The sequence below is a fragment of the Lutjanus erythropterus genome, chromosome 12 (genome assembly GCF_056507025.1).
Source record: "Lutjanus erythropterus isolate fLutEry1 chromosome 12, fLutEry1.hap2, whole genome shotgun sequence".
In the NCBI taxonomy this organism is placed as follows: domain Eukaryota; kingdom Metazoa; phylum Chordata; class Actinopteri; order Lutjaniformes; family Lutjanidae; genus Lutjanus; species Lutjanus erythropterus.
The window spans coordinates 28,912,461-29,056,639 of NC_139328.1; the positions used below are offsets into that span (position 1 = coordinate 28,912,461).

A 144,179-nucleotide genomic window follows, 5' to 3' on the forward strand; every position below is an offset into this window, starting at 1 on the left:
TACATTTACCATGAACCCTGACTGAACAGCCACATTAACAAACCGAATTTTCCCTTTAAGTGCTAGTGCAAAACAACTGTACTGACTTTGTAGGATTTGTTTCTGTGATGAGGAATTTGAAAAACATTCATTCACATTTTCTGTCTTTTTTTGCAAAGTTATATTGTGACATGTAACATTGATTCTGGCCAGTGTTGAAATGCATTTGTACTCTGCTAAACCATCACACAGAGCAATAGATAGCTGTCTTTGTCTAACACTAGGTAAATAAATACATACATGAAATCCACTGGGGTAAAAAGGTGACTCAAATTGTGTTCTTTTTTTTCCTGAATACAAGTTTAAACACAACTAAATTTGAGGAGGTGTACATAAATTATACTGAAACACCATTTGGTGAGTGGTTCCCTGCTGCCAATGAAAGACACTGATGACCCTTAATTAATTAGACTGTTCCACTGCCCTCCCCTGTTTAGTATATATTGCGAATAAACACAGATAATCTCCGTCTTCTTTATTACCAAGGAGTGTTTGCTATTAAGCCTCCATAAAACTACCACACCTACCTATAGAAGACAGTGAGATAACAGTTGATGATGATGCCTTCGTAAACTTCACGTACTGTATAAACCCCACCTAATGACCTAATATTAAGTGAAATTAAACTTTTGTCAAGTTTTTTCAATTTAATAATAGAGCTGCTGTCATTATTTGTATATTAATGGATTACATGACTACTTCTATATGAAAGGGTCATTTGTAATGACAAACACTGTTATAAGCACACCTAACTGATTAGTCCTTCAACAGAGCTTCATAGCAACCTGTTTTTGTTCCCTGTCACCACATTTTTTTTTTAATTTAATTTATTTTATTAAGTAAAACACAAATATATCAGCATTTCTATAAATGTGTCAGTATTAGCCAACTGGCAAATTTCCACTCCAGTTCTTTGGCAATATGTTTTTGTAGCCGTTAACAATGAAAAAGCACAAAAAAACCACCGTACACCACCTGAGCGGTAGATGAAGTGGTGGTTAGCTAGTGAACAAACTGAGCATTTTCCTAGCTGCTAAAGAGCTGAGGTTTTCCAATAGACACAAAAATGTCTCTAGTGCTGCAAAAGTTCCCTCTTATCTGTTTGAATTAACCCCTGCTTGCTGACATGTTCAGCATATCAGCATAAAAAATGTTAATTTGTGAGTGATGCATTCACAGACCAAAAAATAGACTTGATATTTGTTTGGTTTTTGTTTGTTTGTTTCTTTCTTTTTTTCAGACATTGACAATGCCATACCTCAGTTCTTTAAAGTCAAATCTTTGTCACTTTTGTTGACAGTCACTGTAGTTACAACATTAATTTAACATTGTTGAGTGTCATTGTTAACACAAGCAACCATGAGCTCCTGGTCACACCAGCCCACTGAAGGCTGCAACAGAAAAACATTTGAGAGTATTGAATCAGGCAAAGTTGATTTTTATTGGTTACTAATTCAACTTTTCTTTTGTTAAAAGAATAAAGTGTTATTTTTTCTTTTAAATGTTACATAGTTTCACATAAAAATAAACACTGCATGTAACACTTTATTTGAAGGGGTTTGCAGAAGATTGACATGACACTGTCACAATCTTTATTAATGTTAATGACTGTTGTCAATAATAAGTTATGTCATTTTTAACGCAAAGTTGGTATTGTTTAAAGCTCCTACCCCTTACTTTGCTCTTAAAATGACATGATTGACCCAATCACACTTATTGACAAGGCATAAAAATTCATAAATACTACTTCATGTACATGACAGGTGTCATGTCAGTCTTATGCAGACCCCTTCAAACAATGTATTACCAATCTGCCTGCTGTTATCATATAACTTTGGTTTGATAATGTAAAAATGTTGTCAAAGATCAGTCTGATGAGTTGAAACGGGAAGCTTATCTTTGTGTCTAACATCGTAAACAGTCACGCACGAAAGAAATGTCATTGGTCATTTGGTCACTACAAGCTTTGCTGAACCGACCAGCCTTCGAAACATTACCCACATGCAACCACAGTGCCGTTTTGTTATGAGATTTTTCATTTATTTGTTTATTTTTCACCACCACAGAGAGCCTTCCTTATCAGGTCTGAACACACTGACGCCAGCTATAACCAGCAGTGACTCCCATCTCAGTCCTGTTTTGACTTTACACCTACACAACCTGATGACTTCATGTTATAATCATGCAGTTAACTGACTCGTCTATTAGAGGGAGGTTTCCCTTAGGGTTTGAAGTACAACTTCTAACCTGATAACTGGCTGTGAAATTTGCAGTTTACACAGTTTCATTACTGACAGTAGAAGTCCCGACTTCTTTCACTACAGAATCTCAAAAATACTGTCATTTAGATGATAATCACCACACGCAGAGAAGTAAATCTCTCGTGAGATAAAGCTGCTCCTCCTTAAATTGAAAAGATAGCTCTGTCTCATTTATTTCTTTATTGCAGGGACAGTCCATGAGATTCCCATCAGTGTGTGGTTTACGCAACCAGGGTCCAAAGGCTGCACATAAATTCATTAAAACACTCACTGGTGACTGTGGTCAAAATACAAAAAGACAATTTATATTAAGTGTTGTGTAATATCAATAAATGAAAGAACAGTTTCTGTTCTAAAATAGCCCCAGAACTGTATTTGAACATGATTGGCAGTGAGTGTTCATATCAGACTGCCTCAGTTTTTTCCTCATCAGAAAAAAAAAAGGAATCAACGTGGCAAGGAAGACACCCCTCCGATGACCAGACTGATACACACCTCTGCGTAAGCAATCAGTTTCTTTTCCTCCTCCTTTGAGTTCAAAGTCAAAGTGCCATAAAATCAATCTTTCAGTGAAACCGTGGTTCCTCCTTCCTCATCTTAAGACTGATTCGACCGGGCGTCAAGACAAACAGCTGCTCCGCAGCAGGCTGAAAGAGTGGGAATTAATGAAGATCACTGGATAAAAGGATTGTTAGGTAACAATTGTTTCGTGTTACATTGTTTTCTGTTACTTGTGTTCACCTTAATCTGTGGCACTGAGCACAACAACGGGCCATGTAAGGAATAATGTTTATTACAGCAAAGAGAAAAATCTTGTGTTTAAGTTGTTTGTAATGCTGATGAACTAAAGGCATCACTAACAATGATTTTATTGAGTTGGTCACTTTTGTCTTTGAAACTGCAACTCATCATATTGATTTCTTTGTTTAGGAAGTAGAAAAGCCGTGAAGCTGCATCAGTGATGCTGAGAAAGGTAAGGCAGAAAAACAGTCAATACTGACTGTTAAGTTTGAGTATCAGTTTCATTGATAGGATTACTGCTTACCAGAAAGTGTTATATTATTCAGTTGTTCCTGGAAGGAGCGGAGGGTCACAATCACCTGCAGTCACTCATTCAAGGAAATACTTTAACCCTCATAAATTCTGTACTCTGAAGGACATTTATTCTGGACTAAATTTAGCCGTGTTGTTTGATGATTTAAAGGGATGACGTAGACATTATGATGGGGAAGTATACATACTACAAAGAAACAGAAACCTAACATTGACGTTTCAATGTTGCAAAATTTCTTGGATAGGAATTTAATAGAAACAAGCAAAATAATTTTATTTTTGAATGTGAGAGGCATACTTTTAGTCAGGGTAATAGTTAAAGTTAAATCTAATTTATCATGGTCAATTAAAGGCAGATACTTGCAGTATTTATTTTTGTCTGTACATCAAACACATAAGTATGGGAGTGTATGTTTATATGGATAAACATAACCATACGTATATTTATGTGTACAACAAATATGTGTTTACATGTAGATATAATTGTTTTGTATGTGGAAATGTGTGTCTGTATATGTATATATGAATGTGAGTGGATATATGTGACAAAATGTTACAAAAACACTTAAACAATGGGAAGCTTCTATTTTTATTTATTTGCTTTTCTTTACTTTTTCTAATCTTTCTTCCTCCTAATTTGATCCCCGTTAAGAGCTTTTGTATTGTTACTCTACATCTGTATATGTTTGTACCCTTTGACTTTGTGTAATCAAACAAAAAGAAAATATAAAATTATGTCAGTGGATTTCTTAACATATTGACTGTGCTCTGTATTTTCAGGGGGAGTGGGTTTGGGTGGACTCGGACATCGGGGTACCCATTGGAGCAAGAGTCAAGGAAACACCATCTGGCGAGCGGTTACTGGTGACCGATGATGGAAAGGTAAACAACCTTTACCGGCTTAGATGCTGAACAAAATGATGATATTGAGTTGTTTTCGGCCTAAAAGTGCAGTTTTGTTTCTTCTTTCTTTGACCTCCAGGAGGAGAATCTGTCCCAGGAGCTGGAGGTCTCCGTCAAGATCATGCACCCCACATCAGTGGAGGGCGTGGACGACATGATCAAACTGGGGGACATGACAGAGGCCGGCCTCCTCAGGAACCTGCTGCTCCGACACAAACAAGGCATCATCTATGTAAGGCATATGTGTAACACACAAACTGAACTGCTGTCCACCTTTGAAAGTCAACTTTGTGTCGCTGCAGTGGGATTAATTAGATTTTTACAGGTGCAATTTCACCTGAATTGTTTCTATTGATTTTAAAGGGACAGTTTAGCCCTAAATTAAAAATACATATTTTTGTCTTACCTAGAGTGCTATATCATAAGGCGGCAGTCATCTTTGGACTAGAAGTTTTTTGACAGCTGTCCTAGTAGCATCTTGCGCTGTCTTTCACTTGCAGTATTCCTGACTGAGAATTATCACCAAGGAGCGGCAGAGTTCGATTGTGTATTATGGTCTTACCTATCAATTCAGACCTGGGCCCAAAAGTCTTGACACTCCCACGTCACATGTTTATAGCTGCCTAATAAATTACAGTTTGGACTTGTGTGAAACCCAGTTACAGACGTATAGTAAACTAATGAAATTTGATAAGTTTCCATACATTGTCCCAAGATGTGTCTTCATCCTCTAGATCAATGTCTCATGCTCTGAGCACAGACAAGTTCTTCTTTTGTACCTGTAGTGCTATTTATTATATTTGTAATGAAAACGGATCTCATGCTATTTGTTACATTTGTTTTCAGAGCACTGGTTGACACAAATCGCAAAGAAACATGTTATCCCAGCTTGACCTTGGTGGTAGACTGTCTAGCCATGCAGATATTTTCATCCTAATCATTTAAGTTATTGCCCTCATAGATTTCTGCAGCCGCCTCTGTGGACAAAGAGGGTGTAGGGTCTGCACATCCCAAAAACCTCTACTTTCTTACTTTCTTCTTTCTCTGATACTGGATCAAGAAGCAAACTGAAGGCAAGATTCAGACAGAGGATGCAAACACTGTTGATCTGAAGATGTCTGTTACATCGAAAACTTTGTTTCAGTTGTCAGTGCAGTGTGTGGATCTAACGTCTGATTCTGCAGCCAACACCCTACAACAGAGGCTTATTTGTGGTCAAAATATCACAAAGAGACATTTAAAAAACTATGTTGTGATGTGTCTTTTCTACAAATAATGGAGCAGTAGATGTACTTCTTTACTGTTTGTTTTGTGTCCTGTACTCACTGTGCTTACATGGTTTCAGTCCTCAAACTTTCTTGATGTTTAGTGGAAGGCTGTTGCTGAAAACTGGACTTTTGGTTACATTATTCACTCGAGGAACTTAACATGAATGCACACTAGCCCTGGTATTGTAGTATGCTATAGTACGGACCATTGTTATCTGAGAACACAAGTATTGAGGAGCATACCTGTTGACAATACATGCGTTCTGAGTTGTACTGGCAGCAGTTTCACCTCTCTGAGTTTCTCACTCCTTGCATAACTCCACCAGTCAGATTATTACTTTACCCTGACTGTCCTCAATGTCTCACACACACCATTTTTTCTGTTTGTAGACATACACAGGCTCCGTGCTGGTGGCAGTGAACCCATACCAGGATTTTCCGATATATTCAAATGAGCAGGTGAGGCTGGTATTACCATCCATATTATAGAAGTACTCATTTCTCATGGTTGGTCATGGCATGATTTGTTTGATGTGTGTATCTTGTTGTCCTTCAGGTGAAGTTGTACCGTGGTCGAAAGCTGGGGGAACTCCCCCCACACATCTTCGCCATTGCTGAATCCTCCTACAGTAATATGAAACGCCATCTCAGGAACCAGTGCTGCATCATCAGGTGGGAATAAATCACTCAACCAAAAAGTCATGATGGCCCGTTGAAGGGATAGTTTGATATATTTGATGTGGGGTCATATGAGATACTTATCCACGATCAGTGTATTAGCTACAGTAGATGGCACTTAAGAAGGTCCACCTGAAAAAATCAGTATCTGTTTATGTGTACACTGTATTCAGTATATTTTCACCATCAGCCTTTCCTGATGGGAAATTGCTGTTATATCAGCCAAATATCAGTCTCCAAAACAACTAAAGTCCATAGGCGAAATCAGTAATTTTACCCTGCAGAACACAGGTGTTGTTGGGCTTCTGCTCCCCAGTCTGTCAGTTTGTTTGTGTTACTGTGTGACTGGTGAATCCAAACTATTCTTTTAAAACACTGAAGCCACACAACAACTCAAACAAACTAACAGATCAAGGCAGCGGTAGACCAGCAACTCGCATTTTCTATGAGGGAAAATTACAGATTTCACCTCTGGAGTTTGGTTGGTTTGGCAAGAGACATATCTGCCTTATATAACACAGTTTCCTATCAGAAAAGTCTGCCTGCCTGCAAAGTAAAGCAGTGGAAATATTCTAAATATAGTGACCACTTAAAGAGATATTGATTTGTTTAGGTGGCTAAAATACATTTTGCTGCTGACCCTGTCCACAGAAATACATTGCTTAGCTTCATACACCAGTACCTCCACTTCAAAAAATCTGAACTACTTCTTTAACTGTTTCCCATAGGCAGTCTTGAATAGAATAAATGTTGTCAGGTGTTACTTTTTTTTATCACATTTCTTCTGTCTTTCTCTCAGTGGGGAATCAGGAGCAGGAAAGACAGAGAGCACTAAGCTGATCCTCCAGTACTTGGCAGCAGTTAGCGGTGAACTGTCTGAACAGCAGATTGAGCAGCAAATCCTGGAGTCAAACCCAATACTAGAAGGTACAACTTGACTTCACTAATACCAAGACATCCAGACATACTCAACCCTGCCTTTTGAAACACGTGTACATAAGTGGTTGAAAGTCAGAAAGTGTTCAGACATGTCTGTTATGTCCCTTTACAGCTTTTGGAAATGCTAAAACAGTCCGCAATGACAACTCCAGTCGCTTTGGGAAATATTTGGAGATCTTCTTTAATAAGGACGGAGTGATGGAAGGCGCTCGTGTAGAGCAGTATCTTTTGGAGAAGTCACGTGTCTGCCATCAGGTGAGGCAGTTACGTCCAAACAAACTCAGTTCTTCTTATCTCTCCAGAGGGCAGATTCATACTGTAAACCTATAAAAACACAGTTGACTATCTGCCACAGGGCAGGTTAAATAAATATGCTGTGTCATCCCTCAGGCCCTGGAGGAGAGAAACTACCACATTTTTTACTGCATGCTGGCGGGAATGACAGCAGAGGAGAAGAAGACTCTGAGCCTTGGAGATGCAAAGGAATACATGTTCCTTACCCAGGTATTACCACAGCCATCTACAATTCACTTCAACCAAAACAAATGGCATACGGTCGACTTACAGTGAATAATCTAAACCTTCCCTCTCACGTGCTGCAGGGCAGCTGTATCGTGTGTGACGGCAGAAATGATACTGAAGACTTGAAGCGTATTCGTGCTGCGATGAAAATCCTAACCTTCTCAGAAAACCAGTGTCAGGAAATCTTCAAGCTGCTGGCAGCCATATTACACCTGGGGAACGTCTGCTTTGAGGGTGAGAGTATGCACATTTCAGAATATTATGATTCTATAATTTAAACATTATATTATTTGATTATATTATTGTATATATTATTGTGTTCCCACCAGCTAACACAGAAAATAACTTGGAAACCAGTGATGTCAGCAAGTCAGAACACTTCAGCATCACGGCGTCGCTGCTGGAGGTGAACACTTTGTTTGTCATTTCTTGTGATGTTGTAAACACAACGTGATTAACTGATCACGATTCTTCAACGTTAAATGATGACATTCTTGTCTGTTTTCTGCAGGTCCATAAGTCTTTGCTGGCGAAGAGTTTGACCCATCGTTCCATCACGACCAAAAGTGAGAGTGTGAGCAAACCTCTCAGCTTTGAACAGGCCTCTGACTGCAGAGACGCTTTTGTGAAGGTAATGAAGCCAACTTATTGACAGTAAATCAGAATGTTTGCTTATTTCCTGATTGGATCCTGACTGAGGACGAGAGGAACTTTAGCCTGTAGATGTTGACGGTGTCCTAATTCAACAACATGAGGTGATTTTAAGCTTTTATTGCAGAGAGCATCCTATCACAAATACACTTCATACACTTCTACACAGATCTCTGTTGCACAATTAAACACTATCCTCACTTTAGTAAATCCAAATTGTGTGATGTAAACTGAAATTATATTGATATGAAGATGTTTACATACCTAAATTTAAATAAATAAATAAACTAGTGAGTAAACGTTCCCCTGCTCCATATGATTTAAACATTTCATGGCTTGCTAGCTGGCTTAAACCAACCAACCAATCAAAAACATTATATTATTTTCTAGTTAGCTTACTCATCATGGTACAGCATGTAATAATTATTTCTAAAGTGTAATTATAAAGTTAAAATTGAACCACATTTTAAATTGGAGTTAAAGTTTTCGTGCAACAGAATTAAACTTAATCTAGATTTAGAGTAAAAACTAAATTGAGGTTTAAAGAGAGACTTAAATGTAACCTTTCCTAATTGTAAGCTTAATCTTAAACGCTTGTTGCCAGTTAAACCATGATTTAATCAGGCTTAAAAATGAATTAATCCGTGTTACTTGGACTGGTCGCTCATGCTGAGAAGATCAAATTTAACTTGTGTCCAATCTTTCAGGCAATCTATAATAAGCTGTTCATATGGATTGTTGGGAAAATCAACAGCGTCACCTATAAGAATCTGACCAAAACCCTGAAATCCTCCTTCGTGTCCATTGGCCTGCTGGATATCTTTGGCTTTGAGAACTTCAACACAAACAGGTCAGGACATTTCTTCACACACCCTGCAGTGTATCACAACTCGACACGTACTTCACACTGAACAAATGTCACTGTGTTGTTTTACAGCTTTGAGCAGCTGTGCATTAATTTAGCCAATGAGAAGCTGCAGCAGTTCTTCGTGAGCCACATCTTCAAGCTGGAGCAGAAGGAGTACCAGAAAGAGGACGTTGTGTGGAAAAACATCAAGTTTAGTGACAATCAGAACATCTTGGACCTCCTGGCCGGGCAACCCTGTAACGTGTTGGCTCTGATTGATGAGGAAAGCCATTTTCCAAAGGTGCCGGTGCTACACTCTGTTGCCTTTTCATGCATTCACAAGCATTATTTAACAAATCTATAAGACCTGGTACTTTTTTTAAAATTCACAGTATTGTTTTGTGTGTTACAGGGCTCAGATTCCACAATGCTGAACAAGATAAATCAGCAACATGGTGGGAACAAGGCTTACGTCGGCTCCAAATCTGGACATGACACAGACTTCGGGATTCGCCACTTTGCAGGCGTGGTTTACTACAGCTCCAAAGGTACAAAAGCAAAGTCCAGCTAAAGACTGCACACCTGCTGGGAGGTGCTCAGTAATGTGCTTTTTTTTTCCATTAAGGCTTCCTGGAAAAGAACAGAGACGCCGTCAGTTTTGACTTAATCAAGATGGTTGACTCGTCCACCAATAAGCTGCTCCGCCAGATATTCGAGACTCAGCTTTCAACCAATGGGGTGAAGATTACTAACAACAAGAAGATCATCATGACACCTAAGAACTCTCTACGGGTATGAAAGAAGAACTTTGTCAGCATGGCATTTAGTTTGGTAATACTACATACACCGTTTCTTTTCTCAGGTGAAATATATAGAGACCCCCCCCAAAAAAAACAAAAAGTTTTGAAACTTCAGTTCACAGAAAATTTCTTGACTCAGTATCAAAAAATGAGAAGCTTTCTTCTAAGGCTGAATCTTAAAAGAACGAGAAACTTTCTCAATTTATTGATTTAGCATCACAAAAAACATTGAGAACATTTTCATTATTTTGCTTTGTTTCGTCATTATTTTTTTGATACTAAGCCATCAATTTTTTCAGTTCAGTAAGTCATCATTTTGAGATGAGATTATTAGTTATTGTTTTGAAAAAATAACTCATTTTTTAAAGACACTAACTTACTATTTTGAGAGAGTCTCATTTAGAGAAATCAAGTTATTATTTTGAGACAAGTAAGTATTTTCAGATCACTAATTATTTTGAGAGATTAAATCATTCATTTGTGATACTAACTCATTGTTTTGAGAAACCCTCTCATTTTGAGACACTAAGTCATTATTTCAAGATGAGTAAGTCATTATATCGAGAAGTTTCCTCATTATTATTATTTTTTTCTTTATTGAGATACTTGAGACATGGACTTAAATTAAAATATCATATAGATGGGCAGATCATCTTACTTGTTTCAGTGCAGTAATGTTATCACCTCGATTATAGCATTCATTTTCATATACATCTATTTGCATTCTACAGTGGGACAGAGTGGACATTTATTGGTAGTGACACTAATGTGACACTTGCCGCTGTAGTGCTGACTTGGTGTCATGATTTCAGCCTCCTCTCTATCATCCGTGCAGGGCCAGACTGACAACCGCAAACAAGTGCCGACACTGAGCGGTCAGTTCCGTCAGTCCCTGGACTCCCTCATGAAGGCTCTGTCCGCCTGCAATCCCTTCTTCATCCGATGCTTCAAACCAAACAATGGCAAGAAGTCTGAGGTGAGTGACACAAGAGCAGCGACTGCAGTGCACACTGCCACAGCAACACACACCACGGTTGTTAAGTGTAGCATTTTTAAACAGAACTGTCTGACATAAGGGCAAAGATGAAGACAAACTATCTTGTGCAAAAGTGGTAGCAGTGTTTGTGTAAGTATTTACCAAATTTGAGACATTTCCTCTAAGTCCTGTTGTTTCCTGAAATAATGAATGTGAGTCCACGTTGCCTGTCTACATTTGTTTCTTCCCCTTATGGTTTAACTGAAGAGGATCAAATGAATTTTCCCATTTGCCTCTCGGCCTCTCTACCGCCTGCCCCTGCACTGGATAAACAACAACCTCCTGTTTTTGTGCCATAAAGCAACTGAGTTAATTTCCTGGAAAATATAATGCACTAACACGCAGTGTTTGGGTGTTAACTAGCTTTCCTGTCCTTTTTATTTAGTAGATAATTAACTAGATATCTTTATAGCCATTATATAAATATATATTTATTTATAGCCATGCTAGCAGTGTGGTCTTAGGGATGGCAATGCCAGTCCACCACTTTGGTCCGGACTGAAAAATCTCAACAAATACTGAATGGATTTCCATGACATTTCATATAGAGATTCTAGAGCCTCAGGCAATGAAGCCTCCACTACTGAAATGCTACTCCGCTTATTATTATGCCTCTAGCAGATCACTTATACTGTGAAATATCTCAACATCTAATTGATGGATTGGCACAAATTTGCTCTGCAGACATTCATGATCCCCTGACATTGAAAGGACTTTGGTGATCCCATGAGTTTTCCTCTAGTGCCACCATGAGATTGACATTTGTTATTTTGAGTGAAATGTCACAACAACTGTGGGACAGATTTGTATGAAATCTTGTACAGACATTCATGATGCCCTCGGGAAGAATTGCAATAGTTTTGTCGATCCATTAAAGGGAAAATTCAGCCCTTTTTGTGGACGTCCAGTCAGTGTTGATGGTAAATGTAGTCAACTGAAGCAATAAATTCCTCAGTGTTGCCTATGCTGCCAGAGAAAGCTGAGTTCTCCTGCTGCAAAATCTGTTGTTCTTCCTGCACCGTCCTGCATGGTGTCACAGTAAGCTAACAAGTTTCAAAATTGCTCCCTCAAAGCTAAAGAAACTTGATTGTGAAAATCACCAGTTCCAAAGTGAATGGACTGACAAATACGTATTTACTTCACCAGCCAAAACAAGTAATAAACCAGAGTGTTGATTACTCATACTAAATTTCATACTAATATATTGAACTAAGATGGTGAACATGGTAAACGTTATACCTGCTAAACACCAGCATGTTAGCATTGTCACTGTGAGCATGCATATATACAGTATATACACAATATGTGCTCTATAACAATAACAACAATTCTAACAAAACAGTGGACCTGAAGAAGTAACTGTGCTATTTCTGCAAAGAAAGAAGACTAAATGCTACTCATGACGACAGCATAGAGAGAGTATTCACAACTATAATGAATGTGCTCTCCTCCAGGTTTTTGACAGAGAGCTGTGTATGCGTCAGCTGAGATACTCCGGCATGATGGACACCATACGCATCCGGAAGCTGGGATACCCAATTCGCCACACCTTTGTGGACTTCCTGAAGCGCTACAGGGTGCTCCTGAAGACGACTGTCTGCGACCCCAAATTTGTTAGTCGTGATTTCACCCAGTTGACAATCATATGTTACGATGTGGACTGTTGATTTCATAAAATCAGTGCCATACTTGTGAAATCTAAAATGTTTTTGCGAAATGTTGTGCTGGATGATACTGAGAATGTCATAATGATGGCCTCAAAGAAGGTTTACTTTTTTTGTTGTCCTTCTCCTGGAGGAGTATGGGCTGTCATTAGCATCTCTTCAGTATCAAATCAATTCTTTATTGTCTCTCCAGGCAACAGCTGCTGCCTGTTGTGATGCCATCTGCAAGGCGGTGATTATGAAAGAGGACGAGTGGAAGATGGGCAGGACCAAGATTTTCCTGAGGGTGAAGAAAACTTATAATTCAAACCATTTTGTACCACAGCTTTTCTCGATTGCTTTGACACAGCAGAACATCACTGCAGATTAACAGAAAACAGTACTAACTGACATTATTATGAACCACGCCAGCATCTAATATCTTGACAATTTGTTTTCTCTTAGGGGATTATTTTTTTTAAATCAGTGGAATCTTTTTGTTTTCAGGATAACTGGCTTAGATTTACATTGACAGACAATTGACACAGCTTAACTTACAGTGGAGGACTTGTCATTGTTAAAGTATAATGTTGTGTTCGTCTTGCACTCCTGTAGGTTCATTCCATAGATCATATACTGACTAGGGATTCAACCTTTTAAATACACTGTCTATGGTTACAACTATCTGTTTCAACTGCAATAACTAGGAAGCTTCTCATTTTTGAGCACTAGGGTTTTACATATTGTGCCTTTAATCTTGGAGCATTATGACAGCTGATTGCAAGGATTTTCTTTCCACTTTTATTCAGGAATCTCATGATGCGTTCCTTGAACGGCTGAGGGAAGATGAGCTCAGCAGGAAAGCTCTGGTGATCCAGAGGGTCATGATGGGACAAAAAGACAGGTACAGTCTTAAGAGGAGTAAAGGACGCATCACATAAAGAGTATGAACTCTGAATTGAATGAGGCCATGGCTACAAAACTTTATCTTTGTTTACATCATCTGAAAAGGTACGTTTGTTCCTGTACTCTAGTGGTTGGTTGAGGATCTTTTTTTTCCCTGACTTAAATGCTTTACTTTTCCTCTTTTTGTAGAAAGTCTTTTCTGAAGAAGCGGAGGGCAGCTGTGGTGTTGCAGAAGCACTGGAGGGGTTACAGGGAGAGGAGAAAGCTAAGAAAGGTGTGACGTCGTCAAGACCTCAGAGCATGAAGCTGACATGAAGCTCTCTCCTTGATGCTTGTATACAGAGAAAACTCATCTCTAGTGCACTGACCTTCTCCTTTGTTTTCCTTGTCGCTCCACCAGCTCCTGCACGGCTTTAGGCGTCTGGCATCGAAGATCCGTAGTCGGAAGCTCCGGGCACAGTACCAAAGACAGAAAGCAGCAGCACTCACCATACAAAACCAGGCATGTACTTTTAAAATGTAACTTTTAAATTTATCAGTGTGCTGCTGCTGTGTTCAAATGCACTTAAAATGTGTTTTTTTAAGAAATTCAATTAAAAATTAAATCAATTTTCCTTTTTTTTAATCAAGGGTGAATTGATATGTTATTTTTCAGGACTGTATAGCAATTATAAGTAATCAAGGAAACTGATAACTTATATATTGCAAAAAACTGAAAATCTTGGTGTCAAAATTTAAAATAACAGTTTCAATAGTTGAAGTCAGTCAATCAGTCCCTAATTTTTATATGTTAAATGTATTTTCAAACCTAATCTTATTATTACATGCAAAACACAATAATTACAAGTGTTATTAGTTCTAAGTAAAGTGAAAGTGTGAATTGATTGTAAAGCCTCCTGTGGTAATGTGTGATTTGTGAGTTTGGGCTTTATAAATAAAATCTGACTCGACTTGAATAAGAACATTCATATTATTTCTGATAAACTGCAGGTACGACGCTACCAGGCAAGGAAGGGCTTTAAGCAGAAGAGAGAGGCTGTCATACTGCTGCAAGCTTACACCAGAGGACTGCTGGCCAGAAGAGCGTTTGAAAAGACGAGGAATGATGTAGGAGCTGAAACCAGAAACAACACAATAACTGTGAGAAATCTGTGTCTCGTTATGAGTATGGTCACCTTTTCACCCCCTTCTTTCTCTATCCTCTAACCCAACTCCTCACAGGCCTCCCTTGCCTTGGCCCTTCAGCAGCGACTGACAGTTATCGCCCAACTAGATGAATCTGATGAGGAGCCTGAGCCAATCATTGAACGGGACTCAGTTGAGGACACATATGATCTCCAGCCCACTCCTCCTCCAGAAGAGGTCGAACAGGATCCGTCAGAGTCAGATGAATCTGAGGTTGGACGATATTTCTTTGATCTGCTAATGCGACATTAACGTTTGCATTGTGTTGAATGTAATTAATTAATTGAGTGATATTAACTCTATTACATTGCAAAGAAGACAAGAAACACGCCAGAGCCAGTGGAGATAATTATCGCTCCACCCTCAACCTCAACAACCCCGACACCATCGCTGGACGAGGAGGACGACGAGTTTGATGATGCCAGCGATGAGTTTTCCTTCTACAAGTTCAGCATCCTTCACTTCCAGGGCAACGCCACACACACGCACATCACAGAGAGACTCAGCCGGTCTCTGCTGCACCACGATGATGAGGGTGACGCACTGGTGAGAGGACAGAGAGGAACGAGGGGCAGCTCTAAGGGATTTTTTGAAAATCTTTTTCCAAAGTTCACACCCAATCTCTGCTCTCATTTCCCACCAGGCATGTCGGACTGTATTTTGGATCATTCTGCGTTTCATGGGGGACCGGCCAGAACCAAAATCTCTGGATGGGATATCTCAAGCATCTAGCACCATCTCGCATCATCTGCCTCATAAGCAGGGCAGGAGACTGAGCAACCTGGTGGGACTGGACCAGGTAACATAGTCTCTTTATAGCATATCAAGAATAAAAATAACAGCACATATATTGAACATTTAAATGGGTTTTGAAGGCTCATAGTAGTGCCAAAATATGTTGTTTTGAAACTGCAGAAAGCAGCATTGAATTTTTTCCAGTCAAACAATGCCTACATTCAATCCTTTTGGTACCCAGATTTAGAAAAAAATGACTGTATAATTTTGCTCACAGTCTACCATGGCAAGCATTCTTCACAAAGACGAGCCTTTGAAAATAGGGATCGAATGACGTGCAGAATTACAACTGAAACAACGTGAAAAAGTCTCTGGAACAACATCTGAACACTCACAGAAATTAAAAGTAAGCTTTATTTCTGTAGCACCTTTCATATAAGAAATGGAGCTTGAAGTGCTTTACAAGAGAAATAACATCAACAAGTGATTCACATAAAAACAGAACAGACGTAGAATGAACATAGAAACAGGAATAGAAGGACAGAATTAATGTAAAATAAGATGGAGAATAAAATGCACTTGTTAATAATAGTGAAAGTAAGAGAAAAAGGATAAAATAGGGGTAGAATGCATAACATAAAGAAAAAAATATGTTTATGTTAGTGTATAATGTAGTATTACCTTAGAATGAGCCATTTATATCTACAGAGTCTCCCATGGAGTCCACAATGTTGCATTTTCCTTTTCATTTTCCCTTCCTGATTTTCACAAGTTTTGTGGTCAGTGTAGGTTCACCTACATGCTTGGAAGGGGAGGGTGAGGCGAGATGTTTGCATCTTGCAATGTGCAAGCTCACTGTTAGATGCCACTAAATCTTGCATATTAGTCCTTCAAAGGCCAAAGTTAAGAAATAAGTGTGCAGCTTTGCTTCTGATATCTAGATAGGTAGTGTTTTACATAGGTTTGAGGTGTAACTGAGAAAGGCTGCATCCCCAATTTTCTATTGGCTGTTGCTGGAAACCTCCAGTATACAAGCAGCAGATGATCACACTGTTCACACAATAATGAAACATGTTCATGCATACTTAAATGATAAATCTGTAATGTATTTACTGTAATAAATCATAAAATGGCCATGATATGTCATGGTCATATGTTAATGGAGTTTTGAAGGCAGTGAGACAGTCACTTAACTCAAAGTGCAGACTGTTTATTTTCAGAGCAGTGGGCTTTTGTTTTCAAGAAAACAAGCTTAGCTTGGCAATTGACAGTTATAAACAGCAGATCAACTTACAGTGTAGGAGTCACCGTCACTTGTTATCGTCAATTTATGATGTTATACGCATCCTGTACTCCTACAAAGCTCATGCAGCCTGCAGAGAGGGGAAAAAAAACTACATAGATTGTATGTTAAATAGGATTTCAACCTATGTAATATACAGTCAATGGCTCCAACTGCAGTACTCATGCACAATTTCTCCATACTGCTCCTTTAAGAAGAAACCATCCACAGTCAAATTGTAAGAGCTACCTGTGGACAACAAGTTCTTTAGTGGTAACCAAATATACTGAATCAGCTGCTTTACAAACAGCTTCTTCTTCTTCTGAATGTCAGACATCAGTTATTGGTCTTACTTCTACTGATCCTGTCTTTTCTGTGCAGATAATACTCAGGAAGAACAAGAAAAAGTTTGGAGGTGGAAGAAGAACCTCTGCTATTCTTGAGGAGGTCAGCACTGACGTTGCTACGATATCCATCATCTTGTCATCATTTCTGTGTTGATTCATATTGTGTGCTGTGTGCTAATTGTTACTCGCGTTGTCGTCCTCACCAGCCGGAGAACCTGACAGAAGACGAGGACATCATGATCGGTGAGGGGTCCACGCTGGATCGGCCACTTTCAGCCCTGGAAAAACTCCACATTATCATTGGATACGCTCTATCAAGACGAGACATAAGGTAAAAATGGGATAATTGTTCACATGATGACAGATAAATGAACATGGGTACATACAATTTCAAAATAATGTTATTTCAGTTCATTTGCATTCCTCTTGACACTGTTCAGCTCTTCTTTTTTTGTTTGTTTCTGTTTGTCACTTTTTTTTGCCTTTCTTTCATGTTTTTCTCGACCCGTGCAGGGATGAGATTTACTGCCAGATCTGTAAGCAGCTGGTGAACAATAAGAACAGGAGGAGCCGTATGCAAGGCTGGACTCTTCTCTCTGTCTGTCTTGGGATCTTCCCCCCAACAGACCTCTTCATGAAGGTCAGCTTGTAGCATTATTATTCTAATTTCAAAAAATTTGCCCTCGTTTTTAAAAGATATCCCTCCTCTCATCACCTCTGCTTTTATCACAAGTAATTGTTGAAGGAAGATAAACACAGTTCTCGCCCGCCTGCTGTGTTGATATGATCAAAGTAGCAGAATAAGATAAGATCAAAAACACAAACATCTTTAAATGTAGCTAAAGAGTCCAATTACAAACAACCTGCGATTATATAAGAAAAACTGAGAGAAAAAAGGTACTTAAATATAGCAGTAATTGACACCTTTTGTCTTCTGTGTATGTACGCTTAATGAAACAGTGAAATGTTCTGGGTCTGGTCAAATAGTTTAGTTTTTATACTTTTTTTTTGTTTTAAGTATTATTATATCTACTGTGTATATTAATATAAAAAATGACGGTATTCTGTCAGCACAGAAGGAATATTGTACCTTGCTTGAAAACATATAATTATAATCTATAACTCTACAATATCCAAATACAAAACAGACTGAAGAAATGTTCAGTGTCCAACAATATGCAAAGAGCAGAAACAGTTTCTCTGTTTATTTGGTTTCTTGAATTACAAACAGTTCAAGATACCAAATCTTTCCATTGCAATGTGCAAAATAATCTGTTTAAATCGTGTTTTTAGCAAGAAAAGATGACGTTATTACAATCAGAAATATACATTTTATTTACACTGAGTGTTTTTATGGTGCATCATTATTCCATTGGTCAGCCATTTTGGAGGTATTAACCATAAACAACTCATCTGTACTTGCAACTGTTCCTGTTAATGTGCTGCCTTCAAACGGGGTCAACTTTACCACAATCTTATGGTATTCACAGCTTCGTGAGTGGAAATTTTCTGAAAGCTATATAATCATGAATTATTATGAGTTCCGTTTGCAAACAGCAATTTTTGCTCAGAATGTTCAGTTTTGGTCGACCAAATATAAGCTTGTGAGAATAACAATCTAGTTTCTCATTTATTGATTTAATAAATTGGTTGAAGAAGGACATTTTAATTGTTTATATGTTTATGACAGATTGATTGATTGATTTATTAACATCTTAAGATATTCAGTTAAATTTCCAAAAATGTAATGATCAGTTCATCTCATCTACCTGAGTTTTTCACAATACACGTCAATGATTCACTGAGTTGATACTATACTTCCAGTCCTTTGTAACATTTGAGGTCTTCAGTCGTCTGTGGACTCGAGGTAGTTGACTATGTAGGGATCGGAAATAGAAAGTGAAAATTGTCTGGATGTCAGTTTCAAGAAGAGAGAGCCAGCTCATATAGATCTTCACCAGCTGTTATCCTTAGTTTCTTTAAATATCACACTCCTTCTTGCTGATAAAGACTCTCTGGAATTGAATATTCAGCATGTAATCCATTCTGTTGTTTACATCCCAGTACCTTCAAAATGTCTGCTCATCCGTGTTACTAATCCAACCTTGACATTACTGCAAACACCCTATCAGCTGTTTTCAATGCATCGAGTCAGTTCTTGTGTTGCTTTAGCTGAGACATGTTCAGAAACAGATTTGATTATAAGAAACCCAATATCTAATCCACAATAATTTTATTTCATTTCAGCATTCTTATAGAAGAAAATAGTGCTTATGTCCTCCAAGCTGGCAATATATTTGATTGACCCTGTTCTGTTCTGCTCTTTTCTACAGTATTTGGAGAGGTTTGTCCAGAAAGGGCCGAATGGTTATGGAGAATATTGTTCTGAGCGCCTGCAGCGCATAAAAGTCAATGGAGAAAGGAAAGAGTTGCCCTGTTGGATAGAGCTAGAGGTAGGCTTGCTGTTATGGTAACAGTATTTTCTAAGCAGGTTTATTGCTGGGAACAAAAGATTTTCTTGAGCAGTACACGTGACCTGACATCATTCGGCTTCCAAATTATTCGACTGTTTTCTTGATTTAAGTCCAGTTTCTTCCTTCTCCTCCCTGCTGACAGGCTGCCAAGTCCAAAAAGCCCATTGATGTGTCTGTGACTCTAATGGACGGCCGCACTGTCAGTCTGCATCTGGACTCAACTTCCACTTCGGCTGAAGTCTGTCAAGCTTTGGCTGACAGGATTGATCTTCAAGACACATATGGATTCTCCCTGTACATCAGTCTCTTTGACAAGGTGAGCTTTTCTCGCTTGCCTCTCGTCTCCTCATATACAGTCTCATACATTCTGTGATTTCAGTTTCCGAATGTTGTTAAATCAGTGCTGAAATCCAGTACAAAAAAGAACCTTTCATGTGTTTTGTGTCCAGATGTGGTCTCTGGGCAGCTCTGGGAGGCATGTGTTGGATGCAGTGTCTCAGTGCGAGCAGGAGATGAGGAGGCAGGGCAAGGAGGAGAAGGACACCCCCTGGAGGCTGTCCATCCGAAAGGAACTGTTCACACCCTGGCATGACTGCTCAGTGGACCCAGTCAGCACGGATCTAATCTACAAACAGGTCATCAAGGGACTCAAGTCTGGAGAGTACACCAGTGAGAAGGTGAGGCTCAGGACTGACAAGACTTTGTTTCTCTAACATAGTGGTCATTTCTCAGTTGAAAGCCAGAATAAAAATCTTTCTGCACACAGGACTGTCTGGATAAAAGTCCTGTGTTTAAGCCACACCCTCATCCACCACTTCCTCCTGTTCATTTAGATTTGTTTTTTAGTCTTTGGTCTTTTTGATCTTCTTGTTGGCAGCACACAGCCTATATTATTTGTATTTATGACATTTTAAATGAAACTGAAATTAAATGTGTAGACCACACTTCACCTACCAGTGAAATGTGGCTTTGGAGAAATACCTTCAAACTAATCAATATCATTTCTCTTTCAACAAACAGCTGAACACATTATCAAAATGATCAAACAAATTTTTGTTTTGTTTTGTGTTGATGTTGTAACCGAGGTCTTAGATGTTCAGACCAAATATTAACCAGATTTACACTAAAAATCCATTTTGAAATCCAGATTGGTGCTCACTGGGTGCCGTCATCAAGTGGCCAAAAAAATACACATTTATATAAAAAACAAGCATAGTTAAATGTTGTCCTCTAACTGTCTTCAAAACAAAGTGAAAAGACTTGTTGTTACTTTTGGTATGTGTTACATTAATCTTGATCCCTGTTAATTTCCAATTCAAAATGAACAACAAAAATAATAAACCAAAGTGCAGAAAGTGTATCCAATAAAAATGGATTTCGTCTTTCAGGAGGATGAATATGTCGACCTGGCAGCAAAGCACTATTACATCCAGTTTGGCGCTGCATATGACAAAAACAACATCCAGAAGGTGGTTGAGGAGTGCATCGCCACGACACTTATTGAGAGCAAATCTATGACAAAGTGGATCCAGATGATCAGCTCAGCTCACTTACAGGTACAGTGCATTCAGTCAAACAGAAGGAGTGACTGTATGATTTTTACAAATATGACTGGAGCAAAACAAACTGGATTTTTGCAGTGTTTTAAATGATATATAGTTTCATTTCTATATCACATGAGCATTATAAAGGTGAGTTACCTCAGGGTTTTTCTTACGTTCTCATCGTACAGGGTGCTCATGTCACCGAGAAGCGCAAGACAGAAACAGTGAAAGGAGAACTGGTTGACAGCGCCCGAAGCATATGGCCTCTTTTCTTCTCCAAGTTTTATGAAGTTACAATGATGTCAGGTCAGTCAACATGCCACTTATTTTACACAAAATATTTAACATGTTTTCCTCAGCGTCCAGCAATATTACACGAGAGGGTATGCTTTACATCATGATCGGCACGACTTACCACTGAAACACCAATAATAACGGTAAAGCTTACCCTTCAGTGTAAATATTGCAATTATACAATGGTTACTAACAAAAGATATAATCAAAATAGTTTCATATTGTAATGAGAGATGATTTCTACTCTCTGTTGAGTCAGCCACACATACAACCACAAAACTTGTAACTAAGATATCTGCTGAAAAAAAAAACTTTTCCATGGGTAGATTTAGCTACTAAGTTCACAAATGTTGAGGCAAAACAGAGTTTTGCATCTGATCCATACATTCCCATTATCTCCGGAGAGTTGTAAAGCCCAAAAGTCAAAATATATTGAAAAAGAGAGATGTTTATTGTGCTTCAATACATATTTCTTGGCGTTTAGCAGAGGCTGCACCTGTATGAAAAGAGTGGTGTAGCAGCAACAGCAAAATAAATTATATTCATTAAATAAAGTTGATTTTATTATTCTATGAATGTTACTTTAACAGCTGCAAGAAATAACCAAACAGGAGGCCATAGTCTATACAAGCCTACTGTGGTTCATTATTTATTTTCATTATTCTCCTTTCTGTGCTGAGTATTATGTTTAGTGATGAGACCTGAGTGCTGTCTTGCTGATTTGAACACGTTGTAAATGTCTAGTCGACCAATCAGATTTCTTGTAATCATATATAATATACCCACTTATTGCTGAACATCCCCACTGAAAAGGCAGACCTCTTACAGCTCTGCTCCTGAATCATTTCCATATCCATCCACAGGACCTCCTTTGCCTAAAAGCATGTTTGTTGTGGCTATAAACTGGAACGGCATCCTCTTTGTGGACGGAAGAGACAAGGTACTCCTTGAGCTTCCTTACCTCGAGATAAAGGAAGCACACATGATGAGGTATGGATAACTTCTAGATTTATTTGTTCTGCTAATCTTTGTTTTCTTTTACTCCCGTGCAAAAAAACCATTAAACTGAGTTTTTATGTTTGCAACCTGTCTAGTGACAGCCAGTACAGTGCTCGGTCGGTGAGTTTGCTCACAGTCAGAGGAGAGTTTGTCCTGAAGTCTGGGGAAGCTGCCGACATGGCAGCACTGATAGAGAGAAACCTGGAGGGGCTGAGACAGCGCTCAGTGTACGCACTGGCTCAGCAGGACACCAGCAAATCAGGTAAGAGTCCACAGCATGCAGAGTATAGGATAGTAGCCTCCAGTACGTTGCATTTACGTAGTTCATGCGCACAAATAAAAACACATGGCTCTGTGTGTCTCTTGCTCCTGCAGATGACCCCATGTTCCTGGTTTGTAAACGAGGGGACCTGCTGCTGGTGGACAAAGATGAAAGGAACTCTTCTAATGAAACCTGGATCAGCGCGACCAACCAGCGGACCACCAGCAGAGGTGCAGTCTACAAGGACACAGTGCAGTTTCTGCCGACTCTCAGCGAACCCTCTGAGGAATTGCTGGTAAAGTTTCTCATTTGGTCAGACGTAATCAAAACATACAACTTGATTTATACATGAATAAGATAAAATGTGTTGGAGAAGTGCAAAAAAAAAAAAAACTCAGAGGCTCTTGATCTGAGCACATGATTTAATCCATAAGAAAGGAGAAAAAATTTTTAGAGATATGGAAAAGAAAGAGAAAGGGAAAAAGAAGATGAGAATCAGTGAACTTCTATAAATTAAACAAACTGTAACTGACATGTTTAACTGATAGGAGGCTTGTGTTCATATATGATTTTTGATAGCTGAGGATTCTACATATTATAGCTATATTCTACATGCATATTGTAAAAGAGTGGCAACCCCAAATATAAATACAGCTTATAAATACACCTGTTGTTGGTATTTACATGATGTAACTATGTGTCAGAACTAAGATAAGTAACTTTGCAACAACAGACTTGGTGTGCATCAACAGTTATTGACTTAATTCAAGTCTTAAAAATGGCTGCACGTGCGTACGGACATGAAAATATTGCACAGCGAGTTCTCAGCTCTACAGATCCAGCAGTGGATCTGTGAGTCCGATGGTTGGCATGAGCCCCCCTGGTGGTGTGACTAATGAACTGTCTCTGACCCATCAGGATCTGCTCAGTCCAGGACAGAAGAGAGTTTCAGCGGCACAAATTGCCCCACAGAGAGAAGAAACAGTGGCTCCTGTCTCTTTGAAAGAGTTTGCACTTGAGAACTTCAGGTAATTTTGTCACTTTTGGAATATTTAATATTCATCTAACAAAAAATGTGGTTAAATTTTGTTGCTAGCGCAGTTGAAACAGTAGCTTTGCTGGGCATTTGTCAACAAATTTTATCATACAGCTTCTTCAACTTTTATACGAAGATTTAATTTTTAGAGATATTTTTCAATATTGCAAAAAAACAAAACAAAACAAAAAAAAACATGTACTGTTTTTCCTCGGGCTCACAGGCCTGCAAGTAAAGACGCTGGTCGACAGGGTGCATCCAGAGGAGTCACCAGGGAGAAGCTGTGGGCTTGTTCCAGAGAACCTCTCAAACAGCCGCTGATGAGAAACCTGGTCAAAAACTCTGAACTCAGCAACCTGGCCTGCAACGCCTACACTGATATCCTTGAAACTAATGTCTCACTGTTTTTTTTTTCAGATTTTTGACATCTTGGGTGCTTCACATCCCTGTTTTAGTAACAGTTATAACATTGGAGAATGTTGAGATACTTCACTTTGACATGAATTGTTATGAGGTTCTTATTGAGAATCAGTGTATAATCTACAGTAGATGCTGGTCAATATGCCCTCAAGTGTAGGAGAAGCGGAGAGGATCACCAGCATGGAAGTAAAGCAATGTACTGCTGTGGACAGGGTCAGCAACAAAACATAATTCAGCAACTTAACAAAAGGTCCACCTAAAAACATCAATATCAGTTTAAGTGTATGATATATTTAGAATATTTTTAGAGTCAGACAGCATTTTCTGATGGGAAATTACCGTTAGGTAAGATAAATATTGCTTTCTCCAAACCAACCAAACTCCATAGGTGAAATCAGTAATTTTACCTTGCAGAATAGTAGGGTTCCTGGTCTAACGCTGCCTTGATCTGTTAGTTTGTTTGTGTCATTGTGTGACTTTGGTGAATCCGAACTATCATTTTAAATAAATACAATAACACAAACAAATGAACTGATCAAGGCAGCAGTAGACCAGCGACTCCTGTGTTCTGTGAAGTAAAATGACTGATTTCATCTATGAGTTTGGTTGCTCGGGAGAGAGATATTTGCATAGATTTAACTGCTTTTTTTTTTTTTAGGTGGACCATTTTTTTGGGTTGCTAAAAAACATTTCATTGCTGACCCTGTCCACAGCAGTTCATTGCTTAACTTCCATGCTGGTGACCCTCCTGCAGACTGGTGAGGTGCTGACTGACATCTATTTTAGGTAATACAGTGACTACTGATAAAAACCTCATAAAACCTTGCACCAAATATCCTGGACTAACCTTTAAAACAGTCAAAGTCTAAGCCTGGTTCAATGAATCTTCTAAACTGTATTTCATTGTTTTGCTTTCTTTACTAAAGCTGCATGTAGATGAATGTGGAGGAATCTTGTAATCATAGAATAATCTTATATTTACTCACTATATTGCTGGTTCCACACAATGAACATGGACAGTTTCTAGAGAAATTAACCTCTCTGTGAATACATACAGAGAATATGTGTGATACAGATCCAAGTCTAGTTTTATCACTGTCTATATGAGTCCTTAACTTTGGTTGCCACCTATCCTGAAGTACATGGGTGACTACCCAATCAAACACGCTCGCAGTCCTATAGAGCTGACTGACCAGATCTTTGGTCCACCCACCCAGCATGTGGCCCTGCAGGATGAGATCTACTGTCAGATTATGAGACAGTTGACCAGTAACAACAACAGGTGCTCCCTCACTGTCTACTTCTTTATTTTAAAGAGTAAAATTACTAAATCAGTAGGCAACATATCCAAACCTCTGTGGATTTCTCCCCCTTCCTCTCTTGCTCTCCCTCACTCTCAGGTTGAGTATGGAGCGTGGGTGGCAGCTGATGTGGTTGTGTTCAGGCTTGTTTCCACCCAGTCCCAGTTTGATGAGACACACTCAGCGCTTCCTGGAGTCACGGCCCAGAGATCAGCAGGCTGCCGAATGCATGCAGAGGCTGCAGGAGATGCGCAGGTCAGGCTGGAGTTAGAAGCAGAAGTAACAGATCACAAGTGTGAGATGACAGCAATGTCCTGTATAAAGGATTGGTCACTGGAAGTTCTGTACTAAATTGAATTTGACCAATTTAAGTATGGATTTTGAATATTTGCTGGGTAGTTTAATGTATGAATTTGTGAATCACATGTACACAAAATGGAAATAGTTTATTAAAAATTTCAAAGAAATCATCAGCGCATCTAAGAAAGTCACAGCAACATGTCAACTGATTGAAACAATATTCTACTTTTACTCTAAAGTAGAAAAAGACAGAGCTTTGGTATTGTTGCAGGCTTCATTTTGAATATACAGCACTTTATATGTCTATTTATAAATTACAATAAAAGAGATTTAGCTGGAATACAATAAAAGAAATTTATCTGCTTTGTACCTTCAGTAAGGAGCCCAGGAAGTTTGCACCTCATCCGGTAGAGGTGGACGCCATCCAACAGAATAGCACCCAGATCTTCCACAAAGTTCACTTTCCAAATGACACAGATGAGGTATGACACAACACTGTCTCTCCCTTTAAACACTAGATGAAGCGTGGATTACATTACTGCTTTCTACGTAGGCAACTAATGGAATTAGGAACTAAACTGTTTTTCACATTTATTTTTTCCCTGTTTTACATGTAGTTCTGTCAGTTATTTTGTTATTCTGTCATTGGTACCTTTCCTTTATGTTTAGAAGCATAAACCAAAACAATTTTCCACTATACATATATATATATATATACATATATATATATATATATATATATATATATATATATATATATATATATATATATATATATATATATTATATAAATAAATATATATGTGTGTGTGTGTGTGTGTGTGTGTGTGTGTGTGTGTGTGTGTGTGTATAAAACAACCATCTTCCAAAATATATATATATATAAATATATATAAATATTTATTTTCTTTTCCAACATAGACAAGCCTAGCCCATATCTTATTTAAGTAGGTAGGAATGTTTTCTTTCCCAGGATGGGGTATTATGGCCCACCCTACTGTGCCTCTGATTGTCTTACCCCAACCTTGCACTCCTCATACCTAAACCAACTCAACCAAAAACCCACAAAGGGAACTACCAACAGAGTCACTGTAGGGTGGGTCGTCACTTTGCTCTCCAAGGAAAAAAACATGTGTGGAAACAGGAAAGGAGAAGTTTGACAGAGGTCGCGCTGGGTCCCAAGATTGCTTGACTGGTATTGCGCAACCAAAAAGGGGTGGGACATAGGAAAGGTCAACTGATATAAGCTCGTATACATGTGTAAAATGTGAGCTCTAGCAGAAGCTGATTTGCTTAGCTCAGCATAAAGACATAGAGATGAAAGAGCTAGCCCCAGCTCTGTTCAAGCCCAGCACCTTTGTTTGATGCAGAAAAAAACTACAGTAAGTGTGAAAATGACAAATTTAGTGTTATGCATTTACATTTCTCATTAAGCTTCCATACTTACTGTCCTTGCTGTTGTGCAGATATTGGAGGTGACATCAACAACTACAATCAAAGAGCTGTCCGTCAGTATCGCCTCTCACCTCGTCCTGAGCTCAGCTGAGGGATACGGCCTGTACCTGAAAACACCCAGCAAGGTGGGGCTGGGTAATACTCCTGTTTGATTGTTGATTCATGTGTTTTAGCTGGTAAATACTTTATCATGTAACAGAAAATGTAAACTATAAGTTGAAAATATGAACTGTTATTAGAAGTATTGATTTTTATGTGAGTTTAAAGAGACAGTTTGTGGCTTGGTTTGTATCGATAATATTGATGTAGAAACAAAAATATGAGACAATGAGGTCATATATTTCTTTACCATGTGCAATATATTGATGCTATTCTGTCTTTAATTCTCAGATGATAAGCTTGGATGAGCAGGAATATTTCTTTGACAGTTTAAGACAGGCTTCAGACTCTCCTAAGAAAACTAAAAAAGCGAAAGAAGGTAATGCATCATACTGACACATTCACTTTTTACATGTCAGTGCTTCTCCATTTTTATAATTCAAATCTTGCTTCTCAGGCAACACGGCCAGCGTGGTCTACCTTGTAATGTTCAAGAGGAAGCTCTGGTTCAATGTCACCCCAGGGAAAGACCTGGTTGCAGACCTCACTTTCCATTTCCCACAGGTATTCAACCCGAACACTCTCTTCCCTCTGTGGACTTTTAATCCTTTTCCTCTGAATTGTCCAGAAATGTCGTGACACATGACCTCTGTTGTGCCTCCAGGAGCTGCCCAAGTACCTGAAGGGATACCACACCTGCACCAAAGAGGACATGATCAACCTGGGTGGGCTGCTCTTCAGAGTTAAAGTGGATTCAGACAGGTCGCAGTTTGTCATGATCCCCAAAATGCTGAAGCACCTGGTTCCTGCTGACCAGATAAAAAGCGTGTCCCCTGAAGAATGGAAAAAGGTAAAGGAAGAAATGTACAGAGGCAGGACAGACATGGATGACATGTCTATTCATCTATGAAAATGGAAAAGGATCCTAGGTGGAGGTTCCAGGAGAGAACAGACTTTGTTGCTGGCTTGGCTGTACCAACAAGGATTCATTTTTAAACCTGATTCAATCATGGTTTAACTTTAGATTATGTTGCACAAAACTTCTAAATTAACTTTTAAATTGAGGAAGGTTTAATTTAAACATATCTTCAAACTAGATTAAACTCAATTCTGTTGCTCCTAAATGTTAAACTTTGGTTAAAAATGTGATCAAGTCTAAAGTTTAAAGTGACATTTTAGGAGGTCTAATGTTCAAAACGGCTGCCTTTTTGAGACTAATTTGAGCAAATTAATTAAGTTCCTCAGAGAAAGTTACAAGGCTCAGCCTAGTTGAGCTTTATGATACATCTCTTCTTTGTTTCAGGCAGTTTGTTTTTTTCCTGCTGTGTTTTTGTTAGTAATCTTCTATTATTTACCACAATTGGTCCATTAATTCAGCCAATAGTTTTTTCTGAAAGGAGGAGAAATTTGAGCTTCTCTGCTAAACCATCATGAGTGCAGTTACTTTTTAACTAGTAAATAAATAATGTAACATTTTGTTAGCTATCTAGCTAGCTAAAAACAAAGGTAACATTTTGTTAACTTCTTTGCTGGCTACCAAACAATATAAGATTTTGTTATCTTTTTAACTAGCTAGCAAACAAAGAAACATTTTGTTAATTTGTAGCTAGTTAGCAAATAATGTAACATGTTAACTTTTTTGCTAGCTAGCAAACAATGTCACATGTTGTTAATTTTTTAGCTAGCTAGCGAGCACAGTAACCTTTCGTGAACTTTTTAACTTGCTAGCAAACAATGTAACAGGTTGTTAAACTTTCAACTAACTAGTAAACAATGTAACTTTTTTCACTTTTTAGCTAGCTTGCTAGCTAACAAACAAACTATTTAATTTTGATTTAGATCAGTAAACTTGATGTAATGATGTAGTAAACTGAGATTAGTTTTAATTGTGCAACAGAGCTCTGCTTAATTTTAAATCTGGATTTACTAATTCTAAACCTAGTTTTGCAAAACTCTCGATTAGAACTACTCTTAGATGGTGCAACTCAGTCTGTGTCCAGTGTAAGGGATGTCTGCTGAGTGTTTTTCTCTTTGCTTGTGTTCTACTTGCAGCACATCATTTCCTCCTACAACAAGCAGAGTGGCATGACGGTGCAGGAGGCCAAAATTGCCTTCCTGAGAGCCATTTCAAGTTGGCCGACCTTCGGCTGTGCCTTCTTCGAAGTCAAAGTGAGTCATCAGGATGAAGTGTTGGCAGGCATTAATTTCAGAAAACTGTCTTATAATATATGATTTCATTTGTATTTGACTTGCAGCAAACGTGTGAACCTAGCTACCCAAATATACTTTTGATTGTCATCAGCAAGCATGGTGTCAGCTTTATAGAACCAAAGACAAAGGTATGCACAATAATAAGCCTTGAATTATGTATATTAATATGTCAAGTTGTATGGTAGTTAAGTATTTTATTGCACTCAAACTATTACATCCTAATGTAGCTTAATCACACTGTAAACCTTTTAGGAGGTGCTGGTCATGCACCCGTTCAACCGCATCACAGACTACCACAGCAAAGGAAACCACTTCCAGATTACCATCGGCACCCTGGTGAGGGGCAACAACTTTGTCTGTGACACCCCGCATGTGAGTGGCTGTGTTCTCATTGCGTAATGTCCAACCATTTCTTGCAGGAGAAACCAATACACATCATTCTGTAAATCAGTCTGTCCATTCATGTTAATGAGCCAGCCTGGGATTAGTCATTTTGAAATTAAACAGATATCCATTTCCTCCTTTTACAGGCCAGAACAATGGAAGACCTTCTTAGATCATATTTCAACATGTACGAGGAGCAGCTGCAGGCCTTTCAACCAAGGAACCTCTTGTTTCCCTGATTCTTCAAGGCCACAGCAATAGACTGAACTCCTGTGATGAATATGCACTCTTGATCAATATCTTTACATTAATGTATTTTAATTGTCCCTTAGATAGATTACTTCTAAGAGTGTTGTATCGTCATTTTTTCATTGTCTTGTTTGCAACTCCAACCTTGTCCCATTGTGAGACCTGTTGAACATGTGTAGAACATGAATGCTACCATGATCTATTTAAATCTAGTGTTATTAAAATGTAATATGTCCAACATTGAGTCATTTATCTCAATATATTTAGCAGAGACATTTGTCTGTTCCTTCATTATTTTGTCATTTAGCTAAAGTGGATTAAGGCTGTGCTTTAATTTGATGTTTTCATATTATTTATACAAGGACCAGAGGTAAGGTTTAGTGGCATCTAGTGGTGAGCTCGCAGATTTCAATTGTTGTCTCACTCTCCCCTTCCAAGCATGTAAGAGAACCTACGGTGGCAGCCGAACAGGTGATCATGAAAACATACTTGTGAGCATTATATTCTATTTATGTTATATTCTTCCAATAAATGTACACACTGGACCTTTAATATACTGAATCACATGTGATTTCACTCATACTCACATTTTTTATTACACATTTTAATTCTCAGCACTCTCAGAATGAAAGATTCAAATTTTCAAGAAAACGGTTTTTGAAATGTTTTCAGCAGATAAATGCATAAAAATATCAATTTTACTGGCACTGTTCTTTTCACCATTAGTCCCATAGTTTCATTTACACTTGAATATTTTCCATATATTATTGCATTACAATATTTTCCAGCCAGTGCAATGAGGCCCCCATTTATGACTTCTATATATATACTATGTACATACAACCCAAAACGAATGGGCAAATATGGCCTAAAAGATGCCAAATTTATGTTCGGGAAAAACACATTAAACTGATCAAATATGGTGAAATTGTGTATGAAAAAAACATTCAGACATGATTTGTAAGAAAAATGCTTATCTGGCTCTACAATTTTACAATAATTCATTTTTGTCAGGATTTTGCATAGAGAAAGTGAGCCCATGGTACTAAAGGAAAATTGTTGTTCATACTTAATGTTTGTGATATCTATAATGACTGTTGTCTTTTTTATGGACTATAAAGGAAATTTCAAAATAATGCACACATTTTCATTCAACTTTTTCAAAACAAAATATTGCGCCCTATGAATTGTATTGAATGGAATGTTGCCATCTACACAATATATTAATTATTCAAATACAAAGAACCTTTTTCACAGCAGCCATTTTGACATGAAATAAACACAGGTGTTACCACTGATACTAATTAAGGTCCCATCCCATTTAGTGTAGCAGAGCCTTTCCAGTGAGTCAACATGCACATTAGCAGCACTTTGACTCTTTTGTACCTGAATGGATCAGGACTTACATTAGTATCATTGGTCACACCTGTGTTTACTATTTCATGTCATGGCTGCTGTGAAAAATGTCTATTACAGACATGAACAGCTGGTTTAGTTCTTTAACACAGGTTGTTGCTGTGACTGAGTTTGCTGTTGCATGGGGATTTTCTTAAAGTCTCAGCAAAATGGGTTGTGCAATTGTGAATGTTTGTCTCTATTTTAACTGTGCAGTGTTTTCCACTCCAGGAGGAAAATGGAGTCGCCAATGGCAAACAAAGAAATGAGTCACATGGAGCACAATGTAAGTTATTTTCCCAGCAGACATCTGAAATGTTGTAGCGGTAAAAACACAGGTGAACTTGATGACATTGACGATGTAGTAATTAAGTGCATGGCCTGTACAGCATGTTTATTCCTTGGGATGTTATGTATTGTAATGCTGACTGTTTTATTTCCTATCTGTCTTTAATTACACGCTCTTATTTTGTACTGCTGCCTGTCTTGGCCAGGACTCCCTTGAAAGGAGAATTTTAATCACCATGTGATATGTCTGGTTAAGGTTAAAAAAAATAGAATATAAATGTCCACATTCCATTTAGCTGTACCACTTCCAGGTTCCAGGTTTCTGCTTCTGTACATTCTTGCATGGCTGATGGGAACAATTAAATGGATTGGAGTTTTCTGGCAGGTTGAACAGTTTGCTGTAAAGGTTTGTTAAAGCTGTGTTGACAGGAGCTAATAAGTACTATTAAATTAATAATATCATATATACATATATGTCGTTGAAATATACAATATTTAGTATCAAAAAGCTCCAACGTCTATAAGCAGCACAGGTGTAAAAGTGATTTATGTGAATCACATACTTCTGACTTAAAGTGAAGACCTAAAGAACATACTGTGTGTGTATTCTAACTTGTACCTGAATTAGTATTGCAGTTGAAAAATCTAGTCCTGCCAACATCCTAATGTATTCAAAATCTACATGAATATTTTGAACACTTTATTCATTTTCTCAGTATAATAACACAAGCCAACTAGAACTGCAAGCAGTTATGAACGGGGGCCAAGCCTCCCCGCGCGAGCCGGTCCCCGCAACTGACAAAAGGGCAAAAAATATAAAAAAAAAATAAAAAAAAAAGCTGGATTTGAAAGTATTGCAGATCATCACATACTTAAAATCAAGTTTGCATCAATTTATATTCATCTGAATTTACTAAAATGTAATTACCACATCTGTTGATACCCATCATATATATGAGAGGAAAAAGAGGGAATTATACTAGCGTACAAATGTGTGAATATCCATGTAAATGTAGAGAAATGCAGCTGTTTTTCGTTAAAATCCCAAACTGCTGACATTAGTGCACCACTTCAGAAATGACAAGTTTATTTTCTGACACCTGCAAAATACAGCTGAAGCAATTTCAACACAAAACTTTGATTTGTTTTTGTATCTCATCTGTGAAGCTTGGAAAGTTGGAGTGTTCCTAGTTGACTGCAGACTTAATATTTATTATTACAAAAAGCTGAGTTTAGACAGTTAGGAAATATCATACCTTGCATAAATGTACAACTACTTCTTTAGTGCTTTACTTTGTATACTCAAACTTTTATCATTATTTGAAGGGGTGTTAATGTGGTAGGCAGTTGTGTGTCTTATACACAAGCTGGAGACAGTTTTCAAAATGTCAGCCAACACTCCCAGTTTTCCATCGGACATTTGATGCTCCTGGAATGTCCTGACTGCTGCTTGAGTATCGGTCACCCGTCACCTTTTCCTCATAACACAACTCCAATTTCATACCTGAAATGACATAACAAACTCAGTGTGTGTAGCGTGTAGTAGTGTAATGTAGTAGACTGCTTATACAACCCTCCTCATTGCCTGTCAAGACTATTGCTCTGTTACCATGGAAACCATGTGACCAAAAAAATCAGGTTACCACCGGCAGGTGCATATGAGGTGCAGTATGATCGTTTGTGCCTCAGTCTGTTTCCTGATGCAATCTGACTGCAAGGGGGAGCCGGGGTTTGACAGACAAACGAGCCTTGTACACTGTACTTACTATTACTCTGAATCCTCATCTGAGCCAATGAAATTACAGTAGAATTTACTTGTCAAATATTAGAGGTTAAACATCTTCTCTGTGTCAGGAAAGACACATTTGCTGACTCTGATCTCAGTCTGTGATACAGGGAAATTGTTTTCATCCAATAAATATATCACGTTTCAAATTTATTAGAAAGGAATGTAAGAAGACGATGTAGGCCAAACAGTTGAATGTTAAGGAGCCTGTCTGTGTGTGTGCGTGTGTGTGTGTGTGTATGTGTGTTTGTGTGTGTGTGCATGTGTGTGCGTGTGTGTGTGTGTGTGTGTATGCTGTGTATGCTGCCCTACAAGAAGGCAAAGGCATTTTGATGCACTGCACCAAATTTGGAACAAAAGACCTTATAGCCCAGACCACATCACTATCCTCCCACCTGCACCCCCCACACCCCACCCCTCCCCCCAAACTTGTATTTCAAGACTGAAAAACAGACCACAGCCCAACCTATACACTACACTCACTCACTCATACACACACAACACAGGCACACACAGAACACAGAATGTAGATAGATAGATAGATAGATAGATAGATAGATAGATAGATAGATAGATAGATAGATAGATAGATGCCTTGTTTTGTCCAGAACCCAATGATATTCAGTTAAGAGTAAAGAAGCCAGAAAATATTCACATTTAAGAAGGTGGAATAATAATAATAATACTATTAATTTGGAATATTTTTTAAAATTAAATCAATTATATATATTTTATATATATGATTGGCTGATATATATGTAAACATTTCTGTCACAAACAACATACTGTGGAATACTGTACTTGCAAACCGTACACAGTGTTGTATATACATGAAAAAAAATAAAAAATAAAATAAAATATATATATATATATTTGAGAAATAGATATATGTGTTTATATACAGTATGTGTGTTTATGGTTGTATATACAATATGTATGCATATGGTCTGTCATACACAACACATACAGTAGACTCACTGTGCACTGTACATGTTCTATTGGTAGACAGTTACACACACATACAGACACACACACATATGTGTATATATATATATATATATATTATATATATATATATATATATATATATATATATATATATATATATATATATATATATATATATATATATATATATGTATATATGTATACATATATATATGTATATATATACATACATTAATATACATATATATGTAGATGTGTGTGTGTGTTAACTGCACTGTACTGTTAATATACAGTGCCAGTCTATGTGTGGTGTGTGTGCGCGCGCACGCATACGTGTGTGTGTGTTTGTGTTTTGTGTCGTCCTCTCCAAGCAGAAGAACTTTCGGCCATTTTTTCGGGGTGTTTGTTGTTTTCACCCAAACAAGAGGCTGTTCTCAGGTCGTCGCTGAGATGTGCCTCCCAGTCAACCTTCGGCTAGTTTGGAGGAGGTGAAATGATCCCAGATCAGTGTCCTCGCGCTGCTAGGTGCGCGCCAGCCTCGCGATAACCTGCCTCGCGCTAACTGCCTCGCCTACCAAGAATCTGCGCTCGCGGACTGGATGCTGACAAGCGGGCAGGCGCGGTGCGGTGCGGTGCGGTGCGGTCATCATGCAAAGGTTACATCGGATCTGTTTCAGTGAGTGTGTAAAGAAGAAGCCGCTCCTCCTCCTCCGCAGGACCCGCACGGCTCACAACATGAGAGACGTCTAGCTAAACATAAGCGCTCTAACTCACGTTTACTCGCCTGTTTGGCTACAGCAGGTGTCAAACGATGGACGCAAGTTTGGAATTTCCGCGAACGGCAGTGTGTACGCTGGCTCCTCTCGGCGGTAAAGTGGCTTCATGAGTGTCCAAAGTAACAGTGGAAGTGGTGGTGGAAGTTTGGAGGCGACGCCATCTTGGTCGCAGCTCTCCTCGTCCCCAACGATTTCTCAACAACATATAACGGCGACCGCAAAGAGCAAGGAAGGTATATTAGCTCTCCAAGTGCACGACCGACTCTTGTTCTCCTTAAAGAGTGTCCTTTGCGGGAGAAGTGGATTATTTTGGCCGTTTCGAGCTGACGCTTGTTGAAGTAAAAATGGATGTCAAGTTCACTGATGCCGTGAATTGGAAGCCAAACGTCAGCTGTCAGTTCAGTTGATGGCCAGTCTAAGTAGCAGCGAGCTATCATGTTTGCACAAAGGCAGTGCTAGCTTGATGTTATGTTTGTGTGGCTGTCAGCTTACATGATTTCTAGTTACTCGAAGCTGTTGATGCGATAGCAGTTTAGTAGCAGTTTGTAACATTTCGCCCCTTATCAACAGCATCTAGTGGGATATTAAACAACGTAGCTATGCATGCATCCATTAATGCATTGCAGTGTGCATGTCCCTGCTGCTATAAACTTGACAACAGGCCCTGGATTTTTACCTTCTGGTCAGTTTGGTTGCATCTGTTTTTCTATATTGTTTTTGACATTCTGTTGAGACTTTATTTACTCCGACGTTGCTTAGTTGCTGAATGTGATATGACAAAACAGTGATCAAAAGTGGGGGCAATTGTTTATAATCTTCCAGCTAAGTGTATTAGTCACAGGGCATGATATATAAATAAATAAATACACAGCGATGGTGTTAATAAGACGGCAAGAACGAAAATCTGCGTTAAAATTACAGCATAGAGGATATGATTAGATTTTTTTTTTTTTATTTGAGAGTTGTAACACTAACTAACCTGCTAAGATATAAAACAATCCTGTAATATGAAGCTGTAGCTGTATAGATTAATGAACCTAAACCACTCTCTCCCCTGTCCTCAGGTAACCTTACACAGGCCTTGTAGTGTGTGCTGTCTGTCTCACTGCCCAGGGGTTTCATAATGTCCATTATGCCTTTTAGGGCTTGCCCCTGTGCCAGAAGCTATGTAAAGATGACAGCCAGGAAATGTCCAATAAGGAAACAAACACTTGCAGCAGTAGTCAGCAGGGAGCAGAGGACCTGAGTGTGTGTGTGTCTCTTTCTCCTTGGAAACGGGTTGTCATAGAACAAGGCCCAGTCAGGCAGCATATATGTTTATCCTCCTGCTTGTGTGAGAGCCATGTTATGAACATTGTGGCTGAGGTTTACCATTCCGACATCTGCAAATCTGACCAGATAGTGAAGACAGTTAGTTGTGAAGCTAGGCATTTGCAAACCCTGCATGGCCTGGAAAGCTGTGTCTGTTTCAACAGCATAAGGAACCTTGATGCACATGTTTAGCATTTGAATTAGCCACAAAACTACTGCTGAAAGGCCCAAATTTTGTTCCTCACTGACAGTGCAGTGTGTCTACATATGTGACTTTGGGATAATACTTGCAGTGTCTTAGGTGTTGAGTTCCCTGTATATCACAGACTAGTTTAGCACTGTGCAATGAGGCCATTGTGACGGTTTAACTAATGAGATGTGGTTGAAAATTTTTCTGTTGACACACTGGGAGACTCCGCCCGGCCTCGACTCTTCTCCCTCCGGACTTCCCAGTGGTAGAATAACCTTCCTGCTTAAGTTAGAAATGCAGTGTCACTCATCTACAGTATCTTCCCGTCATAGCATGAAAGTGCGTCTTTTAAAAAGCTACCTGCTGCCCAGTTGAATCAAATCCATTTTTCTATTTTTATCCTCTAATCACTCTAATTTTCTCTAATCCTCCCCCAGATACTACCCTCTGTTCCTTCTCCTAGCGCTCATTTTTATTCCTCTCTAGTAATTTAGTCACAGGAAAATGTTCAGGGCTCAATCGCTATCGTCACCACTGTTTTCTAGTAATGGCGATTATGTGCATGTCTGACGTTACTCCTGTTTATGCCCTCGTGCCAGGCCCCATGGAGGAGCTGCACAGCCTGGACCCCAGGAGACAGGAGCTGCTGGAGGCCAGGTTCACAGGAGCCGTCAGTGGCAACACAGTAGGCAGCACTGGGAGCACCAGTGGAGGTGCTAAGGTAACCACAGCACAGATAACTACAACCTTATTTTTAACATACATCACACACAAAAGCATTTAACCAAGGGGCTAAAGAACTTCCTGAGCTTCCTGTTTCCTGACTGATAAAGGATTAAAATGCTGCAAACTGCTTTGTTAGTTACAATTTTTGCTCTCAAGACTTCTCTAGAAATTAGCTGCATTATGTAAGATGCCAATAAGAAGAGATTCCAATCCGGAAATTAAGGATGTTCTTTTGTCCCAGGGATAATAAAAATAGCACCTAGGACACAAAGATATAGTGTCTGGGACAGTAGAGAAACGTATCATTACAAAAATCTTTCAGCAGATTTCCAAATAGGTGTTATTTGCATAAACTGATCACATATTGTCAATCTAAATGGTGACTTTCTGTCCTGGAAAAAAAAAAAAAGAAAACTTAATGAAGTGACATATAAACAGTCCTACAGTGAATGTAAATGACTGCTACCTCATTTAGTCATTCACAGTCAGTAGGTGATGTTTTGATGTGCGCCTGGGAATATATACAGCTAAACACACAACTCAACTCAGCCCTACAAAACATCTGTGTAAAATGTACAAATTACTTAGAAATGTAATGTTAACACTACAAGTGTATATGTTTACATTAGTAGTAACTTTGTGAAATGTTTCGTTGCATCTTTGTGTTCACCAAGGTAGCAGTAGTAGACCTTTTTTTTAATGTTATTTTGTATTTTATTATATATTTATCTGGTCAGACAAGTGGGTCTGATGACGATTTCACATTCATATGCAGATATTTGTCAGAGATTAGTATTTTCCCCACATGTTGCACTTTTTGTAAGCAGAGCAAGGTCTGTAACATTTGCCTCTGTGTATAAATGGTCATGAAAATTAAAGACTAAAAATATGCAGTGTTATTCAGGGCTGCTTTGTCATAATATCTGTGCCAGAAAAGTTGCACATGCTAGTTATAAGCTTCACATCCTCTCTTATATTTTATCCAGTGTGCAATGTTTGACAGTGACTAAATGATAATTGTACTGTTACAAATGTATGTGTGTGCAACCTATTGAACCTGTCTTGAGGAAAGGTTTAATGAGCAGCAGTTTCAACCTGAAAAAAGACTTTCACTTTGGGACAAAGGTTGTAAAGTTTGGGACGGTTCAAAGTAGAATTCAGGACAGTCGCGGGACACTTGAAGAAAAAAGTTAATTTTTAGCCCTGATCCCAAGTTCTAATATCAAAACTAGCAACAGCTGGTGCTTGCTCGTAGCAGAGAGAATGCTTTAAACAAGTTATAACAGTCTTGAGACTTGTGTTCGCCAGTGACTAACTTCAATGACTAACGCCACCATGATACTGTAGTTCCTAGCCCATCAGAAAGTACTAAGTCAGCAACAGGGACTTTTTGATGGCAGGGAATAAGAACCAAACCCAGGTTCCCATGGTGGAAAATCAGGTAAAAGTTCCTGTTTTCCTAAAAAGGATGCAGGCTTCCTGGAAATGTGCATGTTTTGGAAAAAGTCCAGGTGACACACCTAATAACTGAAGATCTGGATTCCTATTTGACGTGGCAGACTGGAGGCCTCCCTCCAGGCTTTGTTGCACCAGTGTTTACATTACAGAAGGTTACTAAACTTAGATAACACCAACTCACATGTAGAGACTATTGCCATATTGTGTGTTTTTACTTAATTTTCTGAATTCTGTGTGTAGGGTCTGGCCAATGAGTCCTCTAACCACAGCTATGGCAGTCTGGGCTCATCTAGTGACAAGGAGTCCGAGGTAAAACGCGCACACACTTACCATTTTTGCAGAATAAAAGCCAAAATTAAATATTGCATATTTCATTACACAGCAGTGTAACCTGCCAGCAGTGAAACCTGGTTAGACACAGTTGCATGTTGTCGGTATTCTGTTTTTTCCTCACTCTGCCCACTCGTCTTTCTGTCTTTCCCACTACCTCCACCTCTCCTTCTCTTCTTCTCTTCCTAGAACTCTGATTTGAAAAGAGGGAGCTCCCCTGCCTACTCAGTATGTACTCTTTCTTCCTGCTGCTCTTTCCTGCTCAACACCACCACTCGAACCAGCTCTGTTAGGTAAAGCTCCAGGGATTTATACCTTCTTTTTTTCCTTTCTCTCTTATTTCATATCAATTCACAGACCCCGGAGAAGAAGCACTCTGAATCGTCCAGAGGGAGGAAAAGGAAAGCTGACACATATTCAGAGAGTAGTCAAGGTATGATTGATGCCTGCACGAAATCAGTACAATATAATCAGCATTGTTGATAGATTGCATTAAATCTTGAAATCAATTTTCTATGCAGGGAAGACCTCCACACGTGGGCCAAAGATCAGTGACTACTTTGATGTGAGTATTACTCTAACCTGTCTTTAGTCACATCAAGTAAAAGGGGCTTTACAATCTGTACAGTGTGCAATAACCCCCCCAACCCCCCCCCCCAAACCACCACCCAAGAAACCTCAGGGTCATTACAAAATTTTACAGTTCTTGTTATTTCAAGCCAGATTCTTAAATTCACCCTTTTGTTCCCGCTGCAAAGTTCCAGGGTGGAAATGGTTCCAGTCCAGTCAGAGGCCTCCCATCAGCACGCCGCTCTCCACAGAACTCACACTCTGCCCCAGGCTTAATTGTGAGTAGTGCCTTAAAAGATAACTTCTGTTTCAACCTGGACCTTATTTTCCATTGTCTTTTTTGTCTAAGTAACTAATGGGTACAACATATTGTGAAATTGATCTGGTGTTGAGAGAGAGCTACAACGTAATCCCTCTGGGCAACTGCGCACGTCAAAGTACGTCCACTAAAAGTTCCCGTTTTGCCACTGGCATTGCATTTGCCAAACAAACCAGACTTGCTGTGCAAAAGTGTGTTTTAGCATCATCATCTTCATTCAAACGCGAAAAAAACAAACGCATAAAAAAAACATATCATCTCATCTTTACACTGTTCCAACTGGTTTGGTTGAGATAAGCATAAAACTCACCAAAAGATTGCCAGCTCGAGCTTTGTTGGAAAAAATCTTTTATTCAAAGAGTCAGATGTGAAAATGCTTGCTGTACATGTCATTTCTCCCTCACTTCTTTGATGTTGAACCTCTCTCTCACTCCTCTCCTGATATTTTCAGATGTAATTCAGTGAATTAAGAGTTTATTTCAGTCAAAACACCAGAGTTGGTGATTGGTGGAGCAGCGGAAAGATAAACCAAGATGTTTTTGGTTAGTTTTATTTGGTTTCTGTCATGTTTGAATGACAATGTTAAAATTCCAGTTATGCAAAGGGATGAATAAAACAGCTGGTTAAACAAAATGCATCTTACTCTTAAAAAAAAAGTCTAACTAAGCCTTTCAGTGGCAAAAACAGGCACTTTTAGCAGATGTACTTGCATGGTGTGCAGTTGTCGGGAGGGATTACGTTGCAGCTTAGTTTCGCTTCTCTCGGCTGCAGTGCTCCCCCTCAATACTGGACCAATTTCAATAATTGTCCTCCCCATTAGTCACAAAAACAAAGGAAAATAGGGTCCAGCTTGAAAAATACGTAAGCTGCCCTTTAACACAAGGATTTCTGATGAGTTATTTGCACACAAGGTGAATGTGAGTCAGTGTGTTATTACATGGTTTAACAAAACCTCTTTGTCTCTAGATCCGGCAGAATAGCTCCTCTCCTACGAGTCTGTCTTTTGGGGAACACAATCCCAAAGCCTCCTCCAGCAAGTGTGTCCAGGTAATATGATGCATGCATAAAACACTGATTTCCCCCCAAGATTCCTGCAGTGTACATGGTACTGACTCTCTGTCTGGCTTTCTCAGACAGAGCTAACAGGCCTGAAACTTGCTGCTCTGGAGAGCAATAAAAGTCTGGACCTGGAGAAAAAAGAGGGGCGAATAGATGACCTGCTCAGGGTGAGTTCACTATCCATAACCTGAGTTTTGATAGAAGGTGCATAAGAGGACAACTGTCTAATGTGCTGCAGGTTTTCGTGTCAGGTTTGGATCATGTTTAATTTAACAGTCCCTGCCGTCTTTCCTTCACAGGCTAACTGTGACCTGCGGAGACAGATAGATGAACAGCAAAAGCTCCTGGAGAAATACAAAGAGAGGCTCAATAAGTGCATCACCATGAGCAAGAAACTGCTTATAGAGAAGGTATGTCTTTGCATGCATTTGAGTAAAGGAAATGGCTGCATTATGTGTTTTTATCCCTTGTGAGCTGAAGGAAAAACAAATTGACAGAGAAACAGCCTACTGTATATAACTGAGACTCTGTATCATCTTACCATGCTCTTTCATCTAGTCTGTCAACAGTGTATAGAAGATTTGAATGTATTGCTTGCAAAGGTAGCAAAAAAAGTGCCACCTTACTCAAGCAGCAGAAATAGAGCAACATCTTCTCCAATAATAAGTCCAGTATTCCCTGGTGTTTTAGCTCTGCTTGGGTCCACAACTCCTGAGGGAAAAGTTCTGTCTGTGGGTTTGTAGATCTTTGAATCTCTTCACCAGCCACCTGTTTTCATTAAGTCTCCACAGTTTTGCAGAGAGATGCACAGCAGCAGTGGTGGGATTTAGTGTACAGGCAGCCCTGTCACAGGCAACCATCTGGTGAATTCAGTTTTGTGAATATAAAAATAAACTTGCTGACCACACCTTTATTTTGGATGGGGATGTAACGTAGAGGTTATAGGTGAGGGCTTGTCACCAGAATATTTTGTCTCTCTTCTCCTCTGTTGCTATTGAGACACTTTTAGCAACACTACTCATTTTTCCTGATGTGTCATGTCTGCCTGTTTTCGTAAACAGAGCACCCAAGAGAAGCAGTCGTGTCGTGAGAAGAGCATGCAGGACCGTCTCCGCCTCGGTCACTTCACCACTGTCAGACACGGTGCATCCTACACGGAGCAGTGGACCGACGGATACGCATTCCAGAACCTGATCAAGTGAGGGACCTCAAACGTGCATGATTTTCAGTTCAATTCAGTTGGTTTTCAAAAAGCTCTTTCACCTTTCACATTTCAAACTGTTAAATGGTCAGAAATACAGCAACACAGGTGATATTTGTTTACATGCATGCGATAGGCTGTTTTGTGTCTCTACACCTCTGTGTCCTCTTTTGTGCGCAGGCAGCAAGAGGGCATCAACCAGCAGAGGGAGGACATAGAGCGACAGAGGAAGCTTCTGGCCAAGAGGAAGCCTCCAAACCCTGCGTCTCCCTCCCTCTCAGTGGCCTCCACCTCTGAACCCAAGCAGCGGAAAACCAAGGTGGTCAATGGCAACGACTCTGACCCCTTTCTCAAGCCTTCCTTGCCCCAGCTGTGAGTCCACTGAAACATATGCATGCTGTTATTTTGTGTAAAACTGGAGGATGTTGGATCATATAGAATATGAGGGATTATTGTTTCCTGTTTATATTGTTTATCATAGACATTGCAATATGACTTGGAATTAAATCATGAAGACCTGTAGTTTGAAATGAATCAAGTGTGTTCAAGTGTTGTTCAGTCTGGATATCCTGACTTGTCCATATTTTGGCAGACTGACCCTTGCCGAGTACCATGAGCAAGAAGAGATCTTCAAGCTTCGCCTTGGACATTTGAAGAAGGTTGGTAGCAAAAAAAAAAGAGAACATATTGAAGCCATACAATTTGTATCCAGCTAAATGGTCAAACTGTGCTTTGTCCATGTTTTTGGTCTTAAATTCTTTGGTTGTATACATGGGTTTAAGGGCATGAACCTTCAAACAGGAAAAAGAATTAAAATGGTGTGTTTATACAGGAGGAAGCGGAGATCCAAGCAGAGCTGGAGCGGTTGGAGAGGGTGAGGAACCTCCATATCAGAGAGCTGAAGAGGATAAACAACGAGGACAGCTCAGCGTAAGTTTGTTATACACACAGGACCATGAACTGCCAAGTAACTAGGGCTGCTGTTGGTGGCATGGTGGTTTCACTGTCAATTAATCTGTCGATTATTTTCTCAATTAATCGATTAGTTGTGTGGGCTACAGAATGTCAGAAAATGGTGAAAAATGTTGATCATTGTCTCCAGAAACCCAAGATGATGCCCTCATATATCTTGGTTTTATCCAAAATCCAAAGAAATCATAAAATATTCACAATAAAGAAGTTAGAATCAGAGAATTTATCCTTTTCCCTTAAAAATTGCTCAAACCAAGACTAATATATGAATCTACTAATTGTTGCAGCTCTACAAGAGACCTACTGGTTAAGATTGAAAGACTAAAAAGTTAACATTGTCAATACAAAGCAAGAATGTCTTTTGCAGGTAAAACATACATTTAAGAATAATGGAAAGGCAATAAATAATTTTCGCAAAGTAGTTGTTAAATGTAACATGAGTTGGGTACAAGCAATGAACTTAAAAAAAATCTTCTGCTTCCTCACACAGGTTTAAAGACCATCCTACCCTGAATGAGAGGTACCTGCTGCTGCACTTGCTGGGCAGGGGTGGCTTCAGTGAAGTTTATAAGGTAACATCTGTGTGGTTGGACTAGATATTCCTCCCCATCCCCTCTCTCTCTGTAAAATATGTTTGGAGACAAATGTGTGTGCGTGTGTTTTGTTGTCACACACAGGCTTTTGACCTGTTTGAGCAGCGCTATGCAGCTGTTAAAATCCACCAGCTCAACAAGAACTGGAGAGAGGAGAAAAAAGAGAACTACCACAAGTAGGTCTCATACACACACACACACACACACACACACACACACACACACACACACACACACACACACACACACAAACAACTTATGATACACAAAAGACAAAATGTTTCTCCACTAACACACACAACACTGACATTTATTTCCTTCCAGGCATGCATGCAGGGAGTACCGGATACACAAGCAGCTGGACCATCCCAGAATAGTCAAACTGTATGACTATTTCTCCCTGGATACTGACACGTGAGTCACCTCTGACCTCTGCCAGCTGCATCCCTGCTAGGTTGACACATCCCGAGGCTGTTAAATGCCCAGCACTGTGCAAAAATCTTTTTATTGGTTTTTCAAACCATACAAAATACAATAAATCACAGATACAGTTGAACAGACTCAATATACCCACCATTATATCAGTATTACTGTATCATTGAGACAGAAATAGTAGGTGAGAAACGGAAAAAGGAAAAGAAAAAAATACAAATAATTTAATCAGTAATAAATGGCTATAAGAAGAACATATAGAAAGTAAAAATTAAATTTGAAAATTAGAAATAAATAAGTGAACTACATGTAATATGGGGTCAGTAGTACAAAGCTCAAATACCAGTGGTGTCCATTTTTTCTATATAGGAAATATAAATGGTTTCCATACAACATAACATTTCTGAGCACAGCTTCTTGTAGAGTAGTGAATTTTCTCCAGCATAAAATATCTTTAATCGACATCATAAAGGTTGAATTTCTCCTTCCATTTTAGGACTACAAGTTGTCTAGCCAAAAGAGATGCAAAAACAATCATATATTTTGCCTGATGACAAAGATGATATTAACTGGTCAAAGGATATAAAAGCATTATCAATAGTAAATAGATCCCCTATTGCAGCAATCACTCTTTTAGCCCAAACAATTAAAAAGCAATTTTCTGGAGGGTTTCAAACAACACGGTGCACATCAGTAACATTCTTTGAGAGCTGTTTGTATTCTGCCTCAAGGCTGTACGTCATCCGGTGCTACAAGTAAGAGCAAACATCACGGCTGTGTTATCAGATTTGGAAAGAGAGTAAATAGTAAAAGCAAATCTCAGAAAAATGTGTGATTCAGCGTCAACATGCCCTGACAATGGAAGCTATTTTTAAAGGGTTAACTTCTAGCCTGGAGTGTGAACTGAGCATGTGAGGTGTAGTCACCGTAGCCGATGATGTTATTTTACCAGTCTGACAATAGTGCATATTTGTCCAGAGAAAGAGATGAAACTCTTGGTGTGTACAGTACAAAGGTTGAACTTATATTGCAGTGTGTTGTTGAAGCTCTCCTTGTGAAACTGAGCAGCTCACATACATGACTGGAAACTTAAGTCAGGCTCATTCAGGAGCAGAAGGTCCTGACGCTGACCCCTGACCCCCCTGTGGAGGAGGGGGAAGTGAAATTCATCCTCTTAGCCTTCAGCCTATCCAGCTCTTCAAAAGATACTCATGCAGGATGACCAGTTGATCTACTTAAAGGCAGAATTTGCAACATTGATTGTAAACGCACCATTCAGAGTTGGCCCGCCTCCCCGGCTCAAACGATCGAGAGACAGTGAGGAACATGGAGTGTGAAGTGGGAGAGGGAGCAGCGATAGTGAGAGAAAAAAGCAGTGATTCAGAGAAATGAAATGTTATTTTCTGATTAAAAGTATTTTTAAGTATCACTTCTCTCTCTCTCTTTTTCTTTAGCTCTCTGACAGAAGCAGAGTGTAGATACAGACACAGTTGCCCTTATAGTGGGTCAAGTGATGATTTAGAGGGATTATGTTTATACATTTTTTTAAAGAAAATGTTGCATGTTGTTTCTTTATGTATCAGTTAATTATTGACAGTATTGTTACATTCTGAAAGTTCTGTTTAGACCTCAAACTTTTCATGTTGTTGACTTTGATTTTCTTCTTGTGTGTCACTGTGTCTCTTCATCTCCACCCTCTGCTCTTTGGTGCAGGTTCTGTACTGTCCTGGAGTTCTGTGAAGGCAACGACCTGGACTTCTACCTGAAGCAAAACAAGCTGATGTCAGAGAAGGAGGCCCGTTCCATTGTCATGCAGATCGTCAGCGCCCTGCGCTACCTCAATGAAATCAAACCCCCCATTATCCACTACGACCTCAAACCTGGTGTGTTCAAAAAGATTTTGAATGAATCATACATGGAATTCCAAGTAGATGACTGAAATCTGATGAAAGTAATTGAACAGCTTTGTTTGACCTACAAGAGGCTGGAGTACGTTTAAAGTGATAGTTCACCCAAAAATTAAATTTCACTCCATATCTATTCACCCCTGTGCTGATGTGAGGATGGGTGAAGATCTCCAGTTCACAAAACACTCCTGGGGTTTCAGCAGAAAACAGCTTTGCAGCCAAATCCAGTACAATTGAAGTGAATGGTGACCACTTTTAAAATCTAAAAAAAGAACACAAAAAACACAAAATGTCTCTATACTACTCATGTGGTGTAATCCAAGTGTTTTTAAGCAGCAACATTAAAATTTGACCCAAAAAGACGGCATTTATACCATATTTTTAGCCTAAATGTCAACTGTAGCCTCTGACCTGATCCGTGTGCACACACCTGAAGCGGGTACACAGGCTCACACCCAAGTGGCGCAACACGAAATATATGAGATCTCGCAATACCTCCACATCTGTGTTTACATGCTACCTTGAAGCGACTCAGACAACAGAGAGAGATCCGCTCAGAAACAGTGACTTGTTATGCACACAGTTGACTTCGCAAACTTTCAACAAAGAAAATGTCTGAGGACTTCGACATAGTGTTCAGTGTTGTGGTCTGACTGGGATTTGCACATGTAGCACAGTGGTACAGCTGTAATTCTTTGCTGTATTTGAATCTGATCTTGTGTCAATCATTGTGTCTCACTGTGTGTGTGGGTGTGTGGTACACAGGTAATATCTTGTTGGTGGATGGCACTGCGTGTGGAGAAATTAAAATCACAGACTTTGGCTTGTCTAAGATTATGGATGATGATAACTACGGCGTGGACGGGATGGACCTCACATCACAGGGAGCAGGCACTTACTGGTAAGACACACACACTCAGACAGACAGAGTAATGTGAAAAGCACCTCCTTATGGTCGGTCTGAAAAGTCAAGGAGTCAGATTTATTAAGAAAAAAATGTTTGAACTCTGTTACATTTGTGTGTGCATTCTGTATGTGTGTGTGTGTTTCAGGTATCTTCCTCCTGAGTGTTTTGTGGTGGGGAAGGAGCCACCAAAAATCTCCAACAAGGTGGACGTCTGGTCTGTGGGAGTGATCTTCTTCCAGTGCCTCTACGGACGCAAGGTACAACACTAAACACCAGCTGCTACACTTTGAGGAAAATAAGTGAACTCATAGAAACTCATGTAAACCTCCAGTAGACAATTTCATTGACTTTGTTTGGCCAGAAATATTTTTTTTTTGTTGAATTAATTGTCCAAGCTCCAGGAACAATAGTTGAAGTGGCGTAAAAGATGTTGGATCGGTGGTAATTTTATGTGTTTTGTTTTTCCAGCCGTTTGGTCACAACCAGTCACAGCAGGATATTCTACAGGAAAACACCATCCTCAAAGCCACAGAGGTCCAGTTCCCTGCTAAACCACAGGCTAGCACAGAAGCCAAGGTAACACACGCTCAGACACACATAAATGAATAAACACATACAGTATACATTCACACAAGGGCCAATATTCCAGTTTTACTGTATACATTCTGCTAAAAAATGCATGATATATCCTTTTACTTCCGCTGCTTTGAGTACTGTCACTGCCACAGGCGAACAACATGGATAAAATCTATCTATATATTAATCCAGATATTAAGGATGAGGACGAGTATGGTTGACTGTGCTAATAAATTTTTTTAAATATAATTGAATTGTTAAAATCATGTAGAACCATGTAGAAATTAATGGGATTTTTTATGATTTAGCATTCATTAAAAAGGCTTTACTGAATGAAAAAGAAAGTAGTGACAGATGTAGGCCCATGTAACAAAGAAAGAAATAACAGAAGAAAAAAAACAAAAAATATCTTCGTGGCTATTTAAGGATAGATCTTGGGGTTTATGAGGTGTCCTCAAATGCACCATACAGTCCCTGTTCCATGGGTGTGTGTGACAGTCCAACACAAACTGCAGAAGAAACAAGCGGCACACCTGTAACTGAGACCAAAACATGTAGAGACTCTCAGCATAGGTTTTTTATTATATGACTGTTGTGGTGCAAACATCTACCTGCCGGTGTGGCAGATATCCCTCTGAGATTTACTCGCCAAAAAAGAGATTCTACTTGCATTTGACGCTTGGCAGATGTTGATATTGGATCCTGCCACTTCGTTATCTGATTGGCCTTTACCGATCAAACTATTTTGAGTAGATATCAGATTATAATGATCGGTGGCCAATCAAGCTGCACGCTTACCTGATATGGTAAATGTTTTCTAAATATATCTGAAAAGAAACAGTTATAGATTAAATAATCACATGAGAATTTTGGGGGTCCAGTTAATTAAATATCTGAAAATCAAGCTACTTGATTAAATAGAGCTAAAAATCCTGTAAATGACATAAACAGTCCTGCTGAGCAACTTGCAGCATTACTTGATTTGGTGTAATACAACCAAAGATAATCTTGCATTAGTGACGACTCGATAACATTTTTTCATATCTGACACCAATACTGTGAATATTTGCCGATACCAGGAGGTTGTGATGTTGTGACTGCAGCTCGCACAAATTTGTGTGAATTGCATCTTGCAGTTTACACAGATTTAACCTTTGATGTTTAATGGGTTAGACAAAGAAATCACAACTTTTCTTTCCAACACTCACAGATCCCACAGTTTAATTTCCAAAAAAGCCTAAAGAAATGGCAACATGCATTGCAGTTTTTGAAAAAAGTTTGCTGGTGGTACTGAGTATCAGACTGATATGGATAATGAGTACTTGGCCGGCCCATCCTTACTCAGTTTCAACAACAGACAAAATGTCTGACAGTTGTTAATCATCTCATGCTATATATCATTTTGCCCAGCCCTACTAGGTGTACGCATCACTGGGTTGAGATATTGGTGTGCTGCAATACAGAAGGTATTAGACACACAGTGTAATTTAAGTATTAATGTCTACCAGAGTTTTGGAATAATTTGCTGTCCAGTGATGTGTTGACACACGCTTGAATCAACTCTGAACATACAGCTGAAACAGGACAGTTTAAAGCACAGGGACAGTATCTCTCCTGCATAGTGCCTCTAAGTATATATGATGAGTCTACACACACTCTCAGACTTCCAGCCTGCAGATTTCTGGAATATGTCGTCCTCTGCTCTGCAGGCATTTATCCGGCGCTGTCTGGCATACCGTAAGGAGGACCGGTTCGATGTTCACCAGCTGTGCTCGGACTCCTACCTCCTCCCTCACATGAGACGTTCAAACTCCTCCGGCTCCCTGCAGCCCTCTGCCTCATCTCTCCCCAGCTTCTGACTGGCTTCTCTCACGTGACTGACAGGACCCTCTGGCCAATCGCAAGGCAGGATTGTTGGAATTGGTGGACAACAGATTTGGATCTCTTTTTTTTTTTTTTTTTTTTTTTACTTGAGCTGTTCCTAAATGGATACATTAGCAAGAGAGAAGCATTAAATTGGAAGAAGATGAGACAGGAAAAGGGTGAAGAATTGGAACGGCGATACTCCATTTGCATAATGTTGTACAGAGTTTTGCCCTTGAACTCAACTGTGTGAGATACGGGAAAGAACAAAACTGGAAAACAGAAGGGAAACAGAAAGAGAGAGGGGCAACTGTTTGTAGCAAGAAATGAAAATGATGAAGTTAGTGGATTACTTTGTGGACTTAATTAATTAACTCCTTAGGAGACATTTCAACAGCTAGAGGGGCTCCTAGATGCCCCGTCCAACCCCACCTCTCTTAGCTCCACACCATAATACACCTCACAAAGGTGGCTTAGAATTTCTCCAACATAAAGCCGCTGCTCTTGATGTTCTCTTGTTATTATGTGAGGGTGGTGTTGACCAACGGGGAACAGAAGAAAAAGGGTGGACCTACCTGTTCAAATCAACTCTACAATCTGTTTTTATGAGGCACAAATTAATTTTAATTTAACCTTGTGAGGTTCAACTTAAAAGTGATGTTGCAACCTTGATGGGACTTGACAAAAAAAAAAAAAAAAAGGAAAAAGAAAAATGTTCCAGATGAAATCTCTGGAGTCAATTTGCACTTCCGGTCCAGATCTTGGTGATCTGGCGTCACACATTTGGCATGAAGTACTACAGCTAGTTCTGGACTGATCGGTAGCCAAGTCCTCCGTTCTCACATTTTGGTTTTGTTGCAAAGCAATTCAGATCTGCTGTCGGGTGGGTCTGTGAATCTGTCTTAATCCATCATTGTTGTTCAGATATGAGTCGAAATGTTTCAAGTATTGCAGTATCCTGTTGTCATAGATGTCCTGACGAGCGTTGGACTGGACTGAGGGACTGGATCAGCTGTTACTGTACTGCAAAGACTCACGTTAGTGTACATTTCATGTGCAGGAGACATTACTCACTAGCAAATACATAATAATGAGGCTTATCCTTTGCTTCCCAGTGTCTCACTTTGCTCCGTTTATTTGTGTTCTTCTCTTGAAAGCTGTTCTCAGTTTGCTGCTATAAATGTTGCTTTTAGTTGGTAACGTGTGAATGGTTTCCGCCTGCCATATGTGCATACTTGAACTGTGTTAAGAGAAAACACTCTCCAGAGCCCCCCCTCCTCCTTTTACTGAAACGGGACACCCTGCTGTGCCGTTTGGGTATGTTCCTCGGCATCAATGTCCACATGGGTTTTTGTTTACTTTTCATGTACCTACAGACATTATATGGAGCAAATTCCCAGCAGGCTGCGTAGAGAGGAGTGGTCCCACCTGTTCACGCCAGTAGAAGTGGACAGCAAGCTCCAGGTTGGCTGTGCTGCAGCATGATTCACTGCAGCTAGAAAATTCAGTGGATATATCCAAATGTTGTCGTCCTGTAAATAAAACACTTACCTGTACATTGTTGTGACATTTTAAAAACCCTCTCGAATGCTGGCAACCAGGACTCTGCCCAAAAGCTCGCAGAGAAACCTTCCTGGGTGAGAAGTCAGATAAAAGACAAGTGGGAGCAGTTAACAGCAAAGGTGTGGGTGTGTCACATCTCTCCTGCTTTTAAAAATAAGTCTAAAGGGGATAGTTTGGATTATTTGAAGTGGGGCTGTACGAGGTACTTACCTGTGGTCAGTGTGTTACCTGCAGTAGATGGCGGTCAACACGCCCCCATTCAGTAGAGACAGAGAGAGGAGGAGCAGCATGGAAGCCAAGCAATGAACAGCTGAGGACAGGGTCAGCAGCTAAAACTATTTTACAGGGTTCCTACTCCATTTGAGAAAGTATTGAATTTGATTTGAGTAACTTGTAGGTTTGACTAAGTGTGAAAAAAAGAAAAGAGAGATTTTCCTTGGAACGTTTTTGAGACAAAGGTGGCAAAGGCTAGAGAAGGTGGTACGCACAATGTACACAGAGCCCAAAAATGATAAATTCAAGATTTGACATACAAAAGTGTCCAATAGGATTCAAATTTTAAACTGAGATGGAACAAAAAGATTTTTTTTAATAGTGAGATTGTGGAAAATGGATTTTTTTTTTTTGGCACAGGAATAAACAAAGACTCATGTTGCCGATTGTGCAGTATTTCTCTGCACATTTCACTCTCCTGGCTCTGTGTTTTTGATAAACAGGCACAGAGCGTGATGGAAAAGTGAAGACAAGAATCATAAAGGAAAAGAGCTTTCCAATGTGACGAGTGAACAGGTACCAATGGATTGTTGGAAAAAGCTGAATTTTGATAAAGTTGATTAACATAAAATAGAAATAAGCACTTAAGTCCAATAAAAACAGGCGTGTCTTATTTGTCCAATATAGAAATAATGTTTGGTTTTTATTTGGAGTCTCTGGGTCACAAGTGATTGAAATGCATTTATTTTCATTTCAAATATTTATGTAAAAATAAACTAATTAACAACAACAGGTCTGCGTCATAAGAGTAAAATGTAGGCTCAGCCTCACACTGTAAGTTTACAGTTTAAAATGTCCTGTCTTCTTATTTCTAAGCATTGACCGAGTATGCAAACTAATGACAGATACCCCAAATTTTAATTATTCTTAATTACAAAAGTTCTGATCATTCAGGAATAGTCATGGTTTTAATAATTATTTACAGACTGTGTGGGCTTAAATGCCCAAGAAGCCAAATTCCACTTTCTAATAATTCATTACACTGTAGTGGTAAACTCGTTCAAGTATGCAATAAGTAAAGTCAGTGTACATGATGGAAAAGTGGCATTAGAATGTGCCAGAGGCCAGCAAATCAAATGTTACATCTTTTCTGTGCAAGGAAACCAAAACTTTATTGCTACATTCATCATCATTTCCATGGATACAGTGAAGTAACAAGGCTGCATGGACACCGTGAAAATTACATTTTTTTTTTTTTACCTTAATTCATTTTCGGCCAAACTCCCTGGGAAAATCACAAATTTTAACCTCGCAAAACATGGTGGTTGCTGAGCAACAGATGCCTTGATCTGTTAGTTCAGGCAATGTTTTTGTCTGACTTCTGTTTTAACAAAGGTTAGTTTGGATTAATCAAAGTCACACAATAACACAAACAGACCAGCAGAGCAGGCAGTGGTAGACCAGTAGCTCCCATGTTCTGGGACATAAAATTACTCATTTTGTCTATGGAGTTTGGTATTGTACAATAGTAGTTTCCCCATTCAAAAAGGCAAAATAAAGAGGTGACAATATTTTAACTTTTTTGTTTTAGGTGGAATTTTTATTTAAGTTGCCTTTTGTTGCAGTTCATTGCTTTGCTTCTCCTGTCTGGGGGCGTACTGACCGCCGTGTGCTTTAGCAAACACACTGACTGTCAGTAAGTGCCTCATACAACCCCACATCAAATAACCTGAAATAGCCCTTTAATTGATCCTCTGTGTGTGAGCAGTTAGATGTAGTTTCAGTTTCATGACGGGCAGATTTAAACCGCAGAAAGTTTCCGCTCACGGTTTGCTTCTTCTGTATGGAAGCAAATGATAACGTGCAATGAAACAGGTGAAGTTGATAAATTGTTATTTGATCCACTGGGGTGCACTGATGCATAAAACAAACATACCCCACCTGTCTAGTTTTCCCCTTCCTCTCTGTCTCATCTACTTGACATAAGAACAGTAGAAAATGGGTGCGAGCATCAAGTACAAACACCACATGATTAATGACGCCTCTGTGTAGACAGATGTAAGTACAGCCATTATAAGCTTCGTGTCAGATCACATTAGCGATGGGGGCGCGGCGCCAGGCAGTGTCATTCATACGCAATAAAGATTGCCTTACGAGTCTTAATTCCCGCAGTGTGACCCATATTTCCTGTGGAGGGTTATGCAACGTCACCAGAAGTGTTTCACACAAGATGGAGCACAGGGGGAGGTGATGATATGTACGTGTTAATGATCAGGAGACACTGACATATGGAAATTCTTCATACGTGGATTCACAGTCACAATATCACAGAGCTGGATTTACTGAAAAATGACACTTAAAACGACTAAATCTAAAATGATGTTATTACAGTGTAAGACTAAAATCTATCACCTGTGACTGCATGGAGACAAATGATTTAAATAAGCAAATTCCTAATTGTGACATTTAACTCCACTGCTGAACAGTGTAAAGGTAGAATATGCAGGATTTGTCCATTGCTGCTTGTAGATTTGTTGGAAAAAACAGAACTGCAACGATCAATTAATTATTATTTGATCATTAAATTAATCACCAAAAATTCTGATAATCCATTAATTGTTTTGGGTAATTTTTCAAGGAAAAAAAAGTTAAAAAGTCTGTGATTCCAGCTTCTTAAATGTGATTATTGTCTTGTTTCTTTACTCGGGGCTCCTCTTGTGGTGGAGCTTCATTTGAAACAGTTTTCTAGGGCTCCACCCAATTTAACAAATCCAGAAATTTGACACCATTCTTCATGAGACGTTTTATTAAAGACCCCCTCCAGTGAAAATCACATCTTTAATCTTGTTAACATGTCCACATGGTGTTTCCATGTCTTGCAAGACATATCAGGAGCAAAACAAGCGGCAAACACCATGTCTGAGCATTTCTTGCTTTGAAACTGCAGTGAGGAAGAGCAGTCTCAAAAAAACTCCTGTTAATTGAGGGGGTGGGGCTAAACGTATCATTAGCTGCAATGCCCAGCCCACAGGAGAAGCTGGATGTAACCAGCTGCTGTGATTGGCTCACAAAACAGGAGAAACCAGGTGCAACAGTTTAGAGTTAGTGGTGTGAGGTGGAGGGTGTGTGGAGGTCAGGGACTATTTGAAACCTTGAATATTAAATGAAGGCAAGGTGTAGAACTATATGTAAGTCATTTTAACAAGGTATTTCAATTTTTGCAAGAAAAAAAAAATCAGACAATTAATTACTTCTTGCAGAGTATTTTATATATATATATATATATATTTTTTTTACCATTCTACCATTATTTTTGTGACCCAATACACTGTAACCTATGGAGTTTCAGTAAGAGCTCCCCCTGCTGGTCATTACACACACACTGTGCATTTCACTACAATGTTTTCAGGGTTCCCGTAATAGTTGAAATACAAAATGCACTGGAAAGATAGCGCTTAATTGAGTCTCATTCCCAGGATGTCAGATACCTACATTATGGGTTGATAAACTGCCTTGAGCACAGCAAAATAATGTGAAAATGGAGTCACTGCAGATAGAGCCACCACCACACAGTTAAGTTATGAAGAAAATCCTGCAGTTTAAAGGAAAATTCACCACTATTCATTTGTCCATGTTAAATGTAGTCAGTTAAAACAATAAATGACTTTGTCTGCTATACTGACCAAGAAAGCTCTTTCTGCACCATCTGTAGTTCTTCCTGCTTACAGTGATGTCACAGTGATGGTGGTGGTGTTAAATAACTGCTGACAATCTCAGCTTGGATTTATAGTCTGTAGTTGTGTCTGTAGTTGAGTGTTTTTGTTACCTAACACTATTTTAAGGCCAACTAAGTAATAACTATAGGCCAGGGTGGTGATACACAACAACATGGGCGTTGGCATCCAAAGCTTGCGTGCAATGCATCCTGGTACATTTAGGCACTGCCAGTAAAGCTCTGCAAGCAGGAGAACTCAGCTTTCTTGGTCAATACGGCAGCACTGAGGAATTTATTGCTTCAGTTGACTACATTTACCATCAACACTGACTGGACATCCACATGAAAAGTGCCAAATTTTCTGTTTAACGGTGACCTTACATGCCACTAAATTTACAGCACTGAAATATTTGATTTTGAAAACCATAAGTCTGAATTTATGTGGTTTTAATTTAGAAATTTGCAGGCAGTATTTGCAGCTGGTGCAACTTCAAATTTACATAGAAATAGGATTAGAATGGTTGTTGTGTCCCATTAAAAAAAAAATCAAGTTCCCCATTGGACTGGTTCAATTCAGACACCAAAAATCAAAATTAAATCTTGAATATCAAGGATTATATCTAATTCAGAACAATGTTTTTTGTTGTAATTTCAGTTGTATTTAAATTTCAGTTAAGCATTATATTGCTTACATGATTCAGATTATTATGGCTGTTATTTGCATCCATGCTGTGGTTAATCTTCTATTTTTAACTATAGGTCATTTTCAATTTTTTCAATTTTTTCAAATGTTTGAGACATTTTCTTCAGGTTTTTACAGCATTTTCTAATGCCATTTTTTTTTTTTTTTTTACTTTTCTTCACCTTTGTTTTATACTTGTTTTGTCCACTTTACACCTTAACTGGTATAAACTAGGGTTACAATGACTGATTAAACTTAAATTTAAACATTTTTAGCAGCAAATTAGTTATTAGATTTTGAGATGAAGAACAAATCATTTAAACAAAAAAACAATAAGGCTCTCACTTGAGACAACTGCTCATCAGCCTGTCATGTCAATTCATCAAATGGCTCAAAACTTCAAAATAGGTGCAACTGCTGCCATTCAAAGACCAACAAGGTGGACCAAACCAAATTGTAAGAAAATCTGGGTAAATGATGCACAAAATATACATTGTCTTGTCATTGTCAAGACTTTTGATCAGTTGAATTCTTCACAGTGATTAATGATAAATCATTACCATCCCGAAAATGTTTTTCACCAGTTATTTTTCAAATGTTTTAGAACCATCTCCTTTTCCCATGTTTTTTTTTTTGGGCCAATGTGCTTGCTTTTTTTTTTTTTTTTTAAAAAACTCATCACCTGTAATTCGTAGGTGATCAGTGTAAGCTACACCTTTTGGCTTTCAATGGACAAGTTTTACTGTGACACTGCACTGACATTCCTCTCCTATTATACCTTTATCTTCTTGTTTTCTGACATCTTCTAGATTTGTTTTTATTTGCATCTCTTAACTAGCATCTCGTTACACAACTGTGGTGTAAAATGATAAATAAATGGACCTTGTAAAAGAGAGACACCAAACGCTGTATAAAGACACTCAGAGGCATCATGTAAAATTAATTTGGCTTTATTGCTCGCACTGTGCATACTGTAGATGTTGTCAGAGAGTTCTGTTGCAGTGACACCTTGTGGCTGTACTGCATCACTGCAACTCTGCCTACCAATTCACTTCAGCCAAGCCGGGAGGAGACGTACAGTGTGTTTAATAATCCTGCAGCCTACCTACTGATCACCCAACAGCAAGCGTGCACACTCTACTCAGCAGCTCATGTAACTGTACACCTCCGTCCCCTTCGGCACGGCCTTCAGACTGTCACCGTCCCTGTGTGGTAGAGACGGCTACTGTGGAGTTCTGGATACACACGGAGACATACAAAGGGACAGACTAATAATTTCAAAACACAAACGGGTGGTGCAAAATAATGCAGATTCATTCATCGGGTGGAGACTCATACAGCAATTTCAACAAAAATTAATATCAATCAAATTAATCTATTGGTCAGGGGGTCTATTAACTAATAATAAAAGGTTACACGCTAGGGCTGGACAATAAAACCAGAAGTCTAGAACATGATGATTTATTTACGTTTATTGTTCAGTTATGTTCTAATACAGCAGTGCATGTTTCTTTTCTCCTGTAGGCCAAATCTAACATCTGTATCCTGATTTATTCCAGTATAACCAGTTAAAAGACCTCTAAACTGTTGTGTTGATAAACTGGATTTATTGTCCAGCCCCATTAACATACAGTGTGTATATAAAAAATAAGTATGTGAAACAGAGGACTGCCAGATCAGAAGGGGGAAAATCCTAAGATAGTTCTTTGCCTTGTTGTAACCGCAGAAATGCGAAGCAAACTATGAACCAAAGAGTAGACCTCGTCCTCCCCGTACAGTAGCTTAGGCAAGCTCCATGACAACCTGGCAATAAAGACATGTTGGTAAGACCAGTCTACATCTGTCCTCCATTCTTCATCTCCAGTCATCCTTCATCAGCCTCCTCACCCACACCTGGAGCATGCAGACCTCTGTGTCTGAACTAATGCAGCTGTCTGCCTGCCTGTCTGTCCCTCTTGGCCAAATAAATAGAAAAAACACAGAGAAAGACAGACGGGAGAAAGAGAGAAACCGGGTGTGTGTTTTGGTTTTGATGGCAAGCGGGATCTTCTCTCCCAGGTTACGACGTTAGTGTTGTTTCCGTGGGCACAGGCGATTCCGTGGCGTTCGTGGAGGCGACTTCCGTGGGGGCTGTGGGCTCAGCGGCAGGTTCGGCAGCAGGCGCCGCCGCCGTTACCGTGACCGAGGCTGCAGGAGCGGTGGTGGAAATGGGCAGGAGGGGGGCCACTCCCTGAGGGAGGAGAGGAGGAAGCTGGGAGGGCAGCATGGTGGGGAGGGGGGGTAATGGGGCCAGACCAGGGAGGTTAAGGGGTGGGAGAGACGCCAGAGGAGGGACTGGTGGAGAAGAGAGATGTTGTTCATGTTAGTTTTTAAAAAGGAAATATAATTAAAATTAACCTCACAAGCACACTAAAAACAGACACATACTTCAAACCAGAGTTCAACAGTTTGGTTAATATTCTCATTTGTTTTGTTTTTTTCTAAAGCTTTGAAAGATCAACGAGACTCATATCTGTCCAACAAACATATGGCTACAGCCATCAGCCATTTAGCTTAGCATAAAGAAGCTCATCTGACATAGTGGCTAATGAAAAAGGGAAATAACTTTTTTCCCTGAAGCATACATTGTGAAACAAGTAGCTGTAAAACTGAATAAATTGTTTTTAAGAGTCACAACCGCAGCAAAATGTATTCTATCATTATCAGGATCTGATAAATTCAGTCGGGTAACATTAGCAAAGTCTAGAAGAGAGTCAAGTTTGCAGCAGTCTAAACTGGAAGTGTGGCTGGGGAAAATCTCTAGTGTGCTTGCTCTATGTATTTAAGCCTTATTTTTAACAGACAGATACGACAGTGATATCGATCTTCTCATAACAGTCAAGAAAGAGAGTAAGTGATAGTCACGTACTAACATGAAAATGATGCAAGACATATTCAAGACAGACATATCCAATTGCAAGACAATACAGTCATATTTCAAAACCTGCAAACAACATATAGTATTTAGTGTGCAGCTGGTACAGAAGGTAAGACAGTTTATTTACCTGTGGTTCCTACTGGTGGTGCTCCTGCTAACGACACGGCACTGAGGTCTGGGAGCGGCAGGTTGAGATTGGGTAAGTTAGGGAGTGGCGGTAAGCCAGCTGGGAGGGGCATCAGGCCTAAAACCACACAAACACACGATGCCACAGGAGGGTGTGCAGTCATTAATCACTCTTTTTTTTTTAAACTGACAGTTTGCTTATTTACATTAAACACATGCTACTGGGAATTCATGTCATAGAGACAGTATCTGGCAGTATAAATAATAACCAGAATAACAACAGACAAAGTATCATGAGACTGTAGTTTGAAGGGAACTCACACACTGACTTTGTTTAAGAAGAATCTGCTAAGTGCTTGTCCTTCAGAAAACAAAGTGTGGGTACACAAAGTACTGTGTACCGATACTAAGATTTGATAGTGGCTAATGAAGCTGAGGTGAGATTTTTTTTTTCCCTGACACAGATGCACACGCACACACACGTGCACTCGCCTCCTCCTCACACACGCCCATCAACATAAATCTATGGAGACAGAGTTGTAATGCCTTTGCCACCCACAGGCCTTTTCAGATGTTTAGTGCTGGAAGCTGCAACTAACCATCATTTTCATTGTCTTCAAATTGCTTCTTTTATTCAACCAACAGTTCAAAACTCAAAAAGACTCTTCATTTACTGTCACATATGACAAAGAAAAGCAGCAAATTCTCACATTTAAGACGCTGGAACTAGCAAATGTTTTGACATTTTTGCTTATAAATTACTGAAACAATTATCAAAATAGCAAGCAACTAATTTTCTTTGAATCTACTAATTGTTGCAGCTCTTAAAAAAAAAAAAAAAATCAGCAGACCGATGACGTGTTTTGAATGTGTGCATTTGAGAATTCACCCACCTGGTAGCGTGGTGGCGGGGTTGAAGCTGGTGGCGGCAGGATTCAGTGGGGTGAGGGGGCTGAGGGAGGGGCCAGTGGAGGAGGGCAACAGAGGTACTGTGGGCAAACCTGGAAGAGAGGGTGATAAAAGAGAGAAGATAAAATAGGACTATATTAATCCCAAAGGAAATTATTGTGCAAGATTGCTCCAAAATGACAGCAGCATAAGAATAACAACAAAAGAGCTTCAAATATGAGTGAAATAGAAAGTGGATAAGGAGTAAATGCAAGTTAATAAGATACATATAAGACACAGTAATGTCTGTCAAATGACGAGTTTAACTTGTTGGAGTAAACGGACGTGCATGAAAGAAAACTGAAGAATACCTGTCTGCAGCTCGCTGGGCATGGTGGGCGGAGCTGTGCTGATTGACAGGCCTGACAGTGAATCTTCAAGGCCAGTGGGGACGACGGGCGCGGCGGGAGGAGGGGTCACTGCTGAGAGCTGGACCTGAGGGAGTTAAAAGAGAAAAATATGAAGGAGGCAGAGAAAAAGATGCTGCTGTCAAACACATAAGGTCACATTCATCCAAACGTGCAATTAACTGTAATGAGCAACATTGCTCTCTGTCCGCCTGCCTGCTCTGCTGCATACATAATGAAGCAACTTAAAGACACAAAACTTCAGTCTTTTCAATGTCACACACACACTCTGCATACTGATGAGTAAACTTTTGGCTGGCTTTAGAGACCAAAGCTCTCAGGGAAACACAGTGAACATTGAGGGTAACATTTGAGGACAATGCACAATGTAATTACACAAGAACTGACACAAAAAGTGAGTGAAAGGGTATGTGTCCTGACCTCAGTGAATCCGTCCTTCAGCGGACTGACGGGCTCGCTGGGAGAGTTTCCAGGGAAGCTGATCTTCTTCCCCTCCTCAAAAGGCCTGGTGGGAATCCTGTGGAGGTATCCATAGCCAATCCCACATCCGAGGCTGGAAAAGGGAGGGAAAACAGTTCCAAATGACGAACTGAAAGATTTTCATTCAACACACATTTAAGTTTAGCCTGGTTGCAGACCAGTGAATAATTGCCCACATCTCTAGTGTTGAGAAATCTGAGCTTTGTAGGTTGGATTAAACATAGATGTCATGTTCCTGTGCCTGATGTAAACAAACAGTTTCATCAATGAAGAACGATGACAGAAAATGGCATGGAGTACAGATAAAATACATGTAGCTGTACAGGCTGGTGTTAGACAACAAATATTTTTTGGGCCACTTGGGGGCAGTGGACACAAATTGTGAACACAACATTGACATAGTCTCGCCATTTCTCACCAAAATCTATGCTTGCATTCAGTTTTATTCACAAAAACACAGTGTGTGTGTGTGTGTGTGTGTGTGTGTGTGTGTGTTTGTCCTTGAGCTCAAACAAATTTCCTGAAAGCAGAGGGACTCTGGGTGAAAACAAATTTTAAACAAAAAAAATGCTGCACACATTAGATTAATTATTTAATGGATATTTTTTCAAGTCATCATTTTTCTTTGCTTTTGAATTTTAGGATAAATATTGTATTGTGGGCCTTTTATTGTGGAATTATCGCACCTATCATTACATCCTTAGTTTACATCCATGTTTACTTGGTAGCAGTTTTATTCTACACTGCCTTTACTGGTGCATTGCTGTGTATCTGTGCATACTGCCACCACCTGATCAGAATAATACTGTGAAACAAGTGGAATCACTTCTCCTGCACATCATGCATGTGTGTCTTCTCCTGTGTGCATGAGTTTAACACAATATGGGCCCACTAATAATAAAAAAAGAGCTTCATAGCTCTACTAGAAGTCAAAAACAGGGAGCCTTTAAGCTGATGGTGTGAACCTGTGCACAAAAAGTTCCTCATTACACATTCAGCAGTTACTGAGCAACATTATCATGTATTTGGAGTGGTGTTTATGCCCACCTGCAAAATCTAAGCCCAACATTCATTCTCTTTAAGCTTTATTTGTGGCCTCTACCAACTTGTGAGTCACATATTTGGTTGTTTAGCTACTAAGCGCTCCACTTTGTTCACCAGCTAGTACGCTGTACAGTGTACACTGTTTTTTTTTTTTTTTTTTAGCTTTTTCACTGAAAACAGCTGCCCACCTACCTTAACTGAAAATGACAGCAGTGAGAGAAACAACACCAAACAGTATAGTTGAGGGCTGGACAGCTAAACAATGAGCTGAAACTCACTATAAAGCAGTGTTAAGGTTAGTGGAGCTGCAGGATTGAGTGATAAATTCTATGCACATTCATCATTACAAGCAAATGCCTTTCATGTTGTATAACTTTTTTCACACTGTCATGTGATCAGAGGTGCAGCAACTGGTGATGAATTAATTAGCTGTCAACTATTACATTAATTACCAGCTATTTTGATAATCAATTCATCGTCTTGAGTCTTCTTCTTAAATGTGATTATTTCTAGCATGAGAATACTTAATTAGTTGCAGCCCTACAATTGATTGCATTCTTTTTATAAAAATATAAATTATAGCAACATTAAAGCAGCATTTTTATTTGATCATCATGAAAAACATTAAGTAACTGCTTCTGGTAACTGCTGCAATAGCTTCCACGCCAGCATCAGCTAGATGGATACATCACTCACTGCTGATTAATTAAAACAAAATACAAACACAAAACATAGCATTTCAATTCAGCCTAATTAGAGGTGAGACTGTATACCATTCTGTGTATTTCTTTTGGAAGCCAAACAAACTCTTAAAAATCTACTAACATCCCAACAAGTATGTTAAAGTCATTGTTACCTGCCCTCTCCTCCCCAGGCACTGTTAGGTGTGATGATCACTTCTCTGCAGTTATCGGTGTCTGTGTTGTACACATAGAGCTTCAGGCCTTTCCCCTCATGGCTCTCTATCAGAGAGAACAGGTCCTCTGACTGCAGACAGTCACAGTGGAGGAGGAGAGGAGGACAACAGGAGGAGACACACAGTCAGTATCATTACCAGGTGGAGAATGTGCAGAAGTGACAGTTTCAAGGACCTAAAGTTCTGATAAACTACCTCATTCATTACAGTGTCGGCTCCAATGATGTAGTCGGTGTGCGGCCGCAAGCCAGCGAGAGCGGCTGGGGAATTAGGCTCCACCTCCTGTTAATGAGAAAGTGGAAGAATAAGGACACAGGCTACTGTTGGACCACAAGAGACAATACAGTAGAGTTTGGGGTTACATACCAGCACGTGCCAAACGTTCTCATTGGCTCCCTCAAAGCTGCAGAAACGAATTGAGACGCCAAGCAAGCCCTGCCCCCCCCACAGGTTGCTGGGGGTGACTGTGGACTCTCGCAGCTCCAGGGTCTTTGAGGAGTAAACCAGCATCTTAACTGGTTTCTCCACACTGGCTTTGAGTAAGTCTTTCAAGGTGTCGTTGTCCTTGTTCTGCAGAGAGGGGGAGGATAGAGAACAGAGGGGAAACCATGAAACATATAGTCCCCTGTGACTTCAGTCTGACTAGACAGTGTTGCCTGGCTTTCCTTACCAGTCTGGTGTTGTTGATGGAGACAATGAAGTCAAAGAAAGGCTCCAGTCCTGCGCGGTGTCCAGGCGAGTTCTCCTGAACCTGCACAAAAAATTAGAGAGAACTTGAGCAGATGCTGGACCACACACTGTCGCTTCCTGCATTTTTAGAGCCGTGAAACAATCATCATACTTGCCAACCTTCCATAGTTTCCCAAGAGACTCCCATTTTCCTCTCGGGGTCACAATTCTCCCGTTTTCTCATGATTTCTAACAAAATTTCACACCTTTTTCCCTTTTCGTTATCACAACCTATTTCTGGCACTGTACAGTTGTATGAATCTACCGTTTCCATCCAGACAACAATACGGCTGCACACAATGTGGAAGTGAGCGGGTTATAATAATATATAATCAATTATTGATACACTTGTATATCACAATATTATGTTTTGTGATACTATATTGATTCTCAAAAGCACTGTCTCCTGAAAAATACAAAGATCTGTGGTTTTTGGTGCTGTGTTTAAAACTTCATATTTTGCAAAGTCTGCCACTATATGATTTTGATTAGATTAGATCTGATGTGATTTGATTCAAGTCAGGCGCCTGCAATTGATATCAGACAATAATGTCGACCCACTAAAAGCAAATAAATTATAAATAGACAATGTTACTGAAGTCTTACAAACATTTGTGACATATACCACAGGAATTTCAAAATAAAGGTGCATCTTAAAGATGCATTTTCCTTAACCAACTGTTGAAAACATCAGTTAATTGTTTATAATTAATTAGATAAAACCCCCCCCACAAATTTCAAGTTTTATCTTGAGAATTCTAGCAGCACATTTGTTATGCGAGACACTAATTTATGAAGTACAAATGATTTAAATAAATAGAGTAATAAAACAATAAGGCTTTCAATCAAACAGCTTCCCAGCTAACCTCATTCAGCAAAATAATGCCAAGTACAGCACAGTTACTGTTATAGACTAACAAGGCAGACCAAGCCATATCATGAGAAAACTTGTACAGAACATTATTGGTTACTTCATTCATATTTGTTAAAATCTCAATGGCAATTAATCATTAACATTCCTACAATCACTGTTCTGATTGAATAAAAAAGTTTTAAGGAATCTTTAAAACGAAAGGGACACATTTTAGTAAGAGGAGCCTAACATACGTTTTGAAAATTATTGGTAAAATATTCAGTTTCCAGATATATAGCTGCTAGCTGTAAGACTGCAATAGGCCAGCTATAATATTGGACAGGTGGCATACAGCAACAGTAACATCATCTCTTTTTCTTTATTCTTATTATTTGTCTACATAGTAGATTAAGACATCAAAACTATGAAATATGGAATAATAATGTCATTAAATCTTTGATTTCATGTGCAAAAGAAAATATGTGAGACTCCTTTTGCCTTTTATTATCAACCCAAGATCCTACACATCTGTCACTCTACAAATGTGCAAATCAATCTTGTGCCCAAACCTATGACTGGTACTGTGTCTGTCTGGCTCTAATGCTGTGGTCCCATTGTGTTTTCCAGTTCTCAGGTGTGAGTTATAGCCTATCTTTAGGCATCTGTTTCTCAAAAACTGTGCACTTAATATTTATTTTCATCCTTTAAAAGACACCAGAACGAAGAAAACATTAAATTTTCTAGTGGAAATCCATAATATTTTGAGGTCTCAAGCTTGATAAGCATGACAGTCTTGTCAGAAAGTGATTTGGTTTGGGTTACGATTCATTCACTGTGTTAAAATGTCCCTTACAGGATGGGACCAAGCCCCGTCTGGTCCACAACTGCTCTGTTGTCAAGCTGAGCAGCAGGCTACTACCGCTAAACATCACTAATAACTAACATTAGCATAGTATAAGAACACTGACATTAACTGTCCACTGTTAGCTTGTTATTAGAGCCGTTATAACGTTAGTCCACATTTAGGAAAACAATTGAGAAGAAGCGTTATTTGGTTGCATTAGCAGAAACCGTCGGGCAGCTGTCATTCACTACATCTACGTAGCTTTGGCTAGCTCCAACAACAGTGCTGGTTAGCTTCTGGCAGGCAAAGTTAACCAACAAACAGTCAGGTACAAAAACAAAACACGACAGAAACGAAATGAGACGGTGATACAACTCGAAGGTACAGGACATTTTTCTGACACGGTGCTGGTGTTTCCCAGACGGAGGCCCATCGGTCATCCCCGGCCTCTCGTCAACACACAGAGCAGGGAATCATCCGCATCTGACCCGATGCTAAGCTAACAGCTACCAGCAGGCTGTAGGAGCTAAAAACTCACCCGGAGGACGTGGTAGCCCTCGGAGCCTCCTCCCGGTATCTCCACACTCTGCGATCCTCCCATGTTTTTGCTCCGTTAAGGCTTTTTTAGTTTTTTATGGCAGATAATTACCCAGCAGGGGTGAGATACCTGAACACTTCCCCACACCGGGTACACGTCGCCAAATGATTAGCTGGCTGATGCGCACGCGCCGTTACGTGGCAGGAAATAACGCCTTTTCGAAATCTGCAACCGGTTTTCTTCACAAATATATAAAAGTTTAGGCAAAATGTGAAATCAGCATCTGTCAAATACAAATATTGTATTTATTTATGACAACTTTTGAATATTTTTCTAATCATTAATCAAGGTTCGGTCAGATTCAGAAACGGTCGGCCGTATACGTACACTACTCAAGTTGCGTAGGGCCCCGCGAAGTACGCAAGGGCCCCGCCTCTCCCTCGTGTCGAAGCTGGTGTCAGTGTTTACAACTTTGTTGAGAGGATGAAACAGAATTAAAGAGAAAAATAACATATAGAGAGTGAACGTAGTGAACAGTAATCAGTTAACTTGTGTTTCCTCCTCTCCAGGTTTGATATCATCATTCACAGTAAGGTTAACTTGATGCTCCTCCCTCTGTCTGTCTGATGTTAGCTGAGCTGCAGTCTGTCTGTGTCATAACAGACACATCCAGGGCTGCTCTGTGACTTTGTCGGACAGAAGTGAGAATGAAATAAAAGTATGTTATCATGTTTGATGAGCGCCAACGTGCAGCAGCGTTTATAATCTGTAGCTCAGAGACGATAACCGCGTCGCGCGTGAACAGAAGTTCATTTGCGCGTGCACACTGTCCCGCAGCAGCCCCTGCTTCGACGTGGAAGTATTCAGATCCTTTACTAATGTAAAAGTACAGGTATCACACTGTAAAAATACTTTACTACAAAGTCCCGCATTCATAAAACCTCACAGAAGTAAAATTATGGAAATATTATCAGATAAATATACTTAAAAGTAGTCATGTTGCAGTAAAATGTTCCCTGTCAGTGTTACTATGTCTGATGTTTTTGGAGTCATATTATTCCTTTAATGTTACTGCTGTTAACTGCTGTAGATGTTTCAAGTGTAACTACTTTATAGGTCACTGTTGGCTAGGTTAATATACAGTGATGCATCATGGTCTATAAGATCATCAAATGTCTGTAGCATCACTGTCCTATAAGAACCATGTATCTAAAAAAAAACAAAAAAAACAGAAAACAGCCTTTTTTCAGCTTTGTGGATTCAAAAGTACAGTATTTGCCTTTGGGATGTAGTGTAGAAGCATAAAGTTGGATAAAATGGAAAGTACAAAATAAGTACAGTACTTGATGTAAATGTGTTTAGTTGAAATCCACCACTGATTACAACTCTGAACTAATGCGAGATGGAAATAAGTGAATTGACGGTGACTGATAATTGATTAAATATGGAATGTAAAATCAATTAACAGACTAATTACCAGACAGCAGACCCAAAACTTAGTGTTATGTTTTACTATTTCTACATTTCATATATTCTAACATGTGTTATTCACGCTAATGCCAATATTCTCTTATCTGAAAATTCTACAGAAAAATGTTATATTCAATAATTATTATTTTTTGTATTTCATTCTGTTCCCTATAGATCTTATTATTCTTTGACTGACAGATGGAGCAAACTGTTGCTGAACAGAGGAGGGACTGTGGTGGAAGCACTTGAGTGTCAGGTGTGACTGTGTGGCAAAAGGCCCTTCAGCAGAATTTTGTTTAGGGCCCCATGGAGGTCTGACTCTGGCCAGATTGCTTAAATACTGAAATATAGTCAGTGACTTATATATCATTGCAGTTTTTGTAATTAGTAATGTAATCCATTACATCGCAAGAAACATAACCTAATCTAAATATTGATGGATCAATATTTACTTGGGTTAATATTTTCAAACATTGAAAATATTGTACCTGATACAAAAAACTGGATATAATTTAAATAAATTGTATTTTTGCATCAGGTTCTTTTTTTTGTGAAGCCAATATCTAAGAAAACCCTTCCTGGTAGACATGCTTTTCATTACTTAATAGAGCATTGATTATTGTGAAAAAAAAGTTTCATAATTTTGAAAGTGACATATTTTAAAGATGTAATTAAAAAATGACAATCTAATTTCCAATTTTTAAAATTAATTTATTATTTTTTAGGAATCTGATTACTTAATCCTGATCACATGTAATCTACTACTACACAGCCCCTTTTTTTATAATGTAGTAATGTTGACAGAATTATTGTGGACTCTCACCAATCAACCCATTTAATCCATTGTAAATCAATATAATCTTTAAATTGATGTAAACTGAAATTGTAAATTACTATTCTGCCCCATTAGAACATCAGACAAACCTGCAAGCTGTCAGTCACTTCACTTTATTTAGTTACACAGTTTCATTGTGTGCCAGATGTTTGCCTATGGTCTTTTCAGACATCTGCCCTCATTTGACACTGACTGCCTTCATTTATCTCTCTTACAAATGCTCTTATCAAGTTCACTGTAAGTTTTAATGCTCTATTAGTTCAGTAGCACTACCGTCTCTTAGAAAAATGTGCTCATTATAAAAATCACTAGTATAGAGATTAAAAAAACTAGCCTTAGTGACAACTACAGAACCTATGCCCTTTCTTTTATCTTATAACCCCTACAGCTATGAAAGCCGTAGGACAAGGGACTCAAATTCTCTGTCAAATATTAAACTTTAAACTGATCCATCTGCAGTATGTGTACACTGTAAATGGATCCACATTTTATCAAACACACAAATCTGCAGGCTGGATTGGATAGTTGAAAAACAAAGTAAATTCTAACAGGCTATATGTGCTCTGTATTTCATGTGTATGGTATAATATTGTGCAAAACACTGTGCTACTATGTTGATATGTCTATAAATGTCATGTCATCTCATGCATACACTCACCTGCATAGCTTATATTTACAGTACATACCTACCTTCAAATAAAAAAGATAAACACAACTAGTTATCAAACAATGTGTATTCAGTATTTAATGTAAAACTAAACCTGAAATATAATCATTCTAAACCTTTAATGAGGGCTTTTGAAGGCCCAGGTTTTCTTAGGTTGCAGCCACTCTGAGGTCATCCTTTACCCTGAAGCTATTTTTCTATTGTTGTGTTGAACTGCAGTGTATGATGCATGCTTTTCATTTCCCAGTCTAGAAGGCACAGCTTTTTAAAAGTCAAGCTGCTCGGTGCCACAAAGAAAGCTTTTGTGACACAATTTCACCATACAGTTATTATACAGTGTCGCTTTACTGCAGGTCTTTTCAGTTACAGTTTTAGAAAGACTTGAAAAAAGTAAAGTGCCTGGGGGCCAGATGACACTATAATGTAATGTTTACACATAAAGCTAATTAGTTTCTTATTACAAGAAATATTGTACATAGCATAAAGCAAAGTACTATTGCACACAGTAATGAATGTAATATATATGTATATATATATATATATATATATATATATATATATATATATATATATATATATATATATATATATATATATATATATATATATATTGGTGACTAAAATCATACTTGTATCATTTTCTGCTGATGAAATCTTAAAAGCATTTTTTAAAAGTGTTTTTTCACACTTGTGTTGGTCAGATGATTGTGCAGACAGAGATTGACCACCAGAGGGCAATGGCAGCTCATCACATCCTCAGTGCTGAGCTCACTGTGACTCTGGAGCTTCACTCCACAGCCAACCTTCTGCTTGATATTCTTACGCCCTCCATGAAAAGGTTGTGAAACACTGTAACCAATGCTTTTGTTTCTCTGTGAGATGGTGTCTCGGTGAGGCTGAATCTCATCATACTCACAGATAAATGTAAAGCAAGAAGGCAGGAGGAGAGATGGTGAGGGGGAACTTAAGGAAAAGAGAAAAGTAAGGGCAGAGCAAATGTGGGCAAAGAAAGTGAATGAAAAGAGGAAATAAATGAAGATGAGAGGAGAAACAAAAAAGAATAAAAAGGAGAGGGAGCTGATAGGAGAGTGTTTCATGCTGGAGAACAGCCAATTCGACACACAGCTGGGGGGGCAAACAAAGCCTTCTCTAGGATGATTAGGCAGAGAGGCAATAATGTATGTGTGTGTGTGTGTGTGTGTGTGTGTGTGTGTGTGTGTGTGTGTGTGTGTGTGTGTGTATCTACTGAAACAGGCAGTTCAGAGGCAGAATGGGATTATGGACAAAAATAAAATGTCTGTCATTTTTGAGTATTGCAGTTAGTGGAGCCACAAAGAGAAAAACTCAAATATAGAATACAAGGTCAAGGATAAAAGATTTATTTAAAATTAACTTTAATTGTCCTCTCATGATCAGCTCTGACAATTTCAGGTCCCTCTGTAAATTATTTCAGGACAAAGGAGCAGTGCATTTAAAGTTCAGTTCTAACTCTCGGGACTATAGCATCTTTAGAATAATGTGAGAGTGACAGCCTTATTGATTTTGTACATGTATTTACACAGATAAGAAGGAGCCACGGTCAGGAATAGATTTATACAAAGCACATGAATAATACACTTATATACTTTACAAAATCAAACAGGACATTTGTAATAACTAAGAGCAGGAATTGTAGCCTATATTAGTGATTTGATCAGAATATTTTTACAGATTCATAAGTTCATATTATTAATTAATATTCGGGACAATCAGGACAAGATCGGGGACAATCACTTGTAATTCGGGACTGTTCTGACTTTTTCAGGACATCTGGTCACCCCAACCCTAGCTGATTTCATTTTCCTCTCTACCTCTTTCCTGTCAATATGGTTTTTGGACACAAATGTCTTTTGTTGAGATTCTGATTGGGTAACATCTAGTGAAAAATAAGGGATGGGTTAGATTACAAGCCTGGTGAGAACCGCTAGGTGTTTTTAGATTCAGAGGGAGACAGAGACAGAGTGTTCAGGACAACCATGACAAAGGGAACCTGTGAATATGGACAGAAGTGGCAAAGTGATAAAAACTTTCTTTGATCATGAAGCTCAATATTGCTCTACAGTTCTGTGGTTTACACTGTAGACTAAAGTCTCTGTTAACAGCGAAAAACAGCTAGATCTGCCTTACATGTCTGCCTCTTCTTCATTGTGCTGCTTCTTTTGAAGCCCAGTACCTCAAAATAATGCAAGCAAGCAAGTATCTGAAAATTTCTCATTATTATTCAATTAGTTATTATTAGGAGATAATAAATTATTACTTTTACTAGTTATTATTAGGAGATAATAAATTATTACTTTGAGATATAACGTGATATGACTTACAGCAAAGTGGTAGTGTGAGAGGTCTGATTTTTGTGTGTGTTGTGTTTCAATAAGGCAGACTCATTTTTCCTTTAATAGACTTTATTAAATATCTTTTTTGAGATGGTGTGATTCTGTTAAAGTGCCTACTGAAAACCTCCTGGGAAACGTTCCCTTACAACTGGTTTAATCAAAAAAACCAGACTGGTCACATACAGGAGTCATTGGCCACATACAGTACACAGATTACCTTAAATATGATTTATGCAATTGTGCCATTAACATATGGTCCCTAGATACCATAGATACTTTGTTAACATAAGTCTTATATATTACTGCCATAGTACACATCCATTTACAATGGAAGAAAGAAAGGTGAACATTGTGCAAAGACACAAATGGGAACTCTTCATACAAGATATTCCACTGAGCTCCCATAACATTGAGAATACAGGTAATATGTATTACAATTAATATATTATATTACAGTAAATGCATTAGGATTCAGACAGATACGACAATCCTTTCTTCCCAGTCTCTAGAAGACAGTACATTCTCACATCCTTGTGCTTCTCTCTAAAATAAAAGACTGGCACGACTGCCAGAGGAATCATATAGACGTCATTCTTAATCTCATCAGAAGGCCAGTCAGTCGTCTCAAAACATTCAGTCAAAAAGACTCACAATCACAGAAAGGAACACACGATAGAAATTGCATTGCAGTTGAGGGTCAATAGGTAACATCTTACAAACATCTATAATCTATAAGAAGTTCTATATGAAGGACAATGGATTGCTCTGTTCCCGATTCTCTTTCTTTGGCTGACAAAATCACTATAAATAAACTTAACTCAAATTCCTGTGATTACATTTACAAATGTATTACCATGTAATACACATAAAGATACATTTACAATAAAATACCTGAATCTGCAAACAGTGGAAATGCAATAAATATTTGCTCTTATATAATCAAATATTAATATTTTTAACAATGTTATAAACACATACAGGTATCACATGATTGCATGAAACAGACAACGAGCCAGCGTTTTTATACGCTAAAAGTTGTCACAGACTTGGGAAAGCTGTGGACATTTTTTAAATCTTTAACTCCTACAAGGGAAAATACAGCAGACTGTGAACCAGCTGCTGGAGGCTATCTAAAACCTCTCAGTTTAACACACTTGGTAGGTACGGTGTGCACATTAGGTCATAATAAGTTTTTTTTTTATCATACTGCTAGCCTAAAATATATGACAGTGTGCCACATGCACAGCTGCAAAAACACACACACTCACACTGCTTCAGGGGTTCAGACACTGGTTTAGGACAAATAGGTCAAATAGGTGCACTGAGATTAAATATAATGTGCAGCTGAAAGCACCAGTGATTAGATTCTGTGATACAGCAGAGTAATTTTATGATAGTTTGTTACATTTTGATCTGTGCTTTTCTCCCTTTCAGTGTTTCAACACACACACACACACACACACACACACACACACACACACACACACACACACTCAGGCACACACATCCAGACATTAAGAGACAAACTACATTGGACGAGAAACTAGATCACACATACATTACAAGATTCCACAGCACACACATACATTAGAGCATGTTTGTTGTACCTGGAGCCTTCAGATACTTATATATTTTGTCTATAGAGGAGGAACTATGTAAGAAACTCAAAGTCTCTGTCATTGCAAGTTTCTCTTCGGTTGGAGAAACAGTCAGAATGCTTCAGGCAAACACAGACGGGTTACAAAGAACCTAAAGCATGTCTTATCATAATTCTGTCTGCAGCACTGTGAATGTTTCACCTCACTGGCATTTGCCGTGGAAATACAACAGATAACAGACTGTACGTTCGCCATCATCTGGACACCAGAGCAGCGATGAGAGTCTACAGGTCATGACCCAACCTCTCAATCTCATCGATGAGGAAATCAATGTCGGACTGGGTGGCTGCAGGGTTGGAGACAACCATGCGGAAGAAGTTGACTTTGTTGCCCTGAGGCTGGTAGCCCACCATGGTGGTCCCCGACTCCATCATCATGGCCTTGATCTTTGGTGCCACCTGGTGGAGACAAAAAAGATGACTTTGAGTGGGGCTGCAAATACCAATAATTGTCTATTATTTTCTCAGTTGTTTGGTCTAGTAACCACATTTAAGAAGCTGGAAACAGATTTTTTTCTTAAAAATGACTCAAATGTTGTGCAAATGTTTACAGTATTAAGTATAAGAATATTAGAAATGTGCAAGACAGTAATCCAAAGAAAAGGAGGCACTTTAAAAAAAACATAAAAAGATAGTGCAATCAACTAATCTTTTCTCATTAACTTAACATAAATACACAAGTTTTCTTCACTGAAGTTAATTAAACTTAAAATGTCTAATATTTATTTTCAGAACACATCAGAACTTATAAACACTTCAAACTTTCTCACCCTGTGGAGTTTTTCTCGCCTCTCGTCACCGTCAGGCATGCCTCTCAGGCTGGGCGGGATGTACCAGAAGCAAACATTGGTGTGCTGAGGCTGCAGGCAGAAATAAGAACAGTTAATATACACACCCACACCTCAGGGTATATTAAAAAAACAGAAAGAAAATGAAGAAAGATGGAGGTAGAAGACAGAGTAAGAAATAGGGAAGAATTTTAACCAAGATAAAATTTTGTAAAACAGTATTTTGTTGGTTAACCCACCAAAGCAGTTTCTATCATGCCAGTAAACTTAGTTAAACTAAAAGGATATAATCTTGAATTTTCATTAATGATTGAAAACAACATTGATACAGTAGGTAATTAGCTCACCACTCCATCAAACACCATCTCATATCCCTCCCTGTTCTTGATCTTGTTGTACAGGTACTGAGACAGGTCCAAACACTTGTCAATGTGCTGCTCAAACCCAATGGTGCCCTGCAGGGAAAAAAAAAAGTCAGTCAGGAAATAATTACAGTAGACAACATTGGGCCTCATGCAAAAAAACACATTTGTTCTTAAAAGGTTTGTACAAGTGATTTAGGACTTGTCGCTTTCACCAATTTTCTTATGTTTTGAATTTGAATTTTGTTGAAGGTATCTTCACATGCAAATTTGTACAAGTCGCCGTCCAGGGAAACATCCTCTCTTGCAACATCATCTATAACTATTATGGCATGTATTTTTCGTGCATCTCTGCATTTTTTAAGCCATTTTCATATTGAAAAATTTCAGCGCTGGTTTCTCTTGTTTCTTGGCTTTAGGAGGTTCTTTAATGTTACAGCTGATGCTGTTATTATTAAAAATTATTAACTTTCCATTACGAATCTCCAAAAGCAGGACTTCAATCTCCAAACTTGTAAAGTTCCTTTTTTTATTCTTTGATGCAGTTTTCATGAATGAACACTTTCTGACATATGGAGCAGGAAGCACAGCCTTATATGGTCTTACTGGGGCATTAATTATGCTAATATACAAGTTTCATGCATGTGCATTGAAATACGCACAAGCAGGTCATTTACACAGTTAGATGAAGTTAGGAGTGTAATCTAATGTGACACATTTGTACAAGCTCATCATATGAAAAAAGTTAAGATAAAAATATGAGACTGTCCTTGCATGAGGCCCATTGCATATGAAGCTACATCATCTGCTTTGAAGACATTTTTATGTCACTGAAAGAATGATATACAAGTTAGCCCTGAGATGTGTGAGTATTTGTCTCCCTTTGGCTCACCTTGGCCTTCCACATGAGCCAGAACTTAAAGATGTCGACGTGACGGCCGCACTGAATTGCTTTGTCACCTGTGTCGTAGGTGACGTCATACTGTTTGTCTTGCTGGAACAGGTAGCCGGCGCACATTGAATTACAGCCTGCCAGGATTCCCTATAGAAACACATAAATTAAGCACATTGTTAACCTTTTTTCCATGTCTCTTCTGCTCACGGCATGTTATCACTACACATCACTTTCACAGGCTGTTACCACTATGATGGATTTATTGTTGTTGTGTCATGCAGAAATCATGTGCCCAGCCCAAACAGGCTTACAAGATGCCATTATTTACAAAAAATCACCAGAAATCAAAGTAGCATTACAATAATAAACACTCAACAAACCAAGGTAGTCAACTTATAGCATTAAAATTAATAACAATTACATTCTTTTTAACTGGTTATGAAATACACTCAATTGATCACTAATGCCTCTTTATGACCCACAGGAGTTAACAGGATCTTCCACAAAAAGACTGTCTATTTCTATATATTTTTCTAAATGCCAGCCACAGTGTCAGATTCTCTGTGAAATCAGATGAAATGAGTCTGTGTTTGCGCTGTCAAAATTACAGTAGGTAGTATCATAGCTGGTTAAAATGAAGTAGAAAGAAATAATTATCTAGTTATTATGGTGGAAACACTACCACTAAAATCAAAACATAAACATGCAAGTTTCTTGTTTTAATATAGATATTCTTAATTCAGCAAAATAGGGACAATACAAAATAAAATGTGAATCGTTCTGAACTTCTACTAATTCACATGATTCACACAACCTGTTGTCTTCCTGGATGTTTTTAAATCTGCCAACTTCAAGGGCCAGAGGATGAAGAATGCCTAAAAAATGGCGTGCAGCACTTTTCTGAACAGAGTCTAATATTTAACATTCTTTGAATTTTTCAAAAAGAATGTCCTGTCATAATAATCCAGGTGTCCAGAAAAAGTATACAAATAAAACATTCAAAATAAGTTGTTTCAAAGGCTTTAAAATGTTTTGGAAATGTTTCCATCGTATGTCTTTCCTGTACCTTCTCTCTGACCAGGATTGCAGAGCACTGTAGAGGCACGCCCATCATCTTGTGAGGGTTCCATGTGACGGAGTTGGCCCTGCAAAGTAGAATAAATGCCTTAATGTACTGAGGCAGGTTCACTGTAGACTTTCTTTAAATAACCACACAGAGCAACCCATCTTCTCCCATGTACTAACCTCTCCACTCCACTCAGCTTGTGGCGATGCTTCCTGGACATCAGGAGTCCACCACCCCAAGCTCCCTGAGGAGACAGCACTTTTATAGAAGGGTATGCAGGCAAGGACATAATATAACTACTGCTGCTATCAGGATACTACAGCGGCTGCTCCGATGTCAACTACTCACATCAACATGGAGCCACAAGTTGTACTTCTCACAGATGTCAGCGATCTCATTGATGGGGTCAAATGCACCATACACTGTCGAACCAGCTGTGGCGTTCACAAACAACGGCACATAACCCTGCAGAAGAAGCACACGTGGCAATCAGAGAGAGGAATGTTTGGTTAAAGAGCACAAACAAATAATGAAACAAACTAACTAAAAGAAAGAAAATGTAAGTATGAGCCTGACCTTCTGCTTGGCATCAATGATCTTGGCCTCCAGATCTGCAGGAATGACTCTCCCTCTGAAAGAGCGTAGAGCATCACATTATCATCATATGCAAAATGTTATACACAGTATTATACACATGTAATGTGTTAAAGGGATGGTTCAGATTTTTTTTTATGTGAGGTTGTATGAGGTACATATCGATAGTCACCGTATTAGCTACAGTAGATGGCAGTTAGCACGCTGCCAGTTGGGAGAAGCACAGAAAGGTACCAGCATGGAAGCTAATCAATGACCTGCTGTGGACAGGGTCAGCAACAAAAGGTATTTTAGTCTCCTAAAAAAAGAGCTACCTAAAAGACATTAATATCAGTTATGACTCTCTCCAAACCAACCAAATTCCATAGGCAAAATCAGCAAGTTTACCTTTCAGAACACAGAAGTTACTGGTCTGCTGCTGCATTGCTTAGCTTCTGTGCCGGTGCCCGTCTCTGCTTCTTCAACCATCTACTGTAGCTAATGCACTGACTATTGAAATGTATCTCATAAAAAACACTCTTCGATCTAACCCTTTAACTGTGGCTTTCCCTTTATAAGATGGATCCCCCACCTCTCATCTGTGCTCAGCAGAATCACGTTCTCGGTGCCAAAGCCCAGAGCAGCTCCAGCCTTCTTTATGGAGTAGTGGCTCTGTAGGGACACACATGAGGGATATGCTGTAATTCATCTTTCTTTGAAATAAGAACTTAAATCTCAGGAGAGTGACGATTTTGTGTGCTAATTGCTATTTGAGCTTTGACTTGCTTTCTCTCATATTGTCAACTGTCCACTGCTTTATGGATAAAAGTAGATACGATAAAAGCACAAAGAATCCATTAAAGTAGCCACTGTCTGCTGATTATTGCCGTACTTCTTAGATGGCCTCAATCTACAGCCAATGAAGCGTAGAGCCTGCTTTATTAAAACACCTGGAATGATGTGCATGTGCGTCTGCGTCTGCAAGTATGGGTGAGTGTGTTCATGGTCACGTACGTGTTCAGATGTGAAGAGGACGAGGCGAGGAGCAGCAGACATGCCCTTGGCCTTGACCTCTGGGAAATACTTGTAACGTGCGATCATCACACTGTACATGTTGGAGATAGCGCCCCCTGTTGAAGAGAGACACACACACATCAGCAGCTTGGACAGCAGCATTTACACACTTTACTATAGTGCATACCACCATAACTGTAATATTATAACAGATAACAACTCAAGAAAGCAGTGTTAATATTGACAGCAAATTGGTATCTAGTTTTACTTATAGTCTTTTGATTAAAATGCCATTTAGTTTTAGTCAAATTTTAGTTACCTGAATTGTTATAGTTTTAATCTAGTTTTAGTAGACTAAATATCATAAAAGTTGAAGTCAATCTACAGTAGATTTAGTCAGCTAAAATCTAATGGGTTTAGTTTAAATGTAACATGATGTTGCAGTGTTTCTCTAAAATTTCCGAACTCATTTTATTTATACACCTTGGTGAAACATCTATTAACTTATTAAAGGAACAGAAATGTATTATATTTAACGCTAATGTTAGTACATTAGCGTTAAATATAATACATTTCTGTTCCTTTCTCCCATCGTATGTCTAATATTAAGTAGGCTATACTCAAGTAACTTTTGCATTACTTCAGTTCTCTTATTAACGTAGACAAAGCTTTATTATTTCAGTGTAGCTATGTTATTTTACTGACTGTCAGTCATTGTACCCATTGTTACTGATAGAATTTATTTAACTCTCAACCATTAGCAACAACTACTGTTCCTGTGTTTCAGCCAAGTTTTTTATTGACCATGGTTTAGACAGTAGGATGTGGTAGAAGAAGACCACAGACAGTGTTGGATATAAGCATTGCTTCAGTGCTTAACACATAATTACATGTGGAACAGTTTATACCATAATAAAAATAAGCTCACATCGTCTAAACTGTCTTGCACTACTGTAAAGTTTAGTTACTTTAAATCATAGATCTGGAAATAGGCTGTGTTTGTCTGCTACATCTGCTGTCCTCTGCAGTTGTCCACAATTTACAGGTAAGACAGAAGTAACAAGTAATGAGCCCGTTTATTCATTCTGTTTCTCCCAAACATTTCTGATCCATTTCTGTTCAGATCTCTCCCCAGCTCGTCCCTTCCAAACATTTTCTTTTTCGTTTTTATGCACTGACAAAAGTGTTTATTTCATCATAATTTTCATCATCATAAATTATTTTTAAGATTTAGTTCTTCTCATTTTATCAGTGTAAAAAAATATTCTTTCTGTTTAAGGAGTATTTTTTTTTACCAGGTACCCAAAAATAACACACAGTCATTTTGAATATGGATACTGTTATTTATAGACTAACCTGGTGAAAAGAGTCCATCTCCCTCTCCATCTGGCCAACCAATCATCTCTCTCATTTTCTTCAGAGTCAGCTGCTCCATCAACACAAACACTGGAGCGATCTCATAGGTGAACCTGTCAATCATACCACAAAATGTATCATCATCATTCAATATCACTGTTGAGTCACAACTGCTATATGAACAAGAGTAAAATGAAAAAATGTATACACGGATACATACGCAGATTAGAAAGTCCATACACACACACACACACACACACACACACACACAAATACACACTTTCTCTCTCTCTCTCATTGGTTTTTCATTAGCTTTACTATAATTCCATCCACAGAGCGCAAACTGGAGCTTGTGCTGACTGCGCTAATTAAAAAGTGTCTGATAGGAGCTGGGCAGCAAACATTCATATTCAAATGCTCTCTAAAATCACTCAGTAGTTTAATTAAAGCACACAAAGCTCTGATGGCTATCTGTCAATCCTGCCAATCTCAGCGGCAAGTCTGAATGAGGCTGATTTGATGCCTGAGAGCATGTGAATGTGTGTATATACGTGTGAGACGAAGAAAGACAGGCAGAGAGAGTGTTTTAAAGAGATAACAGCCTCTGTTGACCCCAAAAAAATCAGAAATAGAGTAATAGTTAATTTTATTCTTTCATTAAAAGAAAGGGGGAAGATTAAAAGACAAAATATAATATTCTCAACACACTGTTGGAGAGACGAGAGACAGAAAACAGTTATCTGACCTTGACTAACAAAAGATAAAATGACTGGTAGCTCCATGGAAATAGCAAAACTCCTGGAGAAGCTTAAGTACGTTAAATGTGTCATAGAAAGCCAACTTTTACAGCAAGGCCTGAGCTTTTGCCTTCTTAGCTGACTGACAGGCCATCTCATTGCCTCCCACACACCCCCTCAGGACTGATCCCTGTTTACCCTGCTTTTAATGAGGCCAGTTACACAACACTCCTCCACTCCCATCAGCCACCACCACCAGTACCATCTAAAATAACAATAACATTATCTCCTCTCTGCTTCAATTCCTCTCTGTTCTCTTCACAAGTTGGCATCCAAATGAGGACTAGCTTGGGTAGAGAGGAGGAGAGATAAAGGCTGCAAGGAGAGGGGGGGCGATGAGGAAACAATACAATGAAGGAAACTGTGACAGAGGACAACAAAGGAAGAGGAGGGGATGATATGAAGGCAGCGCAAGGCAGCTATAGAGAAAAGAAACGGGACAAGAAGGTGAAAAGAAGTGGCAGAAAATAGGAGAGAAAAGAAGGGAGAGTGAAAGTCATGGTCGAGGATAGAAATTAAAAACAGAAGGATGAAGAAATACAAGAAGAAAAGGATATTTTTCTTTTGCAATTGTGCCTGGTTCAGGCTCATCCACAGGACGGTTTTAAATGTAAAGTTTTTAGTAGAGATGCATGTAGGGGTGGGAATCATTCAAAAAGTACTGGTATGGTACTGGTAGTGATACCTTGTAGTGATACAAAAACAATTTTTAAAAAAGAAAATTGCATTGCACACTCAAAGCAGTTTCATAACATGAATAAAATATAAACCTATGATAGGCATTTTTCAATATTCGATAGTACTGAAGCAACTGAAAATGTTGATATTTCTGTCAATAAGATGACAATTTAGTTATGTGCGTGTGATGTGAGTATCTCTGCTTTGTGGTGTTTCTTTTGAATCGGCAGGAATGGAAAACAAAGTTGCTATTTATGACTGTTCAGCATCGGTCATGTGAGCAAGAGCCAAATCACATTCACATTCAACACTACAAATTTAACTGCCTATCTTAAGAGCCATCACCCTAATCATTATGACACATTTGTGAGAAGAACAAAGAGAAAAAAAAGCTGTCAGTAGTAGTTTTCTTATTTCAACCAGATAATGTGCACAATTTGAAAAACGTATTTTATTTTGAAAAGCATTATATTTTATGTCTGCATCTGGCAGTGGGCAGATAAGAGTAGTAGTGCTCTTATCAAGATAAGAGTAGGCATAATAATATGTTAATTCACTACAGGAGACACTCGATGTCCTCTGCAATTAGGTGGAAAAAAATATGTGCATACATTGGTTACGGCATCAACATCAGCATCAGCAATCTGCCAAAATGAGTTGGAAAATATTGGAATATCAGGCATTGGTAAAAATCCAATCTGGTGCATCCCTAGTTTTTAGTCAAAACACCAGATCAGTCTGGAACTGCTGGACAACTATGTATAGCAACAACAAAGGATAAAATCAAAAAGAGGACAAAATGTAATTTCAGAAATATAGTCTTCTTTGATTTATTTGAATTAGGGTTCACAAATAACTCAAAAATACATAATATCCCGGATGTGTCACCTTCATTTCATCTTAAAATGTACCCCAGCCACAACAGAAAAGGGACAAAAACAGTGCATCCTTTTAAAATTCTCCTTCTCTCTGTGAGACATTTCACGCTGTAATGACAATAATGGTGATCATTATCACAATCAGAGCCAATCATTGGTCTTTTCAGGGTGAAAATTACCCCTCAGTCACCTGCCTGTCTCCAGGGACAGCCCCTAAATGCCCTTATTATCGTCATCAAGGGCACTCGATGTGTGTGAGTCTGCGTTTGAATGTGTGTGTGTGTGTCTGTATGTGACTAACCCTCTGACCCCCTACCACACTCCCCTCTCAGCGCCTCAAAGGAGCACTGAGTCAGTCTGTATCCACAGGGACAATAGAGCCAGAATGAGCACTCCGCAGGGAGCTGCAGCAGCCAGTTTCCACTGTGTGACAGGGTTTTCTGTGCAGCCGGAGGACATTGTGTGTCAGTGTGGGGCCCAGCTGGCCTATCTGCTAAGACCAGCTCTCAATGAGCCTGTAGTCAATGGACTGGAAAGCCTAGCTGCTGTATCTGGGACAGCCAGAGCTGGTGTGTGTGCCTGTGTGTGAGTGTCATTATGAAAGTGAGCACGAGTGTGTGAATTCAATGGCCCCGTCTCTTGGGGCATTCTTCCAACCGGGAGATGAAATGGGAAAGTTTTTACGAAGAGGGGGTGGTTTCCTAAGCTAATGTTTTGAGAAATTGGATAAATTAAGTGTCTCAATTTTCCTTCAGCTTCTGGTTTATTATCCTTACATCGATCTTTTCTTTAGCAGCCAGTCGGGGAGAAACGATAGAGGTCACAATAGTTAGAGAATACTGAATGCTCAATTTGTGTATGTGAGTGGTGCACATTGTCCTCTGAAAAATGGAAAAATAGAGTGCACAAACTAGATAATGCTTCCATTTGTTAGCATACCACCATGTGATGTTTTGGGCACAAGCCCCTCTTCAGACATGTCTTGTGCAGTCACTTTTCAGGGTGCAGATCCTCCTGTCTCTGCAGCTACATGTCAGTTTGTACCATGAAAATCTAAGATGTCAATATGTCTCATAGATTAATCTTTCAGTCTATTAAATGTCAAAAAATGGTAAAAAAAAAAAATCTCATTGCAATTTCCATGAGCCCAAAGTGACAAGTTCAAATTGGTCCTTTTGTCCAACCAACAGTCCAAAAAACAGTCCTCATCTATTCATTTACTACAAATGACAAAGAAAAGCAACAAATACTTACATTTAAGAAGCTGGAACCAGCAAATGTTTGACATTTTTACTTGAAAAGTGATTTAAACTATTAATCAATTATCAGAATAGCTGGCAACTAATTTTCTTTTCACCGACTAACTGATTAATTGCTGAATCATTGCATCTCTAGACTTTACAACATTTTCTTTCAAATTTGTTGTACTTGGACAGTGACTGATTCTGCTTTAACACCTATTTTTACATGCAGTTAGATTTCTGTCAGTGTTGTTGCCTTCTGTCTGTAGTTTAGTGAGTGTCATGTCTTAAATACTGAGGATTTGTTGCTTCTCTTTGTCTTATGTGTCATTTTTAGGTTCTGGATTTTTGGTCAGGCAAAACAAGACATTTGACTGTTTGACTGTTTTCACTATTTATTGACAATTTATAGATCAAATTATTAGCCAATTATTAGCCAATCTCTGTATTCATATATAAAAATCCACTCATGTTCCTGTAAACAAAAATGATGTGTGCTTACGGAGGGCTGAACCAGCCAGTTTCAATGAATAATATTATGACACCCACCCTAAAGATAATCTTCAACTTTGTGCAGAACAGAGCTGAGATTCATTAATTAGCTCGATAGTAACAGCATGGTATGTTAGGATATGACATGCCCACTTTTCATCATTCAAATCAATTCCTCCCAACTTTATGTCCTATCTCATTACGATTGGTAATACATCACAATACAGAAGCTATAGATGCTCTTGAAATGTCATTTCATCTGGACTTGAATACTGTAAAGATGGCTGTGAATAAACATGAAGACATATATTGCAGATTTTCATGGTGCATAGAGCTATCAATTCTTATTTTCGAGGAACTCCTATTTATTCTAATATGTAAAAGAACTTCAAGTGATAATTTCATCCCTCCACTGAGAATGAATTGACAGAGCTATAAATGTTAAGCTTGCATACTTTCAGCAAAGACGTGTTTTTGTCCATGTGCACATGTGCCCGTATTCAATATTATAATATTGCACAGTAGTATTAGGACAATGTCCCTCGTTCTTTTGCAATGATCATAACACAGAGTTAGAACTCATTTACAACATGTGTGTGTGTGATTTTGTGTGTGTGTGTATGTGTGCTGATAGTGTGTGATTTTGGTGAGGTTCATGCCCTCTATCAGACTGGGCCACCATGTAACTGTGACCTGAGATCAATATGCAATCTAACCACCCCTGGGGCTGAGCTGCCTCCGATATACAGTACAGCTCAGTGGCAGCCTGCCGTCTGTCAATACACGGTCTCTACAGGACAAACAACACACTTTATATAACTGCCCTCGGAGGCTGCTGTGACCAGTTGTGGGTTGAGCTGAGAGGAACACCATGAGCACTTCCACCATGACTGTATATGATAATGACTGGAGGCTATTTCCAGTGGCCTACAAACAGGAAATATAAGTTGTCCTGCTGTGACATATAGAGGTGTTTCCCCTCTTTTGATAATTGTGTCATGCACATAAGAGAGCAGCATAACATCTGTATGACTTACATGTTGGTGTTAGCAGTGGAGGTCAGCCACTCTCCGGCCAAACCGATGATGTCCAGACCAGAAGACAACTGGTTGAAGAATCGTGGGTGACCTAAGCATAAAACATTCCTGTTAGCAGGGGTTCACTTTCTCTATGAGGGAATTATGCTTTATATAAAGATAAAGCGATAAGAGAGACTGATATGCAGGGATGGAAAGAGAACTGAAAATCTGTACTCTCTATCTGTACTCTGTGTTAAAATAAGTATTTTTTAAAAAATACTCATAGTATGAGTTACTTTTTAACCATTTTAATGCATTATTAATCACCAGGGGTGGAAGTAACTCATTACAAATACTCAAATTATTCTAATTAAGTACTTTTTTGGGTACTTGTACTTTTGCATAAAATGCATAAATGCATAAAGTTAATAAAAATGCATAAAATTTGCAACCCTAATTTGGAGAGATGACTGTGACATCACAGTTAATAGTAACTAATATTCTGAATAGTTTTTGCAAATACTTTGTACTTTTACTTAACTATATTTCTAACACCAGTACTTTTACTTGTAATTGAGTAATATTTTAGCAATGTAACAGTACATGTACTTGAGTACAGATTTTCAGTACTCTGTCCACCACTGTTAATTAGAGGTTTCTGTCCCTCTGAATGTTCAGTCTTAATTGTTCTGCTAAGTGTTCAAACATGGACCTGCTGCAGCGTTTTGGGATTATTTTCATCCGTATGTCATGGTTTTCTTTGGCCCGTTTGTGATCAGATAGCCTCATTGGCTGCAAACATTCAGATGTAAGATTTAGATATTTATCCAAATTGTAGGCTAACTCAGTAATTAATTATGATTTAAGGTGTAATGCAGTAGATTACATAGTGTAATGCACACTTAAGTGAGAGTGAAATTGCAGACTTAAAAAAATAGCAGTCCAAAAACAGCTAAATAAGGTGCACATGAGGACACAGGCACTGAAAGACCAATAAAGCTCTCAATGCTCCTTCTAGCGTGCAAAGAACAAAGTGATAATGGTGATTATAATAATAGTTATACATAATATATAGTATTATGTAGTGTAGTGTATAGCAAATTGCAGTAATCCGAGTAGTTGCAATTAGTTACTTCCATCCCTGTTGATATGTCTGCCTTGTCCTGTGTAAATAAAGAATGTTTATCTACATTGTCTGGCAGACTAAAGCTGATCACCTACATCTGATTGTGGAAAACATAAAATTAACCAATAAAAATGGTTCTTTATTTGGTTCAGAGTCATTCAGATTTCCTTTTGTACTCCCCTGGTCAACCATGAAACCTAAGGGATCTGACATAGCACTGTTCAGTGTACCATAGTTACACTGGTAACAAGGCTATATGACAGCCGTTTAGACTCTAAGGTGCTTGCACACAGAGTCAACGTCAACAGGCCTGGAGCCTAAATGCAGTCAAGGATGTAAGCACCTTGTGGAGGTGGCGCTGTATGGCTCACATGATAAATAAGTGAGTTACTTTTGAATAAAAATATAAAATATGAAAAACAGATCTAATATTATAACAGTGCTGCTTCACAGTAAGAAGACAGAAAGGTTGTCTTATATTTCAGCACCACGGACAGCTCCTCCACTGGGACTGTGAGCCACAGAATTGTTCTGAAAAGCACAAAAAAGACCACCATGTCTCTGGATGAAAAGTGGTGTTGAGCGGTAGACACAGTAGACCCTGCATGATAAATGAAACCCAAGGGACAGTTTGAGCGTTGTCGTTCTTAACAGCTTGAAACAGCGCGTGTTAGGATCCCCTCAGGCAATACTTGCTTTCATAAGTCGAGGGAAAAGGAAAAGGGCATGTCAACTGAATTACCAGGGGGACAATAAATAAAGCAGTCATCATAATAGGCTGTATACTATCTGGCAATTAGCTTCTTCTTGTTTTGTGTTGAATTCACCTCTGCATAACAAAATTGTCCTTATTAATTGACATGTAAGTGATAAAATGGATGTTTTTTTAGAATATATCTAATGGGAATATTATTGGAGATACTATCAGAAATTCTGTTTTATTTTCAAGCTTTAACATACTAGTGTGATTTGTATAATAATGTAAATGGCTAAATGTTAGTTTTCCTATGTTTGGCACTGACAGAGGACCAGATTAATTGCTTTTTATCCCCACAAATTCAAAGTCCTTTTGCTACTAAAAATAATTTACCACATGAATTATTCAAAAGGCTTCATATGAAGTCAGCTTTTTAAATAACCCCACCCCCTTTCAGATACAGCGTTTTAGTACAGCTCAACCTTGAAGGTGTCCTGGCCTTACCTGTCCGGACGCCATATTTGAGCGTGTCCCTGCAGTCCACCAGGATTTGCTCCAGGGATTCAGGCTGGTCGGACAGCTCCAGGTTGAAGCCCTCCATGCCCTCCAGGAGCTGGTGTGGGTGGTGGAAGTCCAGCACTTTGGTGGAGCGGTCGAAAGTCTTCTTGACATAGTTGGTGAGGATATCGACAATCTCCAACAGAAACTGTATGGTAGGTTCCTCTCCATTTTTGGCTGGCAGCAAGTCTAAGTGGAGAAAGGGAGTGAAAATTCATCTCAGGGTGATTAATTTAAATATTGGGCCCATAGGTTACTGGAGGCCCCTTCTTATCAAACCAAGAGCCAGCCAGCATGTTAATCACAATATCTAAGTGAGGAGCCTCTGGAAAGTTTTGGGCTCTTAGGGAGGCCCATTTCCCACCACTGTGATGAGTAAAGAAAATCCTGCAAGGCATTATAATGACAATTTTTCTCTAATAATAATTTAGATACTAAGTCACTATATTGAGATACTAAGTAATTATTTTGAGTTAATGAAATAATTATTTTGAGATACTCATTATTTTACAACACTAACTCATTATGAGATACTATCTCATTGTGATACTAACTAATTATTTTGAGATACCTACTCATTATTTTGAGATAATAATAACTAATTGTTTTGAGACTAATTCATTATTATGCAATACTAACTCATTGTTTTGTGGTACTAACTCGTTATACTTATTTATTATTTTGTAACATTAACTAATTATTTTGAGAAACTAATTTAATTTTATGAGAAGCTAACTCATTATTTTGTGAACTACAGAAGCTGTCTTCCATTTTAAGTCAAATTTTGGATTTGTATTTCCTAAAATTTCTCTGTTGGTGGCCTATGTCTAACAATTCATTATTCTGGTCAGATGATGTCACATTTATAATATAGGCTAACAGTAGCCTTTAATCCTTACCAGCTGTGTCATTCATTTTGACTATGATGAAACGTATCTATGTCTATTACCACGTGCACACCTTGCAAAAATAACATTAGGATAAGTGTAGAATAAAATTGTCCACAACTTAATATATTTTTGACATCATCCAACTCCAGCCTCTGGTTCTTTTTCCTATGTATTTTTCTAATAAGCCTTTTTCAAAGCAGAAATAACAGGGTGAACACGGATGTTTCAAATGATACTAATTAAGATCCTGTTCCATTTAGTGTAGCGGAGTCTTTCCATTGAGCCAACAGGCACAACAGTATTGGAATGTAACGGAACCTTAATTAGCATTATTGGTAACACCTGTGTTTGGCTACAGTGAAAAAAGTATCTCATTAACATGCCTCTAAATTTATGAAGGATAAAAAAAATATTGCAGCCATTACCGAGCAAAAAGATAACAACAAACCGATGATATGCGTTTTCATGAAGGCCTTCAGCTTTATCTCAACACAGGCCCAACAGTCGGTTTAATTTAAAACAATGAACCTGTGAGTAATGTGAGCAGCTCTAATGACGCACGTAAGTGGTTCTACAAGTAGGCAATTGCTTATTTTTTAGGTATAAACGTGTTTCTGGAGTAGTGCGGGTGTAGTTTTACTCACCTCTGGCGAACAGGTTGGAGAAGTCGGTCTCGGAGAGGCGGAAGCGCGCGTCCCTGTCACTGTTGTCGCACGAGAGCAGGTTCTTCTGCCCCGCGAGCCTCCCCTTCTCATCCAGGCTGTTGTTCTTCTGCAGGAATCCTAGGGTGTTACACGGCGGAGGGCAGCAGTTATCACCAAACACCTCCATTATTCAACACACAAGGAAAAAGACCAAAGTATGGCACCAAAACAAATTTAAAAAAATTAATAAATAAATAAAAATAACAATAAAATAAAAACAAGAAATTGAAGAAATGAACGAAATATTCTGCGTTGGTTAGTCTATAAATATGTATGTGGTAAGGCAGCGTTTGGGAAATATCTGTGATGTTCAAAGGTATCTCCTAAAGTCCTGAATTCTTGAGGGACGCCAAACCTAAATAGGCCGTTATATGTAACACACATGCATACACACGTAAGAAGGACCACCGACATCCCCGTTGTGTGGGTTCCCGTCCCACCCTCTGACATCACAACCACACCCCGCTCAGGAAGCACCCAGCAGCAGCACAGACTGATCGGCTCAGTGGGCAGGACAGCCCGGCGGTGATGACCCGTACAGCCAATAAATACACCCCCTGTAAAGAGGGGTTAATGAAGGAGTCACGGTGCCCCGCAGCAGTCTCTCCCTGCAAGACCGATTTTTATATGTTGTCAGCTCCATGACTGATCAGTTTTCTGTATATAGGACCTAAAAATGTCTGCAGGATTATCGTACACGTGGAAGCACAGCAGCCCCACATCTCTGTTATCTGCAACCGTATAAAATAAATCTTTTATATTTTTCAGGGGAAACTCTGCAATACTCATTAAGGCCTGAATGACATATTCATAATCAATATGCGAGACAACCCTCTAACTGCCATAGAGCCTCCTGTATAGAAATGTTTCCAGTCAATTTCCATTCCAGTCCATTAAAATGTCATTGAAAGCAATTAAAATCTGCAGGTCAATTTCTCATTCCCAGAAATGCAAATGTCCTTTGGTCTTAATTGATTTCTGCCATAACAAACAGGCCCAAAAACATCCTGTTTCTGCATTTCCCTTTTGCTTTCAGCTGCAAGAAAAACATATTCTTCACGCACTTCAATTTTTGTGTCGTTAAAAAAAAGCATTCCGTCAAATGATGGAGAAATAAACACGCCTTCCTTGCAACGTCACATCCGATATTCACTCTATCACTGGCTTAAAATTAGGCTAGCAGTAAGCAGTCAAAGGAAAATTTGTATTCTTTGATTTAAGGAAATATCTGAACGGGAAATAAAAAAAATACTCCCATATTCTCTGGTTATTTTAATGGGCTTTATAACCTATATCTCCTGGCCTGTCTGGAGGATGTTTCTCTTGGTGGTGAAATGGAAAGGACATGGGGGGTTCAGGGGCGGTCGGGGGCGGGTGATCCGGGGCTCTCATCATCAGACCTAAAGGCTAATGTCCACTGACCTTTAGAAGATGGAAACACACTGTGACAGTCGTGGACGGCCCTGCTCCGACAACTAGCCTTTTATCATGGCCTATTTCAGGCCTTCAAAACGGCTTTATTTATCACAAACAAAAAGAAAACAGCCATCCTGTCATTAAAATGTACAGGGGAAAAAATGCACATCCCCAGTGGGATATCATCACTTTCGTGTCCCTCAAAATAGCATTGTCTTGAGATGTAAAAAAAAAAAAAAATTTGAAAATGCGTATGTGCCCAAAAAACTTACCACAAATCTTCATCCCCAGTTTCCGTGTGCATCCGTGCATCCACGCATATTCGTAAGCTAAAACAGAATGAACGTTTGAGTTTGAGGCCGCGGAGGCAGCGTGGATGGGCGGGTGGTGGATAGAAAAGCTGGTGGAGCACAGAGAGCACAGTGGAAGCGTGAAGCTGACGGCCGACTCTTGGCCTGGTGTGTGATTGAAATGAAAACCTTTTGTATTTTCATTATAAATACATTCTAAGTACTTTTATTTATTTCTTTATCTGCTTTATTGAGAATTTAACCACCTCTTTATTTAGGGGAGACAGGGGGCAATTGTAACACGCTAAATTCCTCTGATCAGAAACAAGCTAGAGTGATGACACTTACTCTGCACATGCGCAGTAAAGAGCAGGATCTTTTCACCTCAGCATCAGTTTTCAATTAAAAAAATGGTTTGGGGGTATGAAAGTTTCTTTTTGGATTTCCAGTATTTTTCTCCTGCTGTCTAAAATTTATACGACTGCAAATTTAAACATACATCAATTTTATCTTTAGGTTAATGGATAAAAATGAACACATGCTAATATAGGTGTTGATAGTTAGTGTGCAAAATTGCATCATGGCCTGATAACCACCTTGGTCTGTTTTGATGTACTTTTCTGTTAGAAAATTAACATATTTGGCTAAATCTGATTTTTAAATTGACTTTCTGTAGGTCAGACAGACAGAAATGTTATAATTTAATCAAATATTTCAGCAAGACAGAGTAAAATTACTTTTAACTGAATTTAAATAATTAAAATATTGTTGCTACTCTTACGTGAAAATAAATGTATTTGTAAGTGTATGGTGCCAGACATCTAACAGTATTTCACCTATATAGTCCAAAAGAAAAAAAGAAACCAGTGACATCAAAGTGACAAAAGTGACATCATTAGATACAGCAGTAATGTGATTACTTTGAGTAGTTCTTTTATTTGAGGTACAGCAGGTTAATCAACTTATTTTTTCAGAGTTAAGGGCCGCTCACACGAAGAACAATAACTATAAACATAGTAACTATAAATTTATCATTTTAAAAATAAGTCTTAACTCAAGTGGATGGTGACGTCCACACCACAACTATGAAGTCATGGTGTGGACTCTGCCATCCACTTTAAAGATTTTTAAAATTATGCATTTAACTCAATATAGTCTTGTTCTTATCAGTGAAAATATATAATTTGTATTTTTAATTAGCATACATATACATGTTTCTTATATCAAAAGATGATTGGTATATTTCAAGTAGACTGTGAGTTATGAAGGAAAATGTGATAAAAAAAAAAAAAAAAATGTTACAATTGGCCCTGGTCTCCCCTAGCACAGCACCCAGTGACTATAAGGGGGTGAGTCTCATAACATTTCCGATTTAAGTTCAATCAATAGGCACCGACAATGGCCCGCACGGCACATCCACGCCGGCTCACACACCCAGCCAAGGGGCGGACTGGAATTAACGCCCGTGAAATGAGCTCACGGAGGAGGGCAGAAATTAATTGAGTGAAACACAGTATGTGACTGGAGCGAGCTGGTAATGTCTGTGGCCGGGAAGTCTAGGCTATATGACCGACTCGATGCAGAAACTTACAGTATAGAGCGTTTCATATAGACATGCATACACACACACTCACAAATACACACAATCCCGAGCGTGGACATGCGTGAGCAGAGATGGAGCAGAAGCCAGAGGGAATAAAATGCAGAGCAGCGCACGGCGGCAGAGCGAATATACATTTCTATATATACCTGATGGAAAACTTTCAAAACAAATACAAGTATTTAAATTTACTGAAGCAATTTCACTCTGAGAGAAACTGAAGAACAGCCCGAGGCGCTGAGGCCAAGGCTTGCACACAGACAGACACGCACACACACACGCACACACGCACAGACACTACACAAGCCGCCAGGCGTGAGATGGAGCGTGGCAGAGAGATAATGGCAACATCCAGCAGCAGTATACGAGCAAGTCAGACAAAACAAACATCGTCTTTTTAATGGGCTTCTCTCGGTACAAATTCACATTCGAAACAAGCCTGAGAATTTTGTAGAAATGTTTATTGATACCCAGGGGCCACAAATAAAAGCTTCAAAAAATATTTTATTCGATAAAGAGAGAAAATATATGAAAGTGGATTTGTATACTGGCCCTCAGGAGCTGCAGCTCATTTCCTTTTACATTCGGCCGAAGACAAAAACCTGTAATTATTTCCCCGCACTGGTTGCACTGCAGATGGCTGCTCAAGTGCACTATAATGGGCTCGATTTTGTCCATGAGACTAAGGCTTACAATGATTAATTAACCCAAAGGTTAATGTATACCTAAATAGGTTCAGCCACTTAAAAAAATAGCAGCAAAATATTCCTCCAAGATCAAATGATACAGAAGTGAGGGCCTAAAGCATCCTGGGAAACGAGATAAAATGAATTACGACAGAAGAAAGTCGGCATAAAAATAAAAATGTTTGTCGAAATCTTTAAAAATCAGATTAAAACAAACGAAGAATGCGTTATTATTATGCAAGAACATAGGGGACATATTCAAATCATAGTAGTAGTTTCGATCTAAGAACAAATACATAAAAAAATGTTCTCATTAAATGCCCTTGAATCATTATAATAAACACCAGTGCCTTAATGGCGCATTCTTTGTGCGCCCGGTCCAGCGGTCGGTGCGCACCGCTGCTCCGCCAGGCAGGCGGCGACAGGCAGCTGTGATGGCTCTGTTTTTAACCGGAATGATTAACGACGGAGCCCACACAGCAAATGGCCCGGGCGAGACTCGTTTTTATCAGACAGAGAAGGAGGGGAGAGAGAGACAGAGAGGCAGACAGAGGTGTGTGGGGGTGAGTGAACTGGGTCTGTTGGCACTAGATCGTACTGCGTAAGTGTCTTTGAGCAAGGCAGCGCGTCCCTGTCAGCTCCACTGGGCTGTTTCTGTAAGCACAGCCTGAGCGCTCCGGAGAGGGACAGCCTTAACGAGCATTTACCCTCGGGAATCGATAGCGGATCACAATGTTATTAACAAGGAGAGGAGTGTGAGGACGTACTTGAGGACGGAGGTCTTAAATTGTCGGCGTTGGGGTCCTGGTCCCCGCCGGTGGCTCTGGGTTCAGACGTGGCCATCAGTCCTCTGTTATCTGATCTCCAGCAGGAAAATAATTCAGCTGCAAACAAAACGGTGCACGGTTAGTGGAGCGGCCAGGTCAGACAGAAATACATATAAATATATTGAATAAGTGCAGTCATATTAATGGGTACAGGCCAGGATATGATCAGAAAATGATTTTATCCACCAAGCGCGATTTATTCCCGAAGGAGAGCTGGGTGGGCAACGAATCAGACGCGCAATTTGGAGAGAATTGCGCACGACGCACAAGCAATTCACAGATCAGGATAAATAGTTTTGGTGATAACGTAATGCCTTTGTGGGTACATTCATTTTGGAGATAACCTTCAATATTTCTTGCACTCAATTACCCTGTAAGGGCCACCGTATTAACAGAACATGGAGACAATGGTAAGGATGAAATTTAGAAGTTGTTATCAATGACATATAAGAAATAGGTAGCCTAATTTTCCTTTGATATCAGTGTTAGTTAGACTCATCACAATCTATAAGCTTTAACTCTGAAAATCATCCGAAATGATATTATACAGAATAAAAACATGAAGCTTAAAAAAAGACACATTCAGACTGTCACAATTAAAATGACAAATTAGGAAAAATATATGAAAATATGACAGAATACATTAAAAATCCAAATCAGACTGATTTATTAAACAAATGTTGATAAAAATGCAACTATAATGTCCACATAAATATACGTCATGTATCTATTGACTCAGCAATCGACATTTCAATTAAGATGCGCTTTGAACAGGCATATCCCACACCATCATCACTCAATGTCATTAGACTAATGAATTCCTTCTGTCACTCATCTGGGACGGGTTTCTTTCAAAAGGCACAGCGAATTATAACAGACAATATAATTTTATCCAAAATACCTCCGACGTTATGATCTGTGAAATATGAATCGTATGAAGGGCGCCGCTGAAATGAAAGGCGGAGGGAGGCATCTTACCGGCTCACAGGTTGTCGAGTCCAGAGAAACTATAACTAGATGTTACAATTGCCACCCAAAGGCGCGACAAGGAACAGTCCGGTGGCGGCGAAGGCGGAATACCAACAGAGAGAGCGCACTAATAAAATCCCATCCAGCGGCGCGCAAGTGACCCTTTCTCCCTCAAGAATGTTTTTTTTTATTCGTTATTTATATCTCAGGCTCCGACTGCCCATTGGTCTCTTCACGCAGGCATGAGTCACAGCCTTGCCTCCCTCTGACGACTAATGAAGCTTCCCTGAGTGCTACTGACAGCCACAATCCACTTTAAGAAGAAGCCTAAAAAGCAAAAGGAAAAACACCAGTGACGTCTACCCACCCCTCTGCCTGTGTGTGTATGTGTGTGTGTGTGTGTGTCCCCAGGTGTGGGTGGGTGTCACAGGATGGAGGATGGAGACTTGAATGTGAAATGTATTCTGAGTGGCTTACAGAGAAATTGACCTTGAGATGACAAACAGTTGGTTTATGGGATTTAGGAACAACAGATAGATATCCAGAATCAATAATTCAGTTTCAGTGGACCTGTAGAAGCTCTGTGAGGTGCTTTTCACGGTATCCATCTGTTTGTTTAGCTGAGAATGAAGGCAATTCTTATATAAGTACCAAGTGATGGAGAGAGCAGCATGCACCGTTCATGATCCATCCATCCATCGAAGTACTGACTGTAATATTCACCTTCAGACACAGCTGGTTTATGGGCCAGAATTTTTCTAAGCAGACATTATCGGTTCTAGACTTTCTGATGAAAGAAATTAATTTTATATGGGCCTAATTAGCAAGTCAGTATTGCAGGTGACAGAATTCTGAGAGCAGTAAAACAAACTATTGTAACTTGAATAAAAAACTCAGGCAATAATTGGCCTTTTCCCGTCATTCTCTGAGCAATAGTGATTTGATGCTGCACATGGCATGAGTCTGCCAGCAGCAGGGCAGGAGTGAGAGGAGTTAGTTACCTTGTTGAGAAGTTGGAAGTGTGCCGTCTGTCACCAGCAGCACTTAATTTAACAGCTCACTGTGGCTGCTCCGTCTTGTTTCTTTACTGCCAGGCACATTTCAAACTTTCAAACTTCCAACTGTCAAAAAATAACAAAAACAGTATAATAATAGTTTAAATCAATGGACTAACATCCCTCTTAGTGGTGACTTACATTCCTTAAACCAGATTCTATTTGAAATCAAGACTAGACTGCTGAGATGGGTTGCTTTTGACCCAAACCAGCAATGATTAACCAGAGGTTTAAATATTGGTATACTGCAAATTTGGCATCACTTGCACATTTCATCAAAGGGAGAACTGGGTAGTTCCCAGAAAATTTCGGACATATATGGTTTAGAAAGACTGGATTTTTAGAGTATCTACAAGCCAGGACTTATTTTAGAGATGAGATAAAATTCATGGACAAACATACCAATTTAATTGACATATATAAAAATAAGGACAACAGGAAACTTGTTTCAAACGTATACTCAAGTATTCAGTCCAATAAGAAACACTAAACAAATAAGATTAGATTAAAATGGGAAAAAGAGTCTTGACTTGTCATTTCGGAGGAGGACTGATCGAACATGTGCTCTGTGCCGTCTACTTCTACCACTTCAGGTCTTTGGAGAGAATTCTGTTAGCAGAATTTGATTAGATATTTCACAACCTCATATAGCTGAAATGTGCACAGACGGGTGAGATGGGAAGGGATCTATTTTAGAGGAAATGCAGACAACAGCCAGCAGATCACTTCCATATATTTTGGAAGTGCCCAGACATTCAGCCATACTGGCAGGAAGTAATACGTGTCAGAAAGAATAATTTGGTAAATGGATTTGACTGTTCTTGACTTTCTTTACAAGTTTATTTGGCAATATTGCAGCTCATCTACTGATACAAGACAAATATCTATTAAAGATATTATTAGCAGCCAGCAACAAGGCTGTAACACAAAAATGGTACCAGCCCGAACCTCCAACAAAGACTGACTGGATAAATATTGTGACTGATGTTCAAAATATAGAAAGAATTACTTTTTCACTAAATCTTTGGGTTGATAAATTTTTGCAGTACTGGGAGAAATGGATTGTGTTCATGACGCCACAGAATTATCACTCTACACATCTGTATGAACTGACATGTACTCCCATTAGTATAACATCTGTATGAATGTATTAGTGGCCAACAGTTTGTTCCACTGTATTTTTTTGTTTTATCTATAAAAAAAAGCACCAAGTGATGGAGAGACCAACACGCACCATCCATCCATCCATCCATCCATCCATCCATCCATCCATCCATCCCAAGCACTGACTGTAATATTCACCTTCATGAGATGACAACACTGCATGCATCATAATTTTTGACCTGCACCCTCTTTATAACCTTGACATGGACAATAACACTGGGACATCAGAGTGAATCCAGCCTGGCGGGCGTTGACTTAGTGTCCTCCTCGCTGTCATCCTCACGCCTGCGTCCTGGTCCACTGAATGGGCAGAGAGCAGCCATTATGTTCATTCACTCACTGCAAATTATACAGCCTTTATCAGATGGCGCTCACACTTTCTCCTCTCACAAGTCATGCGTAGAGACGACTCATAAAGATAAGCTCTGCCATGTGATAATAACTCAAAATATACTGGCTGATGGCATTCCTCTAGGATGGATTATAACTGTGTGTGTGTGTGTGTGTGAGAGAGAAAGAGAGAGAGAGAGAGAGAGAGAGGGTGTGTAACCTTGAAAGTAATGAGATGGTGTGAACATAGAGCAGAACATCACAGAAAAACATGCTTGTATTCTCATTCATAAAAAGTCCCTCTCTGCTACTTTTACATTTAAAATGTTAATTTGTTCAGTTAAATTAATTATATTTATTTCAAGTCACAGATTTCAGCAACTTCTTTCCTGTACTGAAACTGTGTTCTGTAAAACTTTTTGTTGGAATTTGGCCCTGTTTTGACCATCTCCATTGTATGTTACTCTGTGACTCCATCAGGTTTATATCCAAATTTAGCAAACACTTAAATCAAATTTTAAGAATATCAGCAGAAGAAAATTAAAATTAATGTCATGGTTCCTACACCTTTTCCAAAGTCAAATTCAAGCTCTTTTAAAGAATTTTTAAGTTGCATTTTTGAAATCTTCTCCAGTCTTACAGTTGTGGAAAATCACATATTTATGTACATATACTCAAAATGAATTTTTTTAGTTCTCCAGGTTCTCTTCCATTGAAGCCATCATGTTCCGCCACCATGTGGCCCAGAGTGAAGAAACCAAACACTGGCTCTAGATGTGGTTTTGTGGCCAGAAAATGTGCATTTTCAATTTGCAAGCTCACTGCTAGACAGTAATCCTACACACTGGTCCTTTCTTTAAAAAACAGAGTGTGACAAGATGGCGGGAAAACTGAAGGTAATTTCTGCCTCGAAATCATTACCTTTTCTCCTGCAGGCCTACACGATTGGATTCATATCAGCATAAGTTTAGTATCATATTTGAATGACCATGTAGTCTCAAGTTTATAATTTTCCAGAAAAGAAGTGCATCAGCTTTGTCTATAATGCATATTTTATTTATAGGTGAAATATGGAAAAAACACATAGGAGGATTGTGAGGATTAACAGGACAGTTCACTCAAAAATGAAAAATACATTGTGTGTGACTTGCTGAGGTTAGGAGATATCAGCCTTAGAGATGTCTGCCTTCTCTCCGATATAGATGGCACTCTGCTTCAGGTGCTCAAAGCGTCAAAAAATACATGTTGCTCAACTTGTGCTGTTATGTATTTGAGATGTATAATGTTTTTTTGCCACTTTGAGCACCACAAGTTGAGTGTCATCTAGTTTGATTCATTCAAGAGAAGGCAGACGTTGATTTCTCCAAAACAATCTACAGGGTAAACAGCACTGTAAGTAAGAGAGAAAAGAAAAATGTGTATTTTGGATTTTTGGGTGAACTGCCTCTTTAAAATAAATACATGATGCTATAGTGTTAGCAGAGCCTCTCCTGAAGTGTTACAATAGGCTTAAGGACAAATGTGAGAAGGAGGACACGGCTTGTGTCGGTTCACCGGCTTTACTTCTTCCTCGTCATCATCAGATGATGAAGAAGAGGAGCAAGATGAAGAGGAGCCGCTTGAGCTCTGAGATGCCTCCTCATCACTTCCAGAGTCATCATCCTCATCATCATCCTCATCCACCTCATCATCATCTTCTTCCTCCTCAGTGCTCTGCTCTTCATCTTGCTCTAATGGAAAAAAGCACGACACAAAATTATTTTGTGTTTTTGAATATTCAGCACGAGCGTTTGTGTAAAAAAGGGCGACTCTCACCCTCCAACAGCTTCTTCTGGATCAGCGGGAGAAACTCGGAGGCCTCGGGATTGTCTGGTTCGTAGATAAGAACTGAAACGAGGAGAGAAGAGGCACTGTTGGCTGAATTATTGACTGTCAGTGATGCAATTGATGGATGCAGGAAACATACTCATCTGACACAGTCTGCTGGCCAGCTGGAAGTCTCTGTCCATCACAGCTCCGAGGAACTGAAACCAAACATCCTCATTTCAACGTCAACTTCTGCCATTTAAACACAGTTCATCCAAACTGACTGAAAGTAGAATTTTGACTAAAAGTTTGCTTTATGGATCTGAATGAAACATTTAGAGTTTTTAAAGCTTTTTTCTCAACAAAGCTTTAAGTGTTGAATCAGTCACTTTACCTCAATTATCAGCTTCACTGGTGCCTTAAGGTCTTCATCCTCAACATCTTCCTCCTCAGTCTGCTCTTCCTCCTCATTCGTGGGAAGAGGCTCAGCTGCTGGGGGAGCATGTTTCATTCCTTCTGGCAACAACAGGGTTCCTGCAGGTTAAAATAAGTTAAATTTAAGACCTTTAAGGCCATTATGAATTCTTTTAAGACCTAATTAATGTCCTTAGTGCCAAAAGATATCAGTTTATCAATTTTTTAAGCTGCAAGCTGACGTAAGCTCAGCACATCAGGCTAATGAACACTGACAGAATCAGTGATTTAGCTATAAACAAAACACTGAACCAAACTATCTCACATCTGAGCAAGGACTTTTGGGGCTCTTCTAGTTGTTGTCCAGTCCAGGGACTTTCACTGCAGAAAAATAATATATTTATGGAGGATTTTTCCTTTAATTTGTTGTGTTGTGTGCTCCAATAAATTATGACTGGGCTGCAGTTTGTTTGTTTTTTGTTACAGCGTGATCAACAAATTTTCCCCCAAAATTACACTTAAAAGTGAGACTGAAGTTAATGTTTATAAAATAAGTTAAAGTTTATAAAAGTAACATTAACTTCATAATCCAATCAATTTTTAAGGCCTGTCAAAATTGTATTCAAGACATTTTAAAGACTAAAGTTCAGATGATTGGATTCTAGACTTTTAACACCCAGAAAACTGAAGAATGATCATCATTGTAACTCTCCAAGTTTCTTCTCTCAACATTTCTGTCTTTCATTTTGAGTTTGCTCTACATCAGCTCACCTTTTACTGCTGAGTCTGAGGGCTTTGCTTTCATCAAGTCTTTCATTTTCAGCTCGTCATCAGACACTGCAGTCGACGGTGCTTGTTCTTCAACCCTGAAATCACATTTAAGGTTTAAAGCTGTGTGTTGGATATACTTCAATTGCTCATGATCACCTACCTTGAGAATTCCGAATACAGACCTCCGTGCTCTGTTGATGGGTTGTTTTGGAACGTACTCTAAAGGAGAACCACAGACATACAAGAAACAGAATTCAGCCTGGAAACTCTTGGGTTTACTTTTTTTAAAGAATGTTTGTGGCACCACAGATAGCATGAATTAATGTCCATCTGTGTGCTAATAACACGATTTTACACTGCATGCAATACACGTCAAAGTCAAATGTGTCACATTCACAAGTGACACATCAATCCCTCCCATAAACTGGAGAGCAGATCCATAGCCAGGCAACCTTTGTCATCATGATAACAAAAAATAAACATATGGTTAACGTGAAATGTTCACAGTTTGGTTAGGTTTAGGCAAGAAAATGACCTGGTTAGGTTAAGGTATCATGGTCTGGGTTAAATTAAGTTGGTTATGTTATGTTAAATAAGTGATGTAAGTTGGATTTCGGATGCATCTGCTGTTTTCAGAAGTTAATGGAAAAGGCTGGTGTATCACTTGCATGCAACATTGGGTTTTGGTGTATGGATTAGTGATGAAACAATAAATGATAAACCACAATAAAGTTCCAGATGATTAGTGTCACTGTTTCTTTGACACTTTCAAAACCTCACAGTAAAGGTGATGTGAAATTTTTGACACCACTTCATCTCTAGTATGCACAGAACGCTATTTGAAAGTATAAAGTTGTGTTATTTGCACACAGACTGAAGAAACTGGGCTGGTCAATCATGTGCGAACAGAACAAGCTGAAACTGTCTGCTGGTAGGATTTTGAAAAACCAACTAGAAAAGAGCATCAAGATTATAAAACAGCACTAATGCAGGTCCACAACGTGTAAATAAAACCAAATGATCACATAATTAAAGGGTCAAATTAACTTAAAGAGAATGCAGACTCTTCTTTCTCTGTCAGATTTCAACAATTTAAAGTATATGACATTTATTTTCCAACATTTATTTTGTGGTGAAGTGTTGTTGTTTATTTTTGGAGTACCCAGTCGGTCTCTTCTAATCCTATCAGAGTTAGTGATCAGTGTTGCCAGATTTGGTGTTTTCCACACAATCTGGCTATTTTTGGTTGCACTGTGTGAAATACAATGGGCTTGGTTGGGTGGGCAGAGTTTGGGATGGTTTACCATGAGTGTGACTGCATTTCAAATGCATTAAGATTTATAGCATATTAAAATATATTCATACATATTCCTTAGTTGTGCAAACACATCCAGTCACTCAGTACAACTTTGATATATTCATTATAAGAGAAACTGTCCTTTTATATTTTCTTTATTTTTATAGCAAAAGACAGAAATGGTGAAAAAAATACAGTTGCATTATAACCTGCTATTTACATAGCACATTTGTGAATATTTAAACTGTTGTTTTATTATGTTATATTGAAAAATTATGGACTACTATAATATTACCATTTTTTATTAATTCATTGGCATTGTTTATTATCAAAATTATCTGTTCTTTGCTCTTTTTTATGAATTTGGGCACATTTGGAGCATTTCTTGGGTTTGAAAACACCAAAGCAATCTGACAACACTGTTAGTTACTTAATTTGTGATTTAAAACATTTTCAAGAATGGCAGATTTAACAAGCATGCACATACACACTCATGCTTGAACTTGTGAGGAGTGACCAACAGTAATTGCAACAGATTTCTCTGTGTATAACTGTATATGACACTTTGTGAAACAGTACTGATTAGATTAGTTTTCCCTCCACCACCACATACTGTCTGTCTTGAGCATGTCACCTCCTAGAAACCCAGACTTCTGAGTCTCTTGATGAGAAACCTTAAGAATGACAAAAAACAAACAAACAAACAAACAAAAAACAGTTCAGTAGTGAAGCAAAACGTCTCTGTCAATCCAGTCCTGGTGTTGTTTATTTCAGAATACGCACCTGTACAGGACAAGGTAGTGCACAGGCAGGAAGATTCCTGCTAGATGCAAAAACGTAAATAAAAGAATAAAAATATTAGATGAACATTGTGTGTTATGACAGAACTGTATATTTGGTAAGGCAGAACTTACAGAGGTTTGTCAGCGGATGTCTTTTTCCCCACTTTGTCTGGAACATAATCATAAAAGCAGCATAAGCAAAAGGTGGAACTCGAGTGAAATCTTATTTCAGTGGATGTGATGTTTTGTACACCAATGTGAAGACTAAATTGCTTCTTACCATTAGGTTTGTTCGCCTCAGCATGAGCAGAGGTGACTTCTACTGCCAACTACATTCAGGCAGAGAATGAATATGATTAACAACGTAATCCATGAGAAAAACAGCATATAGTGTAGATCGTAGTAAAGTTAACTAGTGTTGTAATAAAACAGTTGACTTTTGTGCATTTGTGTTTACCTGTTTCTGTGAACCAGTGGAGGATTTCCCTAAACACTCTAACCTGGACATCAAATGACAGCAGATAAACCATGTAAGATTCTTTTAGTTATTTATTAGTTGCAGACCTTTTTCACAGCAGCCATACTGATAGATAGGGTAAATACAGGTGACGCCAATGATATTATTGAAGTCTTATTCCATGTTAAGAGCCTTTCCAGCAAGTGACAGGCTTAGCATGTGTCTAGGTCAATGTGTCTAGCTAGCACATGAGGTTTTATTGCCATGTCTGATAGGTTGGGTAAGATGAACAGCTCCAGGACAGCTGCAACAATTTGTTGCAACTGTTCAGCTGTCCTATCAAACAGGACAAAAAACGTCCCAAAAAAGCTAACTGAGGGAAAGAGGACATGTGCAACCATGTCCAGTCTCCCCTACAACAGCAGCATCCTGACTCTGTGTCAAAATGGCTGCTAGCATGAATTATACAACCCTAACTTATTAAATTCAGCTTTAGCAGTTATATGTGGCACTTCAGTCTGTGTATATAATGTAAGACCTTAAATTGAACAGCATTCATTTTAAGACGATTTCAGGCTTTAACAAAGTAATTTTAAATAAGAGTATAGGTCAACATATTGTGTATTAATTGATAAGACCTGCTGAAACAATGTTCATGGTATGGAAATAAATTACTATCTCATTAATTGTTATGTTGTTAATTTACCACGGTGGATAGTTATTGTCTAGCGTTAGCTAAAATTAGCAGGAGGCTAACGTTGCTTAATAAGCATTCATTAATTATGCTTTGTGAGCTATTGTTAACGTAGCTTCTAATGTTAGACAGCTACCCGCTGCTCACCTGTTCATGGAGGAAGATAAAGCGACTGTAACTTTACAAACTAATTTTGGAGGTTCTCAAACTGTCCTTAAATTACGTTTTATAGTAAACTAACTAGCTAAGTTACTGTCGGTGGGGTAGGTGATAGCTACTCCGCACCAGGTAAACAAACACCCATTGCCATAGCAACGGAGAAACTCAGAGTCAATGCTGCCTTCAAGTGCTACTGGAAATTCTGCCATTATGCCGGCCAGAGACATTTATTTTATTCCACGACCTTTGGAGTATAAGGACCATGTCAACTGATAAAAGCTGATTTTTATTTTTAGTGCGTAATTGTGTGTTTCTCTGCATTGTATGGGTTATTAAACCTTTAATAAGCTCATTACAAAGTTGCTATAAAACTTCTTGTCATACATATAATATCTTATTTTTTAATGAAACATCACTACATGTTACTATCCATAAATATGCTGTCTGTTTCCCCTTCAGTTCCCCTGCAACACTCATTAGGATGGACAATAAATATTGGGGCCAATGATGGGAAATTTATATTATTACTTATCATTTCTTTAACAAAATTATAGCCGATACATAATGGCTATAATAATATCTGATTTGACAGATTGTTTCAAAGCATTTAATTTGAATTATTAGGCATAATGCTCAATAAACAGTAAAACAAAAATTGTAAATCCAAATTGTGCATCCTTTTGCAATGCATTTTTTACTGTTTTATTTGTTAAATAAAAATGCACTTGAATGCACAAATCATGTTAACAGTATTTTAAGTCAGAAATAATGGGTTGTGAAAGATTCGTTCCCAGCCCCCTCTCACAACAAAGCCTCACTGTGTCTGCCCACCCTCCATGTCAGCCATATTTCATCCAATAAGTAGCTGTAACTGCTACATTAGCTGCGCATACATCGAAAGAGCTGCCCTCAGTCTTGAATCTGTGTCCACGTGTGTGTGTGTGTGTGTGTGTGAGAGAGAGAGAGAGAGAGAGAGAGACTGGGGATATTGTGTGTGTGTGTGTGGTTAATAGGTCCAGGTCTCCTCAGCACTTGGCTGTATTGTTTCACGCTTGTCTTATAATCTCAGGAAGATATAAAGTGTCAGACTGACAGGTTGAAGCCTCAGACTTCCCACGGACACTAAATTGGCTCATGACTGACAGGCTTGTTTATTTGCTGCCAGAGCTTAAATCATTGTCTAGAGAAAGGTGAGGTTAGAGTGGATCGTTGAATGTGCATCGTGCCTTTTCTTCACCTACACACACATATACACAAAAACACACATTAATTAGGCAGTGCAGCGAAGTTGCTCAGACTGAACTCTCTCCTGGGATCCGTGTCATGCACACAGAGAAACCAATAAACCGTGTGCATGTGTGTTTTTGAGCGAGTACATATGCATGCTTATGTGTAGACTGTGTGTTTTCATGGGTTTGAAAAGTAGAGCGGCATTTCAGTCTTATCTAGAGAAAAGTTTAGAAAGAAAATCCAGCAGATATGAAGATGGACAACATCTCTGTTACCAACTGGCTCAAGGCTGGCAACAAAAGGGAGGCCACACACAGATATAACCATGAAGATTGTTTTTATTTAACTCAAAAACAAATGAACAAAGTAAACAACTTATGGGATGTGTCTATAAGGAAGTTATCAGTCATGTTAGTAGTGTATGGATAGGTGTAAAAATGGTGTATAGTGTTGTAGGGTGCAACAAACCAAACAAAAGTAGCAGGCTGACGAGGATGCAGCAGGCCTGGCTGAGAGAGAGAGAGCGTGTGACCAAATGGGTGGTCCTTTATAACCTTGCCTGGTTCAGCCCACAAGGGCAGGTGCCAGCGGGCACTCCCCCTCAGCCCCGCCTACCAGGCAACTCCCTGAAAGAGAGAGCATGGTGAGACACAGGCAGGAGAAACTGAACAGGGTCGTCACATCTCTTAGTCAGTTTCTCATTAAATTTCAAGTCATTATTCATCTTTTAGATGATATTTAGACTGATAAAAATATTCAGCTTGATCTACTTAAAAAAAAAATTAAGGCAACTTTTTGCATCAAATTATGTAGATCATGCAAGACTTGTCTTTGTATGAAGTACTTAATTTTTGTATGTAAGAAATACATTTTCCAAGTAAAGTCAGCTTAATTTTGCAAGTAAACTCAACTTAAATTTACTTGCAAAATTACCTTGTAGACCTTGATGAAAATATGAATTGTGAGATTATGCTAAGTACATGCATCATAATGCTACTACAAAAGACTAACTGCTACATTGTATGTGCCTCAATTAACATGTCAGGGGTGTCATCGAGTTTCTGCCCAACAGGCTCAACAGCTTTGGCGTGTATTGGTCCAGCTTCCACAGGAGTGTGGACTGTGGTGGCTTCAATATAATCCGTCAGATTTCCTCCTCAATCTAAAAGAGAGACAGAGATAGACAAATATTACAAGATACAGAAAAGAAACAGAACAAGTAGTAGAAAAATTAACTCCAAAACTACAGTGAACACATCATTTAAGTGGTCTCGCATTTCATAAGGGCTTCTGCACTGAATGCATCAGTTTAGTCAAGCGTATTGATTGTGCTTAGTTTAGTTAGGCACTTAGTTTCAGCATAAGCCACAGATAATCAGACAGGCGTAGCTTTTTCCCTTACAGTTTCATCAGGTGAACATACTGCTCATTTCTTCAAAAAACAAAATAGGACAACTAAAGCCTTCACTGAAAAAAACTGTTGCTTAGATGCAACTCAAAAACTGAGGCAACATTTTCCAACCACTTTTTGTAAGTTTAGTGAATGTCTTGGTAGTTTGAGTTAACTCAGTAAAATGTATTTTACTGTATGCTAAAAAAATTAAGTACAGGATCAGGTCTGAGAGGCTACAGTTGACAATTAGGCTTAAAAAATATGGTGTAAACTGTGTCTTTTTGGGTCAAATTTTTATGTCACAGCTTACAGACCCTTGTATTACACCACACAAGCAGTATGGAGACATTTTGTGGTTTTTTTGTTTTCTTTTTTTACATTTTAAAATTGGTCACCATTCACTTCAATTGTACTGGATTTGGCTGCAACGCTGTTTTCCATTGAAGCTCCGGGAGTGTTTTGTGAGATCTTCACCCATCCTCACATCAGCACAGGGACTATCGCTTTAACAATGTGCAATGTTAATTGAAATGTCATTAGGACACATTTCTGTATGGATATTTTGAAACAAGTATAACAGGGAAAAAACTCCCAGACTGCAAACAGTCCTATCTGGAGGTTATTGACTCCAGAAGTCCGCCAATTTCTTGTGAACATGTTGCATTCATTATCTGTTGCTCATGTAAATCTGTTCTACACCAAGTTTAGATTTTAATGCAAAAACTACATTTTGAGGTGGATATTTTTCCTATTTAACAGATTACATTGTATGGTAAATTTTGGTTCAGTAAAGCGACAAACTGTGCAGCCAGACATTAGTCCATTACTGTATGAATTTGAGATTGGGTGAATGTAATATGTGTTGTAAAGCACTTTGAGAGGACTAGAAAAGTCATATTATTTGTTTCAAATACTTTTGGGGGCTTTTATGCCTTTATTCATAGGACAGCTGAAGATATGACAGGAAAGGGGGGAGGATTATACATTTTGTTTACAAGTATAATCTGGTCTGATTACCTATTTTCTCATCTGTATTTGTAATCCTGATTACATGTAATCTGTTACTACCCATCCTGTGTAAGAGCCTTTCTAGAGTTGATTAACACACAGAAATGAACATATTGACTTGTCTTCATCTGAACAGTGTTTCCAGGCCCGACCAGTCATGTAAGATATGATTTTACAGCAATTTAGCAAACAAGTCTCCTGATGTCAAATGTCAAACACCAAAAGCTGCTCTGACCCTGTCACATTGTTTTAATGTTTGTTTTTACCCCCCAGCTCCTCCTGCCCAACAACAGACAGATGGAGAGAGCGACAAAATACACACACACACACCCACACACACCTACAGACACACACAATACCATCAGGCACACCTGCCATAGAAAGTTGATGGGAAAATATATTCCACACAGACGACATGATAACAGAATCATTTCACACTCCAGTGATCCTCGGCTGCACGTCCTCTGTTCGTGTGTCTGTGTGAGTTTGTGTGTGTGTGTGTGTGTGTGTGTGTGTGTGTGTGTGTGTGTGTGTGTGTGTGTGTGTGTGTGCTAGTGTGTGTGTGAGCACCAGTACACACATCTATTAGTGTGCTGGAGGGTTGTATGTACTGTATGTGCCTTAAAAGAGTGTGCCTCTTCTCACAAATTTCCATTTGATGAGCCCTGAGGCCGTCTTGGCAGGGAAAAGAGAACACAGACCGGGGGGGAAAGGGACATGAAGATACATCTCAGCCCTTCAGGATATCACAATGTGGAAACATGAAGCATGGTTCTCTGTGATGGAACGCCACTGAACATACTGTTCCCACTGTAGCATCATTAACAGGCAGCAGCATTAACAAAATGAAGCAACATCCTGCTGTCATAATGACTTCATCTGTGCTGCATGCATTCACCTTCAGTTTGTATGTATATGTGTCACATTCGTGTTGCTGTGTCCTCGGGCACGTGTGTTTATGAAGCATCTGTGCAGGTCTGTCAGTGTGAGGTGGTGTATGACCATCCATCCTCACGCCTCACAGCCTCTGGCAGGCTGAAGGCTAATAATAAATGCAAATTACAATCAGAGGAGCAGATCGGAGCTGGAGAGGATAATTGCTCCATTATGGCTGTGTGTGTGAGGGTGTGTGTGAGTGTGAGTGTGTGTGTGTATGGATGCATGTGTGTATCTTGTGTAACAGAGAGAGAGAGAGACGGGGTACCAAATGCCAGGTGCTGACGTCACAAACAGACTACATAACGGGACAAGTGAGGTGTTACAAGTATTGATTTATTTGTTGGACAAAAATCTGCTTTTCCAGTGTGAGGCCAAGTAAGGCTAATTAAAGTGTGTGATGTAACTGCGAGTCGCCAATCAAAATAGTGAAAGAAAGATCTAAATTACAAGTTCCCCCGGAATGCCTCTGCCAGTGTTTCAAATGCAAAACTGTGTGAAGTCAATGTCACTTACAGAGAGGACGGATGTCTTTCTCAGGGACATTTCATCATTTTCCATTCCATTTATTAGGAACCTCACTAGCTTCATCACAACAGAGGGTATTTTCTTCCTGTGATGTTGGTTCTCTTTCTAATATAAAACAAAATAATGTTGTAATTTCCTCCCAGTGGAGCATTTTTTCACTGGTGGCCATGATAATGAATTGGCAAGTGTGAGATCAGTTGGTTTCACTCAGACCAGAGTGGTATTTTGAGACTCATTAAGTGTTATAATGTGTGCTGCACACGTTGGTATATCATTCTTTATCTTAAAGAGAACAGATACAGATTTCCCCTGGCCTGTGGTGCTATTTACCCATCTAGATAATTTTAGCGTGAGTTGCTGAGTTTTGGAGATACTGGCCCTAGAGATGTCTGCCTTCTCTCCAATATAATGTGACTAAATGGCACTCAGCTTGTGGTGCTCAAAACATCACAAGATACGTTTGAAAAATTCAGAACCCGTGTCTCTTTCCAAAAATCCACAGAGCTTCTTGTGAACAGTTTCATGAGGAACTACTTTCTTTCTAGTTGAAAGAAAGCAGTTCTTGTAGATTCTACCGCAGAAAGAAAGTAGTTCCTACATAAAACTGCTCACAGCTTTATGCTTTATTTATAACAACCTCTTATCTGACTAATGAAGAGCTATAAATTAATCAAACTTCCTGTAAAATGTATGACAAGAAGTAGTTTGACATTTTGGGGAAATTCACTGTTTTGCTTTCCTGAGTAGGATGATTAACAGCCAAAGAGATTATTAGCTTAGCATAACATGAACACTAAAGGCAGGGGAAACAGCTACACTGTCTAAAAGTGACAAAATCTTCCTGCTCTACCAGCACTTCTAAATGACATTATCAAAGCTGGGGTAAGCAGTGTATTTTTAGTGCCACTGGGGAAAAGCTCCATAATAACCTTTATTCATAATGTAATTCAAGTGGTCTGAGGGAAAACTAGACTTCTTTTAGAAAGTGGCTTTAGAAAATCTGGTCCATATCTCATTTTTTTTTTAAATTGATACATAACTGAAGTGTAAAATTAAAACTTTGAGTGGTAGTTAGTGAGATTTCTAGGGACTGACAGATCATCACAAGTCTTCAACTTTCCATCTTCTTACCTTCATTGAGTTTATACTGTGCTGGTTCACAGACACACAGACACACAGACACACACACACACACACACACACACACACACACACACACACACACACACACACACACACACACACACACACACACACAGTGACATGTCAGTTTATTGTAATAGTTGTATTAAATCACTCACTTGTTTGCGTCTTCGTAACATGAGCCAGGGGGTTTAACTGCTAATAATTACATCATTACACATGCTTTGCTTTTAATCTGAAGTCTATGTAAGAGGACGAGTCTAGCCTTTGGGCACACACATAATAAAATGTGTGTGTGAGTCTGTATGTCACCATCACAATCATCATCATCATCATCTTTGACTTCGTAAGCAGTCTTTCACTTTCCAGTCCTCTGCCACACAGCTCAGTGATGGAGCCGGCCCATCTGTCTCTCTTTGAGCCCATTCATCATTTCCTCACTCATCAACTCTGTATTTCTTCATTTTCTGTCCTCGCTCCATCTCTGTCTCTCCCTCACTCATCACCCATTTCAGTTTTTTTTCCCCGTTCCACCTCTTCCTTCCTTCTCTCCGCTCTTTTCCTTGCTTCATTTTCTGCCTCTGTCATTTCTGCTGGCCGTCCATCCATAGAGGAAGGTATTTCCATGAAAGAGCCTACACAGGCTCACTTTATGAGGGGACCTGATTATAGAATAAAAAAAAAGTTAAGTCTGGTGACCACAAAATGAAACTGATCAATTACTCTGTAATGATGATTGTGCAAAAACAGAAAACTCAGTCAGATGAGACAGTGTCCAGTCCAGGCAACAGCAGTTTTAAAAATGGTCCTAGTAAAAAGCTATTATCCATGAAAATACACATTCACACCATCTGAAAGTGCAAGAGAGCCCTTTAAAAGTGGCAAAATTTGGTTTAAGGATATAAAGTTGCAGTGAAACGGTGGAGATGGTACTCCAGGATGCTTCATTAACCAGGTCTAATAGAGCTCCATAAGGCTCATTTATACCTGTAAGCGGATTTCTTTGACAAAATGTGTATATCCCCCCTTTATCACACATTTTACCTCTGTCTCACACACACACACCCTTGAAAGCTCTGAAAACCTGCTTTTCTCAATCAGTGTCTTAAGAGTGACAGGGTCCTACATGGACATGCTATTTTCTGCCAAAACATTATTTGTTATATCACTTATGAGACGTGTGTATTTGCACCAGTCACCACATCCAGCACTGATGTCAGTGTTCTGACACACCCTGGAGTAAACTTCTGCAAAGTGAGAGGCTGAACCACTGGAGGCAAGAAACAGAAGCAAGGCTTTCAGGGTGTGTTAAAGGAACAGTGTGTAGGGTTTAGCTGTGTCTAGCAGATTACAAGAAACTGAATATGGTTCACTTCACTATCCCCTGCCAAACATGTAGGAGAAGCTACGACTCGCAAAAAACAGTGTGAAAGTCCTCTTTAGCTGTGTTTCCCAAACTTTTTTCCTGGAGACCCACTTTTTTAAAATGACAAAACATCCCAACCCAGTTCACAATAGTCCTTCACAAAAATTCTTGAGAAGATTTCATTTGTGTATAAATGAACATACCTGAGCATATTTACTGTCATTTCCACGTCACCTTATATGATCTTGACTTGTGTTACTGAAAACATATGTTAAATACTTTATCAATGAGAAATAAATGTATTTACGCTGAGTTAACAGGCCATGTCATTGTTTTCATTTCTCATCAGGAGAACATGAGACAACTTAAGTACATGTAGGCAGAATTATTTGTTTTTTTTCCCTCTCATCAGTAAAACAATATACACATTTCAAATGCTTTGTAAAAGGTGCACTGCAGACATAATTCTTAAATAAAAGAAAATTTGTGCTAATTTGGTGACCTTATTAAAGTCTCCTGCGACCCACCTAGTCTCTGAGAAGTGACTGCTCTAAAGTCAGTGGGTGCATTCCAGTACCTATACTGCCGTATTATTTAGTATGCCAGAAGAAGATTCACTATCTTTCAGCATAGTATGCCAAAAAATACCAGGATGTTCCACTACATTATGCATTACATAATGCCAGTGAGAGAGCAAAACAGCAGCTTGCTAGCTGCATTCCAAATCATATATCTTGAACCTTTATAACAAAATAGTTAATGTCCCAATTCTATGCATACTGCATGCAACAGTGTGTACTCAATAAGGCCAGCTGCAGTACACTCTAAAAGTAACAAGATCCTGCCAATAGATCCCCCCTAAATCTAAACAAAAATGTAAATGCAAAATGCAAATCCAACATTCACTCTGTTTTGGTCTCCATCAGCTCCTAAAGTAAAAACTGTTTTTCTACTGCAGCAGCTAGTTACAAACTTTGCCTGATAAGAGCTGGAAAACTGAAACAAAAAGGCCAAAAGGGGCTCAAAGTCTCTTTAGTGGTACTTCATTATGGGTGAGTCTCTTCACATTGTTCTTAACTGAGTGCACCTGTACTATAAATCCTGTTGAGTTGCGGGTGAATGTAGGTCTGTTTAGGTGTATTTTTGTTTCAGAACTGGAATTGTCATAGGTAACCTTTGCAGTAGGAGAGGACACAGTAAGTAGTCTCCAGTATGGCATTGCACACGACATTCACATTATACATTGTTATTTCATCCATTTTCATATAGAAATATTGATTCAAACAGGTCCAAGGAGAAATACTAAACCACAGATGCTTTAACATGTTTACCTTTTGTCTTCAGAGCGCCATCACTCACCAGTCCCTGCAGGCTGACAGGTGAGATGGCGAGGTGGCACCCGCAGAGAAACACATTCCCCATCCTTTCTCCCCTCTGTCCGTGATGCAGTTGAACGATGAGGTAATTTGAGTGACAGCCGGTGCAGCCATTTGAAACGGCATGAGGGAGACAGAGAGGCCCGAGCAGCGGCAACAGCTCGGCTGAATCTCCACGTGTTGTGGTGGGTGGTGGTGGTGGGGGATTATAAAGATTTATTCCTGGGGCGCTCCAGCAGCACTGGCATGATTATGGTACCATAACACAAGGTGCCATAAAGAAAATGCTGTCAGCTAAATGAAGAGCAGAGTGCTGAAATGTGCCCGCCATTATGTGATCAATCACACCTGTCAGGCTTGTGGCCCTCGATCAAGAAAGCTGTCACTGTCAGCTGTTGCCTGTTTCTCCCTCGTCTCTGGCTTTCTTTCATTTTTTTTGGCCTGTTTTCTGGTCATCTGTATGTGTGTGAGTGTGTTTCTGGGTCATTTTGCCTCTTTTCCCAGGTGGCCGCTAGTCTCCCACCTACAATACCTCATGTGAGCGCTGATAAGGGGTGAGGAATTACTAAACATGTCGGCCACATGCTGGCGGAGATCACACACGCAGGGCCCCCCTCTAATATTTCACGGGGAGGAAGAAAGGGATGCATACATCATTCTGACAGAGCCAGAATGGAGAGAGACATCCCTCTGTTATCTCCACACACACACACACTGTCAGAGATTTATAGTACAAGGCTTTAATGGTGCCCTCACACACACCTCTCCTTCTCTCTGCATACCTCTCTCCTGGCTCACACACATGCACAAACACACACACACACACACATCCATCATTCAGCTTCTTGTTCCTCTGTTTTCCTCCTCTTTTCCATCTTTTCCTCTATCTGCTGTCCATCTCACGTCTCCCTCTACTTCTCATCTCTCTCCTTCATTTTCCCTTTTCATCTTCCTCCGCCTCCTCCTCTTCTCTTTCCCAGGACAGCTCCCTACATCTCTTTCTTCGCTCAGTTAATTGAAAGTACAGTAAAAATAAAGATGTCAAAGTCTGCTCAGCTCAAAGGGAGAAACAAGATTTCCATCATCCCAGAGATGAAGAGGAGTCGAGATGCTGTCAAGTTGTAATACCAGTGTGTTTTTTATAAAAAGCGTAATGTTCCCAATAAACACCATGCTGACAGCCATACATGACTCTCTAATGGGCAGTGGTTAAACCTTAAACACAGACCATTTACCCATGTGATTTATAGAGCAGTGCTCGCAGCCACTCGGCGAGGCGGGTCTTCTGTTTATTCCCTGTGAAAACGCTCGTTGTGTGGCTCATATCATGCAAACATGGACTGCACACCACGGATATTGGTTATCATCAATCGTGTTGCAGTCTAGGGAGTTTAAATCAGAGATGCAATGCATCCAGAAGAGAATATGGTAGTCTCAAATTTATTTTTTTTAAAATATAGTTTAATTAGAAAATCACACATGAACAAAAAGCACTTCGCTTTACGATACTTTGAATCAATTAAATTAATGTACACGGGTAAAACCCCAGAGGCTCTCTAACTGTTTAACTAATCTCAACTGTCTTAGCCAATAAACTTAGATTTAAGTACAGTTTTAAAGTATGTGTCTGTCAGCTATACTTTCAACTTCTTTCATGCAGAATAGTGATTTTGCTCCTACAATACTTGCTTTTACCTCAGTTGTGATTTAAGAGGTGTTATTTGGTGGACTTTCAGAGAACATTCAGGACGTTCTGGAGACATCTAGGGGACCATCACAGCTATATTCTCAGAATGTTCTTTGACAGTCCCCTCTGGCGTAAAGGACGATGTCTTGTAACGTTCCCAGAACATTCTCGGATGGTCAAGATGTGGAGTTTTTTTAAACTTTCAGGAAACATTCAGGAAGTCTTGAGAACATTAAGGAGACCATTGTGCAAGGTTATTTGCACAGCACATTTCAACAACAAGGCAATTCAAGGTGCTTTACATAAAACATAAAATTCATCAAGAGGTTCCCTATAGGTCACGAGACTTTGTTCCCTTAATGTTTGTAGAACCCTTACGGGAACCTTTAGGGGGCCAATAATGTTCTGTAAAACATCCTGAATGTTTTGTGACGGTCCACCAAAGAACATCCCCCTACCCTTAAAAGAACTCCATACGGTGACCGTAAAAGACAATGTCCTATAGGCAACATTACTATATGACAAACTTAGATGCATACACAAATATTCTGACCAAGTCCTCAATGAAACGTTCACATATGACCAACATGGAAACATAAGTTTTCTTTGTGACGCTGCAGTGAAACCATAAAATAACCAAAATGGGACATCCTACTAAAGTCATAAAGGGATGTTTGAAATGCAAGATTTTTACTTGTAATTTTAAAATGGTGCAATACTATTTTACGCTAAAAAATGTTGATGGATAAATTACAGTGAACTCTGGGTTAGCTTCTCAAAAACATAATTAACAATAATATCATCACAGTAATTGCCAGTGGTGATCTTAGGTGTGAGTATGTATGTGTGTGTGTGTGTGTGTGTGTGTGTGTGTGTGTGTGTGTGTGTGTGTGTGTGTGTGTGTGTATGTAAATGTTCCCAGGTATATAATGTGTCAAACCCCCAGGGCTGCATGCTGCTAAAATGACTGGAAGGGAACAACCATTTTCCTCTTGACCTTCTTTTGCAGGCTTTATCTAAAAGCGAGGAGGCTGTTTGACCCCCAACATCTGCACATGAGAACTGTATCATCTGAACCCCACTGCTCTCTCCTCATACCTGTACACCCTTCATCAGTGATGGAGACTACGGCAAGGTCACTGGAGACAACATCTCTCTTCCATTTGTCCCTGCATCCATTCATTTATCCACAACATAGTCATAAAACATCAGTATAGAGAACTGCTCTCATCTCAAAACACTTTGTGTTTTAGAGTCTAATAATCTGGGTTGTGTGTGTCTCTTTGTCTGGTGTGTGTGTGTGTGTGTGTGTGTGTGTGTGTGTGTGTGTGTGTGTGTGTGTGTGTGTGTGTGTGTGTGTGCACGTGTCTGTGTGTGTGAGGGCTATCTTATCTGATATCGACTGGCTGCAAAATTCATAATTGATCATCCATTTCTGCTTTTCATTCTCACCTGAGCATCAGTTTTTGTATGCAGGAGAAGTTCACACTCTCCTACAATCACACACACACTATAACACACACTTTACACACTCACATACACACACACACACACCCTCTCGCCCTTCAATACAACCCTATAATTTGCCAGATGCGGAGAATCGCTGGTTACTATGGCAACTACAGCGGGGAGAGTTTTTCGTTTTTCTCAATTTTGGCAATGGGGCTGCACACCACCAGAATGCACACACACATGTACACACACATGCAGGCATCATGTGATCATGGCTGAGGAGCTGAATGGACGAATGAATCAAAAAGAAGCCCCGCATCTGCAGCCAATGGATATTGACGTTAGATGTTGATGACAGCAGTGATTGGTCACATGAAATCATCCCATAATGAAGTGAAGGGGGTTGATCTGCACATGCAGGTGGACTGTTGTGATTCTGCTGAATGGAAACACACACACACACACACACACACACACACACACACACACACACACACACATAATATGGATAAATAATGCTGATTCTCTTGAAGTGCAGGCTGGTAGAAACAGAATGAGCTGAAGTGACACTAACACTCTTAGACAAGCTCAGTGAGTCACTGTATAATATACAACACATGCACACACACACACACACTCACACACACACACACACACACACACACACACACACACACACACACACATCCTTGTCATAACCCTAACCCTACCCATCCCATTGGAATGCTTAACCCTAACCCCTAACTGTAACCCTAACCCTGATCTAAACCTAACCTTAATGCTTAAACTAAGGCTTAACCTTCCAAAATTACTGAAAATTTGTAGTGTCCAGCATTTTGGTCCCCACAAAGCTATTGGTTCCCACAAGGTTAGTGGGATGCCGGTCCTTCAACCCCACAAATATGGTAAACACACATGCACACTAACACAGTCAGTGGATGCAAACACAAACTGATTAAGTGAGAGTTAAGAGTTTTTAATGAATTTTCTGAAATGCCACTCTAAGATGTTTTTCGTTGTAATCACTGGTGTGCCATTTAAAAGACACAACCTTTAAAATGCTAAATGAAACGCTGCCATTTCTAAAATAAACCCCAAGTCATCAGCTCCACCAAAAACCGGGTTAGTGCTGAGCCAATGAAAGCAGTGCAAGGGGATTATCCTCACACACACACACACACATGCACGTGCACACACTCGCTCGCGCGCAGTGCTGCATCTGGTTGGGGCTGATAAGAGGAATTTTCCTCCCTTCGGGGAATCAAGCAAAGGGAAAACACGACGGAAGGAGATGTGGAGTGAGGGTTCGGCACGCGGGGGAGGAGGAGGAAGTGGAGGAGGAGACTGTGGACGGGTGACAGTTGAAAGTTGAAGCGTGCACGTCATCACTTACAGCAACACTACATCAACTATGTTGTTTCTTTTAAAAACACAAGTGTATCAATGTGTGTCTCTGTGTGTGTGATCCCACCTGCTTCAGGGTGACTCTATGTTTTACCGGCTGGTTTAGGGAAATGGCAGCTAATCAATAAACAGCATGTAGACACACACACACACACACTCCTCCTGCATCCTACAGCTGGTCAGTTTATTGAGGAGCTGCATCATTACACTTTAGGGCTGCTCCTGAAAAAAGATGGTCCTGGTCTACTAGTAGTAGTTATGACATTAAAGCTATTATTTTAACATTTCTGTATTAAAAATGCTCAAAGTAACAGTTATCAGTACACGTATGTTGCTCCAACCAGGACTCTGACTCCGGGACAATGAAGACAGAAGCCAGTTTCGGTGGGGACTGGAGGCATGAAGCACTTGAGGAGAAAGTTTGTGGCATGCTAAACCTAAGTACACAGCTCAACAAAATATATAACATATGTCTAGACATTTTAATGCAGAAATGTGAAATGTCAACAGCTTCACACTTCTAGTCCCTGCCTGAACCTGCTCTGTCTTCATTGTCCCGGGAGTCAGAGTCCTGGTTTTTTTGTAAGCATTTTAAAGGCTTTGGTCAAATCTTTACGATTGAACATGTCAGACATTTTTGATTGTCTGAACAGAAAAATTCAGGGGGCTCCAGCCTTGTCCTTGACTTGCCCTTTAGAAGCCACAGCAGTGACTCAAAGCTCGTGCTGCCTATACATGTTTTTATCTGAATCATGCGAGTGCGCCTTACGTATGTCTGACGACTCCCAACATGACAACGTCAGCTAACAAACAGCCGTTCCTCCCTCCCCTTCCCTTTTCGCTTCCTGTCCAACTATACAGATTTGGATTTAAGCTCCATGAGTCTGCCTCACAGGGGCGGAAAGCTCCGGCCAATCAGAAGCAAAACTCTGTGGCAGGAATTTACATAAATCTACATGGCTAATGTACTGTGCAAATTGAAGGAGTGACACTGTGACTTCACCTTTTCTCGGCGATAATATAATACAGCAACTGACCTTAAACTAAAAACATAATTGCCTGCAAAATCCGTTCATTTGCCTTCCAGTCGGACTGAGTGGAAAACAAACTGCATTTGTTTGTGTAATTGCCCATGAGCAGAGAGAGATGGAGGGAGAAAGTCTGTGTGTGAGAGGAAAACTAGTGAATAAACAGAAGAGATGGATGAGTCTATTAAAGCAGCAGCTAATACAAGCTATTAGGAAGCAGAGGGAAGGAGTGTGGGAGAAGAGGATACATACGTTGGGTTAATGGCTCTAAATACAGACCTAAACGGAGCAGAGCACTTTTAGAGATTATTATAAATGTACCCAGAGGTGTCGCTAGGAATTATGGGCCTTCTGAACTCAAGATGACTCTAAATTGTCTCCTTCTAGCCTTCCATATATGATGGTTCATAACTCATACACCTTCTCATATTCATTAATGATCATTTATTGGACACACACATGCTTGATTGAAAATGACATCAAACAGCTGTTGTTATACTTTCACAAGCAGTTTTCCTATCACAGTCTGTCTAAAGTGGATCATACTGGTTTAGTCTATGAGAGAAAATATAGCCAAATGTTATTCATTGCAGAATTTGCTTAAAAGTATTTTTGACAAGATTTTCTTTGAAATGTCAAGTCACTTTCAAATGACTGGCTTTGAATTTTCAGTGAGAGTGCAGTGCAGCAGAATGTTAAAAATACAGATTACTACATAAAACTACAAAACCGTTCCACCTTTGATGGGTGCTGATGAGAACTCGCCTAGGGTGTTATACCCAGAACCATTTTATAATCCGAGGGTTTTATCTAGAACACAACCTGGGGGTTTTACTGAGAACCTTCTCAAATGATGACAAAAGACTTCTTCGAGGCTTTCAATAATCCTTGAAGACTTCATTCTTCCATAAGGGTTCTTCACGCAACCCTTAGTCTTACAAAGAACCACTGACAAACCCTTTCTTTGAAAAAGCTTTCTTCAGAAGCAAATGGTTCTGAGTAGAACTTCAGCCCTTCAGGAAGAACCCTTGTAGATTGTATTTCTAAGAGTGTATGTGTAGACCAATATGATGTCACCTAAAGGTTTTTGAAGGGGTGTTTCTTTTTGGATTTTTGGAGATGAGCCATTGTGTAGAACTATAACACTGGAGAGGGTTATTGACACAAGATGTCTCCTACATCTCTGAAAAGTCCACTCTCAGTGTTCTCAGTGTGTGTGCGCTGGAGATTTCATGTTACCTCCTCACACTTGTATGTTATACAACTGAATAAAACTGAAATTATCCACAGAATGTGACAAAATAACAGTTTTGACATCATGTCAAAAAGGTCTGTGTATTGTATTTGTTTTGAGTATGAATTTCACAGGTGACCATATTCCACCTCAAACTCAAATCAAAGGTGAGCGCAGCCTCGGCAGATGAATGTGAAAACAGCCCTCTAATGTCAAACTCTACACTGACATCATTCTGCCCAGTGAAGGTCAAGCATCACAAGTGAAGTGACAATTAGTAAAGAGGAGAAGAAGAGTGGAGTGGGGCTTTGAATAAAGAGAAGGGGCAAATCTAATTCTTACTTTGAACAACATTCTTCAATTGTCCTTCTCCACATGTAAGGTCAATTAACCCTTCCTAAGTCCCGCCCCTTTTCGGTCTGTGCTCCAAAGACAGCTGAGGAAGCTTTGTACCTTCGTCAGCTTTCTCCTTTTCCTTTTCCTGTCTTTGTCTTTGTTGTTGTTGTTGTTATTTAATTATGCTATGTGCTAGGTTAATCTATGTTGAAAATAAAACCAATTTTTGAAGATGGCTAAAACATGTTGCTGGGGCACCTGTAAAGGCAGCATACATTCACATCTTAATTAGCTATTCCTCAGACTCTCCTCAGTAAAATTCAACTGAAGTAAATTATGGGATATTTTTCAGAGATTTGTGGTGCGCAAGAACTGCAAAACATAAAATCAACATTTGTCTTTCCTAACTGTCCACGGCTCTCCAAGTACCTTGCATATGGGCATCACAGCAGAGTGTGTAGTCTCTTTCCCCTTTTCAAATCCAGGCCACACACTCACTGTCACACACTCACTCCTCATTTCTCTTGGTAACAACAAAAACTATTTGTTAAGGCGGTTCAGGGAAATGAAAGTCAGCTTAATAGCAGAAGATGAAGGTCAGTGGCCTTGGCAAAGTTAAGGTTCCATCTCAGTTTTTAACAATTCCTCCAGTTTGACCACTTTTAGAATTTTTTCTATCACCGTGCAGCCTTCCACCTTCAGCTCTTTGGAGGCCTTGATAAGGGAATCCTGCTGACAGGGCAGTGACCGTGTGGAAGCTGAATGCTTAGTGGACAACCAGGGAGCTCAAACCAAGGCAACCACACACACAAACACACAGTGTTGCATATCTCTGCAGGTGTTCAGGTGTCGTATTGTATGATGGTTACATATAAATGTTATCTCACACAGCATTAATATTGAGAGGCTGAGTCCCAGTGAATCATGGGGATTTGTGATGACGTCTTATGAGAATTCCTTATATGGTGTCAGAATAAAAATTCAAAGCTTGGATTTATGGGAAAATGTGTGACTGTAAAAATATAGGTCTGGAAAATCACTGTTAATTTTACGTCACTGTGATGCTCACCTCTCGCACCCACTCTGGATGCAGATTGGAGGAGCACAGCCCAGGTCCGGCCAATCACAGTGCAGCATGTCGCATTCATTGTCGTAAAGATGAGTCCACGCTGTCAGAGCTGGAGGGTGTGAGGAGGAGAGCGAGAAGGGGCATGGTAAACAACTAGGACAGACACACACATGAAGACACACACACACACACACACACACACACACATACACACACACACTAACCATAGTGGACAAGCCTTCGCTTTCCATTAAGTTCAGTGTTGCCCTGAGGACGGGGTAAAAATACTTCACCACAAAGAGATGGACCAAAACAACACCAGTGTGTGTGTGTGTGTGTGTGTGTGTGTGTGTGTGTGTGTAAGAGGCAGTGTTCATCAGTGTACTCTCACCTTGCACCAATTATCCTCTACAAATAATTATTTTAATTGCAGAAACATAATTACTTTAATGTTGATGGTTCCAATTTAATGGTGTATAAAAAGACATACTAATTTATACAAGAAATTAAAATGACATTCACAAAACTGAGATAAAACTTTAACCAGTGTGATTGGTGGGAAGTCTCTGAAAGCACCCAGGTTTAGTCATGTAATCTCATTACAGTATTTCAACAATTACTGGGTCTAATTAGGATTTCCAATCATCTCTGAGTCATTCTCCTGAAAATGGAACTAAGTGTATGTATTTTCCTGGAGGAAAAAAGGGAAAGAAGCAGAAGAAGACACGGTGGTTCCCTCTATCTAGGACACGCGTGGGTGTTTTTAAACCCATCAGCATGAAAAGGCAGCTTGTGCCTCAACAACCCCCTTGACTTTCTTAAACGTCACGCCATCAGTTTGTTCCTGCCTCATGTGCTTAAAGCCATAATCTGTAACATTTCTGTATTAAAATTACTAAAATGTGTGACATATGTTATATATTTTGTTAAGTTGTACGCTAACATTCTCCCAAATGTTTCCAACAATGTCCAAAAGCAAAGAAAGCTGTATTTTTTCCTATTAGCCATTCCTGGCTTGTTGTTATAACTACCAGTAAAACACGGGATACGTTGCATGCATTAGAGAGTGAGGAAGGAATTTGGCAAGTATGACTAATGTGAATAAAACTTTAATACTACCTTGTCCATGAAAGTAATTTCTGCCTGACTTAGATTGTCATCAGCTACTGTTGTTGTTTGAAAGTGAAGAAAACAACTCCCATGATCCCATGCTACTTTACGCCCCACTTCCTGGTTGCCTCACTTCCCGGTCACCTTGGTCTGTAACTGTTGCAAGTATGTTAGCAGTTTGTCCTCGAAATTAGACGTCCGATTTCTGCTGTTACATTAGTCTTTGCCTACACCTACACATTGCCTACAGATATAGCTGGCTTTAATTTTTGGACTTCAGACTGTTTTGTTGGTGTAGTGACATCACTGTCAGCCCTTCTTTTAGATTTGGCTCATCTTAATTGTGTGAACATGTGGTTTGTTTAGTTGCATCGTGTTACTGCTTATTTTCTGCAACTAAGTTAATTTGGATTCATTTTGAGCACTTTGCAGATATTAGTTTGTTTATTTCTTGTAATTAATATTTTGTTGATTTGCTTTTGGTTGCCATTGTTTAATTGTAGTGATTTTAATTATAAAGTTGTTGCCAATCACCTTTGAACACTGTGATGTTTCATTTTCATTTCATTTATTAGGATCAACATCAGCTGCAGCCGTAGCAACAGCTGTTCCTCCTGGGGTTTACCCCAAACACAACACTATATACATTACAGTGCATACTCACAAATGTAATGTTGTTTTGAATTTTTTTTTTTTTTTTCAATTTGTAGGTTAGATGTTTTTGTTGTGAGTGTAAACCAACTAGTGTGAATGTGTTTCATGATTTTTATAAATTTGGAATATTATGACTTAATTTTCTTTGTAAACAGAGCCATGTCTCCTGCTTCATTTGTACAAAGAACCCAAATACTTTGTTTAGTATTGGTACTGTCATTATTAATATAATACCTTGGGTTATCACAGTGGTGTTGTCTGGCTTTTGGAAATTTAATAAGGTAATACCTCAACCTAACCACCTGCTTACAAACTGGAAGCAGGGGGACAGCTAGCCAGTCTCTGTCCAAAGGTGACAAAAGGTACAGCAACGAGTCCTAAAACCTGGGAATGAGTTCGCATATTAGCACTTCCAGTTCCCTTGTCTTGAAGTCAGTGAGGTTTTTGAATGATTTTTGTATTATTTGCCTGGAATAAGGTCTGTAGTTGACACAAGCTTAAGTGATTTACGGGTTTTGTTCAGTGTTTTAAAATAGTAATTAAATATCCCACTGGTGAATTATGAAGCTTTTGCAGGTCTTAAAAAAGGCAGTTGCTAACAAGTTGTAAATGAGACTACGGTGGTCACAGACATTACGCATCATTACTGCAAAGAATAGTCACTGAACATCAGCTTTTTACATCTGTCCATTGCACGTATGGTGTTCAGTTGTGAAGATTATCTTGCTGCACAAAATGCATTCCTATCTAAAACTTTTGTTCGCCACAGAGCTTATTATCAGTACTAATCCAAAATCCAATGGAAAAATCTCATTGGCTTTTTGCTTGACGCTAACTTCTTGGCAGGCCTGCAAAAATACGTTAACCCCACAGCGCTCTGTCTTTATATAACTTTGCATGCAAACATGAGAGTGAGAGAGCCGCTTACTTCTTGGAAAAGAGGAGGAAAAAAAAGAATTTAAATAATTTTTTCAGGGTAGATCAAACAGTTCCAATTTCTCAGAGCAGGTTATGCAACTTCACACTGCATAATTCAATAGTATAATGAGTCCACATACATCCTCTGTCACATGTTCTGTGTTGCCTTGACATGTAACTTAAAGTAACACTCACACTTCATAGGGCATTACATTTACTTACTGTGCATTAATATCCTGAAAACTACTCTTAACCACTACTTTCCTAACCCAAGTCTACACCATAAATTTGTAATTATTTACCTTGTGGATGGGCCATGAGGAAGGGCAGTTCCCACAATGTGAGTCAGTAAAGAGATTTATGTCCCCATGACATAAGTAATACATGTTAACAGACAGTTTTCTGCAGAGAGATTTGCTGGTGTAAAACAGCAGTCGAGTGCTGCTCAGTGACATTAGTACGATGTTCCCGCAGTCACTCATGGTGAGCACAAAACAAGCGCTCCCTATTAGCTGACACAATAACAGCACAATGCACTTTGTGCCAGAGGATAAAACAATGAGCGCTGCAAGGCAGAGTGTGTGGGTGTGTTTTTACATGAGTGTATAAAGCCGTGAACGCATGAAATGCTGATTTTGGCAGCACTAGTACAAATGTTCCCATGTATGCCTCGCTTTAGTAAGCATTAAAGCTTTTTCCCACAATAATAAAACAAATATTTCTGCAGTGTTTCTAGGCCTATACATGTGCATACAGGTCAAACAAATGACAAATGAATTTATACACTCACACTCTCTCAACACAACTGTATTCTCCTTCTTTATTTTGTACACCACCAAACACAGATATATCCCCTCCTCATCTATCGCAGGTCTGTTCTCAGGCTCCTTATGACAAATCACCACATTAAATGTGGCCATTTTTAGCTGCACCACACTTCCCTTTGCTTATTGGTTTCAGATAAAACTGCAATATTTCCATTCATCTATTTCCGTTTGTCAATTCCGTGCGTAGCGTTTGTGTGTGCACAAGCCACACACACTAGCACACACACACGGAAACGCGCACAGTCACACACACACACACACACACAACTCCTCTTTCTCCTCGGTCGTTAATAATGTACTGATGGCAATACTGAGGTTACTGACCCATAGCCAACCCATTAATCAAACAATACAACTAGCATATGATCATAATAAATATGCTCTAGATGAATGGAGAATAGAGCCCATGCTTCAGAGGCTGAAACCAGAAGGACAAATGTGATAGAAAACAGATAAGATGAAGCTGAGGTATTTACACAAGCAATGTATTCTTCCTGCGAAAATCTGTTTTGATAAGTCCTCTGTTGCTGTTCTACATGCATATTGTTATTCAGACATATCTGTGCTTTCTAATTAGCTCTGTAAGTACTGTTCTCTCATTAAGCAGGGATTGACTGGCCTATTTGTAATATATAAGCCTTTGGGTCCTCATAACAGGAGATAGAGCTGCTAGTTAATGCTGTCAGTGATAAATAGATCTTGGTTGGAGGGAAATTACAACGGTGTTGTTCTGACCTCTAGTGGCAGTAGATTAGAACTACAGTAGAACACAGTGGAGCCAGATATCTCCTTAAAATCACTTCACTGGTTATCCAGAGTTCAGAATTTCAAGGTTTTTAGATCTAATTACAGGCTCAGACCTCATCATGTTTAGACATGCTTTTTGGTCCTGTGGTAGCTCTGGAAGTTCCTCCCAAACAAAGTTATTACAGTTACTAAAACTACACAACGAACTAAAACTAGCTGTGAAAAAACATTTTAGTTAACTGAAGGAACAATATTGCTTACTTACAAAATTAACTAAAATAAAATAGAAATATACATTGTCTTTAGTTTTAGTCTTTGTTACAATATTATAATTAAAAAACTAAAACTAACACTGAAACTAATATGATATATTTAAACAATAAAAACTAAACTGAAATGTGCAAACCCAGTCTGGAAACTAACTGAAAATAAACTGAATTAAATTTTACACTTACAAAATGATAATAGTAAACAAAAAATATAAAAGTATGACCACTCTGTTCACCAGTTATCAATATATTTCAGGATGGTAGGTCTGTCACTGCATCCCAAAAGACTACATATTTAACAAATGTATTTGGACCATAAGGATTAGATGCTTGAAGATTTATTGAGGAGTACATTGAGATTAATTCTCAGTTATTCATAAAAATGGTCTGAGAGGACAGTTGCTTTAATGTCTTACCAGCAGTGAGATGTAAGTGATGAGTACTGTTCTGTTGTTACTGTATTTATGGTGGTGGCATAGAGCAAGCAGGTGATGAAGAATGCAGTCACATACTTAGTGGAGGTGTTGTTACTGTAAATATGAAACGTTGAAATATACAGGCTGCTGATAACTGTTTACAAAGATGGTGACTGGCTGATGTTGATGAATGACCTTCACTTCTATACAAGGAATCAATACTTGTTTCCATGCAAAGAATCACAAAATTTACAGATCATAGACTGATGTCTCTGTGTGCATTTTGTTTTGCACTTTTGAAAATCATCTGCCAATAAATCACAATTTGATCAGATTTAGAAACAGCTATATAGCAACAAACTTTTTTTTTTAAATTAATCCAGTGTACAAAAAAGAAAGTAGATGACCATGTGCAGTCAAACAATTGTGACATCATACTGTTTCCTGTATCCCCTCTCCACGTGTGACATCCCCCACAACCACAAGTTAAACAAAGGGAACAGCACCATGTAAACATAAACATGTTGCATGTATTGATATTCATTCACATGAGCGCACACCGACATATCGGCAAAATGACACACTGGTTTAATGACATGTTACAATAGCATGAGGTCATATTGGCATTATAACACTCTGAGATGATGATGGCTGTATGGTACAGAGACATGATGTTAACATGAACTACTGGCACATGATGTTGCCCTGAAGACATAAAGACATATTGATTCAATGATAGAGTGAAGAGACGTGTTGGCCGACTGAAGAAATAAGTGGCTTGTTGACTAAACAAATGAGTGCAGTTACTGTTAAGGAAATGTATATATGGAGTTATAGGAGTGCCAAAAAAAAGAATAAATCTGTAAACGAATAAGAACATAAATGTGGATATATAAAGAGAAATAAAAATAAATTATAAGTAAATGTGAAATGTTAAGACAAATTAAACAAAGAATAATTAGCATTTTTATTTGGTTTCACCTTCAGTTGTTCATTTAATTTGTAATTTTGAAATATATAGATTTATAAAAATATGTTATATTGCATATACATTATTATTTACTGTATATGTTTATTTTTAACATTTTCCCATTGATTAATTCATATCTCATTTTCCTTATGCTGCTTCCTTTTTTTTCCTCTTACTTTTGCTGTTCCTTGAAAGGTCAAGCTGTCTATTAACTGAATCCTTCATTTGTGCAAAAACGAGGGCCAACTGGAAAAATCAAGAGAGAAAAGAAAAACTAAAAATAAGTGGATACATTTAAAAATATTACTTTGTTTGTTTATTCTTTTATTTATTTTTCTTCATATCTGAACATTTGTTTTACTTATTTGCTTGTATATTCCTCTATTTCCATCATTCAACATTCATTTTCTTATTCTTTAATATATTTTTTCTTTGTTGTGGCAGTGTTATGACTCCATATAGTCCTCGGATTTTTTTAGTTACTACAAGGAATTTTTAAATGGTTATTAAACTGTCTCAGTTTATTACTGATGCCTCCATATGACATTCCTAAGCAAGGCCTTCTGCAAGAGTAGTGGCTGTTTCTATATAGTTATTCTTAATGTCAGCCATGTTTTGGATTCTCTGTGAAATCAAATAAAACTGTGCTTACATTTTTCCAGCTAAAGGTACAGTGAGCAGTGGAAACACCACAGCTTTTGTCCAAAACGGCCTACAAAATCAACAAAATATGAACGTTTCTTGTTGTAGCTTTAAAAAAGATCTGTACAAAAGTTTGTAATCCTTGTAATCATTATCAAGTTAATCATTGTATAGTGGTGACTGATGAAAATCAGTGGCTGTGGTGGTATGAGAGGAACGTTTTTCATTAGTTTCAAACTAAGACCTTTGATTGAGTATGAGAGTCTCCAATAACTTGTTTGTTGTTGTCCATGATAACACAGTCTTTTTTAAACCGTTCATTTAAACTCTGCTGCCTCCAGTGAGTCCAAGTTCATCCTAATGAAACAGCCTGTATGCCTGACCTGAATGCCTCTTCAGCACACGGCATCAGCCTTGAATATGACAGCATGACACTGACCATGCACGCAAACACAAACATCTGTGTGCCTCTCTGCTGTTGGGACATTCCAGCTCACTGTCCACGTGGACAACGGACAGTCAAAGATAAAATGCTGACCTTCTTCTTCATGAATGTGTTGAATATTTACATGCCAAGACGAATGGTGTTAAGGGTCAGTGGCCTCCTCATCCTCCCTCACGCTCCTCCTGCCTGTTGTGTAGATGACTGATGATGAACGAAGCAGAATGTGCTCTGATCATGACAAACGCATGCTACACTTACTGATGGTCTATTTGCATTACATGTTCATGCTCATCCAAAAGGCTTCTTTAACTTTCCGGATGAGAGGTGAAACATCTTCAAGAACCTCTAGGAAGCCCAGCTGCCTTTGTACAGTTTCTAGAGAATACTGTGACCTGGATGACTGAGAATCTCAGTCTTCTTCTTCATTGTAATTCATTATTTACTATGTATAACTGATCATAAATACACTTTTAACAATAAATGGAGTAGCTCTCCATTAACAGCTAAGTGTGGAGCAACCTTCGCACCCTGAATCACATCATGACTGGATGTCCCAAAGCACTGAGAGAAGGCCAAGGAGGAGGAGGAGGAGGAGGCATGATGAGGTCCTTCCAGAAACTGCTGAATGGATGGACCTGCAGAGGGTCATAGCCAACAAACACCGTGGATAAAAGGAAGGAAGTGAAGGAGATGAAATTTCTACAGCAAGACCAACTGCCACAAACTTGTCTTTCCAGAAGATGTGACGTGACCTTGACCAATCATTGTTATTCTGTCACAGGGAGCAATAAAACAATCTTAGTAGCCAAACTGAAAGTGCCCGGGGAGGACAGGTCAACCATCTGCCACCAACTGACGAGAGCCAAGTACGAGGATTTGATTGGAAAGGATCTTGTCAAAGGATGGCACGCAACCTTAATCCTCATTAAAGTCAACCGTCCCTGTTTCCCAGCAACATCAACACGTTATCTTTTACAGAAGGTCGTCTTGGAACCCAAACAAGTGAAGAAAGCCACTGATGAAATCACCAGGGCAGCTGAGACCAGCTCAGGATGGTCATTGTTGAAGAGAGTCTGCAGTTTGAACCCTTGCAACAAAACAAATGCTCTGACAACCCTTCCATCAAGAAGTACCACCAAGAGATGGACCTTCCAACAACATATGTAGCTGTCTGACTTTAAAGTCATCTACTTCTAGTGTTTCCTTACTGACCTCTGCACTGCTTAATGAGACTGAATCTCTGCAGAGTGGGCAAATGAAAATGTGAGAAAATATACATTTTCTTTTGGGTCAGATTTTAGGTCAGATTTTACAGAATATCTGGATTTCACATTCAGGCCCAATCCCAGTTTAAAGCCTTAAACCCTCATGGATTTAAGACGATGTCACCTGGTAGTGTCTGAGTACATAATGAATGGGACAGCACTTTACAATAGCAGGGACAAATTATGGAACTGGATTTATTGTGTCATTCTAAATGTGATGCCCAGTCATTATTGTGACTGTATGATATGAGAGTTTCAGTCATGTGTGTCCACCCATGAGGGTCCATTATGTGTTTTTAAAATAGCTATAGCTTATCAACTTGCACCATTTACTGGTGAGCAGGAAATGCATTTAATATTATTATAATAAATTTAGTTTGACCAGAAGGAGGGATAACATGTGTCCATGTGTCTGTGAGTCCATCAGGGTGGACGCTGGTATTTGTCCTTCAGTCTCTTTAAAAAAAAACAGTGTGTAGGATTTAGTGGCATCTAGGGGTGAGCCTGCAGACTGCAATCATCTTGTCTCAATTTCACCTTCCAAGAATGTAGCAGAACCTGTGGCTTCAAAACCAAATCTAGAGCCAGTGTTGCACCGCAACATGAAGGACTCTGTGGACGAGGACCCATGCCCTCTGAAAATACAATGATTCATATTTCCAGGAGAGTATACACTAACAAAAACATACTTGTGAATACTTTATTCCATTTCTGCCATACTCTGCCCACTAAATCTTACTCTAATCTCATCTTCAAACCTTTGGCATGCCTCGGCTGCCATTCCAGCTCCCTGGAAATGGACCAGACGTTTGGAGAAACACATAAATATGAGCCTACAAACATATATCTGTAGGTCAGACAGTAAACTGTGAGGTGCACAGTATATCACTGCAAGTGAACTTATAACCTTTCCGAGGACTCTGTGATCCTACAGGTTTATATGACATCTGAGTCCGGTGAGAAAATTGACCTTTCTGCAGAGCGGGCGAGAAATGTTCTGAGGTCACAGAACATCTGAAGCTTACACTCTCTCTAAACAGGAAAGAACGGGAAATATGATTTACACATACACTGTTACAAACAACATACAGTAATTTAATGGAATCAACTTTTGTAAAGAAAAATAAATAAATAAATAAACCTAAATGTTTGAATGTGAAGAACTTGAGATGATGAGTTGAACTCATTAAATTGAGAAACATGAACAGCATAAAGGACTTCCCAGCATGCATTAGTTGTCAGTTAAAACTCTCCTGAGACCCTCCCTTACTGTGGTTTGAAGAAAACACATCTGATGGAAACTTGCTGTGTGTCTCTACACTTTATAAGTCATGGCTGCTTGTTTCACAATAATAGAACCATTACATAACCGCTGCACTAAAACTTGGAGCAGTTTCACATATTGAACAAAGCAGACAGCTGCAGCTGTTATGTTAGTTGTGTGAGATGAAGGACTGACTCTTCAACTTGGGAAATTTGTTTTGAATCATTACAAAATTACCCAAGCTTGTCTTCTCAAATTCAGTCAAGTTAAGATTTTAAGGCAGCGAACACAAACTTTTAACACAAATAGTAATTTTTACAGTGTAGTTTGAGGTTATTTATTTATGTATTTCTTCACTCATTGGATGAACTTCATTGTGGTTAATTGCATTAGTTTTCACACTAATCTCTAGATTTTGGTAGATTTTATTTAATTCAGTGTTGTCCAACCCTGGTCCTCAGAGCCCACTGTCCTGCATGTTTTAGATGTTTCTCTGCTCCAACACACCTGATTCAAATGATCAGGTTGTTATCAGGCTTCTGCAGAGGCTTGATGACGAGCTGACAGTGGGCCCTGAGGACCAGGATTGGGAAACACTGATCTAATTATTTATTTTTTAATTCTTTCCAGTTTGAAACTTTGTTTGTTGCTTTATTTTAAGCAATACACTTACAAACACATACAGAAACATACATTTATTTAGAAAATCAAATAAAATACATCAAGAAATGATTAAATCCTAAATCCTAAATCATGAACTTTTTCACTTTTACGTGTGTAAATTGCTTAACACTATAGTTAAACTGTTTTTTGTGGGTAAGATTGAAAGTATAGGCTGTCTCATGATCTCGTGGCACCTCTCTACTATCTGGCACTGTTGCTTGGCAACAGGCAGTGGGCGGGCAGAGTGCGGACAGTGGCCAGTGGAGGGGCGGTGGGCGGAGCTTCTTAACACCCGGCGGCAGGAGGGGCACGAGGCGCGGAGGCTGGACCGATTGCAGGGATAGAATCGCAGCTGCACCCTGAAAGTATTAGCTGAAGACTTTAGTATCGGTTGCCCCGGCTCTCCCGGGGAGGTTTTTCACTGTGACTCTCGGTACACGGCTGGAGAAAATGTCTAACGTCAACTGGAAGCCCTTTGTTTTCGGCGGGCTGGCCTCTGTGACGGCGGAGTGCGGTGAGTGATGAGAGGAGCGGCGGGGAGGCCGAGCTGTGTGGATTAATGTTGATTATTTAAATCTCTGTTGTGATTTACAGTCTTATGAAGGTGTTATCTCACGGTTTGTGTCGCAGGGACCTTCCCAATAGACCTAGCCAAGACCCGTCTTCAAGTTCAAGGCCAAGTGGGCGACAGCAAATACCGAGAGATCCGCTACAGAGGCATGCTCCATGCTATAGTGAGGATAGGAAGAGAGGAGGGGTTCCGGGCACTGTATTCAGGGTCAGTGTGCTGCATTTAAGTGCCTGTATGTATATGTGTGTGTGTGTGTGTGTTAATCCTCTCAAACCTTTGTCTTCCAAATCTTGTCCTAATTGCAAGTATTGCACATATTATTTGCATGTAACCCTACTTCTTCTACTGTTTACACTTCCTCTTTTTGGAACCCTTCCTGGTTTGTTTTTTCAGCCATTGTCCCACTTACATTTACCTCGACCCTGTTGAACCTCCATCTTTTCAAAGAGGGAGAGGTCTGCCTTAGATTTGTGTGTCTCAATGTTTTATTTTTTTCCTTATGTGCTGAGACTTCTGGGGGATTTATTTTCTTTGTTTTTTCTGGCAGGAAATACACTTGCAGGGTCTGTGTAGCTGACTCAGATATTGTGGTACTGGCTGATGATGAAAATAAACTTGACTTTTACAGAATAGCTCCCGCCATGCTGCGTCAGGCCTCCTATGGGACCATAAAAATTGGCACATACCAGAGCCTTAAGCGACTGCTGGTTGACAGGCCAGAGGGTGAGTCCCAGTTTCTCTGCACGCACATTTAGACAGCAGACTCGACACATGCACATTACTCTTTAGGGGAGGTGCAGATGTGCGTGTGACCTATTTAAGTATGTCTCTTCATTTTGTCATACTAAGAGCTCACTGTAGCTGCCTGTGCTCCTGTAAAACATTGTAATGATGAAGTACAGCTGATGCGTGGTATCAAATGGTGCTTGTCCACACTTACAGTCTGCCTCCCACTCTTCTCCTCTTTCAGATGAGACGTTGCTGACTAATGTGATGTGTGGCGTTCTCTCAGGAGTCATCTCCTCCTCCATCGCCAACCCCACCGATGTGCTGAAGGTTAGGAAGTTATTCGCACTGGAGTTGTCTCAATACCAGAAGTTTAAACTTCGGTACAATGTTAGAATAAAAAATTTTACTCACTACCTCCTTTGATGGCAAGACAAAAACGAGAAAAAAAAGTCCTAGAATACATTGTGCTGGTACAGAAACTTTTGATACTATATTAAGAGATATTGCATAGGGGTGTTACTAATTCAATATTAAATCGAAAATTGATTGAAATGAGCTTTCATTTTCAATAACTGAAATTAAAGGCAAAATCTGGGATTCTTTCAGTATTTCTTTTCCTCTCCACCCCGGCCTATTTGCATGCATCTAACTCAAGTCTAAAGGGAAATAACAGCACTTAAAAGACAACACAGTGTAGCTTACCAATAGACTTGAAGTTTATTTTCAGTTGTGTTAAGTTGCAGATGAAAATCCAAAAGATTTCTTGTTTGGGCTGTTTCATAATAAAAGCTCTTAAGTTAGAAAAGGCAGGGGACTTCTGTTGTGAGGGATTTAGAGGAAACTAAATGTTCACTGTTTTACAGCCACTTAATTCAAGAAAAAGCAGGTGATATAAGGGTCAGTGTATGGGTTATTAATCTAAAGCTGTAACTTCACATTGAAAACAACATTTATGTTAAATACTTTGATGTCCTAAATTAAGAGAGGAAAAGAGACTTGAGGTATTTTTTGTTACAAGAGAGTTTTAAGTTTAATTCAAGCACTTTGATATGTTGTATGTTTGTCATACTTGAGCATCTAAGAGTGCAATTAAATGAAAATGAAAATCATGTGAGAAAACTGTTTCAGTTCTTAAGGAGACGATTCATGCAGCCCAACAACCCTGTTGTGAAGAATGTAGTAGGATGTCATAGTAATGACCAGGGACTTTTTATTTCTCTTCTGCTCCAGCAAGCACAATACATGGCCTTTCAGTGAGTAATGTGCTTATCTAGCCACATTATGGCTGACTAAAGTAAGTTTACTAGCCCTTAAAACATGAAGCACTTTTCTGTGATTGCAGCAACATCCTGGCACCAGGAATTTTGAAAGAAGAATTGTAAATGACAGTTGTCAGGGCATAAAACCAAGGATCTGTTGATCATTACAAATCAAGACTATATTCTAACAAGGGCACATCCATCAAAGCTGACAAAGAATGTTTAAATTGAAACTTGACTTTAAAATCAAAAGTCATCAAATAATAGGTTTGGAGAATCAGCACACCCCTAATATTGTGTCGTGGTGTTGGGAAATGGTATCAGTACTTTTGACAAACTTCATCTGCACACAGATGAGGCCTTGTCTAGCCTAGAACCTTGTTGTTGTCATATTGAAATTGCTTTCAGTTATTCTCTAAAGCGGAAGAGCAGGTTTGACAGTTTCTTGGAACTGCAGCACGATGTGTAGAGACCCTCCACTGAAAAACAAACCAGACGTCTTTCACTTTTCAGGCATACAGCTGCAGTGTAGGACTGCACTTAAGTAATTATGTTGAAAAACAGAGGGATTAATATTCCCTTTCTAGATGAGTGTAGCAGCTCCAGGCTGTAGGCGTGGTCCTTTGACAGCATGCCGAGTGGAGTGAAGGGCATCTTGGTGCTATCAAGACCCCACTTGTGGATTATTTATAGACAGGAGCCTCTGAGGCTTAACATAGTGTTCTGTAAATGATATGGGTGCATAAATATGAAGTATGTGTGTGCACACGCTTATCTGTACTCATAATGTTTTGCCTGGCTTCACCTTGTCATGCACTGTTGGGCGTAATGACCTCCTGTCCACAGTGTGTGTTTGTTAGGGTTTAGCAGACTAATAAATATGGCTGCAGATTTGGAACGTTGCGTTTTCATCATGGTGTGTTCTGGCAGCGGCCACCAAGTCATCATGGAGCCAGACAGCAGACCAAAGCTGATCTGTAAACAAGTCGAGCAGTAGCTGCAGAATTCCAGGAAGCGAGGATGGAGAAAGTACTTTAGGACGTCATGCTTGCCAAAATTCCTTACTAACTTTTTTGCCTTTTCATTCCGATGGGAGCCCGACTAATACGCCCCCGGACCTGGCGTGGTGAACCTACAGCATTCCACAATGGTTGTGCATGCTTTCATTGTCTCAAGTTCAACTTTATGGACATTACCCCTCTGTCCTTCCAGATCCGCATGCAGGCTCAGGGAAATGTGATCCAGGGCAGCATGATGGGCAACTTCATCAACATCTACCAGGAGGAGGGAACAAGAGGACTGTGGAAGGTACAAAAAGGCTGAAAAACGCTTCATTTGCTCTGATAAATTACCTTATTTTGCATGAATTTCAGTTAGCCCAGCCACTGCCCTTTAATCTGATCTTCTGTCTTGTAACATTTCCTCTCTTTCTGCATCAGGGCGTCTCTTTAACAGCTCAGCGAGCAGCCATCGTGGTCGGGGTCGAGCTACCGGTCTATGATATCACCAAGAAGCATCTGATCATGTCAGGTTACATGGGGGACACCGTGTACACGCACTTCTTGTAAGTTTGCAGAGTCGCAAAGACATCCTCCTGCTGTTTCATGATGGTTACCACTAGGAGGAAACTGTCTCACAGGGCAAGACATATTTTGGTATCTCAGAGAAGCTACTTGTGACTTTCATTTTTGAGGCAACAGTGAACAAAAACGGTACTGTTTCCACCACTGTAACCACAAAATGCAACATCAAGATTACAAAATCTCCTCCTGCTTCTTTTAACTGACTAGTGTACTACTCAATGCAACTTTCCCTGGCAAAATGCAGGTTCTAGTGAATCAGATCTGGTAGCAGGCATTCTGTATAACTGTATTGAAATAGCCAGTCTTCCTTCTGATGGTCTTGTTTACTTATGTAGGTCATGTAGAGGCATCAGTACTCATCGTTCTCATCGTAGATCATTTAAGGTGGAACTAAGTAACCGCACTGCACCACAGCAATGACTATTTAGTATGAAAGTTTTAAGGTAAACCCGTGTCTTGTCATCCTCACAGGTCCAGCTTTGTGTGTGGTCTGGCAGGAGCTTTGGCCTCCAACCCCGTGGACGTAGTCCGGACACGTATGATGAACCAGAGAGGCGGAACTCTGTACCAGGGAACACTGGACTGTTTACTGCAGGTCAGTACCTCTCCAAATGAAGAAAATCAAAATCTTACACTTTTTATGTTCAGATTATGTTTGAAGAGGACTAAATTAAAGGAGCACTCTATGGTTGGATGAGAAGTTAACATTTTCCAACCGGCCACTGGCGAATGCCGATATGAGTGTGATCGATGCGACGTTGAGTCTGCCAAATACAGTCGCTTTGTACATTCGCTACATCCAGTTAATAACCAGAGTAATCTATATAAAAATAAGATAAAATGTAAAAAAAAAAAAAACTCATTAAAGAAAATGTAAAGAAAGGAAATATAGAAATAGACTTTTCTTTATTAAACAGAAAAACACCATCCACCTTCTGGATCCAAGTTTCTCTTTTTCTACTGAACTGAGACAAGCTTGATTGGCTTGGTAACTCATTGTAAAACACGCTTCATTTAAACTGGACAAAAAAAACAAAATTAAACTCACCAAAACCATCTTGTTTGGTCTTTCCACTGTTCCAACAACCATCAACTCTGGTTTTGTCGAAATAAATCCTTAACATTAGATGTGAAATATTCTGGCTGTACAGGCTGTGTTCCTCCCACTCACTGTTTGGCTCAGTGGGTGTGTACTGTGCAGCTGAGTGCACAAAGCTCCCACTTGTGTCTTTAGAGGCAGACCATTAAATTAATAACATAAAATGACAAAAATCACCCAAAAAAAACAACCAGTGATGCACTCAGCCAATCACTGATAGCTAATACATTTGTCCAGCTGCCCAACCATAGAGCTCTCCCCTGATTTTACAAATGAAGCTTTACTCATCATTGGTGCTACTATCCAGCGACTAAGATAATGTTGTGTTTAATGCCGTCTGTGGCTCTGGAGAGAGCTTTTAGAGTCTGAGAAACATCCGTCCCACACTAGAGACTAAACATTAAGATATCTCACCTTTGGCTGCTTCAAATTCCACCATTCTGTTTTGTCTCTTGTGACTTCCACAACTTTAACTACAGGCATTCTCAAGACTTCAGTCCCTGAATGGCCATGCAAATGTCTTGACATTTAAAGCCTCTGGAAATTTGGCTTTAAATAGTAAAAAAGCATATATGGTGTCAAAACTGAGTATCTCATTAAGCATCTACAACAAGTGAAGAATAAATGTGAAAGAGTGAAAATTAATTATTTTAACTATTAGAAAATATGGTTAAGATCATGATCATGTTTTGATTGACTTGTCCCTCATGAGTCCCAACATGGAAGCAGAGCAAAGTACTGCTGTAGAAGGTAGCAGCAGTATAATGAAAGGACCACCTAAAAACTTATGATCAGTTTAAGTTTATATTTAGGATATTTTCACCACTTTACTTTGCTGTCCAACAGCCCTTTCTGACAGGAAACAGAAGCCACTGTCTGCTCTCTCTTCAAATACACAGTAAACAGTTACTTTACCTCTCAGAACACAGGAGTTTCTGGCCTACTGCTGCCTCGATCAGTCAGTTTGTGTGTGTTTTTCTGTGACTTGTGTGTTTTGAACTAACACTATTTGCTGCTGATCGAGGCAGCTGTAAACCTGCAACTCTCATGTTCTGTGAGGTAAAATTACTATTATAGGCTTTAGTCAGCTGTTGAGTCAGACTCAGAGGCAGATTAAGAGCAAAGAGGTTTTGTTGCATTTGTTTGAGTTGGACAACTGGATTTTTTTTTTTTAATCATTGGCTTGTGGAATTAATTGTGTAATTTCTGTAATAAATGTCTGATCTCATAACCATGCCCAGTGCAAACCCACTTCTAGGAAAGTGCACAAAAACTTAAATGAGAATGATTTGAATTTGGATTAAAACCTAATACTTTTCATTTACTTATTAATATGTACACAAGACCCTGAATTACATAGTTAGAAGGCCATTGTGGATTTTGGTTTTCAGTGGGATTTAATTCTGAGTGACTAACTCCCTTTCTCCGGATGCACACTGTGGTTGTAAGTCTGCCACTGTTCGCTTCTTTCAAGCAGGATTGCTGCGTCCGCTATCTGTGTTTTCAAAGTGCACAGGAAATGAGAGCAACCTCGGAGCTGCAACCTACTTGTTGAAAATGACAAATTACTGCTGATGCTAACGGTACAAACATAAACAAGCGGTTACCTTTTCTTTTGCTGTGGTGTAGTCTTTTTAATACCACAGCTCACCTCCTGACATGTAAATGTTCCAGCAAAACAGGTGTCCCTATCGACACTAATTTGCAGCAGCAGCAGCTGCATCCTGGGCTTAGCTCCGCCCAAGACATTTGTGACTGGTTCAAAGAATTGCAAGGCAGGGCATTTTCTCCCTTATAGCAGAATGTGTATGTGAGCCAGAACTCTCTCCAGGGCTGAGCGCTATGGAGAAAAGTCCGGCTTTGCAACATGACTCAGGGCAAAAAGACAGGTTATCTCACATTCTGCTGCTTCAAATCCAACTATTTTTTCTTTGTCTCTGTTATGGCCTCACGATCACGATAGAAAATCACGGCTCAATAGGAGCAGGAGGCTGCAACATATAAATGAGGACGCCATACCAAAAAGGTAGCAGTTTACCCACAAGCTTTTAAATAAACCCAAAATGTTGAACAACACACAGACATAAACTAAAGGTAAAATAAAAGGGGGCTGGGGACCTGATTGCTGATTGCGCTCAGGTATGCAGGGAGAAGGGAGACAAGGCTGACAGAGAGAGAAAGAACAGACTGGTGCACGTAACAGTCTCTTTAATGATCATGCAAATGTTTTGACATGTAAAGCAACTAACAGCATCAGAATTGTAAGTTTTTTGATTAATCACTGGCCTATTGCCATGAAGAAGTGCCTGTTTGTTATGTTGATGATGAATATTTAATATAATGTAGTAATGCTGAATATCTAGGTCAAAACTTAATGTCACTGATTTCCCAATCCTAGTTCAAAAACCACCCATGACTTTAAAATGATCATCAGAGGATAATAAGATAAAATGGGTTTTTAACATGTTTGTTTTCTTTTCAGACGTGGCGCTCCGAGGGCTTCATGGCCCTCTACAAGGGTTTCTTTCCAAACTGGCTCCGTCTGGGACCGTGGAACATCATTGTATCCTTTAACCATCTCATTAGTGTATCAGTCTGTTTACATTTATCCTTTGTGATGCAATATCCTTTGAGCTGGAGAAATCAGTGGGGAAAAGTTGCACATTCTGTTACGCATTCAGTGACGTAGGGATTTTCAACCCAAGCTTAACTTAATGCTAGTTAACTCTCTTATGTAACTTTGTGAAACTACTGCCTCAGTACCCCACTGCCCCTGGTTAGAGAGGATGTCTGGGGTGGGGGTGGGGGGTGGGGGGCTAAGAGTAAGAGGGGAAGGGGTGGAGAATGAACTTTATGAAAGACTTTCTGCAAAGGCCAAAGAGTTAGAGGGGGACGAGTAGTGCTGGCAGGTTGTCACTGAGCCCCAACAAGGCCCGAGAAATGTAATGAGATTATTGACTGGTTACAGCAGAGTGAGGTAACAAGGACAACTGTAACAAGGGAGCCTTTGAGCTAAGGTACACAGAGTCAAAACTCCTCAGTGAGCCTCAGAGTTATTACAGTTTTGTATATTTGATTCAGTTTGTATTTTTATTTTATCTGTATTTTTTGTTTATCATTTTAGTTTCAGAGTGGGTTTGCTCATTTCAGTTTAGTTTTTACTGGTTAAAAATGCTGTTTTTATTTTTATTTTTTATTTTTTATTAGTTTGAATATTGCTGTATAATATGGGAGGTATTTATCAGGGTCAAGATTTAAGAAGTTCATAACTGATATTACAATACAACCACAACACTCTGTGAAGGCTCACAGACATGTTGACATCCCAGTCTAAAGGAACATCTGCACCAACACCTCCTCATGTTTGTTGTTTGTTATTTTTATGTCAGTTAATTTAAAAGAGAAATATCTAACATATTTACTGTAATTAATCATGATATTACCATGATTATGCCATCAGAGATCAAGGAAACATGCTAAGTTGAAGTACTCGCTTCTCTGACAACAGTACTACAGCCACACTTTCATATCTTTCATATTGTGTTTTTGGAGCCCCCTGTGGACAAAAGCAGTAGTGTTTCCACCACCATAACCCCAAAATATAACATCACAAAGATAATTATCTAAATAAAAATATTCCCCCTCTTTCTTTTAATTGCTAAATTTACTACTTACAGTAACTTTTCTTGTGAAAATGTAAACACAGGCTCATTTTATCTGATTTCAGGGAGAATCTGACCTGGTGGCAGCCATTAAGAACAACCAACCTTATTTTTGATAGTCTCATTTGTTTATGTAGGTCTTATAGAGGCATCAGTAATAAATTCAGACAGTTTCATAAGCAGTTAAAAACTCCTTGTAGTAGGTTTAATAATAATAACCTCACATTCTGCTTGATAAAAACATCCAACTCCTCTTGCCTGTATTCCTTTACTCTGTGCCCAGTTCTTTCTCACATATGAACAGCTGAAGAATCTCAACGTGTGACTGACACAATGAGACGGCGAAGGAGAGACAAGTATGAGCGCTTGCTCCAACGAGCTGAGAGGACCAAATCAGGAATGGCTGGATGGATGGATCCTTGATGGAACCAGTGAACGGGGGGAAAGAGTGCGGATGTAGACCCACAAATGAGGGGTGGCATGTGAATTTGCCTGATTCCTGTTTGGGCTACACGTCGCCTAAAGCCTGTGGCAAGTGTGGAAGACACTCATACCTGATTGTTTTAGTTCATCCAAATGCTTATGTTAAGCTTAACCGCTCTTTTTAATTTGGCAATGACCCCTTAAGATTCGTGTCACCTTATTTATTGGCTGGTGAATTGGAGAGAAGCGTAAGACGCAAAAACAGCCTCAGACTTTTGATTGTGAAGCATTTTTTTCAGTCACAAGCTGCTTTAAATTTGTCCCGAGGAAAACACACAAGGGTTTTCAGTCTTCTACACTTAAAAGTGGTCTCCAAATTGAGTGCCTTAGTTTGTGATGCAGGCTGTCTACGCCTGAGTTGCGAAAGGACCGAGAATGTCGGATAGCAGCTGACAATCGCAGTGATCATTCCCTTTTTGAACATGTTTGTGTGCATGAGTCAACAAACTCGGGCTAGGATCTGATGTTTTTTGTTTTCTTTTTCTATATTTCTAAATTGGGAGTCGGGTGTGTGAAATTATTTATTCTAAGAGTCTCCCTGGAGTATTTACAGAGTCAAGAGCCAAGAATACATCAGTGTACTGTAATAAATAACAGTCACATAAACAGCCTGAAGACCAGTGTGGGTTCTCAGATGGGACACACACACACACACACACACACACACACACGCACACACGCACACACATCACATGCCCATATGTGGTGAGACTAGTGGTCCCTCATGCCAGCAAGAGCAGACAGTAAATATAACCCGGGGCAGCTGGGGGTTGACTCTCCCTGGGCCCTTGTGTTATCATATATGACACAGATGTTATGTAAGCTACATATTATATTCCACATTGCTTTAGGTTTAGACCACTGGGGCAGATTAGGGTATCCAAGGTGTGTTATTTCATGATGTTTATTGCTTGAAGGCACTTAAAACCACTGCATATCCACAATTAAAGGGATAATTTTGATTAATTGATGAAGGGGTTGGTGTATTAGCTACAGTAGATGGAGGTTAGGGAAGCAAAGAGGGGCACCAACATGGAAGCTAAGCAACGTGACAAGATCAGCAAAAAATTTGATTTGAATTGGCAACAACAAAACTGGGGAGAAAAACTAAATATCGAAAGTAATATCAAAAAAGGCTGTTTGATGGAAAGATTAAGTCATGAAAATATTCTAAATATAGCATATACTTAAACTGATAATGATATTTTTATGTTGATCTTTTTTAAATGGCTAAAATACCTTTTTCTTCTTCAAACTGGGGATGTGCCAGCTGACAGCTACTGTAGCTAATGGCTAAGTGCCTCATACAGCATTTAATAATCTGAACTATCGCTTTAATGCCAGGTATGTTTTTTTATATACTGTATTTGCACGCTGTATGCTTATTTGTGAGCTTTCATTGTGAAGAATGAATATGTTGCTGGCTGTTTTGTGTGTGTGTGTGTAAGCTACCAAAGTGTAAGCCAGTGTAATTTTGTCACACTTTCGATGTTGATGTAAACGCTGCTGTGGCCCTGTATATTTGAAATACAAGAGAAAAATCCACCATGTGAGTGTTGTGCTTTGTTTTCACCACAGTGTGGCACTGTGGAGCTACACACCGGCCCACCATAGTTCAACCCAGTTGAAACCAATAGCTGTTTATGAGTCTTCTTTAATTCCCATCCCTCAACTTTGAGGCCACCAAATGTAGCACAGTTGTGTTGTTTCTGCGGGATTGCCCAGTTTCTTTCAAACACACATGTTCACGCAGCATCCCACAAACAATGGCTGATGAATAATTCAGAGGAGCCTAAGATGTAATTGTTCTTTTATTTCTGTGGGTAAATTCCCAGTTTTCCCTCGTCAGAGCTGTTTTGAGGAGATGATGGGAGCTCAAGGGAGGGAAGAGGCAAACTTTGCAGTGAACTCAGTCTCTCTGTGTACGTTTGTGCCTTTTGTTCTTTTATTTAGGGAGCACCACCATGGGACTTATTACTTATGTGAGAACTGCTATTGTTGTATCTGCCTCATCTAAGCCACCGTGAGTTGCACTGCCACGTTATTGCTGGTGTGACAAGCATGGCTATGTTGAATAACTCCATTTTGCCACAAAGCGTGATGGAGATGAGGGTCTGTATGCTGGTGTAAACACTTGTGTACAGTATGTACATGATACAGACGTGAAGGGCACTTTTCCTTACAAGACCAGACAACATCTATGTTAAATCAAGGCACAAAAACACCCTACACTGTCCATGAATAATGTTTGTGACAGGATTTGGCATCTGTACTGTAAAAAATAAAGGAATTTCACATCTTTTGATCTTTTAACCTGTGTACAGAGTCTGAGTGCCCAGAAAAGTGCTTTGTAAGTTAAAATATAGTGCTATTACTATTATTCTTATGTTAGTGGAATCAACTAATCTTTTCTCAATGATTTAACACAAATGTAGAAGTTTTATTTATTCAACTTAATTAAACTTGAAATATTTATTTGCAGAACACTTGAGAACATGTAAACTTTAGTTCTTCTGACTTGAAATGATGAGTTTGATGAATGTACTCTATAAAGTTCAATTAAATCAAGTTTCTAAAGAAACACAATCCCATATTTGCAGACTTCCAGACATGCATTATTTAAGAGTTAAAACTGCCTTGAGAGCTATTTTTACAGTTTGACGAAAAGAATATACAATGAAGACTTGTGGTGTGTCTCTTTAAGATAAGCCATGGTTGCTTGTTTTCACAATAATGAAAATGCTGTGAAGCATGATGAAGGTTAGCATCGAATTCAGTCCCTACCCCCTTACACTTTGACAAATTTAATAAATTCACTGGGAGCAGTTTCACATGTTGTCTTTGTGCCAACGCTGGAGCAAAGTATTGCCAGCAGAAGCAGCTGCAGTGTAAGTTCTTTGTGTGAAATGAAGAACCGACTCTTCGAACTGAGAAAAGATAAAAGGAAATCAATTTTTTTCATAAAGTTTGTCAGTGTGACTGAAGAAGTTGTTGGTTCAACTTCATATCTTAAGCTTATTTAGTATGTTTTCTCAACTACAACTGAATAAAAAAAGTTTATTTGATTTGAATGATTGAAAATGTAGTTAAATTAAGTCAACTTAAACCTTTGAAGCACCCTGGACACTAATTTTTTAAGTTAAAACAAATAGTTTATTTTTTACAGTGTATAAATTGGCATTATAGGCTGCTGCCTGGCATCATGTCTCTGGCACAGTCCTCTACAAACTGGACAAGCATGGCCACGGGGGATTCCGGCAGTCACAGACATGCTGCATTATGGGTATTATTTGCTGCCTGGCCCAAGGGTGCAGGGGGCTGGCTCTATTGTGTTCCAGGGATCAGAGTGAGCTTTTGTGTCAGAGGGATAAGGCTCTGCTTCTGCTCCAAACACCCTGCCCTTTTTCTGTTCTTCTTTTTTTTGTTCTTTCAGCCGTTTCTCAGATGAAAACGTTGCTCGCTGCGACACGCGGGCGAATAAATGGACGGATAAATGGACGAGCGGATGGAAATGTAGACAAGGAGACAAATGTATCGTAGTCTGTTGATCCATTTGGAACAAGGACTGTGCTGCTTCTGGGCTGCACAGTGCTGACAAAGAAAAAAAAAATCACAGGCCTATTGCAATTTCTTTTTGCTCAGTATTGCAGTTGAGATATGGGCTGAAATACAACAGAACAGTTTTTCTTTCTCAGCTTTTGAAAGATGCTCAGAAAATGCCTAGCTGCTTAGTTTGAGTAAAATGAATGATTCTCCCTCCTGAAAATACATTGTTTACAGGCCTCGGATTCTGCATAACATCAAAATACCTTGCTTAGGAAGCTGTCTGAAGCATCTCTCTCACAGAGAAAAAAGTGCAGTCTCCTGCACTTTGAAATTGTGCCTAAAGTGACTATTGTGATAAATTGTGCGGCTGCATCTGGTCTGTGAACAACAAGCTGACAAAGTGAGGGTTTCAAACAAGGGGAGGCAATAGATCCTGCAAAAATGTCAAATGATGCTTTAGGTGCTCTTTCCTTGACAAACAGAGGTAATTCTATAGTAAATCTCAGAAAGAGATTCTCTGTTTTATGGGGAGTTGTGTGACAGACGAGGAAAGATTCCAGTACAACTCAACCTGTAAAACACAAGAATTTTAATTTTTTCATAACAATTAAACAAACAAGTCATGACTTTTTAAATAATGAGCTACATATGTTTTTTAGACAGAGCCACACTAGCTGTGGCTGCAGAAGCCGAGAACTTGCACTTACCTTTTTAATGCCATTATATCGAGATCACTGGTTAAAGCTATAATATGTAACTTTTGCATTAAAATGTTACATGCTAGACATATGTTATATATTTTGTTGAGGTGTGTACTAACATAATCCTGAAAGTTTGCAACAATGGCCAAACCAAAAGAAATCTGTGATTTATTCGTGCTAACAGTGCGTTTCCTGCTAGCCGTTGCTAGCTGGGTTGCTATAATTTCCGAGAAAACATGGGATATGTCATGTCAAACAGTGAGGAAGAAAGTCAGCAAAAGTGACTAAATGTAATGTGAATAAAATTTTAATGTAACCCCGTCCAAGATCATGATTTCTGTCTGAGTCATGTCAGATAGATTTTCATCAGCTATGATTATTGTTTCACAATGTCATCACACTACATCTTCTGTTATTGTTTTAATATGAGAGAAATCCCTAGTGGCAGAACCTACATGTTGTGCTTTTATTTATATCGTAATCTTGAGATAACAAAGCTTATTTTCTCATGATAATGGATTAATTATTTTTATTATCACAAAATAACAACGCTTGTTTTCTCAACATAACTTCTTATCATTATAAAGCAATGTTTTTTCTTTAAATTCAAGATAAAAAAAAAGTCATGATTTCAAGATAACCAGCATT

The 144,179-nt window shown here is 39.2% G+C and overlaps 6 protein-coding genes across 9 annotated transcripts; 3 read left to right on the forward strand and 3 right to left on the reverse strand.

Annotated features, from left to right (window-relative positions):
* The first annotated feature begins 2,883 nt into the window (after nucleotides 1–2,883).
* Nucleotides 2,884–30,361, forward strand: LOC146318163 (unconventional myosin-VIIa-like). The gene is made up of 50 exons (XM_084731731.1): nucleotides 2,884–2,995; nucleotides 3,231–3,273; nucleotides 4,134–4,235; nucleotides 4,336–4,488; nucleotides 5,915–5,983; nucleotides 6,081–6,196; nucleotides 7,002–7,129; nucleotides 7,254–7,396; nucleotides 7,532–7,645; nucleotides 7,744–7,897; nucleotides 7,993–8,069; nucleotides 8,175–8,294; nucleotides 9,022–9,164; nucleotides 9,252–9,462; nucleotides 9,574–9,709; nucleotides 9,787–9,953; nucleotides 10,797–10,937; nucleotides 12,452–12,610; nucleotides 12,855–12,947; nucleotides 13,450–13,544; nucleotides 13,736–13,820; nucleotides 13,947–14,048; nucleotides 14,537–14,653; nucleotides 14,768–14,944; nucleotides 15,047–15,277; nucleotides 15,375–15,530; nucleotides 17,130–17,195; nucleotides 17,302–17,426; nucleotides 17,609–17,735; nucleotides 19,429–19,548; nucleotides 19,712–19,885; nucleotides 20,019–20,246; nucleotides 20,958–21,125; nucleotides 21,302–21,419; nucleotides 22,271–22,397; nucleotides 22,502–22,668; nucleotides 22,782–22,963; nucleotides 23,587–23,696; nucleotides 23,928–24,082; nucleotides 25,253–25,406; nucleotides 25,525–25,680; nucleotides 26,102–26,207; nucleotides 27,192–27,305; nucleotides 27,571–27,658; nucleotides 27,737–27,843; nucleotides 27,944–28,129; nucleotides 29,332–29,448; nucleotides 29,535–29,618; nucleotides 29,743–29,862; nucleotides 30,021–30,361. Exons 2-50 carry the CDS (start codon nucleotides 3,262–3,264, stop codon nucleotides 30,111–30,113), a joined length of 6,393 nt encoding a protein of 2,130 aa, XP_084587857.1. The 5' UTR covers nucleotides 2,884–2,995; nucleotides 3,231–3,261; the 3' UTR covers nucleotides 30,114–30,361.
* Nucleotides 30,362–34,916: 4,555 nt separating this feature from the next.
* Nucleotides 34,917–51,286, forward strand: LOC146318164 (serine/threonine-protein kinase tousled-like 1-B). Of its 3 annotated transcripts, none has more exons than XM_084731734.1 (22): nucleotides 34,917–35,549; nucleotides 37,417–37,538; nucleotides 39,242–39,310; nucleotides 39,521–39,559; nucleotides 39,689–39,764; nucleotides 39,853–39,896; nucleotides 40,090–40,179; nucleotides 41,187–41,267; nucleotides 41,354–41,446; nucleotides 41,579–41,689; nucleotides 42,341–42,477; nucleotides 42,661–42,852; nucleotides 43,073–43,139; nucleotides 43,313–43,410; nucleotides 43,943–44,024; nucleotides 44,130–44,221; nucleotides 44,370–44,459; nucleotides 46,191–46,360; nucleotides 47,150–47,285; nucleotides 47,437–47,548; nucleotides 47,760–47,867; nucleotides 49,577–51,286. In XM_084731734.1, exons 1-22 carry the CDS (start codon nucleotides 35,423–35,425, stop codon nucleotides 49,724–49,726), a joined length of 2,286 nt encoding a protein of 761 aa, XP_084587860.1. In that variant the 5' UTR covers nucleotides 34,917–35,422; the 3' UTR covers nucleotides 49,727–51,286. The 3 variants fall into 3 exon arrangements, with proteins under 3 accessions (XP_084587860.1, XP_084587862.1, XP_084587861.1); XM_084731736.1 differs by having other exon boundaries at nucleotides 34,917–35,216; XM_084731735.1 differs by lacking the exon at nucleotides 39,521–39,559.
* Nucleotides 51,287–57,196: 5,910 nt separating this feature from the next.
* On the reverse strand, nucleotides 57,197–65,855 carry LOC146318165 (Golgi reassembly-stacking protein 2-like). The gene is made up of 10 exons (XM_084732654.1): nucleotides 65,667–65,855; nucleotides 63,373–63,453; nucleotides 63,069–63,272; nucleotides 62,898–62,984; nucleotides 62,643–62,773; nucleotides 60,683–60,815; nucleotides 60,206–60,329; nucleotides 59,840–59,947; nucleotides 58,948–59,064; nucleotides 57,197–58,237 (listed from the first exon to the last, which is right to left on the reverse strand). Exons 1-10 carry the CDS (start codon nucleotides 65,727–65,729, stop codon nucleotides 57,963–57,965), a joined length of 1,323 nt encoding a protein of 440 aa, XP_084588780.1. The 5' UTR covers nucleotides 65,730–65,855; the 3' UTR covers nucleotides 57,197–57,962.
* A 5,206-nt stretch (nucleotides 65,856–71,061) lies between these two features.
* LOC146318166 (glutamate decarboxylase 1-like) lies at nucleotides 71,062–93,901 on the reverse strand. 2 transcript variants are annotated; one of them, XM_084731740.1, is made up of 17 exons: nucleotides 93,599–93,901; nucleotides 92,561–92,677; nucleotides 89,490–89,546; nucleotides 87,742–87,879; nucleotides 86,154–86,396; nucleotides 83,845–83,935; nucleotides 78,722–78,834; nucleotides 77,366–77,481; nucleotides 76,944–77,023; nucleotides 76,355–76,409; nucleotides 76,127–76,243; nucleotides 75,958–76,022; nucleotides 75,779–75,857; nucleotides 74,710–74,859; nucleotides 73,803–73,910; nucleotides 73,438–73,527; nucleotides 71,062–73,066 (listed from the first exon to the last, which is right to left on the reverse strand). In XM_084731740.1, the coding sequence occupies exons 2-17, from the start codon at nucleotides 92,634–92,636 to the stop codon at nucleotides 72,893–72,895; spliced, it is 1,752 nt and encodes a 583-aa protein (XP_084587866.1). In that variant the 5' UTR covers nucleotides 92,637–92,677; nucleotides 93,599–93,901; the 3' UTR covers nucleotides 71,062–72,892. The 2 variants fall into 2 exon arrangements, with proteins under 2 accessions (XP_084587866.1, XP_084587867.1); XM_084731741.1 differs by lacking the exon at nucleotides 89,490–89,546 and having other exon boundaries at nucleotides 93,599–93,900.
* Nucleotides 93,902–97,519: 3,618 nt separating this feature from the next.
* On the reverse strand, nucleotides 97,520–101,716 carry erich2 (glutamate-rich 2). The gene is made up of 7 exons (XM_084732504.1): nucleotides 101,666–101,716; nucleotides 99,312–99,439; nucleotides 99,130–99,224; nucleotides 98,339–98,460; nucleotides 98,105–98,162; nucleotides 97,954–98,025; nucleotides 97,520–97,868 (listed from the first exon to the last, which is right to left on the reverse strand). The coding sequence occupies exons 1-7, from the start codon at nucleotides 101,714–101,716 to the stop codon at nucleotides 97,648–97,650; spliced, it is 747 nt and encodes a 248-aa protein (XP_084588630.1). The 3' UTR covers nucleotides 97,520–97,647.
* A 28,481-nt stretch (nucleotides 101,717–130,197) lies between these two features.
* On the forward strand, nucleotides 130,198–140,829 carry LOC146318168 (kidney mitochondrial carrier protein 1). Its single transcript, XM_084732126.1, has 9 exons — nucleotides 130,198–130,412; nucleotides 130,529–130,676; nucleotides 131,098–131,192; nucleotides 131,440–131,525; nucleotides 133,670–133,765; nucleotides 133,897–134,021; nucleotides 134,512–134,635; nucleotides 137,622–137,702; nucleotides 139,085–140,829. The coding sequence occupies exons 1-9, from the start codon at nucleotides 130,349–130,351 to the stop codon at nucleotides 139,124–139,126; spliced, it is 861 nt and encodes a 286-aa protein (XP_084588252.1). The 5' UTR covers nucleotides 130,198–130,348; the 3' UTR covers nucleotides 139,127–140,829.
* Nucleotides 140,830–144,179: the final 3,350 nt, after the last annotated feature.

Bases quoted from the DNA above. Each gene is read 5' to 3' on its own strand.
- LOC146318168 (XM_084732126.1), top strand. From the start codon at position 130,349: ATGTCTAACGTCAACTGGAAGCCCTTTGTTTTCGGCGGGCTGGCCTCT. The intron at 130,677-131,097 runs GTCAGTGTGCTG...TGACTTTTACAG, and splicing joins TTCCGGGCACTGTATTCAGG to AATAGCTCCCGCCATGCTGC. The intron at 131,526-133,669 runs GTTAGGAAGTTA...CTGTCCTTCCAG, and splicing joins ACCCCACCGATGTGCTGAAG to ATCCGCATGCAGGCTCAGGG.
- LOC146318164 (XM_084731734.1), top strand. From the start codon at position 35,423: ATGAGTGTCCAAAGTAACAGTGGAAGTGGTGGTGGAAGTTTGGAGGCG. The intron at 43,411-43,942 runs GTAAGTTTGTTA...TTCCTCACACAG, and splicing joins AACAACGAGGACAGCTCAGC to GTTTAAAGACCATCCTACCC. The intron at 47,549-47,759 runs GTACAACACTAA...TTGTTTTTCCAG, and splicing joins AGTGCCTCTACGGACGCAAG to CCGTTTGGTCACAACCAGTC.
- LOC146318163 (XM_084731731.1), top strand. The intron at 5,984-6,080 runs GTGAGGCTGGTA...GTTGTCCTTCAG, and splicing joins CGATATATTCAAATGAGCAG to GTGAAGTTGTACCGTGGTCG. The intron at 19,886-20,018 runs GTGAGCTTTTCT...TTTTGTGTCCAG, and splicing joins ACATCAGTCTCTTTGACAAG to ATGTGGTCTCTGGGCAGCTC.
- erich2 (XM_084732504.1), bottom strand. From the start codon at position 101,716: ATGTCCAGGTTAGAGTGTTTAGGGAAATCCTCCACTGGTTCACAGAAA. The intron at 99,440-101,665 runs GTAAACACAAAT...TAATTCATGCTA, and splicing joins CCACTGGTTCACAGAAACAG to TCTGTGGTGCCACAAACATT. The intron at 98,163-98,338 runs GTAAAGTGACTG...GTTTGGTTTCAG, and splicing joins CAGTGAAGCTGATAATTGAG to TTCCTCGGAGCTGTGATGGA.
- LOC146318166 (XM_084731740.1), bottom strand. From the start codon at position 92,636: ATGGCCACGTCTGAACCCAGAGCCACCGGCGGGGACCAGGACCCCAAC. The intron at 74,860-75,778 runs GTACAGGAAAGA...GTGTTTCTATAG, and splicing joins CAATCCTGGTCAGAGAGAAG to GGAATCCTGGCAGGCTGTAA. The intron at 73,528-73,802 runs GTGAGCTAATTA...TTCTGCCTGCAG, and splicing joins AGATGGTGTTTGATGGAGTG to CCTCAGCACACCAATGTTTG.
- LOC146318165 (XM_084732654.1), bottom strand. From the start codon at position 65,729: ATGGGAGGATCGCAGAGTGTGGAGATACCGGGAGGAGGCTCCGAGGGC. The intron at 60,330-60,682 runs GTCAGGACACAT...TAACTCCCTCAG, and splicing joins TGAAGGACGGATTCACTGAG to GTCCAGCTCTCAGCAGTGAC. The intron at 59,948-60,205 runs GTATTCTTCAGT...CCTCTCTTCCAG, and splicing joins GCCCAGCGAGCTGCAGACAG to GTTTGCCCACAGTACCTCTG.